This window comes from Magnolia sinica, chromosome 2, assembly GCF_029962835.1.
Source record: "Magnolia sinica isolate HGM2019 chromosome 2, MsV1, whole genome shotgun sequence".
NCBI lineage: Eukaryota > Viridiplantae > Streptophyta > Magnoliopsida > Magnoliales > Magnoliaceae > Magnolia > Magnolia sinica.
Window position 1 is genome coordinate 46,518,424 of NC_080574.1, and position 144,179 is coordinate 46,662,602.

General features: G+C 42.6%; 2 protein-coding genes, 2 non-coding genes and 1 pseudogene across 4 annotated transcripts; 3 read left to right on the forward strand and 2 right to left on the reverse strand.

Annotated features, from left to right (window-relative positions):
* Positions 1-8,580: 8,580 nt before the first annotated feature.
* On the reverse strand, positions 8,581-20,580 carry LOC131237077 (endochitinase-like; annotated as a pseudogene).
* A 14,640-nt stretch (positions 20,581-35,220) lies between these two features.
* Positions 35,221-58,769, forward strand: LOC131225165 (uncharacterized). The gene is made up of 3 exons (XM_058220632.1): positions 35,221-35,511; positions 58,125-58,337; positions 58,662-58,769. Exons 1-3 carry the CDS (start codon positions 35,221-35,223, stop codon positions 58,767-58,769), a joined length of 612 nt encoding a protein of 203 aa, XP_058076615.1.
* Positions 41,652-41,758, forward strand: LOC131238107 (small nucleolar RNA R71). The gene has a single exon (XR_009167522.1). It is a non-coding gene; the product is annotated as a small nucleolar RNA R71 (small nucleolar RNA).
* A 49,938-nt stretch (positions 58,770-108,707) lies between the features above and the next one.
* Positions 108,708-120,663, forward strand: LOC131225174 (NAC domain-containing protein 6-like). The gene is made up of 3 exons (XM_058220643.1): positions 108,708-108,943; positions 109,527-109,795; positions 120,274-120,663. Exons 1-3 carry the CDS (start codon positions 108,775-108,777, stop codon positions 120,661-120,663), a joined length of 828 nt encoding a protein of 275 aa, XP_058076626.1. The 5' UTR covers positions 108,708-108,774.
* Positions 120,664-136,106: 15,443 nt separating this feature from the next.
* LOC131238090 (small nucleolar RNA R71) lies at positions 136,107-136,213 on the reverse strand. Its single transcript, XR_009167508.1, has one exon. It is a non-coding gene; the product is annotated as a small nucleolar RNA R71 (small nucleolar RNA).
* Between the last annotated feature and the right edge of the window lie 7,966 nt (positions 136,214-144,179).

Genomic DNA, 144,179 nt, shown 5'->3' on the forward strand with positions numbered 1-144,179 from the left:
ATACAACACACTCATCAGGTGGGCCATAACACAAGGAAAAGAGAGAGAGAGAGAGAGAGCGGTGGAGATGGGAGGGACCCCGCCACTATGGGCCCCTCATAATATAAGGCGTACATCAAGATGGGTCCCACCATGTGGACCCTAAAATCATAAAAATTCAAATCATAAAATCACCCACCCTTCGATCTTCTTAGTCCGATGGAATCCCTAGCTCCTAGACTTCGACTTTGATGAAGGATGATGAAGTTTGGAGGGTTAAGATGAAAGATGTGGGGGTGGGAAGATGGGCCACACCAAGCTCTTCTCATGGAGAGCTTGGATGTTTGGGTTGCTTGGAGAATGAGAGAGAGAGAGGTTGTAAGAGAGAGAGAGATGGGTGAGTGATGGGGTGTGATGTGTACTTGACATGTAAGCTATGGGTTGCTTTGACTTTGGGGTTACTTTGGTAAGGGAGTGATGGGATATGTACTTGACTTTTGATGTGTACTTGATTGATGGATGTGATGTGATTGATTTGAAAGATTGTCTTGGGTTTGTAAATGTGCGGTGTTTTCCTCAAACTGAATGTGGGCCCACATCTCCTAGCCTATGTATCGTCTCGGCACGCGAGACGCGACGTTGGAACCGCAGCGACAGCGCGGTCACAAGGGTACAAGTTTTAAGTCGAACCGACTCTGATATAAGGGACACGACTCAGGATCACGCGCAAATGCCGATAACAGATCGCGGGTCACTGAAATTCGACCGGGAGGACCACGGAATCCTATGGAATGGTACGGGCTAGGATACGGGTCTTACAATACATGTCTTTCTTAACATAAGAAGATACAGAAAATGAAAAGAATGAATTATAACGAGACTTATATCTTAAAAAATTAATCGTAAGGCGTCAAGATTTAGACTTTGATGTTTTGGAGTTGTAAAAGATGATTGTTAGTAAAACAAAATACCTTACACTATCAGCAATGGCATGGGACATATTTTCAATTTCAAGTTCAATAGTGGCATATAATATGCTTTTAGTACGGGGAGTAGGACCGTGAGCAAGTATCGAAGCTCTCTTTTAATAAAAATAATTGAAGCACTAATTAGCACACAAGATTGGTTGCGTCTGATTTGGGGAGGTGATAGTTTTAATATTGAAAATGAGGGTGAAGAGGAGAATGAGTCTTAAGACAACACAACACATGCAACAACAACAATGTGAATGAGGTTAGGTAAAAAAATTATTGTTAAAAATTAAAACTAATGTAATGTGTTATGTGTATTTGGATGTAATATTGATGAAGCTTATAAGTTCAATTGTCACGCCCCAAACTCGGAAACCAGGCTCACAAAATTTTCGATCGCCGAATCCGGGGTCGACAGCCTCTGTAGTGCCCCATTCTCAGATTCTGGCACTCATATGCCAGATTCCGATCCTGGGATCCTACAAGGAGGATTTTTCAACATACTGTTTTTTGTAAGAAGCATAACCACAAATTTACCCAAATCACAAAGGCAACATCATCATCACATATCCACTAATATAAACATTTGGATACAATGCTGAAAGGGAAATACATATATCGAAATCAAAACTCCAGAGGACCGCTGCACACTCCAAGCTCAACGCTGCTGCAACTTAACGCCACCTGTACACATCTATCATGCATAAGCTTACAAAATCTTAGAGGGTGGTGAAAGTGTGTGCACAAGATAAGTGTCAAATATACCATAAAACCTATAAATCATACATCATCAGAATAAGCGGAAATACTAACAAGGTCATGAATCATACGATATCAGAGTAAGCAGAAATATACTGGAAGTCAATGAGTGCTATCAACCGTACCAAGGCTATGCGATGCAACACATAACAAGACAATAACAGATGCTGAGGATGCAATGCAATATGTAAATCCTAACGAGCCACAAATACCATCAATCTCATCTAGGCCATATAAGTGCAAAAACATAGTAACCTAAAATGCTAAGTACTGCGGATGCAATGTAATATGCAGTGTGAATGAAATGACCATGTTGGAATGTGAAGTCGGGATGATAGTACGTAGTATCGCAAGCTATGGGGTCCACCACAAGGGACTTCTATCCAAACTAATCCCATACCTAAATTTGGATAGTCAGACTCAATGTGGTAAACTCTTGATCTTAGGTTAGTCGAGCGCCCAACCGAAATCCTGGCCATGCGATGGTACACGTAACAAATAGTTACGCACCACCAGCCCGAGTGGATAGTGAATGAATGGATATGCAATTCCTGCTCAATAAGTCCACATATCAGTACGGTTGCTCTCTGAGAAAAATCACCGGGGTCTATTACACTCGTCACCGACTGCCTCCTCCCTAGCTGCACAGCCCAGTGAGACGAATAGACCTTACTATCCGCCTGACTAGTAGTCTGCCAATACCTACCTGGCTCGTCGATAGCATACCCATTTACGAGTTGGTAATACTTAGCCTAGCTTATAGCCCCCTCACTTGGGCGGATAAGGCCACACCTCCTTCCAACCGACTACGGCACAGTGGGAGACGCAGCCTACTGGTATTCGGCACTCGGGCGCTCATGTTCCACTCGGTCTAGACGTTGGGGCTACTCCTGGCCTCGGAGGTTTTAGGATTTTCACCCAAGGACATCCTGAGTGCCCATATTGCTAGAACCAAATATTTTCGGTATCCCATCTGGGCATCCAGGATGTGTCTGTAGAGGTCATGACCCTTATGTCTCTAGGGAGTACAATGATCAAGTCACATATATGCGAGATGCATGAGTCACACTATCCAATCATACAGCAATCCTGCACGTACGGCGTGATAATGTGGGCACTCCATCTCATAAGGAGTCCCGTAAATAGTCTGCCTAATGGCGTATGCAATGATCAGTCACTACTCATATCAAACATACATATGATGCGTATGGCATGAGTCATGAAATTATACTAAGCATGTTATAAAGTAATGAACTATCCTTACAATGCAAATGGGCCTAGACGGCTAACACATAACAAGTATGGGCCTATCAATGGGCGCTAGGGAGAGTTATAATGTGGACATTTAACTAACGTTAATCTTATAATGTGGACATCAAACCAACATTGCTCCCAAGGCATGACCGCCATAAATGTCATTACATAACCCATGGTGGAATCACACAATGCAATAGACCTTGTATACATCCTAACGGGCCTCGACCCATGGGCCTCAAATACATCAAATGAGCCTCATCATATGGTCCTTATATATGTCAAGGTGGGCCTCAACAACGGGCCTCATACACATCACAGTGGGCCTTAATAACGGGCCTCATGCACATCAAGGTGGGCCTTAATAACGAGCCTTGAATACATCACAATGGGTCTCAACCCATGGGCTCCAAATACAGCACAATGGGCCTCAACCCACGGGCCCTAATACATCACAATGGACCTCATCATACGAATGTCATAGATATTCAATACATACATCATGGTGTGTCCCACTGCACGTCCTGATGGGCAGTGTTGATGCACAATGCATATATTAAGGTGAACCACACCCCAAAAAAAATAGATGGACGACATGGTTAAAACACCTTCATCATGGTAAGCCCAACATGTTGGTGGACGGCATGTATTAAACATATACACAATAGGGGGCCCCACCGTCCAAGGGCAAATGGACGGTATATAGATTACATACATCAAGGTGGGCCCCATCCCACACATGCACCCCACACGTCCAGAAATGGATGGACAACAAGGATCAAATACATGTATTGTAGTGGTTGTACACCACCCGTCCAGTTGGACATTGTGGACATAAAGTATATATAGCAAGGTGGGTCCCACCCACACATGTCACACGTGTGGGGTGGGCCCACGAGCTACAGATGGATGGACGGTTTGAGTACAACACATACCTGATCATGATTGGCCCACAGAACTTACTGACGTTAACTACAGCAGCTATGTTGCTGCGTGGTCCACCTAGATGGACTTCATGAATAAAACACATATATCATGTGGTCCCCGCCGTCCCGATGGACGGTGGGATGAAATACATAAATCACGGTGGTTCCCCCACCGTCTAGATGGATGGTGCGGATATAATACATGCCTTATTGATGGGCAGCACCGTCCATCCAAAACCCATAAATCCTGTTAGTATACCACGTACACGTGGTAGGCCCCACGTGAAATTTGGATCTATCCCATACTCCCTGTAATGCCATGAGAAATAAAATAAAATGAAAATGAAAACATCACTGTGATGTTTTGACGGCGTGAATACAACATCTGCCTCATGGTGGAGTCCACATGGACGGTTTGGATCACCAGGCCCCCACCTGCTAACGTTAGTACAACAGCTATTTAGCAGCTATAAACGTACTTCAACCAATCCGATTCCAAATCAGGTGAGTCCCACATGGGGCCTACCGTAACGTTTATTTACCGTCCAATCTGTTGGTAGGTCACACGGACCTGGATGAAACGGAAAAAACAAATTTCATACTGGATCCAAAACTCCAGTGACCCAGAAAAGGGTTTCAATGGTAGACATTAAATCCACACTGTTCCCTATGATGTGGGCCACTTGAGCCTCAGATAGGACTGATTTTTGGGGATGGCCCACAGACCTAAGGGGCCCATAAAATGGACGGAGTGGATATACAACAAATATCATGGTGGGGACCACGGCTGGGACCGTGGGTCCCTATCATCCACCCAGCCGCCAGCGCTGGTGCTGCCTGCGCCTCTAACAGCAGCAGCGTCAGCTGCTGCTTGTTATATATATATATATTTTTTTAAATGTGTATTTTCACGGTTTTTCGTGCATGGGGCCCGCTTCAAGTGAATCCGACCCACCCAATGGATTCCATAGTTCATAACCAATCCATCAAGCCCAATTTGGGCATCTTTCAGCGTGTAGAAAAGTTAAGGTGAATTTAAATGGTGAAAATTACCGTTTGCTAAGGTATGACCCACCAGAAAGGTGGATCAACGCCTAAAAAGAGTTGGTAATTAGGATGGACGGCGTGGATTTAATCAATACATCATAGTATGGCTTGCATGAGCAACCCACCCAAAATCCTCACACCAAGCTAATATTTGTGTTCTCAGTTGACGTCCAGCGTCCAGGTTTGGGCCTACTCAGGTGGGCCATCAAATGGTGGATAGTGTAAGTACAACACATATATAAAGTGGGGCTCCACCTACAAATGGCTTGGATCAAATACATGTTTCATGGTGGGGTCCATCCAAGTGGGCCACACAGCCACCTCATCACACACAAAAAAATAAACAAATAAAAAGAGAGGGAGAGAGAGAGAGAGAGAGAAAGATAGATGGACACGCGTGATGGAGGGACCCTGACACTATGGGCCCTCCGTTTCAAGCATCCAATCATACATCAAGTGGGTCTCATTGCATGAGGACCCACCAAATCAGAGATCAACGGTGGAGATCCCTTCTCCGCCAAGATGTAAGGTCGAGATGACCCCCTTTTTAGACTAGAAAGTAAACATCATGATTGGGTCCATGGAGAATGGCCCCATCATGGAATGATAATAAAATTAAGGTGGGCCATCGGCCACATCTAAGGTCCCAAGTGAGATCCATACCATCAATTGGTAGGCCTCACTTGGCCCATCATCAAAACATGGAAAGATCTAGCCTAATAAGCACCCACCGTTCGATCTTCTCGGTCCGTTGGAATGCTGGTCTCCTTATGTTCTTCTTTGATGGTGGAAGATGAGAAATGGATGGTTAGGATGAAGGTTTTTGGGATGGGAAGGTGGGCCACCAAAATCACTTTTCTCTCCATGGGAAACTTGGATGTGAGCTCATTTTGGTGCTTGGAGAATGTGTTGGAGAAGAGAGAGAGAGAGGGTTGTTGTAAGAAGAGTGATGGTTGATGGATGTGAGGTGATGGTGTACTTGACTAGCATGGGTGTGTAAGAGAGAGAGTGAGAAAGAGTTGACTTTGAGGTTGCTTGACTTGAGGAGAAAGAAAGCATTGATTGATTGATTTGAGTGATTGATTGATTGATGGGACATATTGTAGAGATTCTCTTGGGATTGAAACGCGCAGTATTTTCTTCGAACTGAACGCCGGCCCACATCTCCCTGCCAGGGTATCGGAACGGTATGCAAGACGCGGAGTTGGAATCGTGGCGACGGTGCGGTCGCAATGGTATAAGTCTCGGATTAAGCTGACTCGAATCTATAGGATACGACTTAGGGTTGTGCACAAACATCAATCATAGGTCGCAGGTTACCGGAATTCGAAGGGAAGGATCATGGGAGTCGACGGAACAATACGGACAAGGATACGGGTCTTATAACAATGCTTTTCATATTATTCTTTTGCTTATGTTATAATTCATAATTCATAATTGATTTTATTTATCATATTTCAAAAAAAAAAAATTATATTTCATTATTGTCAAAATATTAATTTCTCTAATACAGAGTGTAGATACATTGTCGACTGAATCATTGACTAACGTTTGAGAATATGGTTCCTTAGTCCACTCTCTAAAGTTTAGAAAATTGAAGATTTTGTATCATTTGTGTAGGGATAAGTCTGTTAACAAAATGAATCGGCTCAGGTTACACTTATCATGTTGGGGTGGAGATGTAAAATCGTGTCCTAAAGCCCCAAAGGAGTTACAACTTCTTTTTTAGGTCCTTATCGATTTGAATAAAAAATCATCCACCCCCATCAAAAATTTTTGAATAAGAGGAGGAAGCTAGATTATTAACACTGGAAGAAGAACAATTCCAACACACTTTGAAACATAGTATGGAAGAGGCTTCTAAACATCAACGATGTCATAAAAAACAACATGAAACTAAAGCAGGATCAAGCTGAATAATAAAAAGAAGAAGAGTAACAAACCATACAATTTTTTTCTCCAATCTTAGTGTATTTTACAGGGTGTTGGGAATTATATATAATTTTGTTCATGATAAAAGTCTGAACAATTTAATTAAAACTATACAGGAGTACGATGAAAAACTCTCTCCAACTTCTGATTCAAGATATATATATATATATATGAAGAATTGAATTGCAGCTTAAGCTCGGCAAACGAATCTCCTCTCTTGTAGTAAATAACAACAAAAAAGAAATGCATATAATGTTGTTGAAAGTTTGCAATTGTAATATTTTTACTTTTCAGTTTGTAAATTATTTTTTATTTTCAGTTTTACTATGTTATTGATTGAATATTATGTACAAATACAACCTTAACTTGAAAGCTTAACCTCGAACTCAAACACAACTCGAAAACTCAAACTCAAACTCGGCTCAAAAGTTTGAGCTTGAACCCAGCTTGATCTAGCCGGAGCTGCTGACTGAGCTGAATCGAGTTAGACAATCGAGCTCAGTCACCGAGCCAAACTCGAGTTGGGGTTGGCTACTGATTGAACCAAGCTGAGCCGGGCCAAACTCAACTCGGCTTGACTCAATGTCCAGCTCTATTTGATCCATCAATGAAAATGGTACCATTATAACAGACGCAGATTGCGTCCTACCCCCACCCGGACGGTAATTTGTCCGGGCAGGGCTCTGTGGGGCCACGGTGATATAAGTTTTTTATCCACGCCGTTCATCATTTTTCTCAGATTATTTTAAAGTATAAGCCAAAAAGTAAGGCAGGTCCAGGGATTAAGGGGACCATAAGGTGGGCTTCTTTGGAGATGGAGAAATTTTGGATCAAGCTGATATTTATGTTTTCACTTCATCCACGTCTACATGACCTTATTAGTAGTTTGGACCATAAAAAAGCATCACGGTCGCCCTTAGAAAGGTTTCAACAGTGGGTGTCATCATCACTGCAACTTCTTTTAGTGTGGTCCACCAGAGCTTTAGACATGCTTCATTTTTAGCATCATACTTTAAAATGATATTAGAAAAGCGATGAGCAGCATGGATAAAACACTTACATCATGGTGGGCCCCACAGAGCCCTGCCCGGACGGATTACCGTCAGGGCGGGGGTAGGACGCAATCCGCGTCCCCATCACAACGATGCCCTAACTCGAGAATTAGGTTGATCCACCTATTGGGTGGGTTAATTTTTGATAAACAAATGTACAACGTAAAATACTATGGGTGAGATTTTTTAAAACCCATCAACATATATTCTAGTATTGAGGCCCACATGCTAATGGAACTAAACTTTCTTTTTAAGGAAATATGTACAAGGTTAATCTAACCCGATGGATGGATGGATGGATGGATTAATATCTTATATATGTGAGTTGTAGTGCACATGTGTGTGCTCTTAACTAAGCTAGCTCTTGGTTCGTCCTAGACGGTTCTCACGGTTTCCATCTCAATTTTTTCAAAATATGGGCGGCATTCAGGTCATTTCACCCTCTTCAAAAGGTTCAGAAGCCCATGCCGTGAATATGAAAGTTGAAAGCATCTTTTCAAAAAATCAATAATTATGAGGAATATTTGGATACAAATTTCAAATAAATATTCAGAAAAATTCAAGATATTACAGAACTGGCCTTATTCGTTGGGGATGCCCTGTTGTGGACACACCCATTGCAAGGATTGGATGGCATACACACACCACAGTGGCCCCACCTAGAAAATGGGAGTTCCTTACGGCACTCCCACCGTTTCCTATGGTATGTCCCGGTTGATGGCATACGCAAAGCAAATGGGCCATAAAGTGGTAAAGTTGCTGAAGGTTCATAGCTAGGATGGTTTTATTCATGCTAAGAGAATCTCATAGGTTACATATAGAGATTTATAGCATTAGATGGACAACTCAAACAGAGATAGTAATTCATTTCATTGATCTCTAGTACTCCATTGCATTGCCGAACGAGCTTTGGTTATAGTAGTCGAGGTTCTCGCCATAGCCCACTCCGAATAAGTCACAGTACCGCTTGTAGAACCCAATTCGGTCTGCCAACCTATCGTCGGGGCCATGCATGGCCGCATTCAAGTCCTCCATTGATGATGTTGGTGATGGCCACGAATCCTGGGACCCGACCAGCAGCTGTGTGGGAAGGTGAAGGTGTCCATCCGCCGGTGAAACTTTGTGGCATGACGGTTTTGCGGGTTGTGGGGTCATCCAGAACTAGAAGGCAGTTTTGAATGAAATGACTGAGTCACTAGTGGCGACTTGATTCGGGTTGCTGAGGAGGGGTCATAGCCAAGGGCTTCTCCAGCCGGTCCATAGTTGTAGTTGCTGGGACATCAGAAATTAGAGTACCTTAGTAAAAGTTTGGATATTTAAAAAAATTTAAATTATTATTTATTTTTATTTATTTATTTATTTATTTATTTTTTAAGTTGCTGGGAAGTCAAACGCGTGCGTCCATGGCCACATAATCTCTCTCCTTGTCATTTTGAACACCAGTACTTCTCTTCAACGTATGGTCATTTTCCTTGCCTCTATGATAGAAAAATAACATAGTTACGAAAAAATCATACAAAGAAAAAATAAATCAACAATAGCTCCCATCAAGTTACGAGAGGCTCCTTTATTGGACGGCTAGGATAGCCAAACCATAGCAAAATTAGGTTTGAAAGCAAATAAATGGCTAAGCCCAAAAGATGCCTAGATCAGATCATCAAATAATGTGCCACATGCGTGGTGCACAATCTTGGTTGGAAGGAAATCAGGGACGCGGATTTGGTACTCCGGTCGTGGATCCCTATATAAGAACGGACAGGCGATATGTGGATTCACGATGATGTATGGGTTTTATCCACACCGTCCATCCGTTTTTACATATCATTTAAGGGTACCAGCCCAAGAATTAGGTAGTTCCAAGTTTCAAGTTGACCACATAATGGGGATTAAACACCTACCATTGATAACTTTTTGGGCGCCACAGAAATTTTGGATCAAGTTAATATTTTTGTTTTCCCTTGATCCAGGTCTATGTAACCTTGTGAACAGGTTGGATGAAAATTAACCATCACGGTGGGCCCTAGTTAAGTTTCTACGGTGGGTGTCACTATCACCACTGGTGTGGCTCATTTGAGCTTTGAATCTTCACCATTTCTAAGATTTTAACCTATAATGATATTTAAAAATAGATGGACGATATGGATGAAACTCATACATTACAATGGCCCCTTAGAGACTCTGGCCATTCTAGCCAGGGACCCGCGGCCGTAGTACGCCATCCGCGTCAAGCATTCACCGCTCCGTCAATGAAAATGGTGGCTTATTAGTGAGTTTTGAAAATAAGCCACCCATGATAAGGGCCACTAGATTTACAGCAACAACTGGTGCGGCACCGAAGCTATTTGTCCTGTAGAAATACGACTCTGCCATGGTCTGATTTTTGGTTAGGGCTGGGCACAAACCGGCTCGGCTCGACTAACTTGACTCGCCGGTCTCGATCGGATCCGACTCGACCTGAACCGAATGGATGAGTCATTCCGAATCGTGTAGGCTTCGCCCAATCCGAACTCAAATCGAGTCGAGTTTGAGTTACCCAGTAATTCGACCCGAAACTTGATCCGTCAGACTCGATCCAATTCGAAACTTGATCCGCCGCATGCCCCGATCCAAAAAACACAACCCCTTTCCATCTGGCACCCATCAGTCATCTCGTCCCATCCAACAGGCGGTAGCAACCCTCTAGCCTTTTGCTCCTCTCTCTCTCTCTCTCTCTCTCTCTCTCTCTCTCTCTCTCTCTCTCCCATCCGACGAGCGGCAGTAAGCGGCCCATCAAGTGTGTCTGTCTAATTATTTTTTTAAGTTGTTTCTTTTTTGTTTTTTTTTTTTTTTTTTAAATGTTAAGAGGATGGACCACACACAAGAAATGGTGGAGATGGAAACGGGTTGTGTACCGAGTAAGTCATTATGCTTAGCGTGCTGAGAAAACTCTGTGAGGTCCATCATGATTTTTGTAATTTATCCCTTCCATCCATCCATTTTATCCCAAAATTGATCCTAAAAACTCGATTTGAATCGGTGCCAACTCGATCCGACTCGGTATTTCTGACCAGGTCAGACTCAGTTCAAATTAGCCCAGCCTAGACCCGGAATCGGATCGAGTCAGGCATGCTAGACTCGGTACCAAGTCGAATCGAGTTCAAGTTGGGCCTTTTTCAAAACCAGATCGAGTCGGGTTGGACCTAACTCGGTCCAACTCGACTCAATGCCCACATCTATTCTTGGGGCATGGCTTTGGTGGATCTTTGACTGTGTGGCCCATCTTGATGCATTTATCTTACATCCACACTGTCCTTCCATTTTGATGCAAAGTGCGCCACTAGCGCCTCTTCAGCCACACTGCCTCACATGCCCACACCCTCGCACCGTGCTCGTGCCCGTGCCCGTGACCGTGACTGAGTCTGAGTCCGAGACCGAGCCCGTGCCCGTGCCTGTGCCCGAGTGCGAGCGCGCGCACGCAAGGTCCATAGTCCTTGGACTAGGTGAGTAAATATTATAATACTCCATTGTTTTCATTTAAACCATTTTTTCTTCTCTTCCCTTTTCCATGTGGGACTATTCCAAAAAACCCACAAAACGGTATTTTTTCAAAACAACTTTTTATATATCATATATTATTTTTTATTATTAAAATATATTTTACAAAAACAAATATTTTTTCAATAATCCCCCACTTGATTTTTTATAACATATATTTTCTCAGTTAAACAATTCTGCCAGAATAATTAGCTTATATGCATAAAGAAAGATATTTTTCGATTTTAATCTTTCCTTAGTGTAAGTATCTCAAAACTCTGTCGAAATGACTGGTAGCCGTAGCGTTGAACCAGTTATTCCTAGATAACAAAGTCGGAGAAACCACACACATATTCGCTATGTGTTTGTAGAGTTCCCACAATCTTGCTCAGTACATTTAATGGTCATGTGCTTATCCTAATTCGTGAACGATCCCGAGAGAAAAACTCCTAACTCTCATGAGAGACGGCACCATCTCTACGTTCATATAGATGAAATCCTTCCAGTGTCTCCGTTATTATAAGACACTTGTCCTTATAGACTGGATTTTATTAAGAGTTCTAAGATTCAACCCTCTTTCGTAACGCTCAGCACTTATCTATTATGAATGAGGTTATATAATTTAGTGCTAAAAACTTTTCACATATTAGTGACTTATTCTTACCCATTAAACCCAAAATTAGAGATTTTCTGAGTTTAGGTTGGATTACCATCACTGGTGGAACTTTGGTTGAAGAGTTTCAACCCCATCCTTAACAGATAAACATACACATATCTAGAGCAATCATCTATAAAGGTTACGAAGTACCATTTACCTCCACGAGTAAGAATGTCATTTAACTCACAGATATCACTGTACACAAGATCCAAAACTTGAGACGATCTTTCAACACTTGAAAAAGGTTTCTTTGTCATTTTGGATCGTATGCACACTTTACATTTTTCGGTTTCATTATCTGTGTATGAGAGTAGACCATTTTTAGCCACGAACTTCAAGGTACTATACCCTATATGGGCTAGTTTATCATGCCACAGTCCAGCGGATTCAACCATATACGCAAAAGTGCTACTTTCATTTAGAAAAAACTTAACCATTCCGTTACAAGCATATCCCTTTCCGACAAAATTTTCATTCTTTGACAGAATCAGTTTACCTGACTCATACACCACCCTTACGCCTGGTTTACCCAGAAGATCCCTAGAAACTAAGTTTCGCCTCATATCTGGGATGTGCAGCACATTAGTCAGAATCATTTTCTTTCCAGAGGTGAATCTCAGTTCGACAGTTCCTTTGTCGACGATCTTCGATCGAACTTTATTACCCATTTGGACTTCTTGACCATCGGTCAATTCCTCATAGGTTTTGAAGGCTGATTTGTCGTAGCACATATTTACTGTAGCGGCATTATCATACCACTAACTTGGAACTTTGCCTTGGATGGTATTCACCTCAGTGATCATAGCCATGATATCGCTTTCTTCTACTGCACTTGCCTCTTTTTTAGACTTGCGATAATGGCATATTCGAGTATAGTGCCTGGTTTTCCCACAGACATGGCATGGGCCTTTGAACTTTTCGTTCTTCTTTTGGGTATTTTTCTTGAATTTTCCTTTATTGGGTTTCAAGGAATCATCCTTCTCGAGATGTTTGTTATTAGTATTCTCTACTGCATGTACCTTAGACGAGGCATTCCCGTTATCATTCTTTCTGTCACGGTTATGAGATTCTTTCTCAATTCTGAGGTGTTTCTGGATTTGTTCCAGTGTGTAATCCTCAGTTTTATGCAGCAACTTCTTTCTATAGTCTTTCCACATCGGTGGCAATTTGGCGATTATAGCCCCGACTTAGAATCATTCAAGAAGATCGATTTTTATCCCTTTGATTTTGTTTACTATTAGCTGCAGTTCTTGGATTTGGGGCAGCAGCGGTTTATTTTCTACCATGCTAAAGTCAAAATACCTGGCGATGAGAAACTTGTTGGTACATTCTTCTTCAACCTTGTATTTGAATTCTAGAGCGGCCCAGATCTCCTTTGCTGATGATGTTTGTTGGTACAGATCATAGAAACGGTCGGAGAGAGCGTTCAGAATGTGTCCTCGACACAAGAATTAATCTTTGGCTCATTTGGTGCGGGCAGCCACCTGTTCAGGTGTGTCTTTGTTGGATGCTTCAGGTAGCACCTGTAGATTTGGATCTAATATGTAATAGATCTTCAGCACTGTCAGGAGAAATTTCAGCTTGTCTTGTTATCTTGTAAAATTGATTCTATCGAACCGATCAAGATGTATCAAGTCCTAATTCATCAACTTGATAGATGAAACACTGTCGGCTTCCATTACAAAATAACGCTTTAAGATTGTTGTAAATTATACAGATTAATATATTTCTGTATAACTTGGAAACCAAAAATTGTAAAATAATCTGAAATCAAGACAGATTGAAGCACGTCGGAAACGCTGTCCTTAAAGCGTTGTTTGCCCCTACTCAAGTGAATTGAGTTATGCTGATAGGTTATAGGCAAACCGCTTCTAGGATACGACTAGCCTGGTGTGGGTCTGCGTTCAGCAAACACGAAGGCCCACCAAATGAAACTCTTATACACTCTATCTGGCAGAATTACAATATAGAAAAAATTTCAAAAAAGAAAGAAAGAGAAGAAATTCCTTTTGATTTAGACCACTACACTGGTCAATTTTTCAACCACTGGTTCAGATGAACTGTTCTAGACCACACCGTTGGTCTGTTCTTCTAGCAAAGGTTCAACCCTTGTTGTCTTGCTGGAACCACTGGAGTATTAGAGAAAAGTAATGAGTTGTGTCTCAATTCGTATGGGTCTGCTGGAGTGGGTTGAGAGATTGTTTGGAAACTTATCTAGACCCTCCTTTTATAGGCTATGATGGCTCGGGGTTATGGTCCAGGGAATTAAATCCCATGACCGTTTTGTAGCTGTTGGAGAAAACTAGCCGTTTTATGGCCGTTTTCTGACTGTTGTGCATGGGCCCTTAAGCTGCTGCATGCTGACTGTTGTGAGACAGCAGCTAGCCATTTTCTAGATGTTGGGCTAGCCACGCAGTAGTTACAGCTGGACCCTACACTAACTGCACTGCTGTTACAGATCTGCTGCAATAGCTCTATTTTCCAGCCCTCTATATATTCTGGAGGACTCTCATTCAGTCCTCTAGTCTCCCCTTCATCTAGCCATCCGCCTTAGTCACTTAGTCGCACTGCGACTAGCACACGTCTCACTCTGGTTCGCTCAAGGTTGTGAAGGAGTGGCCCTCTACGACACGATGCGGACATGCGAAGTGTAAAGTGCGCCACTAGCGCCTCTACAGCCACACTGCCTCACATGCCCATGCCCTCGCACCGAACCCGTGCCTATGACCGTGACCGAGTCCGAGACCGAGCCCGTGCCCGTGCTCGTGCTCGATCGCGAGCGTGAGGGCGTGCGCGGGTATTCCAGTGCTACGCATTGGAACACGCAAGGTCCACAGTCCTTGGACTAGGTGAGTAAATATTATAATACTCCACTGTTTTCATTTAAACCATTTTTTCTTCTCTTCCCTTTCCCATGTGGGACTATTCCAAAAAACCCACAAAACGGTGTTTTTTCAAAACAACTTTTTATATATCATATATTATTTTTTATTATTAAAATATATTTTATAAAAATCAATATTTTTTCAACACTTAGAGTTTGAATGTCGAATTCTGTAATATCAGTCTCAAAAGTCAGAGTTGCGAAGTTTGTGCCCAATCTTTGAGATGGATGGAGAATAAAAAATTAAAAAAAAAATCTAGCAGGACTAAAATGTGCCCATTTGTCACTATCCATCCTAGTGATGCAACAAACGAATGCAGATTTCTTGTTGAATTTACAAGCTGCAAGTTGGCTATAGGTCGGTGCTCTATGAAACCGCCATGATGATGTTTTTGTTTCATTGATCGATGCTATCTATTTGTTTTTCCAGATAATTTAGCTCATAAATAAAAAAAATGAGGTACATCCAAAATGGACCAAACCATAGGAACATAGTGGTGATTAAATACACACCATTTAAAACTTCCCGTGGCCCATTGTAATGTTTATTTGCCATCCAACCTGTTGATTTGGTCACAAAAAGTCTGATGAAGGGAAGATACACACACAAAGTCTGATGAAGGGAAGATACAAAAATTAGATTAATCTAAAGCTTTTTTGGCCCCAAAAAGTTTTTAATGGTGGGTGTTGAATCATCACTCTTTCTTGTCGTGTAGTCCACCTGAGATTTAGATCTGTCTCGCCTTTCGCCCATGCCATAAATTAATCCGGAAAAAAATGAATGGACTGAGTGGATAAAACACATGAATCATGGTAGGGCTCACAAAGGTCGGACCAGCAGCTACTCACTACTGGCAGTGTAAGTAGTCAATTTGCGTCCTCCACAAACATCGACAAACACAAGCATGAATTGGTTCAATGCGCTAAAACAAAAAAAATAAATTCACTATGAAATTTGAATAGATCCTCGACCATAGTAACTCTGACCTGAAACGCATGGCCATTGAACATTTTGGACACAGTAACCATTGTTGGGGATTTATGCTACGGAATCACACAGATTTATATCTAGGATAGCAATCCAATGGCACCAAGAAAACACAAGAGAACACAACGATTTAACGTGGAAAACCCTTTCGAAAAAAATCACGGCACAAAGTGATAGTATTTCACTATGAAAGCATAAATTATAAAGAGAAAGGACTTACCTGATTTGAACAACCTCGAATCTCACCCTTGCTACACTCTTTACACCCCTAGAACCCCTTCTATAAACCCTTGGAAATCCTTTAGGAAGCCTTAGTCATGCCCTAGAAAGGCCCTAAGGACCTCTATTTATAGTTGAGGAAACATCCCTTATGCACCGACTTAGAATAGTCTGAAAACTGCCTCAAATTTACGCAGTCCGTGCACCGGCTGTGTAACCCTCGACTAGTCAAAGGGCACCCTCGATCAGTCGACCAACCCCTTGACTGGTCGAGCGGCTCGGAACTCCAAAAAATAATGTTGTTGGACTTCGAGTCGAGCGAACCTCGACTGGTCGAGCAGCCCCCTCGACCGGTCAAGTAGCATGGTAAGATACAATATTTAAGACATTTGTTTACAACAATCTCCACCGTGTCTTTAATCTTCAACCGTGTAGCTTCTTGACCTCGTCTCTTATTTCTACATCACATTATAGCTTTAGTCAACGCTTTTCATGCACACTCCGTCATTCTTTTCCACCATCGCCAAACCTAGAGAAGTTACATAGAACTTCTCTGCAGGAACGACTTTGGTGATCATGTCTTCCAGATTCCCGCTGGTGTGAATCTTTTCTAGAAATACGCCTCTTTCCACAAGCAGCTATTGGATAACATGGACATCTAACTAATTTCTCCATCCACTAGTACAAACAAGCAACCTGAAGTCGACTTTCTGAAATCCACACTGCCTGCATAGTCTGAATCCATATACCCTTCCAACTTTTTTCCTGTCTTCCTACCATCTCACCGCTACCCAATATTGCTTACCGGGGTACTTGCTGACAACACTGATAGCCTATGAAATAACTGGTCTAATCTAGACCATGACATGCACTGCCCACCGCATTCGAATAAAGCTCATGAGATATCCTACCTTTCCTCATCTGTTTTGAGACATGTCATATGAAAAACTTGAGGAGAGACGCGTAGGGAACGCTCTCCGGCTTTATATGGTCCATTACCTCCTTGATCAATACCTACCTAAGGTATTCTTCTTGAGATAACCAAAGCCTACTCCTCTTCCAGTCTTAATGCCGAGAACGATCTTTGCAGCCCCCCGATCCTTCATCCTGAATGTCTCACTTAACCAAGTCTTCAGTACATTGATTTCAAAATTGGTGATCTATATGTTATCAACATATAATACTTAACCCACCATGAAGGAATCAAGCCATTGCCTAGGCGACGGGTCGTACTATGACCTCCTGCAAAGTCTTTTCTCAGCCCCTTTAACTTCGAACCACTCTGGTTGCTTCATGTAGATCTTCTCTTCCAATTTTCCTTACAAAAGTGCAGACTCCATATCCATCCTTCTAGCTCAAGATCACATTGGCCAACCAGTGCCAATCACGGATCTAATAGACACCTGCTATACCGTTAGCGCGAATATTTCTGAGAAGCTGATTCCTTCTCTCTGAGCATAACCATTTGCCACAAATCTGGCTCTGTATTTATGTTGTATCCTCCTGAAGATCCACCTTCATCTAACCACTTTCTAGCCCATTGGAAGCTCCACCAGCTCCCATGTGTCGATCTAGTACGATGAATCTATCACATTGCCCATAGTCACCTTTTACTTCTCAGTACCAGGCTCACCTAGAGCCATTTGAATAGAAGATAAATTCCCTGTGATATTGGAGTCGTCCATGTACCTTACCGATATCCTGCAATTATGCCGTATGATTCTTTACACAGGTGGTTGCTCCACCTGCTCTATATTTCTATTCGTGCATCATAGCCTTCATGCCCTGCTTGCTCATGTCGTCATGCCCAACATGCCACACACGTGCAGAGGTAGAATCTACTACATCCACTGTAGTTCCACCTTTTAAAGTGCTCCTGATCAACCTGTACATGTTATCGAGTCGTTGCGCTTTCATGATTACCTGTGCCCCCTTAAATACCTTAAGAGCACCATCAATACCCATAAACTTCCAGCCAATTGCCTCAAGTATACCAAGAGAAATCTGATTCTTCTTCAAATCAGGAACATGCCTGACATCAGTCAAGGTACGCTCCACCCCATCAAACATCTTGATGCACACCATACCAACAGCCACAACATTACAGGCTATGTCATTGCCCATAAACACATGTCCACCATCGTACTCCCTATAACTAGTGAACCAACTCCTATGAGGAGTCATGTGAAAAGATGCCCCTGTGTCTAACATCCACTAGCCCTTACGATCATTGTATGGCCGTCCGATCGTAGACAGACAAAACATCACCATCACATCCACTCGATCCATCTGACGTGGCAGTATTAGACTCCTTATACGAAGCCTCAGAGTCTTCTCTCTTAGATTTAAGATTTGTACAATCCTTCTTCACATGTCCTTCCATCCCACAGTTCCAGCACTTTACCTTTTCTTTGTCCTTGCCATTGGATTTGGATCTAGAACCTGAAGAACTTGTACCTTGTTCAGAATTTTTACCCCTTGTAAGCAATGCATCATAAGATATCCCCATGTTGACGTTAAACTTTCTCATAAATTTTCCTTCAAGGGCTGAGATAACGGTGTTGACACTCAAGGTTTTATTCATTCTACACATTGTGTCCTTGAATGACTCATAAGACGCCGGAAGAGAATTCAGCAACATACATGCCTGTTCTTCATCTTTTATCACTTCCTCCATATCCAGTAATTTGCAAACCAATTTATTAAAGTTGCTGATGTGAGCCTTCAGATCCCCACCCTCTGCCATCTTGAAGTTATACCACTGTCGCTTCAAGTGTAGGCGATTTTCGGAGGATTTTTTCGCATAGATATCCTCTAACTTCGCCCATAACTTAGCCGCAGTTTTTTTCCTCATGATATTGTAAAGAACCTCATCCGTGAGACATAAACAGATTGATGATAAATCCTTCTTATCAAGAGTATTTCATTCATCATCAATCATAGTAGACTTTCGCTCCTCAAGAGCACTATTTTCGCCTTGCTTGATTAAGGAACTGATCATCTTGATCTTCTATAACTCAAAATTATTTTTCTCTGAGTACTTCTCAATATCATACCTAGTGCTTACCATTATTACTAATCCCTCAGATTTAGATCTGTGCCTCAACGATTGCTCTGATACCACTTGTTGGGGACTTGTGCTGCGGAATCACATAGATCTAGATCTAGGATAGCAATCCAATGGCACTAAGAAAACACAAGAAAGCATAGTGAGTTAACATTGAAAACCCTTTCGGGAAAAAACCACAGCATAAAGCGATAGAATTCCACTATGAAAGCATAAATTACAAAGAGAAAGGACTTACTTGATTCGAGCAACCTCAAATCTCGCCCTTGCTACACCCTTTACACCCCTAGAACCCCTTCTAAAAACTCGTGGAAACCCTTTGGGGAGCCTTAGCCATGCCATAGAAAGGCCTTAAGGACCCCTATTTGTAGTTTAGGAAACACCCCTTACGCATTGACTTGGAATAGTCCAAAAACTGCCTTAATTTTATGTAGTCCGCGCACTAGCTGCGTAACCCTCAACTAGTTAAGCTAGGTCCTCGACTGGTCGAAGTGCACCCTCGACCGGTCGAGCCAGCCCCTTGATTGTTCAAGCGGCTCGGAACTCCAAAAAATAATGTTGCTGGACTTCGAGTCGAACGGACCTCGACTGGTCGAGCAGCCCCCTCGACCGATCGAGCAGCACGATAAGATACAAGACTTAAGACATCTGTTTACAACAACCATCAGGTTGACCAAGTTCCTTAACAAAGCAATATCCCCAAGCATATGGTCCATTAGTTGCAGAATGCCAATTCGTTCCCCCTATACGTAACAATCAGTCAATCAAGTCATAATTTTTGAATTCATTTGAAGAACAAACTACTCCTTCCAACCAGCTTTTAATATCATATAAAGATATCACAAGGTCCTACACAAAACAATTATAAGATGACCCTGCATAAGTATTTAAATCTACTAGTTGTTTCATGAGAGGTTTGTGCTAAGAAAGCTGTAATCTCCCTTTTGCATGTCTCCATATCGCTAACCATCGCAAAGTTAGGGAAGGCACTTGCGGCAGATATGAAAGCGTCATTAGTATAGAAGCCATTGGCCGGACATCGCACATCGTTTCGATGCTTAAGTATCTCTTCAAAGAGAGACCGAGGGATGAGGGAGGGGAGGAGGAGTTGGAATAGTTGGAGGTGGTGGAGGTACAGGGGTTGGTGGTGTTGGACATTGGCTCTGACGACCTTTACGGTAGTAGACGCTAGTGGTGCCACACTAACCATACTCACTGCAACAAAGGCCTCTAGGGCATAAGGCTCCATCAGCTTGCTTCCCACATTGCTTGGCAAAGGCTCCCAGAAAGGAAGCCAAGGTGAGGAAAATCAAGGCACAAGTCCTCATTTTTTTAGTATTGGAAAGATTGCTTGAGTTGAATGAGATGAGAATTGTGTATTTATAGGCATTTAAATATAGGCGGGAGAGAAAAATGTTGGGGGCCTTGCACAAAACCTTAGGATCTACCCTCCCAAATAAACCAGAATTATTGGATAATATAGCAATGAAATAAATCAAAGCATAAACCACACCACACAAGAGATTTTTACGTGGAAAACATTCAAAGAGGTAAAAACCACGGGACCTCATCCGGATCAACAATCCACTATGAAGTAAAACGTTACAACCTTCTTCACTTACGCGGGAGTGGATAAATAATAAGAGAATAAAATAAAAACGGAGAGATCTCACAGATTACGAGGACGTGAAAGCGCTGAGATATAGTAAATCACCTCTACGAGCATAACCTCCCTTCTACAAGCTTCCTCTCTCTCTCTCACACACCTTTGATAACCCTTGCAAAGCTTTAGCAAACCTTTGCAAAGCTTTAGAAAACCCTCTTGCATTGCCTAGAAAGGTCCTAGGCACCCCTATTTATAGTTTAGGAAACTCCCTGTTGCATCCCTTGCGAAAGCCTTTCAGATTTTCGCAGTCCGCGCAAGATCCAGACTCAAATCCGAGTAACCTTGACTGGTAGAGCCGAGTCCTCAACCGGTCAAGCACCTCCCTCGATTGGTTGAGTACCCAGGAGAAAATTTATCAGATGGTCGCTGGACTTTAAGTCGAGCCCCACCCACGATAGGTCGAGCAGCCCACTCAACCGGTCAAGCAGCGTGGTGAAATACTCTGAATTTTCAGCCTACTGCACTGTCTCTCCCCTGAACTGAGGAGGAAAGCCCTATCATTTCTCTCCCTTTCCAACTCAGGAAGAATTCACCTTTTTCAAGCCAGCCTGGTTTCTACAAACCTCAAACTTGCCCTTAAGGAAAGTCTTAGTCATCATGTTTGACCCATTATCATCCGTGTGGACCTTCTCAAGCTGTAACACCTTCTGTTCTAAAGTATCCCTAATCCAGTGATATCGAATCTCTATGTACTTTGACTTGGAGTGCTGACTTGGATTCTTACTTAAGTGTATAACACTTTAACTATCGTAATAGACCACGTGCTGCTCCTACTTCAGGCTAAGTTCCTGTAGGAACCTCTTCATCCAAAGCATCTCTTTACATGCCTCTATAACTACAATGTACTCGGCCTCTGTCGTTGATAAGGTTAAGAACTTCTGTAGCTTGCTCTGTCATGAAACCGCTCCCCCTACAAACGTGAATATGAACCCCGATGTAGACTTTCTAGAGTCTATGTCACCCACCATATCTGCATCTGTGTAGCCCTGTAACACAGGTTTTCCGTCACCATAGCATAGGCTTAACCTGGATGAGCCTCTTAGATACCGCAGTATTCACTTCACCATTGCCTAATGCTCTTTGCCAGGATTGGCAAGATATCGGTTGACAACACTAACCGCATATGCCATGTTTGGGCACGTACACACCATAGTATACATTAAATTTTCTACAGTTGACTCGTAGGGTACCTTCTGCATCTCTTCCACCTCTGCCTTCATCTTGGGACACTACCTGTCGCTCAATCTGAAGTGACCATCCAATGGAGTACTGATGTTTTATTTAAACCAACACGATTTAAATGATATTTAAACTCGCAAGTATACGAATCAGATGCAGATACGGTACGTATTACGAGATCGTTCCCACGAGGACTGGTTGTCACAATTCAAATCTATGACTCTCCTTAACTAATCCAACAGATAATGGAATGAACTACTAAGCACAATTTTAGGGAAAAAAAAATAATTAAGAACAGGGAAGAAAATTCAATCAAAAAGAGAGCACTAGGACTTTCGAATCCACCCCTAATTATCCTAACCCTTGTTTTGTCTATTGATTCACCTTGATCTAGATTGATACCACTTAAATAGAGAAAGCACAATCTGTGTCCTTAATCGGGCATACAGACTGTCTAATTCCTTTAAGCAATGCCATGAATGACATATCCCATATCCTTGGTCGGGCATAAGGGATGTACAATTCATTAAAGTATCCTGTTTCTTCCTCTATAGGAAACCTGTTCTTGATCAGACACAAGCACCTATAATAAGCATCCAAACAGCATCCATATATATACTTTGGTCAAGTTCATAGATGGAGAAGTATAGAATTTAAACCCATAAAGCCCACTTAAAGAAAGAAACAAATTAATTGAAATTCAAAGTAAATCAACCAATACAAGAGCTAATCAAATTAGGGGCTTCATCTCAGCCCTAGCTGAGAGATTAGTGACCCATAAAATCCATAAAAAATATTAAATAAAATTCATAAAAAAACGTCAAACCAAACAATCTCTCTCTCTCTTCTTTCTTCTCTTTCTTCTCTTTCTTCTCTCCCTTGCTTCAGATCTGGAATCCCCTCATTCTGAAAGCCTTTCCCACGTCCAAAACTCCCCTTTTATAGCTGCTGGATGGCTGGGGTCGGTGGCAGAGTCGTAGAAGGACTCGGAGTACAAATTTTCACAGTCGTGATCGGTGGGCCCCACAGAGGTATTTTCTGGAAAATCCACCCCGTCCATTGGATTCAGAACGAAATTTCAGTCAAGAATGGGTGGATTCGAAGGTCCATTAGCGCGGCCCACAGAAGAAATCTCAAAAAACTCGGTTTTGAACGTCCCGGGGCAGTCTACTTTTGGCCTCTGTACCGCACACGTGTGTACGCATGGGCAAGGAATATCAACATGGTTTTGAACCTCTCGAAGCCCTCTACACGATGGACAGATCAGATCTTCCGGAAGGTTGACGAGTGGGGCCCACTAATTTTCGCAAAAACTGGCAGCGTCCGTGCGTTTCGCGGACGCCAAACCGACGCTGCGATGATGGTTGGGTCCATTATTGGACTTTTCACAGGAATCCACGCCATCCATTGGTTTCAGCTCAAAAAATCAGTAGGAATTGACTGGTTTTGGGGTGGATTCGGTGCAGCCCACGCGGCTTTCTGTCTTGCCGTCCAACCTGCGTTTGAACGGCTGGGCTCTGATCTATGCGTTCATTTGAATTTTTGCCACTTAGGCAATGGTAATGGCTGCCCTAGGAAGTGGATGGACGGTTTGGATTGTCCATTTGGACACTAGGTGGGCCCCACAACCGACGACCGCGGTTCGGTTCCGCGGACGCTGCAGCGGCGAGAGAGAGAGACGGGTCAGCGCTCTCGCTGACCGTCCCAGCGGTGCGGTGCGCAGCCGGTGAAAACGTGCAGTGTGCACACTCATACACAGGGCCCACCGTGATGTTTACGAGAAATCTACACCATCCATCCTCTTTATCATGGTAATTTAGCCGTCAATACCAAGGTTGAGGCAGTTCCAAATATCAGGTGGGCCCCAAATTGGAGATTAATAGGCTGATCTGTCCGTTGGACCACTTCCCGAGATCTTCCATGGCTGAAATTTAATATGTACGGTTAATTTACGGCCCTCATCTCATGTATGAAGTTTCGAACTGATCAGATAGCGGGAACCATGTGATCTTGCATTCTGGACCCTTTTCGGGCCCCTTTGGCTTGCTTTCCTCAGATCCCAGGCGTGTAAAATCTTCATTATTGGTTCTCTGGAGTCCATCCCGTGCTCTGGAGACTTTGGATCATGAAATCCATGCCTTTAACATCAATTTTCAATTAACGCTCCTGACTTCATCCTGTAACAAAAATACAATTAAAAACACTCCATTAAGCATTATCATATACGTAAAATCTGGTAATAATTAGGGTCTAATATGCAATATTCGACCCTGATCACAACCCCCAACCAGCATTTTGCTAGTCCCGAGCAAAACATGCGAAAAATAATTTCAGAAATAAAAGACAATTCCTGTAAACTCAAGTGACTTGTGAACAGATAGCTGAGATGTGAAAATTCTAAGATTCATGATTGGTGTGTGGAATTTTTCTCTTGGAATCAAGCTCTCGACAGATTTCATAATTAATTTCAAACTATTAATCCATTAATTGGAACAATTCTGAACATCGAGCTCCATGAATGTAAAGTGTAATCTCGACTTACAAACATTAAGAGATCCAATTGTCAATCTCATGATATCATTGGTAATTCGTGACAACCAAGCTTGAAACCAACACTTATCTCACAAATTAACTTTTCATTTTACCAGCCTTTGATTTTCTTTATGAGCAGTAACGCAAATGAGGGGAATCAAATTCTTACCTATAGGGAGCAAACCTATGGCGAAAACTTGTCGCCTAACTTTTTTTTTTTTTTTCATATGTCAACTATGGAGAATCAAATCTGCACCTATAGGGAGCAAACCTATGGTGAAGATTATGTGACTTAGCCTTTTAATTCTTCTTTTTACCAAGTTAATCATTCAGTTATCGAACCGAAAACTTAATGTGTAAGCGAGATGTGATATGTGAAATCATGGCTCAATCAATGTTTACAACTTCTAATCATGGATTAACAATTCAAAATTGACTGTGAAATCAAGCAGATGGCCGAATCCAAGAGTCATAAGTTACCAACATCACATATCTTATAATGTTAAAATCACAACTATCCTTCAAAATCACTTTGAATTCAATAGAAATTCCAGAAAAAATTTTAAAATTTTCACAAATTTTTCACAAATTTTGCTCAAGACCCAGAAAATACTCATTAGGTAACCTAATCTCCCACCCCCAACCTAAAATCTACATTGTCCTCAATGTAAAAGAAATAATCATGCGATGCACATGGGACAACGAATAATAAAAGAGGACTGAGGGAAAGATAGTACCTGGACGGAGAATTAAGAGGCTTCCCAAAATTATCAATGTAAGAGCAAGTTAGGGCAAGAGAGAAATTAACAAAAGCAAAAATAACAAAAAGAAAAAGAAAAGAAGATCCTACCTATACCACTTTCGCAGGTGCTCTCGATTGCATTTAGCGCATGCAACAAGCCTTTAAACCCCTAGGTTACCCCTAGTGGACGAGTTGTAGTCTCGTGAGGGTTTGCAGTAATGTTACCCACAAACATTGAAGTAACTAACTAAGAAAAATGAAAATGAATGAAATAAAAAGCAATACAATAAAGCAAAAGGCTGGGTTGCCTCCCATGAGCGCTAAGTTTAACGTCTTCAGCCAGACAAGAACGGACCATGAATGAAATAATCTTTATAACCAGGGTCCGCCAAAGAAATTACCTCAACACTTTCATTAACCGATTCCAGACAAGTGATGTGAGTTCCCATGAACTGTGCTATCTGAAATAAGGCAACTGACACTGTCGTCAAATAATTTAAGGACTTCTGCTCGAACGACTTCTTCTATGTTAGGATCACGCTTCCTTTACATGTTATGCGATATTACCACAGCATGATCCATCCATATAGTGGGGCATACTCCCTGGATTTTTTCTATCTTCTGTTCAATTGCTGCCTTATATGCTCTAAGAACATTAAGCAGCCTGCTCGCCTTTGTCTTCTCAGAGTTACAAACTGTGCTGTCGGGAAGAGTCTCAGAGGGATGAAGAGGTTCCACTTTCGCTCTCCATTTTTCAATCTCCAATATAGGAGTAGAGTCGAGCAATGCATTGACTTCATGGATGGGACTATCAATGTCAAAATCCATGCCCGATTGTGCTAAGCAGGTCTCAAGAGGATCTTCAAAAGATGTACGGAAGGAGTCCTGTACAAGGCTCTCGATCATGTCCACTTCAAATATGTTATCCAAATCTGAGGATTGTTGTCCTGCATTAAAAACATTGAGTTTAATATTCATGTTACCAAAGGACAATTTCATAACTCCATTCCTGCAATTGATAATAGCATTAGATGTGGCCAAAAATGGACGACCCAAAATGACTGGGATCCGACTATGAAGATTCTGGACAGGCTGAGTATCGATAACTATGAAATCCACTGGAAAATAAAATTTATCAACCTGGATTAACACATCTTCAATAACACCCCGGGGCACCTTGACAGATCTATCGGCTAGTTGTAATGTTACCTTAGTCGGTTTCAACTCACCAAGTCCTAGCTGCTCATAAACCGAATATGGTAACAAATTGACACTCGCCCCTAAATCAAGTAATGCCTTCCCGATCTTATGATCTCCTATGCCGCAAGAAATGGTGGGAGCTCCTGGATCCCTAAATTTAGGAGGGGTGTTATGTTGAATCATGGAGCTGAGCTGCTCTGCAAGGAAGACTTTCTTATGAACATTCTGCTTACACTTTTGAGTGCATAAATCTTTAAGAAACTTAGCGTAAGCAGGGACTTGCTTGATAGCGTCAAGCAACGAGATGTTGACTTGCACTTTTTGAAACACATCCAAGATTTCATCAAAGTTATTTCTTTTCTTTATTGGTGCCAGACGTTGAGGAAAGGGTGCTTTGGGCACATAAGGTGGCACATTAGTGGCTCTTGGAGAGTCAGAGAGCTTTTGGACTTTGGATGCATTGGTATGGCTCTCTGCTTCATCTTGATCTTCTGTTTTAGAATTTGATTCATCCCCAGGCATCTCTATTCTGTTATCAATCTGCTTGCCTGACCTAAGGGTAGTGATCGATTTGGCCTGTTCATGATATTGCCCTTGGTTGGAATTAGAGCCAATCTCAGACTGTCCCTTTGGATTAGCCTCAGGTTGTGTCACGCCCCAAACTCGGAAACCGGGCTCACAAAATTCCCGATCGCCGAATCCGGCGCCGACAGCCTCTGTAGAACCCCATTCTCGGACCCCGGCACCCATTCACCAAGTTCTGATCCTGGGATACTACAAGGAGGGTTTCAAATCATTAGTCTGATTCATAATGAGCATAACAAAAGCATAACCCACAAACAATAACCACAAGAACACCACCACAAAATCCACTATGATCAAAAACTTTTGAGTACAATACGGCAGAAAGGGAAAATACAATGTAATAAAAGAAACAAAACTCCAGAAGCTCGGCTGCACGCTCCAACTACAGCGAGACTATGGCTGCGACTGCGTCCTGGCGTTACCTGCACGCATCAATCGTGCATAAGCTTATGGAAAGCTTAGAGGGTGGTGTAAGTGTGTGCGCAATATAAACGTGCTTAAAATACAAGGTCAGAGTGATGCAGAATCATGGTGATGAGCACATGAATGCAATCAGCCGTATCAAGGCTATGCGGTGCAAGATATGAATGCTATCGGCCATAACACAGCCATGCGATGCGAGATGCAACTCAAGCATGCCAATCCTCATCATGTATCAGTACAGTTCTCATTCTGGATAATCACCGGGGTTCAATACACTCCAAATGGCACTGTCGCTCTCCTAGCCGCACAGTCCAAGTGAGCGTAAGAAACCTCACTATCCGCCTGACCAATAGTCTGCCAATACCTATCCGGCACGTCGATAGCGGACCCATTCGCGAGCTGGTCAAACTCAGCCTAGTATTGCCCCCTACCCTCGGGCGAGTAAGGCCACACCCCTTTCCAACCGACCACGACACAGTGGGAGACGCGGCCTCCTGGTATTCGGCCCTCGTGCGCTCATATATCCACTCGGTCTCGACATTGGAGTCATCCTCTGGTACCATCGGGTTTAGGGATTTTCACCCAGGGACATCTATGGTGCCCGTATGCTCGAACCAAATATTTTCGGTCTCCAATCCTGCCATCCACGATGTATCTGGGGAGGCTATGGCCCTGATGTCGCTAGGGCATACAGTAACTACAATCACACAAATGCAAGTGCATGAATCATACTATCAGTCATGCAACAGCCCTGTATATACCATGCACTTATATGAGGCAACTCCGCCTATCAGGGAGCCCATAAACAGTCTATCCAAAGGTAAATGCTATGATCGGTCATTCCTCACATCAGGCATACATATGGTGCGAATGATCATGAATCATGCATCTATATTAAACATGTAATAAGAGATGAGTTCTAGGTATAATGGAGATGGGCATAGACGGCCTACTTACCATAATTTTGGGCCTATCAGTGGGCCTTAGGGATAGTTATAATGCGGACATTTAACCAACATTATCCATTCAATGTGGACATCAAACCAACATTGCTCCCAAGGCACGGCCTCCCATGAATCACATATTGTAATGGGCCTTTTGTACGTCTAATTGGGCCTTGACCTAAAGACCCAAATACATCAAATGGGCTACATAACATGAGCCTCATATCTATATCAAGGTGGGCCTCAATGGGCCTCTTAATATGGGTCTAGTACAAATCAAGGTGGGCCTCAACAAGGACCACTAATGCATGAAGATGGGCCTCCATAATGGGCCTTAAATTGTTTCCAAAATAGTTGGACAGTTGGATGAAACACATACATTATGATGGAGCCCACACTAATAAAGGGTGTGGTTTACCATTCTTACATAAGTGGGGCCCACCAAAATGCTCATTTTCCACCCAGCCTAAGGCCCAATATAATTTTTTTTATTTTCTACCCATCTAAGGCCCAACATAATGTTTATTTTCCACCCAACTGTTCACAGGGTCATATGGACCAGGGTAGAGCACATTATAATATTTATTTATCATCTAATCTATTCATAAGATCACGTGGGCCTGGATAGGGCCCACTGTAATGTTTGTTTTCCGTACAACACATTGATAGATCGTGTGGACGAGGGGCCACTGAAATGTTTATTTTCATCTAACCTGTTGATCAGGTCGCCCGGGCAGGGAGCCCACCAAAATGTTTATTTGACGTCTAACCCGTTATAGGGCCACCCGAATGGGGTGGACGTGGGGCCCATCAAAATGTGGTTCCCAGATCCAGCCCATCCATTATGTGTGTCCCACTTGGCTGAGGGTACAGACCAAGTTTCAGTCGCATCCAAATTTCAGGTAAGCCCCACCAACGATTTTATATATATTTTAGGCATGACTACACATGATTTTAAATGATGTGGCCCACCAGAGTTCCATATACAGCTGACTTTTGGCGTGGACGGATGAACTGTGGGGACCCATCAAATGCTCGGTGTTGATGATCAAAATTCATCACCGTGGGGGCCCACAGCTGGAGCCGTGAGGCCCCAGCGTCCGTCCGCCCGTCACTGTAGCAGCAGCAGCAGCGCTGTTGCTTAAAAAAAATGTTATTATTATATATATTATTTTTTTTGTTTTGGGGTCCACCGAGATGTGATTCACAATCCATCCCACCCATTATGTGGGTCCCATATAAATGACCGTACAGACCAAGTTTCGGCAACATCCAAAACTCAGGTAGGCCCCACCAAGTGATCTTATATATTTTGACATGTCTTCACATGATTTTAAATGGTATGGCCCACATGAATTTCGTATAAGGCTGATTTTTTTGAATGGCCCACGGCCAGGGAGGTGGGCAATGAATGGACGGTGTGGATGTGCAAAATACACATCATGGTGGGGCCCACGGCTGGACGTGGAACCAGTCCGTCCGCCCTCTGGCGTCCTGACAATGGCAGCAGCAGGCGCTGCTGCCTTAGTTTGTTGTTTTTTTTTTTTTTTTGAAAAAAATTAATTTTTTTGCAGAAACTCCTGTGTGGGGCCCGCATCGGATGAATCCACTCCAGCCATCGGATTCCATGGACCAAGACCGATTAAACGAGTCTAATATACGGCCTGCTTTTGACGAATTGAGGGATCTAGGGGGTTTTCAAGGGTGATATCTCTATTTCTTATGGTATGGCCCACCTGAGAACCAGATTACCCTCAAAGTTTGGCTCAACGCCTAAAATGAGCTGGAGAGGAAGATGGACGGATTGGATTGAGCACATACATCAAGGTGGGGCCTACATAGGTGGCCCACCCCAAAAAGGCAACTAACCCCTTTTTTTTTGTGTTTGCTGGCACACATCCACGTCAGTGCACACACTTCACTTCCAACGTCCAGCGACCAACTCCTAATCTCATTGCTATGGTGGGTCCCACGTAGATGTGGCCCACCATCTTATATGTATATAATATATACTATATTATATATATGATACACATTATATTATACATATTTTATATAACATATATATATATTATACATATTTTATATAACATATATATATATATATATAGCATTGGGCCATCTAAACAATGGATGGGTGGATCATCACCTGCAATAGAGTGGGCCACACCATCTGATGTAGATGGACGGGGTAGATGTAACACATATTGGTGGGATCTACACCGTTACAAAGAAAGAAGGGAGAGAGATAGAGAGAGAGATATTTCGTGAGGTAGAGGAACCCCGCCACTATGGGCCCTCTAGATTAAATCACATACATCCAAATGGGTCCCACCAACAAGTGGGCCCTAAAATTTAAAATAATGACAATTCACCCACCTTATCTTCCTTTTCCTTGCTCCCTTGGACTCCTTAGCTCCTTACCTTCACTTTTAATGGAGGATGATGGGGGATTAATGGTGTGGATGAGAGATGGGAGGGTGTAGATGGAAGATGGAAGGTGGGCCACACTTGAGAGGGAGAGAAAGCTTGGACGTGAGGGGGGTTGAGTTGCTTGGGAGAGATATGAGAAAATGAGAGAGAAATGAGAGGATGGGAGTGATATGAGGTGATGGAGTGATGGGTGTAATTAATGAAGCATGGGTTTGTTTGAAAAGTGTGTAAAAGAGGGATGGGTGAAGAGAGAGAGAGTTGACTTTGGAGAAAGAGGGATGGGTTGTTGTACTTGATGTATGGGATGCATTTATGGTTGATTGATGGGAATAATTGTGTAGAGATTCCCTCGAAATCCGCAACGCGCGGTGTTTCTTCGGAATAAACGCTGATCGGCATCTTCTTGCCTGGGTATCGGTTCGGTGCGCAAGTCACGGCGTTGGAACCGCGGCGACGACGCGGTCGCTGTGATAAAACTTTCGGATCAAGCCGACGTCGGTGCGCGGGACCTGGCTTAGGATCGTGTGCAAACACCGAATACGGTGCGAAGGTTGCCGGAATTTGACCGGAAGGACCGTGGAAGCTAATGAAATGGTACGGATTAGGACACGGGTCTTACAGCTCTCCCCTCCAAATAAAAATTTCATCCTCAAAATTTAAACAATCATCACAAGAAAACATAAATCATAATAGAAGAGGAAGCAAGGCATCGCCATATAAATATCAGAGACAGCATACAACATACAACATACAATCAATCATCAAAGAGATGAGGATAGCGCTCACGAATCTCAGCCTCGCGCTCCCAAGATGCCTCATCCACAGAATGGTGACCCCACTGAACCTTCACCAAGGGGATGACCTTGGTTCGGAGGACCTGCTCCTTCCGATCAAGGATACGAACTGGCTGCTCGATGTAAGAAGCGTCCTCACGAACCTCCAACGGCTGCCAATCAATAACAGGAACTACGTCTGACCCACACTTCCTCAACATAGAAACATGAGAAATATTGTGGACGCCAGACAACTTAGATGGCAAGGTAAGCCAATAGGCCACGGCGCTAACGCGCCCAACGATCTCAAAAGGTCCTATGAATCTCGAGGCAAGCTTGCCCTTCGCTCCAAATCGAACTATGCCCTTCATGGGCGAGACCTTGAGATACACATGGTCCCCTACATCAAACTCCAAGGGACGACGCCGGCGATCAGCAAAACTCTTCTGCCGGCTCTGAGCTGTGCGCATCCTCTGCCTGATGATATCAATAACCTCTGATGTCTCCTGCACAAGCTCGGGACCTAGGAGACGCCGCTCTCCAACCTCGGTCCAACAACTCGGAGATCTGCACGGTCTGCATATAATGCCTCAAAAGGAGCCATGCCAATGGTCGCCTGATAGCTGTTGTTGTATGCAAACTCAGCCAATCGCAGATGCTCATCTCAACTTCCCCTGAAGTCAATCACACAGGCCCGAAGCATGTCCTCAAGGATCGGATTGACCCTCTCAGTCTGGCCATCGGTCTGCGGGTGATGCGCGGTGCTGAGCTGTAAATCAGTGCCCATCGCTCTCTGAAAGCTCCTCCAAAACTGAGACATGAACCTCAGATCTCGGTCAGAAATGATCGAGACTGGAACGCCGTGCAGTCTTACAATCTCCTCAATGAATAACCTCGCAAGCCAGTCCAAAGGCCAAGTCACACGAATCATAAAAAAATTTGTCAACTTCATCAGACGATCAACGATGACCCAGATAACGTCGTAACCGCGCTGAGTCCTCGGCAATCTCATGATAAAATTTATCGACACGTACTCCCACTTCCACGTCGGGTCGCTCAACGGCTACAATAGACCAGGAGGTCTCAGATGATCGGCTTTAACACACTGACATGTGTCACACTCGGCCACAAAACTGGCTTAACTGTCGCTTCATCCTTGCCCAAAAATACTGTCGCCTCATATCACGGTACATCTTCGTCGAGCCAGGGTGGATAGAAAACCGCGATCGATGTGCCTCGGTCATAAGATCTCTGCGCAACTCAGGAATATCCGGGACACACAATCGGCCTCGAAAGCGAAGTCCACCATCAGCACCCATCTGCCAATCTGTCTGACTCTCAGATGCCGCATCTGCTCGGTAATCCTGCAACGACTCATCTGTCTGCTGAGCCTCGATCACCCTTGCGACAAGAGAGGGTTGAATCGACAGGCTCGATAACTGAACGATAGAAGACTGCAGACCAAAATCAAAGTCGTACTCTGCTATATCCTCGAGCATCTTCCACTCCTGAATCATCATATGTGCCACCAGGCCTCGTGGCTGACGGCTAAGGGCATCCGCCACCACATTTGCCTTGCCTGGGTGATACTGGAGATCAAAATCATAATCCTTCAGAAGCTCCATCCAGCGTCTCTGTCTCATGTTCAGCTCAGACTGAGAAAATAGGTACTTCAAGCTCTTGTGGTCAGAGAAGAGCTCGAACCTAACCCCATAGAGATAGTGTCTCCACACCTTCGGGCGAAGACAACCGCCGCCACTCCAAATCGTGCGTGGGGTAGTTCAGCTCATGAACCTTGAGTTCTGGCGAGAAGCAAATGCTACAGTTCTACCGTGCAGCAACAGGACCCCACCCAATCCAAAACTCCAAGCATCGGTAAATACCACGAATCCATCACTCCCGGAGGAAAGAGTGAGGATAGGAGCGGACGTCAGGTGATCCTTCAGCTCCATAAATGCTCGCTCACAGGCGTCACTCCAAATAAACTCTGCGCCCTTCCGAGTGAACTTGGTCAATAAGGCTGCAATACGAGAGAAGCCTTCAATAAAATGCCGATAATATCCCGCTAAACTAAGGAAACTGCGGATCTCGAATGCAGTCGTGGGCTGACCCCACTGACGCACTGCCTCAACCTTCGAGGGGTTCACCGCGACACCCTCCCTCGTCACCACGTGACCGAGGAATCTCACCTCCTCCTGCAAAAACTCACACTTCTCCAGCTTTGCATATAACTGGTGGGCACGGAGGGGTCTGCAAGGCGATCTCCAGATGCTGCATATGGTCCTCACGGGTCCTCGAATATATCAGAATATTGTCGATGAAGACCACAACAAACTGATCGAGATATGCACGAAGGGTCTGCAAGACCTCGTTCATCAACTGCATGAAAATCGCGGGCGCATTGGTCAGTCCAAAGGACATGACCTGAAACTCGAAATGACCATAACGCGTCCTGAAAGCTGTCTTCGGGATGTCCTCCTCTCGGACACGAATCTGATGATAACCAGAACGCAGGTCAATCTTCGAAAAGAACTGTGCACCCTACAGCTGATCAAATAAATCGTCTATCCTTGGGAGCGGGTACTTGTTCTTAATCGTAACCCGGTTGAGCTCGCGGTAATCTACGCAGAGCCACAACGACCCCACCTTCTACCTAACGAACAGAACCGCCGCTCCCCACGAACTGCTCTGACGAATAAATCCCAACTCACGCAACTCGCCCAACTCTGACACTGCAGCTCACGCAACTCCATCGGTGCCATACGTTACGGGGCCTTCAGATAGGCGCGGTATCGGGCACAAGATCAATCTGGAACTCAATATGACGGCGGAGGCAATCCCGGAATCTCCTGGAACACGTCGGGAAGTCGCAGACCGGCAACCGATCAATACACAAGGCAATAGGCTCCTCGATGGCAAGACATCAAACAAGATAACGGCTCTCCTCTAGGTTCGGCCGAGAATCGAGTCGCGGCAAGCTGGTATGCGTAATGTGACGCCCTCGCAGAATCCCAAGATAGCGTGGTACTCGCAAGCCAATCCATGCCCAAGATAACGCGAAAATGTCATCGGCAGCACAAACAAGTCGGCAGTAAAAAGATATCACCGACAAGAACCAGGCAAGAGGGACAGAAACGACCCAATCCTGTGGTCCTCCCCAACGGCGTCAAGATAGGTCAATCCCTCACTAGTCGACTCTGTCTGCAATCCAGTCGATCGGCCGAAACCCTCGGACATGAATGAGTGAGAAGCGCTAATCAAATAATACTCGAGCGATGCATGAAAAGACAGAAGTATACCTCGACGACTCCTCCGGATGATTGCGGTCTTGCTGAGCCGCGTAGAATCTAGCTTGAGCTGGCTCGGGAGGTGCCTGTCCCCTTTGAGGTCCCCGTGCGCGCTCGCCTCGCGACGCCTATACTGCCGCCTCGCTGCTGCTGGGGTCTCGCGCGAGGTGGCGTGGTCGCCGCCGGTGGGGCTCGTGGCCTTGGAGAATGCCGCCGAGGTCGCCGCCGTGCCGAGGCGCTGTGGTGCTCTCGGCGGATGTAGGTGAGGCTGCTGCGATCCTCTCGACCGCTGCAGATGAGGGCGAGGGCTCTCAGACAGGCGCTGCCCCGTCCCACCACATCCAAAACAAGTCCTCGCAAACGGCCGCTGGGTGGCGCGGACGTGCTGGGCCGCCTGGTGCTCTAGCAGTGGGTGGCTCCTGTACCTCTGTGGTCGCCGCGCCGCTGGGAGCTACCGGGAGGGGGTCTCGCCTCTTCGACCCCTCCTCTCGATCTCTCGTCGGCTGCGCGACAACCCACTCGATCCTCATAAATCGAGCCCTCCGCACTACAACAAAGGTCGGAAGCTCGTGCCCAATCACACGGCCTCGAAGACCGTAACGTAGGCCGCTCTCGAAACGGCGGGCCTTCCGCCTCATCATCAATCATATATGGCGCAAACCTCGACAGCGCCACGAAACGAGCCGCGTATTGTGCCACGGCATGTCTCCCTGCACCAAAGTCTCGAACTCTAGTGCTCTCTCACGTCGAATGTGGTCAGGGAAGTATTGCTCCTCGAATCGATCTATAAAATCATCCCACGTCCGCACGTAGTCGCCTCGCGACGCGGTAACCGAGGTCCACCGGTTCGGCCTCGCCCTGAAAAGGAACACCGCCAATCGAACTCACGCTCGGCCGTACATGACATGGTATCAAGATCTTCTCCACATCGAGCGCCACCTCTCGTTGTCGGATCGCTCGCCCCGAAACGCGGAGGGTCAAACTGCCGGAACTCTCGAAGTAGGGCACTCGCGCGCTCCTACTCGCTGGGCCGGTGAAACAACCGAGTGTCTGCTCCGCTCCTGAGTGCGGCCGCACGCTGCGATCTGCTGCAACGAGAAGCACTCACGGATATAGTCGGATCCGCACCGGTATCGGTGGAGGTGCAGATCCTCGGGATGGGCGTATGAAGCTCGTAGAGGAGCGACATCCTCGCGGGCGAGGGAATCTCTGGTGGTGGAGCAGGGGTCGTAGGTGGTAGTGCGGGAGCCGCAGGTGGTGGAGCTGAAGTATCCGATGGTGGTGCGGGAGTCGATCGGGTCACTCTCCTGCGCGCCATGTCCTACAGGAAAGAGCGAAGGCGCCTATTAACTTTGAAACTCTCGAAGGCACGCTCGTTAAGGGTCGCTAGGCTATCCGAACTTAGGACTTAATCATTCATAGCAGACATGTAATGTTGTTCTTGGTTATTCCCGAGTTATGCTCTGATACCAACTTCTGTCACGCCCCAAACTCGAAAACCGGGCTCACAAAATTTCCGATCGCCGAATCCGGCGCCGACAGCCTCTGTAGAACCCCATTCTCGGACCCCGGCACCCATTCACCAGGTTCTGATCCTGGGATACTACAAGGAGGGTTTCAAATCATTAGTCTGATTCATAATGAGCATAACAAAAGCATAACCCACAAACAATAACCACAAGAACACCACCACAAAATCCACTATGATCAAAAACTTTTGAGTACAATACGGCAGAAAGGGAAAATACAATGTAATAAAAGAAACAAAACTCCAGAAGCTCGGCTGCACGCTCCAACTACAGCGAGACTATGGCTGCGACTGCGTCCTGGCGTCACCTGCACGCATCAATCGTGCATAAGTTTATGGAAAGCTTAGAGGGTGGTGTAAGTGTGTGCGCAATATAAACGTGCTTAAAATACAAGGTCAGAGTGATGCAGAATCATGGTGATGAGCACATGAATGCAATCAGCCGTACTAAGGCTATGCGGTGCAAGATATGAATGCTATCGGCCATAACACAGCCATGCGATGCGAGATGCAACTCAAGCATGCCAATCCTCATCATGTATCAGTACAGTTCTCATTCTGGATAATCACCGGGGTCCAATACACTCCAAATGGCACTGTCGCTCTCCTAGCCGCACAGTCCAAGTGAGCGTAAGAAACCTCACTATCCGCCTGACCAATAGTCTGCCAATACCTATCCGGCACGTCGATAGCGGACCCATTCGCGAGCTGGTCAAACTCAGCCTAGTATTGCCCCCTACCCTCGGGCGAGTAAGGCCACACCCCTTTCCAATCGACCACGACACAGTGGGAGACGCGGCCTCCTGGTATTCGGCCCTCGTGCGCTCATATATCCACTCGGTCTCGACATTGGAGTCATCCTCTGGTACCATCGGGTTTAGGGATTTTCACCCAGGGACATCTATGGTGCCCGTATGCTCGAACCAAATATTTTCGGTCTCCAATCCTGCCATCCACGATGTATCTGGGGAGGCTATGGCCCTGATGTCGCTAGGGCATACAGTAACTACAATCACACAAATGCAAGTGCATGAATCATACTATCAGTCATGCAACAGCCCTGAATATACCATGCACTTATATGAGGCAACCCCGCCTATCAGGGAGCCCATAAACAGTCTATCCAAAGGTAAATGCTATGATCGGTCATTCCTCACATCAGGCATACATATGGTGCGAATGATCATGAATCATGCATCTATATTAAACATGTAATAAGAGATGGGTTCTAGGTATAATGGAGATGGGCATAGACGGCCTACTTACCATAATTTTGGGCCTATCAGTGGGCCTTAGGGATAGTTATAATGCGGACATTTAACCAACATTATCCATTCAATGTGGACATCAAACCAACATTGCTCCCAAGGCACGGCCTCCCATGAATCACATATTGTAATGGGCCTTTTGTACGTCTAATTGGGCCTTGACGCAAAGACCCAAATACATCAAATGGGCTACATAACATGAGCCCCATATCTATATCAAGGTGGGCCTCAATGGGCCTCTTAATATGGGTCTAGTACAAATCAAGGTGGGCCTCAACAAGGACCACTAATGCATGAAGATGGGCCTCCATAATGGGCCTTAAATTGTTTCCAAAATAGTTGGACAGTTGGATGAAACACATACATTATGATGGAGCCCACACTAATAAAGGGTGTGGTTTACCATTCTTACATAAGTGGGGCCCACCAAAATGCTCATTTTCCACCCAGCCTAAGGCCCAATATAATTTTTTTTATTTTCTACCCATCTAAGGCCCAACATAATGTTTATTTTCCACCCAACTGTTCATAGGGTCATATGGACCAGGGTAGAGCACATTATAATATTTATTTATCATCTAATCTATTCATAAGATCACGTGGGCCTGGATAGGGCCCACTGTAATGTTTGTTTTCCGTACAACACATTGATAGATCGTGTGGACGAGGGGCCACTGAAATGTTTATTTTCATCTAACCTGTTGATCAGGTCGCCCGGGCAGGGAGCCCACCAAAATGTTTATTTGACGTCTAACCCGTTATAGGGCCACCCGAATGGGGTGGACGTGGGGCCCATCAAAATGTGGTTCCCAGATCCAGCCCATCCATTATGTGTGTCCCACTTGGCTGAGGGTACAGACCAAGTTTCAGTCGCATCCAAATTTCAGGTAAGCCCCACCAACGATTTTATATATATTTTAGGCATGACTACACATGATTTTAAATGATGTGGCCCACCAGAGTTCCATATACAGCTGACTTTTGGCGTGGACGGATGAACTGTGGGGACCCATCAAATGCTCGGTGTTGATGATCGAAATTCATCACCGTGGGGGCCCACAGCTGGAGCCGTGAGGCCCCAGCGTCCGTCCGCCCGTCACTGCTGCAGCAGCAGCAGCAGCGCTGCTGCTTAAAAAAAATGTTATTATTAATATATTATTTTTTTTTTGTTTTGGGGTCCACCGAGATGTGATTCACAATCCAGCCCACCCATTATGTGGGTCCCATATAAATGACCGTACAGACCAAGTTTCGGCAACATCCAAAACTCAGGTAGGCCCCACCAAGTGATCTTATATATTTTGACATGTCTTCACATGATTTTAAATGGTATGGCCCACATGAATTTCGTATAAGGCTGATTTTTTTGAATGGCCCACGGCCAGGGAGGTGGGCAATGAATGGACGGTGTGGATGTGCAAAATACACATCATGGTGGGGCCCACGGCTGGACGTGGAACCGGTCCGTCCGTCCGTCCGCCCTCTGGCGTCCTGACAATGGCAGCAGCAGGCGCTGCTGCCTTAGTTTGTTGTTTTTTTTTTTTTTTGAAAAAAATAATTTTTTTGCAGAAACTCCTGTGTGGGGCCCGCATCGGATGAATCCACTCCAGCCATCGGATTCCATGGACCAAGACCGATCAAACGAGTCTAATATACGGCCTGCTTTTGACGAATTGAGGGATCTAGGGGGTTTTCAAGGGTGATATCGCTATTTCTTATGGTATGGCCCACCTGAGAACCAGATTACCCTCAAAGTTTGGCTCAACGCCTAAAATGAGCTGGAGAGGAAGATGGACGGATTGGATTGAGCACATACATCAAGGTGGGGCCTACATAGGTGGCCCACCCCAAAAAGGCAACTAACCCCTTTTTTTTTGTGTTTGCTGGCACACATCCACGTTAGTGCACACACTTCACTTCCAACGTCCAGCGACCAACTCCTAATCTCATTGCTATGGTGGGTCCCACGTAGATGTGGCCCACCATCTTATATGTATATAATATATACTATATTATATATATGATACACATTATATTATACATATTTTATATAACATATATATATATATATATATATATATATATATATAGCATTGGGCCATCTAAACAATGGATGGGTGGATCATCACCTGCAATAGAGTGGGCCACACCATCTGATGTAGATGGACGGGGTAGATGTAACACATACTGGTGGGATCTACACCGTTACAAAGAAAGAAGGGAGAGAGATAGAGAGAGAGATATTTCGTGAGGTAGAGGAACCCCGCCACTATGGGCCCTCTAGATTAAATCACATACATCCAAATGGGTCCCACCAACAAGTGGGCCCTAAAATTTAAAATAATGACAATTCACCCACCTTATCTTCCTTTTCCTTGCTCCCTTGGACTCCTTAGCTCCTTACCTTCACTTTTAATGGAGGATGATGGGGGATTAATGGTGTGGATGAGAGATGGGAGGGTGTAGATGGAAGATGGAAGGTGGGCCACACTTGAGAGGGAGAGAAAGCTTGGACGTGAGGGGGGTTGAGTTGCTTGGGAGAGATATGAGAAAATGAGAGAGAAATGAGAGGATGGGAGTGATATGAGGTGATGGAGTGATGGGTGTAATTAATGAAGCATGGGTTTGTTTGAAAAGTGTGTAAAAGAGGGATGGGTGAAGAGAGAGAGAGTTGACTTTGGAGAAAGAGGGATGGGTTGTTGTACTTGATGTATGGGATGCATTTATGGTTGATTGATGGGAATAATTGTGTAGAGATTCCCTCGAAATCCGCAACGCGCGGTGTTTCTTCGGAATAAACGCTGATCGGCATCTTCTTGCCTGGGTATCGGTTCGGTGCGCAAGTCACGGCGTTGGAACCGCGGCGACGACGCGGTCGCTATGATAAAACTTTCGGATCAAGCCGACGTCGGTGCGCGGGACCTGGCTTAGGATCGTGTGCAAACACCGAATACGGTGCGAAGGTTGCCGGAATTTGACCGGAAGGACCGCGGAAGCTAATGAAATGGTACGGATTAGGACACGGGTCTTACAGGTTGGCTAGGGAACTTGCCCTTCTCTCTCTCACTCAATGTGGCAGCTAGTTGACCCATTTGTACTTCCAGCTTGGCAATGGATTGTGCATTTGCATGTAAGCTTTGCTGGTTGGCCAGTAAGGTTTGTTGAGTGTCTTTTTGGAATTGGAGAGAACTCTGCATGAAAAGATGGAGTGTATCCTCAAGAGATGGTTTCCTTGATTGTGTAAGCAGTTGTTGATATTGTGGAAACTGTTGAGGTTGTTGACTGCCAACTTGGAGGTGCGGTTGCATGGGAGGATTTCCAGATGGTCCTCCTTGTTGTGGTCCTTTTGCCCAAGAGAAATTTGGATTCTAGCCCACCCTGGGTTGTATGTGTTCGAGTAAGGATCATTCCCAGATTTTTGAAAAGTGTTCATAGCATGAACTTGTTCAGAGAGAAGTTCTGGGAATGCTGTACCAGATGGACAAGACTGCATAGGATGGGCAGGACTAGAACATGTGGCATATGCCTCGACTTGAGCTGTTTGTGGTGGTCCTTTATTTAATACCAGAGCATCAACTTTCTTTGTCAGGTTGTCAAGCTTGGCGCTCAGCTCTGGCATGACTCCTATCTCATATATACCACCTCTCTTTTGTGGTTGGGGACTTCTGTCACCTCTATTTGAATAATCCCATTGCTGGGAATTTTCGCACAAGGTTTCAAAGAAGTTCCACGCTTCGACATCACTTTTGGTCATGAATGACCCTCCACTGGTGGCATCAACCATGCGACGGTTCTGTGGTGTCAGACTATCATAAAAGTATTGAACTTGTTGCCACTTCTCAAAACCATGGTGAGGACATTTAAGAAGCAAGTCCTTCCATCTTTCCCAACATTCATGAAAGTGCTCGCCCTCTTTTTGTGTGAAGTTAGTAATTTCTCTACGGAGGGCATTGGTTTTGTGAACGGGGAAGAACTTGTTTAAGAACTTCTTAGACAGTTGGTCCCATGTAGTGATAGATCCAACTTCTAGAGAATTCAACCATGCTTTCGCCTTATCCTTCAAAGAAAAAGGAAACAGGCGTAGGCGGATCGAATCGTCTGAGAAGTTTTGGAACTTAAAGGTGGAGCAAATGTTTAAGAATTCTTTCACATGATGATATGGGTCCTCCTTGTCCAATCCATAAAAGGATGGCAACAATTGTATGACTCCAAGTTTAAGTTCAAAGTGTGCTGCCGTAGTGGTTGGCAACACTATGCATGAAGGCGCATTAAATTGGACAGGAGCTGAATAATCTTTGAGAGCTTTAACTTCAGTTTCATTCGCCATTTCAACAGGATTATTTCTCAATCTTTCACGAATTGTTCTTTCAATCTCAGGATCAAACGGTGCTAGTTCTATGTTCAGAGATCTACGTCCTAGCATAAACTATGTTATTAATATAAGAAAGAAAACTAAACTAAGATGCAACCTAAGATGAATAAAACTAAAGGAAAAAGTTATGAATTCCTAAAAACAAGAGAAAGCTATGTAAACGAGAATTGGAAAGAAGAACCCGAGAAAAGGAGATGATGAATGTCTGAAGATTTGAGAGCTCCTCCTTTTGAAGACAATGCTATTTAGCAGCTTCCTTCCTTAATTCCAAATTAGTAGTTTATGTCAGGTCCCTACAAAACAGGAAATAGGTTAGTTTCTAAAAAAATTTAACCTAAAGGTAGTAAAAAACCGAAGACTATGAATTATGATAAGAGAGAATCTTAAATCCAATTGGACCGAAACAGTCCCCGGCAACGGCACCAAAAACTTGATGTTTTATTTAAACCAACACGATTTAAATGATATTTAAACTCGCAAGTATACGAATCAGATGCAGATACGGTATGTATTACGAGATCTTTCCCACGAGGACTGGTCATCACAATTCAAATCTATGACTCTCCTTAACTAATCCAACAGATAATGGAATGAACTACTAAGCACAATTTTAGGAAAAAAAAACAATTAAGAACAGAGAAGAAAATTCAATCAGAAAGAGAGCACTAGGACTTTCGAATCCACCCCTAATTATCTTAACCCTTGTTTTGTCTATTGATTCACCTTGATCTAGATTGATACCACTTAAATAGAGAAAGCACAATCTGTGTCCTTAATCGGGCATACAGACTGTCTAATTCCTTTAAGCAATGCCATGAATGACATATCCCATATCCTTGGTCGGGCATAAGGGATGTACAATTCATTAAAGCATCCTGTTTCTTCCTCTATAGGAAACCTGTTCTTGATCAGACACAAGCACCTATAATAAGCATCCAAACAGCATCCATATATATACTTTGGTCAAGTTCATAGATGGAGAAGTATAGAATTTAAACCCATAAAGTTCACTTAAAGAAAGAAACAAATTAATTGAAATTCAAAGTAAATCAACCAATACAAGAGCTAATCAAATTAGGGGCTTCATCTCAGCCCTAGCTGAGAGATTAGTGACCCATAAAATCCATAAAAAATATTAAATAAAATTCATAAAAAAACGTCAAACCAAACAATCTCTCTCTCTCTCTTCTTTCTTCTCTTTCTTCTCTTTCTTCTCTCCCTTGCTTCAGATCTGGAATCCCCTCATTCTGAATGCCTTTCCTACGTCCAAAACTCCCCTTTTATAGCTGCTGGATGGCTGGGGTCGGTGGCAGAGTCGTAGCCTGTCGCACGTCCGGCGCTGACGTGATCGGTGGGCCCCACAGAGGTATTTTCTGGAAAATCCACCCCATCCATTGGATTCAGAACAAAATTTCAGTCAAGAATGGGTGGTTTTGAAGGTCCATTAGCGCGGCCCGCAGAAGAAATTTCAAAAAACTCAGTTTTAAATGTCCCGGGGCAGTCTACTTTTGGCCTCTGTACCGCACACGTGTGTACGCATGGGCGAGGAATTTCAACATGGTTTTGAACCTCTCGAAGCCCTCTACACGATGGACGGATCAGATCTTCTGGAAGGTTGACGAGTGGGGCCCACTAATTTCTGCAAAAACTGGCAGCGTCCGTGCGTTTCGCGGACGCCAAACCGACGCTGCGATGATGGTTGGGTCCATTATTGGACTTTTCACAGGAATCCACGCCATCCATTGGTTTCAGCTCAAAAAATCAGTAAGAATTGACTGGTTTTGGGGTGGATTCGGTGCAGCCCACGCGGCTTTCTGTCTTGCCGTCCAACCTGCGTTTGAACGGCTGGGCTCTGATCTATGCGTTCATTTGAATTTTTGCCACCTTGGCAATGGTAATGGCTGCCCCAGGAAGTGGATGGACGGTTTGGATTGTCCATTTGGACACTAGGTGGGCCCCACAACCGACGACCGCGGTCGGCTTGCGGAGAGACGGGTCAGCGCTCTCACTGACCGTCCCAGCGGTGCGGTGCGCAGCCGGTGAAAATGTGCAGTGTGCACACTCCTCATACACAGGGCCCACCGTGATGTTTACGAGAAATCTACACCATCCATCCTCTTTATCATGGTAATTTAGCCGTCAATACCAAAGTTGAGGCAGTTCCAAAGATCAGGTGGGCCCCAAATTGGAGATTAATAGGCTGATCTGTCCGTTGGACCACTTCCCGAGATCTTCCATGGCTGAAATTTAATATGTACGGTTAATTTACGGCCCTCATCTCATGTATGAAGTTTCGAACTGATCGGATAGCGGGAACCATGTGATCTTGCATTCTGGACCCTTTTCGGGCCCCTTTGGCTTGCTTTCCTCAGATCCCAGGCACCAATAAAGAAAAGAAATAACTTTGATGAAATCTTGGATGGAGACTTTGGATCATGAAATCCATGCCTTTAACATCAATTTTCAATTAACGCTCCTGACTTCATCCTGTAACAAAAATACAATTAAAATACTCCATTAAGCATTATCATATACGTAAAATCTGGTAATGATTAGGGTCTAATATGCAATATTCGACCCTGATCAAGTACTAACCGGCTTCGCTGCATTCATATTGAATCGCTTTAAGACTTTCTCAATATACCTCTCTTGTGACAGCCAAAGCTTCTTGCTGCTTGTCACGGGTTATCTCCATTCCTAGAATCTGTTTAGCCTGGCTCAAGTCTTTCATCGCAAACGACTTACTCAACTCCTATTTCAGCCTGTCGATCTTCTTCATGTCTTTTCCCATGATGAGCATGTCATCAATGTATAACAACAGAATGAAGAAATCACCATCTAAGAACTTGTGTGTGAACACACAGTGGTCCGACTCCGTTCTGTCATACCCATATTTCAACATAAACGAGTCGAACTTCTTATACCATTGTCGTGGAGCTTGTTTCAGCCCATACAAGCTCTTCCTCAGCTTATACACCATATGTTCTTTGTCCTTGACTTCGAACCCCTTTGGTTGGTGTATGTAGATCTCTTCTTCCACGTCACCATGGAGCAAGGCAGTTTTAACATCTAATTGCTCTATCTCTAGATCCATGCTAGCCGCTAACCCAAGCAACACCCGTACGGATGTCATCTTCACCACTGGTGAGAATATTTTCTCGAAGTCTATGCCTTTCCTCTGACCAAACCCTTTCACCATAAGTCTGGCTTTGAACCTCGTCTGTGAATTCTTCTACTCAACCTTCTTTCTGAACACCCACTTGTTGCTCAAAGCTTTCTTGCCCTTAGGCAATTTCACCGTATCATAGGTGTGGTTCTTATGCAAGGATACCATCTCCTCTTACATAGCTTTCAAGCACTCCCCCTTCTGCTCGTGAGCTAGGGCCTTATAATAATCTTCTGGCTCTCCCCCATTAGTGAAATAATGTACTCATGCAGCAAGTATCTCTTAAACGGTTGTCTATCCCTAGATAATCTCTTCACTCGTGGCTCAATAGGTGGATCAGATAGGGGTTGCTCCCCTGGTCCATCTTCTGTAGGAACTCCCTCGTCTTCTACACCTTGTTGTACTCCCCTGTCATTAGGTATCATGGGAGGAATAACCGAATCCATGTCCTCTATCTCACTTGAACTAGGCTGGTTCTTTTCTGACTTACCAATGTCTTTTATATACTGATCTTTAAAGAATATCACATCTCTGTTCTTGACGAGCTTCTTCTCGGTCGGATCTCACAATCTATAACCGAACTTTTCATCACCGTACCTCAAGAACACACACTGCATGATCTTCATATCGAGCTTGGACATCTCGTCCTTTGGTACGTGAACGGATACCCTACATCCAAACAACTTGAGATGACTGTACGATGAATCTTATCCAGTCCACACCTTCTTAAGCACTTCTCCATTCAACGGGGCTTATGGAGACCTGTTTAATAGATACACTGCTGTGTGCATTGCTTCTCCCCAGAACGTCTTGAGCAATTTCGCATGGGATAACATGCATCTGATTCTCTCTATAATGATGCAATTCATTCACTCAGCCACACTATTATGTTGGGGGGTCTTGGGAACCGTCTATTCATGCCGTATACCCAGAGACTTTCAATACTCATGAAAGTCGCAAATGTATTCACCACCATTGTTAGTGTAGATGCACTTCAATGATCTACTTGTCTCTCTCTCGACCATAGCATGAAACAATTTAAACACACCAAAGACCTCATCTTTAGATTTCAAAGCATTCAAACCCTCTTAAATGCATCATCTATAAAAGTGACAAAATACAGTGCCCCACCCAAGGTTTTTGTCTTATAGGACCACAAATATAAGAATAAACCAAATCTAATGCATGCACTTTATTAACATGAGAAGCAGATTTAACAAATGAAACTCTATGTTGTTTCCTTGATAAACAATCAATACATGTTTTGAGAGGTATACCTGTCACATCTGGAAGGAGCCGCTTCCTCGCTAGTAGCTGAAGCCCTTTTTCACTCGTGTGGCCTAGACGCCTGTGTCACATGTCAATAATTGAATCTTCTGCAGCGTTCAACCCACCCTTGCACACACTAACACTTGCTTTATAAAGGGTGCAACACTTCTTTCTTCTAACTGTGATCAACGAACTCTTATGAGCTTCCAGCGCCCACCAGTAAACCAGCTTTCATAGCCATTATCATCCAACCTTCCCATCGACATCAAGTTAAGGCGAAGCTCTGGGATATGCCTCACATCACTGAGAACCAATGTGCAACCCACATCGGTCTTCAGATAAATATCACCGACCCTTACGATCTTCGATATGCCAGAATTTTCCATCTTCACGGTTCCATAGTCACTTGACTTGTAGCTTGTGAAGCAGTCCCTACGTGGAGTCGCATGAAAAGAAGCTCTTGAGTCGATCACCCAGTCGGTGTCCTGACTTGTAGCCGTGAGACAAGCATCATGATCTGCTAAAAGAATAATTACAACGTCACCATCTGAAGCGACAGTAGTGGAATCTGATTCATCTTCCTTCTCCTTTCATTTTTCTTTCTTGTCGTTTTTATTCTTATGACATTCATGCTTATAGTGACCCTTCTTGCCACAATTCCAGCATTTAACATCTTTCCTACTACTCGAATTGCCTCTTGATTTATCTTGGGCTTTCCTGCCCTTCCTATTCTTTCCTCTCCCCCGTTCCTGTGTCACAAGGGCCTCTTGCCGAGTAGAACCCTGAGACTTCCTCCTTGTCTCTTCATTGAAGAGACAACTAGTTATCTGTTCTATGGACAACTTTCCTTCTAGCACGGAGTTACTTAGAGACACCACCAATGTCTCCCCACTATCAGGCAGTAAACTAAGCAATAGCAAAGCCTGTAATTTATCGTCCAGGACCATCTTCATAAGGGAGAGCTTGTTCAATATATTGCTAACCTCATTCATGTGCTCGGCCACAGAACTGCCATCTTTGAACTTGAGATTCACAAGTCGTCGTATTAAGAAAATCTTATTGCCGGCTATCTTCCTCTTATACAACCCTTGTAATTTCAGTCATAGGTTAGTGGCTGAGGTCTCCATAGACATATGGTGGAACACAAAATCATCCAGCCATTGTTTAATAAACCCCATCGTCTTCCGATCCAACTTCTTCCAATTATCATTAGACATATCCTTGGATTTTTCTGATATGCCTAAAATTGAAAAATATAAGTTCTTGCAATAAAGCAAGTCTTTAATCTTAGCCTTCCATGTAGTCCAGTTAGAACCATTGAGGCTGATCATCCTTGATGAACCACCTTCCATAATTCAGAACCGATCCCACTCCCTTCAATGAACCCGGCTCTGATACCACTTTGTTGGGGATCTTGCACAAAACTTTAGGATCTAGCCTCCGAAAACAAACCAGAATTATGGGATAATAAAACAATAAAATAAATCAAAGCATAAACAACACCACACAAGAGATTTTTACGTAGAAAACCTTCAAAGAGGTAAAAACCATGGGACCTCGTTCAGATCAACAATCTACTATGAAGTAGAACGTTACAACCTTCTTCACTCACGCAGGAGTGAATAAACAATAAGAGAATAAAAGAAAAACAGAGAGATCTAACCGATTACAAGGACGTGAAAGCATTGATATATAGTAGATCACCTTTACGAGCATAACCTCTCTTCCACAAGCTTCCTCTCTCTCTTTCTCACACACACACACACACACACACACACACACACACACCTTTGATAGCCCTAAACCCTTTAGCAAACCCTTGCAAAACTTTAGGAAACCCTCTTGCAATGCCTATAAAGGTTCTAGGCACCTCTATTTATAGTTTAGGAAACTTCCTTTCGCAGCCCTTGCGAAAGGCCTTCAGATTTCCATAGTCTGCGAAAGATCCGGATTCAAATCTGTGTAACCTCGACTGGTCGAGCCGAATCCTCGACCGGCCGAGCGGCTCACTCGACTAGTCGAGCACTTCCCTCGACTGGTCGAGTACCTCAGAGAAAATTCATCAGATGGTTGTTGGACTTTGAGTCGAGCCTCACTCGACCGATTGAGCGCCACCCACGACCCCCACTTGACCGGTTGAGCAGCCCACTCGACCGGTTGAGCAGTGCGGTGAAATACTCCGAATTTTCAGTCCACTGCACTGTCTCTCCCCTAAACTAAGGAGAAAAACCCCGTCAAGAAAAAAAAAAAGTTCTTGAATTAAATCATGGGTTACATATGCAGAATTTTATCTCTCGATGAGTGAATGAGAATCGGTTCACATTATTTAACCGGGGGATCAAGACACGTTAATGAGATACAAGATTGAGAATCCGGATCCTCTACTTGCCACTAGCAGATTTTATGCTTATTTAATGTGATTGGTCTGCATCATCCCATCATCCCTGACATTGTCAGCAGTGCTGGATTATATGCAAATGATGATATGTCCCAATCATAATGCAACAAACATGATATCGCTGCGTGTGGCGAGAAGAGGATCCGGCCTCATTGATTGGTGGGAGAGATGGACCCATTTTGGATCCTTGCAGCTCAACTCTTTCATACCAAGTGGGCTATGGTAGGTTGTTGCATACAGAGGTACGTACATGAGTTGTGTGTAACCACTGTGAAACAGAGTCTGTGTAAGACAACCTACTGTCATGTTCGTGTGACATCCACTCCGTCCATCAGGGTCCCCAGGTTATTTTAGGGTGGGAGCCAAACAATGAATAAAATTCAAAGTTCAAAGTGAGCAACACTATAGAAAACGTTAAGGTTTGAGCACCCCCATTAAAAGGTTTCAGTGGTCGACATTCTCATCCCACTTTTCCTGTTGGTGCATTCACGGGCATTTAAATCATGTGTGAATGAGATTCGGTTCGCATCATTTCACTGTAGGGCCATGACCCGTGGACGTTAATGAGAGGGGCGCGGATTAGGTACTACCCCCCCCTGTTCCGAGCTAGGGACAGGCGGAGGCCCCACGGTGCATCGAGGGGCCACTGTAATGTATGACTTCTATCTACACTGTTCATCCATTTTTACATATCATTTTAGAATAACAAACCAAAATTAAGGTATATTCAAGTTTAAATGGACAACACAGTAATGATTAAATTCATACCGTTGAAAAATTCTCCAGGACGACAGAAGTTATGGATCAGGATTATATTTATTTTGTCATTTCATCCAGGTGCATATGACCGTACCAACAGGTTGGATGGAAAATAAATGACACGGTGGATCCTGTGAAGGTTTCAATGGTGGGCGTCCTTAGCACCGCTACTTCTTATGGTGTGGTCCAATCGAACCTTTGATCTGCCTTATTTTTGGTCCACTATTTTAAAATGATATAGAAAAACGGATGGACGGTGTGTATAAAATAAATGGACAGTGACAGACAGTGAAGGTTGTGGAAACGGATTGGCTACTCCCTTCCCACCAGCCCAGCGGCTGATGGTCAGTGCTCTGTGGGCCCCACTATGATGTATGTATTTCATTCATTTTGTTCATCCATTTTTACAGATCATTTTAGGGTTTGATATAAAAAATTATAGAGATATAAATCTCAGATGGACCACACCACAGGAAAACAATTGTGATTGGACATCCACTATTACAATCCTCTTAAGGCTTACTGCTCTGTTTATTTGACATCCAATATGTTTATTAGGTCATACAGACCCAGATGAAGGGAAACAAAACAAAGATCAGATTGATCCAAAACTTTTATGGCCCTCAAAAAGTTTTTAATGGTCAAGGTTCATTTGACATTGTTTTCTGTAATGTGGTCCATTTGAGATTGGGATATACCTCATTTTTAGTCTCATACCATAAAATAATCTAAAAAAATAGATGGACGGCGTGGATGAAACGCATACATCATGGTGGAGCCCATAGAGCACCGACCATCAGCCATTAGGTGTGGGGAGAAATTTCCTACTGTAGATTTCACCTTTTACCCATTGTCTTTTGCAAATGCTCCCAGACTTTACTTTTCCAATCTAAACCATTTTGTACTGACACACTATTTTCAGTTGAAAATATTGTTGCTTTAGTTCTCTGGACATATGGCTACGGATTATAACCACAGCTATTAGTAGCATAGGTCTATAGAGTATATTGTGCAAAAGCTTGTGACTCCATGGCTACCTATAGCTACGGTTATAATCCGTAGCTATAGATCGACAAAATTGCGCTCGTGCTAGGTATTTTCGTCTGAAAATAGTGTACCCTACAGAATGGTGTAGTTTGGGAAAGTAGAGTTTAGAAGCGCTTAGAAAAGACGGTGGGTAAAAGGTGGAGTGCACAGTCGGAAATTTCCTTTAGCTGGGGTGATGTTTCGATCCTTGCAGCTTAACTTTGTACACGTCACCAAATGAGTTGCGTGTAACCTCTGTTTTGGACAGCCGGGTAAGCCAAAGGTCTTGTGGGCCCACTGTGATGTCTTTGTGACATCCACTCTGTCTATAGGCTTCCTAGGTCATTTTAGGATATGGCCCAAAAGTAGAGTTTGGTCTCCACTATTGCTCGATGGTGTGGCCCGTTTTAACTTTCTACCTACCTAGTTTTTGGGCCCACATCCTAAATTGAACCGGCGAACGTCACTTGAACGTTGCAGTAGACCCATGGAGCTGTGGGGTATTTTATCCACACCATCCATTCATTTTGTGAGATTATTTTAGCACAAAGCCTTAAAAAAGGTAGATTCAAAGCTAAAGTGGACCACACGACAAAAAGCAGCGGGGATTGAATGCCTACCATTGAAAACGTTTTTGGGTCACAAAAGTCTTGGAGCAAGCTGGTATTTGTTTTTTCCATTCATCCAGGTATGCGTGACCTTATGAACAGATTGGATGGGTGGGCCTTAGGAAGATTTCAATAATAGGTGTTTTTGTCCCTGCTGCTTCCTATGTCGTGGTCCACATGGACCTTGGGATCGGCCTCAACTTTGAGTCAATGTCCCGAAATAATCTCAAAAAATGAATGGCTAGTGTCGATATAGCACATACATCTACGTGGAGGCTACAGAATTTGGTGACGTCAACACACCATTGAGGTTTGTGGTGTGTAGCATATCAGGCAATCCGCCTCCTATCAGGGGCTCCATGTTAAGGACGCGGATTAGCTGCTGACTGGTTGAATAGCTAGACCGACGTTACCTAGTTCTGTGGACCCCAGTATGATGTATGTATTGTATACACACCGTCCATCCATTTGGAGAGATTATTTTAGGGCTTGAGCCAAAGAATGAGTTAGATCGAAATCTAGAGTGGACCCACCACCGAACACAGTGGGAAGAGTGACACCTACCATTGAAACCTTCCTAAGGTCCACCGCGATGTTTATTTGAGATCCAACCTGTTCATAAGTTGACAAAAACATTAAAGGAGGAAAAAAAAGAAAAAAATATCAGCTTGATCAAAAACTTTTGTTGCCATTAGAAGTTTTTAATGGTGGACGTCACTCTCTCGACTGTTTTGTGTGGTAGGGTCCACTCGAGGCTTGAATATGACTCATTCTTTGGCTCATCTGTTAAATTGATCTCTCCAAATGGATAGACGGTCTGGAAAATATACATCATTGTGGGACTCATAGAATTACGTGACGTCACTTGAGTAGGGAGTATCCCTACTCAACGTGTCAGTAGACTCGCAACTTAAGTGACGTCACCAAGTTCTGCAAGCCCATCATAATGTATGTTTTGTATCCATACCGACCATGCATTATGAGAGATCATTTTAGGGCATGATCCAAAGAATGATTCCAATCCAAATCTCCAGTGAACCCCACCACAGAAAACAGGGGTGAGTGACGCTCCCATTAAAAACTTATAAGGGCTACAAAAGTTTTCCATCAAGCTGATATTTGTGCTTTCCCTTCTTTCATGTTTATGTCAACTTATGAAAAGTTTGGATCTCAAATAAACATCATGGTGGACATTAGGAAGTTTTCAACCGTGCGCGTCACTCTCCCTGCATTTTTCTATGATGGGTCCACTAATGCTCTGGATCTACCTCATTCTTTGTCCTGTACTCTAAAATAATCTCTCCAAATGGATGGACAGTGTGGATACAACACATATCATGGTGGGCCCACATAACTTGGTGACATTACTTCAGTATGTGCTGCCTCCCTAGCTGTTGTTGTGGCTCCCAGCTCCGTAGCCTTGGCTTGAAACTCGGCCCCGTGGTCTCGAGTCTCCACCCCGCCTCCTCAAGGCGACCCCTCATCTCATGAAACGTGCGACGGGCAACTAGGACCCCGGTAGCGCCCTAAAAAAGCAAAGAACGAGCAGCCATAGTTAGCTATTAGAAAAATATTAAGTCCAGGGGTGATAAAAGGGGAGGTGAGTTCGACACCATTACCTTGATCAACATTGACGCTACCTCGCCTAGGAGGGGATCAGGCCGCAAGGACAATATCGCCTTGACCTCCTTCTCGGTTACATTCTGGTTATTCCAATGGGCTCGAACTGCCATGTGTCGAGCAAGGGATATGGGAGATCCTAACCCAAATGCCACCACCTCAGGAACCTAACAACCCGACGTCTCCCCCACCTTTACTTTCGGGCGCCTAGGGACCCTAGGAGCCTCAACTTATCCTTCCTTGGCTCTCACCGGCGACGACTCCAAATTGATGACTTCTCTCGAAGCCATCTCTAAAGGAGAAACCTCTCGAGCTAGTTTGCTTGTAAGGGCTCCCTGAGACACCTTAGCTCCTTCACCTATGGTCACCTCTACTGCCCTTGGCTGCTCGACGGAAGGGTCCTCTGGGGCGGGCCCTGACCCGCCATTGGCACCCCTCGAGGCCTCGACGAAGGGGCATTGTAAGGCCTGAATCCTAATTCGTACTGTTCCATAGACTCCCGCGATCCTTCCCGTTAAATTTTAGCAACTCTCGACCTATAATTGACATTTGCGCGCGACCCTGAGTCGTATCCTGTAAGTCTGAGTTGGCTCAATCCGAGACTTGTACCATTGTGACCGCGCCGTCGCCACGGTTCCAACATCGGGTCTTGTACACCGATGCGATGCCCAGGCCAGGAGATGTAGGTCCGCGTTTATATCAAAGAAACGCCGCGCATTTGCGAACCCAAGAGAATCTCTACAACCCATCCCATCAATCAATCAATCAATCAAGTACACATCCCATCACTAGTCAAGTACACCACCCATGCTTTCTTTCTCCCTAAGATAAGCAACCTACCATAAGTTAACTATCAAGTCAAGTACATCTATCACTCACATCCATCACTCACACCTATCACCTCTCTTACAACTACCCTTTTCCTCTCTTTCTCTACACATTTTCCAAGTAACAAGAAAAAAGAGTTGGACGTCTAAGCACTTCCAAGGAGAGAAAAAGGTGTGTTGTGTGTGGTCCACTTCTAACCCCAAGATCCATCATCCTAGCCCTTCAATTCTCATCATCTTCCATCAAAGTGAGATATAAGGAGTTTAGCATTTCATCGGACCAAGAAGATCGAACGGTGGGTGTTTTGTAGGCCTAGATTTCATGTTTTAATGATGGGCCAAGTGGGGCCTACCGATTGATGGTATGGATCTCACTTTGGACCCTATATGTAGCCGATGGCCCACCATGATTCACATGATTATTCCATGATGGGGTCATTCTCCATGGGCCCCATCATGATGTTTTCTTTCCTAGTTGAAAGGGGTCATTTAGACCTTCCATTTTGGTCGAGGAGGAATCTCCACTATTGATTTTGATTTGGTGGGCCCACATGCAATGGGACCCACTTGACGTATATTGTAATTCATAGAAGGGAGGGCCCATAGTGTCGGGGTCCCTCCATCATTCGCTCTCTCTCTCTCTATCTCTCTCTCTCCCTGATTTTATGGCCCATTTGTGATGTATGTATTTCATCCATATTGAGCACTAAGTGGACCCAATCGGGGCCCACGTTGCAGCCACCTTGCTGCCGCTTTTGGAGGGTCTGGATAATGGGAAAATACAAATATTAGGTGGACCCCAGCATGGCCAGATGGGCCAACCCAGAACCTACTCGATGTCTGTTGTCCAGACTGTCCAGCAGGGTTTGGATGTTGTCTATGAAAAACAGAAATATCAGCTTGATTCAAAGTTTTTGGGTGGGCCGCTCATGCAGGCCCCACCTTGATGTATAGATCTAATCCACACCATTCATCTTATCTCTCAGCTTATTTTAGGCGTTGAGCCGAAAAATGAAGCTAATCCGAATATCTGGCAGGCCGTATCATAGGAAATAATGATTCTTATAGTTAAAATCCATTAGGGCCCACTTTGATGTTTCTACACACCAAAACATGCTGTATATTGGGCTCATTTGGTCTATCATGAGCCATAGAATCCAATGGATAGAGTGGATCCTCCTGATGCAGGCCCCACCATGGAAAAACTGAAATAATATATTTATATATTAAGCAGCAGGCGCTACTGCTGCTGTCGTCTAGAGGACACTGCAGCAGCGTCCTGCTGCGCTGCTAGTTAGAAAGGGCAGGGACCATGGGTCCCAGCCGCAGGCCCCACTGGATGTGTGCTGGACATCAATACCGTGCATTTGATGGGGCCCCTTTAAACAATGGGGCACCCCAAAAATCAGCCGTATACAAAAGCTCAGGTGGTCCACACGGTAGGAAGCAGTGGTGGATTGAACGTCTGCCATTGAAACTTCTTTGGTTCTAGATGTTTTGGATAAATATAATTTTTTTTCTTTGTATGGGTCTGTGTGACCTTATCAATAGATAGGTGGGAAAATAAACGTTATGGTGGACCCCACATGGGACCCACCTGTGAAGGGATTGGATTGGCTGGTGTGCTGCACAGAGCTACTATTGACGTAGTAGGTTCTTTGGAGCCCACCTTGGTGGCGTGTGCACCAGCATGAGGAGCCCTCTTTGGTGTATGTGTTGCATCCAAACTGTCCATCCAATTGGTAATCTGTCTTAAGCTTAAGACTAAAAATGAGGCAAATCTATCTGGTGGATCACACCATAGAAAACAGTGGATAGATGAACGCCTACCATTGAAGTCCTTTTTTTTAGACCACAGCAGTCTTAGATTAAATTGATATTTTTTTTTCCTCCCAACCAGGTCTTTGTGACCTTACTAATAGACTAGATGGAAAATAAACGTGATGGTGGGCCTTGGAATTTTTATAACAATGAAAAAAAAATCATTATCTCCACTACTATTTGTGGTATGGTCCAGATGATCTTTCGATACGATTCATTCCTTTGGAAATGCTCTAAAATGATCTCTAAATGGGTTATGGCCCATTGCAATGTATATAAGGCCCATTGTGTGGCCCACTTGATGTATATGAGGCCCATGTGATGCGGCCCATTTATTGTATCTGAGGCCCATGGGTTAAGGCCCAATAGGATGTATATAAGGTCCATTCCAATGTGTGATTCCACCGTAGTGTATGTAATGATGTTTATGGCGGGTCATGCCTTAGGAGCAATGATGGTTAGACGTCCACATTGTAAGAATAATGTTGGTTAAATGTCCGCATTGTAACTCTCCCTAGGGCCCATTAATAGGCCCATACTTGTTGTGTGTAGGCCATCTAGGCCCATCTTCGTTGTGAGGATAGTTCATCACCATATAACATGCTTAGTTTAACTCCATGATTCATGCCCATACACATCATATGTATGCTTAATATGAGGAGTGAGTGATTATATATAGCATATGCCATTGAGCAGATTATTTATGGGACTCACTGATAAGAGTTACCCATATAAGCGCATAGTACGCGCAAGATTGTTGCATGACTGGACGGTGTGACTCATGCATCTCGCATATGTGTGACATGATCATTGTATGCCCTAACGACATCAGGGCATGGCCTCCACAGGCATATCTTGGATGGTCGGATTGGATACAAAAATATTGGATCTACCACTTGGGCACATAGGTTAAAAGTCCCAGAACCTTTTTGGTACCAGGAAATGCTCCAACGTTTAGACCGAGTGGATACACGAGTGCACGAGTGCCGAATACCAGTAGGCCGCCTCTCCCACTATGTTGCGGTTGGTTGGAAGGGAGTGTGGTCTTATCCGCCCGAGTGAGGGGATTGTAAACTAGGCTAAGTTTGACTAGCTCGCAAATAGGTCTGCTATCAACGAACCAGGTAGGTCTTGGCAGACTACTAGTCAGGCAGATAGTGTGGTCTCTTCCACTCGCTGGGCTGTGTAGCTAGGGAGGTGGCGGTTAGTGTGGAGTGTACTAGACCCCGGTGATATCCCAAAGGAGAACTGTACTGATATATGTACTTAATGAGGACTGGCATGCTTGCGTTGCATCTCGCATATGACATTTGGCTACGTAGGCCCCGCATTGCATGGCCTTGGTATGGCCGATAGCATTCATGTCATGCATCGCATAGCCTTAGTACGGATGATAGTATTCATGGACTTACTAGCATATTTCCGCGTTACTCTGACACTGCATAATTGGCAATTGCCTTGCACATGCATTTACACCACCCTCTAAGCTTTTGTAAGCTTATGCATGACCGTTGCGTGCAAGTGGTGTTGGATAACAGCAGCACTGAGGAAGGAGCGCATTAAATTATTTTGGAGCTTTTTGATTACCTTGTATTTCTCTTTCCGCATTGTACTTAAAGTTTTTGATATAGTGGATATGTGGTGATGTTGTTTTGTGACTTGGTTATGCTCCATTATATAAAAAATTCATATTAAAAATCCTCCTTGTAGGATCCAAGGATCGAAATCTGGCATATGAGTGCTGGGAGCCGAGAATGGGGCATTACGGAGGCTGTCGGCGTCGGATTCGGCGATTGAAAATTTTGTGAGCCCATTTTCTGATTTTGGGGCATGACAAGTTGGTATTAAAACATAACTTGGGAATACCTGAGGATCACATCACATATCTACTATGAACTTAGAATGAATAGGTCTCAAGTCTGAATAACTTAGCGATTTTCCGACATAGACCCTTAACGATTATGCCTTCGAGAATTCTCAAGGCTGATAGACCCTTATTCCTTCCTGTAAGACATGCCGCCTAGGAGAGCGACCCGAGCAACTCCCGCTCCCCCGTATGAGCCTGGCGCAGCCTCGACAACACCCGTGACTGCAGAACACTTCAGCAGATGTTGTAGATGATGACCGCTATCCTTCAGGGGTAAGGCGGGCGACCCGTTGTTATGCTAGCCCAGGCAGAGCAGGAGCACGCGAGCGCCCTTCTCAGAGACTTTCGATGGCATGATCCCCCGCACTTCCTAGGTGTGTCAGACCCTACTGCAGCAGAGATATGGCGCTCTGAGGTAGAGAAGATTTTTGACACTATGAGATGTATGACCCAGCAGTGGGTCCCATTAGCTATATTTCTTCTCCAGAGCGAGGCTCAACACTGGTGGCATTAATCACCTGAGCGATAATGGCTGATTTCGAGTAGACCTGGGAGGACTTTGTAAACCGGTTTGACCGGAAGTTCTTTCCTGAGCACGTTCGACAGCAGCATGCATTAGAGTTTGAGACTCTGGTCCAAGGAGACATGTCTGTGTCACAGTATGAGGTGCGTTTCTTCGAGCTATCGACGTTCACTACGTATGTTATCGTTTATGAGGGGCTGAAGGCCCGCAGTTTTAAGAACAGCTTGCTTCCGACGTTTGAGCAGATTGTACAAAGGGCCCAGGTCTATGAGGTAGATTGGGGCAGTTTGTAGAGGGCCCGTGACCAGAGAGGAGACCGGAAGAGGAAGGCACCCTCCAGTAGCTCCCATCAGCAGTAGCATTGTTCACAGCAGCGACACATGACCTGCCCAGCATTCCAAGCACCAGGAGTACCCCCAGCACCACCTCTGGGACCGTTCCCAGGTACTTACTTTGGATGCGGTAGGACAGGACATCGTAGGTACGAGTGTCCCCATCTGTAGCAGCAGCAGCCGAGGGCACCATATCAACTTTCGCGGCAGCCCCCACAGCAGTCGTATTGACCACAGCACCAACCTCCGGGACCTCTCCCATAGCAGCAGAAGCAGCAGATCAGGCTGTCACAGCAGCAACAGCAACAGCAAAGACCTCAGAAGGGACATGCACCTCCCCAGCAGGCTCAAGGCAGATTTCATGCCGCCTAACAGGACCCTCAGTCATTAGGAGGGGTCGCCGAGGGTATTCTCCCTATTTCTACCTGCATTGAACATGTATTGTTTTATTCTAGTGCATCGGATTCTTTCATGGTTGATGATTTTTGCCGATCGATCGATTTGCCGTTGGAGTCTACTCGTGAGGGTTTGTTGGTGTCAACGTCCTTGGGGAAGACTACAGTGTTAGACCGATTTTGCTCGTCTTACCTCTTCTGATTAGAGATATCTTTTTGTCTGCTGATCTGTTCATATTATCGATGTCTGAGTTTGATGTCATCCTGGGTATGGATTGGCTTGCCGAGTACCACGCCATATTGGACTGTTCCGCATGGACAGTCACGTTCTGTATACCCAACATGCTAGAGTTCCAGTTTGTTATCGAGCCCAGAGGAGAGAAGCTTTCCTGCCTGTTGTCGTGTGCCATTGAGGAGTCAGTTGCTTTGAGTTTCAACCAGCTGCCAGTCGTTTGTGGTTTTCTTGATGTGTTACAGGAGATTCCGGAGTTACCACCTCACCGGTACACTGAGTTCTAGATTAATCTCGTGCCTGGTACCATGCTTATTTCGAAGGCCCCAGCATCGTTGGAGTTGACGGAACTACAGAAGCAATTGGATGAGTTGCACAATCTAGGCTTTATCCGTCCAAGCAGTTTACCGTGGGGAGTGTCGGTACTCTTCGTGAAGAAGAAGGATGACTCGTTGAGGCTTTGTGTAGATTACTGTAAGCTCAACAAGGTCACGATTAAGAACAAGTACCCACTACCGAGGATCAATGATTTGTTTGATCAGCTGTAGGAGGCACAGTTTTTTTCGAAGGACTTGCGGTCTAGTTATCATCAGGTTCAACTCCGAGATGAGGATATCCCGAAGACAGCCTTCATGACGCGCTATGGTCAATTTGAGTTCCAGGTCATGTCCTTTGGACTGACCAATGTGCCCGTAGTATTCATGCAGTTGATGAACGAGGTCTTCCATCTGTATCTCGACTAGTTTGTTGTGGTGTTCATCGACGACATTCTGATATATTCGAGGACCTGTGAGGAGCACGAGTGGCATCTAGAGATTACCTTAAAGACCCTCGGTGCACACCAGCTTTACGTGAAGTTGGAGAAGTGCGAGTTCTGGCAAGAGGAGGTGAAGTTTCTCGGTCATGTAGTGACGAGGCAGGGCATGACAGTGGACCACTTGAAGATTAATGTCGTGCGTCAGTGGGGCCAGCCCACGAATGCGTCCAAGATCCACAGTTTCCTTGGTTTAGAGGGCTACTACCAACGTTTCATTGAGGGATTCTCTCATATTGCAGCCCTGTTGACCAGGTTGACCCGGAAGGGCACCGAGTTCGTTTGGAGCGACGCTTGTGAGCAGGCATTTGTGGAGTTAAAGGACCACCTCACGTCTGCTCATGTCCTCATTCTTCCCTCTGGGAGTAATGGATTTCTTGTATTTACCGATACCTAGCGAATTGGCTTGGGTGCTATCCTGATGCAGCATGGGAAGCTGGTAGCTTATGCATCTCGCCAGCTTAAGGTCCATGAGCTGAACTACCCAATGCATGATTTGGAGTTGGTAACAGTTGTCTTCACCCTGAAGGTGTGGAGGCACTATCTCTATGGGGTGAGGTTCGAGCTCTTCTCTGACCACAAGAGCTTGAAGTATCTGTTCTCTCATTCCGAGCTGAACATGATGCAGAGGCATTGGATGGAGCTCTTGAAGGACTATGATTTTGATCTTCAGTACCACCCGATCAAGGCGAATGTGGTGGCGTATGCCCTCAGCCACGAGGCTTGGTGGCACACATAATGATTCAGGAGTGGAAGATGCTTGAGGATGTGTCAGCATTTGACTTCGAAATCGGCTTGCAGTCTTCTATTGTGCAATTATCAAGTCTGTCGATTCAACCCTCTCTTGTCGCAAGGGTGATTGAGGCTCAGTAGGGAGATGAGTCAGTGCAAAGTTATTAGGCAGAGGCAGTATCTGAGAGTCAGTCAGATTAGCAGATTGGTTCTGATGGTAGACTTCGTTTAGAGGCCGATTATGTGTCTCTGATATTCTTGAGTTGCGCAGAGATTTTATGACCTAGGCACATCGATCGCGGTTCTCTATCCACCCTCACTCGACGATGATGTATCGTGATATGAGGCATCAATATTTTTAGACTTGGATGAAGTGCTAGATAGCTTGTTTTGTGGCTGAGTGTGACACGTGCCAGTGTGTCAAGGCTGATCATCAAAGACCCCCAGGTCCTTTGCAGCCGTTGAGCATTCCGTTGTGGAAATGGAAGCACGTATCCACCAATTTTATCATGGGTTTGCTGAGGACTCAGTGCAGTCATGACGCCATCTGGGTTGTCGTCGATCGTTTGACGAAGTTGGCGCATTTTCTTGCGATTTATGCGACCTGGACTTTGGATCGGCTTGCGAGGTTATTCATCAAGAAGATTGTGAGACTGCACGGCATTCCAGTTTCGATTATTTCTAACCGAGACCCGAGGTTCACATCTCAGTTTTGGAGGAGCTTCTAGACAGCGATGGGGTCTGTTTTACAGCTCAGCACCGCGTATTATCTGCAGACCGATGGGTAGACTAAGAGGGTTAATCAGATCCTTGAGGATATGCTTCGGGCTTACATGATTGATTTATCAGGTAGTTGGGACGAGCACCTGCGATTGGCTAAGTTCGAGTACAACAACAGCTATCAGGCGACCATTGGAATGACTCCTTTTGAGACATTATATGGTAGACCATACAGATCTCCGATTTGTTGGACCGAGGTTGGAGAGCGGCATCTCCTAGGTCCTGAGCTTGTGCAGTAGACATCAAAGGTCATTGACATCATTAGGCAGAGGATGCACACAGCTCAGAGTCGGCAGAAGAATTTTGACCCGAACTTGATAGATCGATGAGGTTTGTATCACACCCCCTATTTAAATCACTAGACATGGACCTTAGCATAATATTCATAGTTAACATTAGTGGCGTGTCAATCTGAAGAACACTGGCAACAAAACATTTGCCTAGATTGTTGAACATGAGCCCTAGCATATCAATTAATTTGGATCACTAAAAAAGGCACCAAGAATAAGAAGAGTTCATATCACTAGAACGAGCCAAATTATGTAAAGGGTTCAGATAAGGTTACCTGGATTGTTGAAACATGGGCCTTAGGATATCAATTGGTTAGCTCTTCAAAAAAAAAAAAAAAAAAAAAAAGGAAAAAGAAAAAAAAAAAGAGAGGATATCAATTGATTTTGATCACTAAAAATGACCTCAATAATATGAAGGGTGTTAATCACTTAAGTGACCCAAATTGTATAGAGGATTTGATACACTTAAAAAGATACAGCAATATGAATGATTTGAATGAGTCCAAAAAAACCAACCATTTTAGAAGTTTAGCCCAATTCGATAACTTTAAATGGCCCAAGCATTTCAAAAGGTAGGCCCATCTTTATAAATGGTTTGGTTAGCAAAAATGGGACATTCTTATTAATAGTTGGCACCATTAGAAGAGAGCTGAGTGATTAACGGTTTGGGTCACTGTAAAAGGACCCAACCACAAGAATGGTTTCTACCAGGAAAAATAGAACAAGAAATATTAATTGTTTGTATAATTAAAAATGGGCCCCTTTTGCATGACTCATGCACTCAATTGTTTTTAATTGTTTTCAATGAATGAAACCACAATTACAAATCCACCAAGAGTTGTGTCACAAAACAAGCCAAAGCATATGAACAATTTAGGTTGTCGGAAATAGACTATATCATATTAATAGTTTGAATCATCAAAAACTTGTCAATCGTATAATTAGTAGGGATTGTTGAAAATGAGCACAATGATAGGCCAAGATTCCTCCTCTCATAACGAATTTGTGGGCATGTGCAACTCAATAAAGAGTATAAAACATTAATTCATTGGCTTGATAAACAGAGGCCTAAGTTTACAAATTGCTTTTTTTATCTAATTAAATGACGGGGTTTAGATCACTTAAAACAAACAAGCTATGAATGATTTTAACCCCTTGAATAGGTGCACTCATATCAAAGGTTTGTGTGACTAAAAACATGCCCAATCATAAGAACAATTTAGATCACAAACGATCTTTTGTGGATGTGGAACCCAATAATTGATTTGTTGAGAACAAGACTAACTATATAGATGGTTTGGATCACATAAATGAAGTAATCAAATGAATGGTTTGGATTGAAAACAAGTCCAATCATTTGAACAATTTATAGCACTAAATAAGGGCCCTACAATATAGAAGTATTGACCACTGTTTACCAACTCAATCAAATGAAAGATATGTATCAACTTATCACATCAATATCAATCACCTTCAATCACTGAAATAGACTCAATCATATGGTGAGTCCGGATCACTAAAAGCAACTTAAGCATTTTGATCATTGGATATGAGCCCAATCATATGAACAATTTGGACCCACTGAAATGGCCCAATCATGTCATAGGTTTGGATCACTAGAAATAATCTAAATCATATCACCAATTTAGATCATTGTAAGCATGCCTAATTATATTAATAGTCATTGGTTAGTCATATGAATAGTCAGAATTTGAAAAAATGAGCCCCAATCATATCAATGGTTTAGATCATTCAAATTAGACACTTTGCATTAAATGGCAAAAGGTCAAAATATTCTATGAAAAAATTTCTCCACTCATAACGATTTTTAGTGGATGTCAAATCCAACAAGCATTGTAAAACATCAACATATCAGATTGTGAGACATAGATCTTGGCATCCAACAAGAATTGTACAACAACCTAATTTCAACACTTGCCCGGAAAACACAATCGACATTTCAAGTTGTGTAGCCAAATAGGATTCTTGTAGTTTACCCTAATTTCTTGAGATAAGGCATGGATGATGATGATGATTTGACGTTATGTAGCCATAACAAAACCATGTATTCTTACACAGGCACACAAATTAATTTTTCAATGGTTAGAGCTAGTTACCAATTATTTCTAATGCCCGTACAGAGATTAATGCATGTTCTATAATTGACTGCTCAACTAATTAAAGGTCACCAATATTTTATCAGCAATTATATTGTTGAGTGTGAAATATTGTATATTTTCCCATTGTTATGATTGATTTTATGAGCATAGATGTGCTTAATCGATCTAATTACGCATGTTTGTCTATGTGAGGTGATTTGGAGAGCTAAGATGAAAATGATGCTTAAAGTGATGATTTAATGCTTAAAAGAATGATTGAAAGTAGAATTGGATCTATGAAGGTCAATATTGAAGAAATAAAGAGCCAAAGATCCAAGGAAACCACAGCAAAAAAGGAAGAAATTGAGGACTCGAAGTTAAGGGAAAAAAAAAAGCTACAGATTCAGTCCTTCGATGCCATCGATGCCAATTTCGATTTCATCAAAGTCAACTTTGATCTTATTAAATAGTTTTTGATCCCATCGAACAGTCTTCGATGCCATTAAAGGAGCTTCGATGCCACTGGGAAAATTTCTGAATTTGAATTTTTTTTGCTGGACAGTTTTCATGTTTATACTTGATGCCATCAATAGAGCTTTGATGAAAGTTTGATGCCATCAAGATGTAATCGAAAGTGCATGTGATTGCGTAAATTAAGAGTCAGTTTGAAGTCAGTGCGAATAAGTCTATATAAATGGATGTTTTAGGCTTTCTTAGGTACGAATTAGGGTTGAAGGAGTAGAGTAAAGAGTTGTAGAGCTTCAAGGAGTCATCTCTCTTCCCCAGTCCTTCGATTCTAGTTAGTTTTTATGTTTTTCTTTTGGAGTTTTATTTCAATTATGTCTTTGATTGGCTAATCTCCTAGTTAGAGCTAAAAGGTGAAGCTTCTATTTCTTCTTAATGTTTAATTTACTTTAATTCATGCTTTTGATATAAATGTTGAACAATTCATTGATAATTAGTTTGAATAAAAATTTATCTTTAGTTTACCTTGATCCATTGTTAACTTCGGGCATATTGGATGCTTAAGAAAGTTAAAAATAGTCTATTATCTATTTTTCAAGGGATCGATCTATAAAATTCATTTATCTATCGTAAACTCCGGGCACGATAGTTGCTTTGAATTTTCTGCGATCAATACTTTGGTGCATGATGTGGGAACCAATTCAATTGAAGTTTAAATCTGTTTTGAGTTTATGAATAATGATTTAACTGCTGTATTATCCGGCTGGATAAGATAAGACTTCGATTCCAGTTGAGTAATCCAATTGAATCAAATGAATTAACATTAAGATATAGCTATAAGTGGATCCTTGGCACTCTAATATTTTATCTCTGATAATTTCCTTCACAATTACTTTTTAAAATCAAATTCCATTGATTTGTTTAGTTATAAGTCTAGTTCTAACATATTTTAGAAATCACACAATTGGAAGTCCTTGTGGGTACGACCTCAATTTCATTGAGTTATTATGACATCACAGCCTTGCACTTGGGGTTGTTATAACATATATCAGCACAATGATCATTAGTGGCATCAGGCCTTGCACCCATATAAGTGAGACCTATGGTTCAGTTAAACATATTGTCGATCACCGTTGATTGGACCACAAAAATTGTCCAAATGGGACAATGCTAAGCCTTCGAATGACGGTCATTAAATGGACAATCAAGAAAATCACATAGCAAACATTTATACTAGAAAGATTAAATGATAAGATCTTCCACTCTGGAATTATTTTTTTTTAGAACTTTTCACCATGAGTGAGACAATAAACCCAACGTTTTAAAATCATCAAAATGTCAAGTCCACAACTCTGAACTCAATACTCTGGGGGATAACACATATAAGGCAAGGGATCATAGAGTCCCTCACTTGTTATAAACAACCAAAATTCATGCCCTACTATCAACTTCTATTTAGTTCAATCGCATTTCCTAACACCCAAAAAAAAAAAGAAAAAAAAAAGGGAAGAGTTCAATTGAAGCTATCACCATTAAATCCAAAAAAAGAGAGAATCAAAGCCTTAGAAACAAAACTTCACGTCAATTCAATCATCAGAAGCCCTAAAAGCACTAAGACGCAGTAGATCGAAGAAATAAAATGCTCACCTGAAATTGACACATCGGCGACAACATCTTGAGATGGATCCACAAACATCAACGATGAAAATGCCGCCGGTTTTCCAGACCCCATCTCTACTCACATACTCTAATCCATAAGCCAGTGATCGATATCTGAAGGCAATGATTGGAAAATGTTGATAGGGTATCCAGGGATTCAGGTATATCGCCTGGTTTTCCTTATGTTGTGAAGATGCCAGAAATGTTCAGGACATCAGTTTTGGCAGACGAGTCTTCAATGAGGTTCTCCGAGGGTGTTCCTATTCAAGGGGCCCATCATCCTTAGACGAGAGAGAGGATTAGCGACAGAACACGGAGAGAAGGTAGAGAGGGGGGTTGTGGCAGAGAGAGAGAGAGAGAGAGAGAGAGAGAGAGAGAGAGTCACTGCTTTATGGGAGCGACTACATGACACAAGAAATTACGTGGTAGACAAATAGGAGGCATAAATCAGTGCACTAACATGTTCTACGCCCAAGAGCATCCACTATCTAGCTGAAAAACCCCTTTGAAGATGAGCATCAGTCTGCATTGCTTACCGTATAAGAACGACCCTCACCAACCTTTCTTCCGATCATGGCATACAGAAATTGAGAAGATGGGAAAGCGTCTTGCTCTTCTTCCATCGTCCTACACTTGGGATTTGGAAATGACATCTGATCGAGTTCGCAGTTAGAGAAGGCAGTAGGTTGTTGGATTTGAAAGGATATGTTTTCTTGACCGAAGCTTCATCCTGCGCTGGATTTTTCCAAATTTGGATGAGATCGGATGATATTCCTCGCTCTACTCTATTGTCCATTCACATGATAGTCGAGGCATTAACCCAAGAGGCAAGGCTCATTTGGGAACCAAGTCTAATGGGCCCACTCAACAAACGGACCTAACTACAATCTTAACGGTGCATAAGCATGGAGCTATATATGAAGTCTTCAAATCATCATGGTAGATTCCCACAAGGGCATTAAGGTGGACCCTAAAGATTGCCCAAGTCAAGGCCTAAGTCAGTGGCCCATGTCAAAACTAAGCATGCCTCATGTACAAGCTCAAATAAGGAATCACATTGGGCCTTAAAGACTCCACTAGCAGTGTGAACTGTTCATGTGGCATGGCCCACTTGAGACTGAAATATGCCCCTCATTGGGCTCATGCACTAAAATGTTCGGGTAAAACAGATGGGGGACCTGGCCATCAAATACATACATCATGGTGGACCCCACTGCTTGAGACACATGATGTGTGGACAGCGTACCTGTGCATGCTCTGTGGGCCCTCTACAAACAGCCCGGTGGACCTAAGAAAGGCTACAAAGGTGGACGTCCACCCAACCATAAACCTCAGGTGTTGCGGTCCACTTGACCCTCAGGTTTGCCAGGATTGTCGGACCCATGCTCTAATAGTGAATATACAATAGATCATGGTGGGCCTCTCAGGTGAACGGCTTGGATAAAACATATACATCATGGCCCTAAAAAAACTGTCAAGACAGCAGGACGTGTGTATAAAACACATACAACACAGTGGGTTCTGCCGTGAACCCACGGATAAGCCGTGTGAGCAAACCCATGATGTACATCATGGTGGACCTCACTGTCCGGTGGACCACCTGATAACCATATACATCATGGTGGACCCCACTGTCCAGTGCAGCTCCTCATAAGTCACAAATCAGGGTGGGCCTTGGGCGTTTTCAAAGGCAGGAGTTCACTCAAGGGATGCCGATTGCCTACTGACACTGTAAGTAGTGAGGTGGCTACTGGACAGTACTCCATGGGACCCAACATGATATATGTGTTTTATCTATACCATTCATCTATTTTTCCATATCATTTTAGGGCATGAGCCTAAAAATGAGACAGATCTAAAACTCAAGTTAACCACACCACAGGAAAACAGTGGTGATTGAATGCTCAGAATTAAAAACTTCCTAAGGCCCACTGTAATGTTTATTTTCCATCCAACCTGTTGATTAGGTCACAGAGACCAGGATGAAGGGAAAACACAAATATCAGCTTCAACCAAAACTTTCATGGCCCCCAAGAACCTTTTTAATGGTTGGTGTTCAATCACCACTGTTTTCTGTGGTGTGATTCATATGAGATTTAGATCGTCCTCAATTTTGGCTTTTGGCCATAAAATGATTTGAAAACAATTAATGAACGGAGTGTATAAAACACATAATGGTAGGCCCACATAGCACCGTCATTAGCTACTGATCGACTGTGTCAGTAGGCAATCTGCGTCCATCAAGAGCTGGAAAAACAGGTATTCAGGCTAAGTAGAATATATGCATCTAGGCATTAAATCACTAGGATGTGGGATCTACCTCATTTGGGGTGGGGTGGTCCAAGACAACATGGTGGGCCCTCACATGTGCTGCAGCTGCGGGCCCTAATAGGTTTTGAAACCGTGGTCTTCAATCCCCACATTTTGGATTGGTGGGGCTCACCAATCTTTGGATCAGAAGCTTTCAACGGTGGATATTCATTTACCACTGTTTCTTATAATGGAGTCTGCTGGAGCTTTAGGATCAAGCTGATAATTATGTTTTCACCTCTCCTATGTCTTGCGGGGGTCATACATGGGTTGGGAGGCGACCCACCACCATGGTCTTGGATCGCAATTCGCAATTTGGTTGGGCAGCAGGCCTTGGATCGCAATTCGCAAATAATCATTATGGTGCGCCTCAGGAAGTTTTTAAGGTAAGCTTACATTCACCACTGTTTCCTGTTGTGGTTCACTTCAAAACTGGGCCCCAAACTTAAAATGATCTGAGAAAATGGATAGACAGCGTGGATAGACAGATACATAATTGTGGGACCCGACAGTGGGCCCACAGCGTGGGAAAACACATTGGATGGTAGCGCTGTCCGGCAGTGTATTCCACCTAAAATCTGGAAGTGTTGCATTTCCGGTCATCCCACAAGTGCCCATGGCCGCTCCTTTGATCAAACAGGTGGACGGCTCTGCAGGTGTCTCAACTACGTGTTGGGGGTCCACAGTGAACCCACAGCCTCCAAATGAATGGAAATTCAAAATCATGGTGGGCCAGCCCCCTAGTGCATTTCACTTGAGCCTCGGATCTGTTTCATTTTTTACAGGCCCACCAGGTCTCGTGGCCCATTTTCATGGTCAGATTGGTTGGGCCCATCTGGGTAAGACACGTACATCATGGTGGGATTCCAAATTGGCCCCACCTGCCCAGGTTGGGCGGTAAATAAAAATCACAGTGCGCCCACAAAGGTTTCAACAGTGGACGTCAATTCCCACTAGTTCCTGTGGTGCGTCCCATCTGAGATTTGGATCTGCTGCACTAAAAGGGGTTGGAAAAAGGATGGACTGTATGGATTCCATGTAGCCAGCATGTAGGTCCCACTGATCAGTGGCCAACGAAAGAAGTTGGCCCAAATAGATGGGCAGTTTGGTCAGAACACAAACATCCTAGTAGCTCATGGAGGTTTCCATGATGGTGTCATTATCCCACTGCTTGTACAGGTGGGGCCCACAAAATCTGTGTAGCAAGGTGCCATTTGTGTTATCTCATCATAAAGGTCTACGGGACCTTGAACAGGTTGGATGTCAAATAAAATCATGGTGCGCCCAGTAAGGTTTCAACGGTCAGGCCCCCCTGGGCATATACAGCAGATGGACAGTGTGGACTCCCCACATGTGGGGCCCACGGAGGTTGGGACATTGTGGTTTCCCTCCATCCAGGTCTGTGTAATCTTCTCAACAGGTTGGGTGGCCAACATAAGTGCCCATGGCCGCTCCCTTGATCAAACAGGTGGACGGCTCCAGAGGTGTCTCAACTATGTGTTGGGGTCCACAGTGGGCCCACGGCCTCCAAATGAGTGGTGTTAATGCAAAAATCCGGTCCACCGTCTTTAGACCTACAAGTACCTACACAGGAAGAAGACAAAAGAGACCCTGGTTAGAGCAGGGGACCCTCCGATGCCAAAGTCAGGCTAGGAATCTAGGTATTATAGTATTGAGGGGTTTTGAGTGAGAGATTCTGCATACCTTTCACCATTGGTGGTTTTCCCTATTTATAATAGAGGGAAGATCACACCATCGAGCAATCATTTCTGTTAGATAGGTACGCATCGTAGTCGAATTAGAACTCCTAATGTGTCGGAGATTTTCCTGAGATCCTTGGGATTCTGAACTTATCCCCCTGGGATCCTCAGAGAGAATTTCAGGTCGTTACCTTGGATAAGGTTGGATGTCAATTAGTAACCTCGTCCGACCTATAGATAGGGTCGGACAATAGAGGTAACGGTGCCTCAGAGATACGCTAGACGAGCTATTAGATAGTCAGCGTAGTTCCGATGATAAAACCGACAAAGCATACTTGTGATGTCCTTGTGATTACTAACTTCAGTAGCCTTTAGCTTCTTCGCTTTCGCGGGGCTTGGTAGCTCCGCTAAGCTATTCCTCAGGAGATTCCGTTAAGGGTCGTGCTAACCTATAATGTGTCGACCTATGACTTTAAGTATACATCCCCATTGGATCGTGCTGGTTGCCGGCTCTGCCTTCTATTACTGATCGGCCCATTTTTTTCCATAACAATAAATCCCCCTACTTTCGAGTCGGTAGCATGGACTTGGAAAGCAGGTCGAATGTTCCTAGGTTGGACTATTCAATCATAAATGTTGTGTATGGCGGCTAGCACGAGAGTTGGGGTATGTCAATAATCATGTACGGCATAGTCGATGTGGTGTGTTGTGGCTCAAGGCCACTTGACTTGTCAAGCCGCCATTTCAGTATTAGACCAATGAAGAAGAGACACGTAGTCATTTCTCAATAATAGAGTTGGACTGCGAGCAGGGTCGCGGCACGTGTTGAGATAGGGTAGTTGAAGGGGCGTTTGTATGGCCACGTATTAATGAGGGCATTAATGCTCATCCACGTGTCTTCCCTATATAAGGGAAACCCTAATAAAAGGAGCCGTCTCATTTGCCCTTCTTTCTCCTTTGTGCATTTCCTGCTTTCGGCGTGCGGTTGCTTTCGCAAAGTCAATTTCCAGCGATCATAGGGCATCGGTTTTGCTACAGTCCGGTGAGCTCTGTGAAATTGTGGTAGAACCACTATAGTAGAAGTATGGAATTGGTCAAAGTGTCCTAGAGGGGGTGAATAGGACTTTTTAAAATTTTAATCTTACTATCTTATAATGTCTACCAATTCAAGATTAGTTGAGTAAGATTATCAAAGAATCATTCACATTCATATTCTAAAGCATTTACGAGATCTAAGTTCAGCAAAACATAAATGATGCATATTTAAGCATATCAATCAATCAATCCAAATATGCAAGAATCATCGTAAATACAATGATGTATAGTGGTTCGATTATATGCCTACTCTACTCACGGCATATGCACTCCACCCTAGAGTGTGTCGGATTATACTATCCAGTGGTTTTAAATCAGGTTAACCATAAACCTTCACAACCTACACAAGGTACTGCCTACACAAGACAAATATATCCTATACAAGGAATGACCTACCTAAGGCAATCATATATGCCTACACAAGGCACTATAAATCCTATACACGAACTCGATACATATTCTCCCAACGGAGGTCTGTAAAAAGGTCTTGACAAGTTTGTGAGTTTCAACATGAAAACCAATCCTACATAATGAAAGAGTCTTCAGATTCTATGAACTCTAATGACTTACTTGTAAGTAGGTGAGCCCTATTTCTAGCACATGATGAAGATAATCTCCCTTGATGGCGAAGAATCTTCAGCTCCCTTGAACCGCAACAACTGTAGATGCTCTTAATGCAAGTCGTCGGAGTTGGGTCAAGGTATTTAGAGGGATCTACTCTAATGAATGTTGGTATTTAGACGACAGAGAGATCCCAGGGTATTATGCATTTAAGAGATTCCAGCACAATGATTTGCGATTAAGTGAGTTGTTAGAGGATCCTTGAATGATGAAATTCATTCTCCAATTAAATCTGTTGATTCTTCAACAATTGCATTTAAGAAAGGGTTGAAGGATGAACTTCCATAAGGAAAAGGATTTATGATGGTAGGTAACAATTACTCTCTTAGAGCTCACTCTTTTTCTTAATCCAAACCTAGAAACCAAGCTTCTGAATATAAAGGCAAAAATCCTAACGGTAAAAAAACAGGCAGATCTGTCTACATTCGACGTCATCGAGTGACAATTCGATGACACCGGGTTTTTCACTGAAAATGTCTAAAGCTTGTTGGACACTCCCTTATCATTATTCGATGTCATCGAATGAAGGTCGATGAAATCGAGGAGTCTAGTTGATTTTCTTTAAAACTCTCTGATCAAGCATAGTCCATATTCAATGTCATCGATCATACATTCGATATCATCAATATTTGAATTTCGATGTCATTGAATGTTATTCGAGTCATTGAATCTTTTAAGTGATTTTTCAACCTGAGCTTACTGGACATAAGTCTCTCAATTCTCAATGTCATCGAAACAAATTCGATGACATCGAAGTTGAGCCTTCGTTGTCATCAAGACATGTTTGATGATTTGAGACTTGTTTCATTTTGGTTGCTGGATGTTTAAGGGTGTTTCTTCGATGTCATCGAACATGCATGTTCGATGTCATCGAAACATGTTTGATGACTCGAGATTTTGGTCCAGAATGTATGTGGTTGCTAGACATCTGAAGACTCTTATTCGATGTCATCGAACATGTATGATCGATGTCATCAAGACATGTTCAGTGACTCAAAGTAAGCAGAAAACTTGAAAGATTTTTCTTATGATATTCCAACTTAGTTTTCTCTAATATATAAAACATGATTTCCTTGTTGTTTATGAGATAGATTAGAATGTTTTAATGAGGATTATATACCTAAGGTGTTTTGGTTATGGGATGTGAGGTTTAATTTACCTTTAAAGATCTTGATTCATCCACTTTGTTGAGTCTGCATCTTATAGTTCTTTCATATGGGGTTCACTGAACTGAATGACTCAACCTTCACATTAATTGGCAAACAAGGGCACTTTCACTCCGCATTCCATAACACTCCCTCCATTTCCTACTTCTTTATTTTATTTTGATCATTTTGAGCATTTTTGGGCCTGCTAACATGCCAAAAATGCCAAGTTCTTGGGAGGGGGCCTTCGGCATTAATAGTGGGACGAGTTAACTCCGTCCAATGTCTAACCCGCCATCCCTGCTGATGGTGATGAGCGTTTTTTACTTTCGAACGTCGCAAACATCACAAGTGTTGCAGTTTTCCCCGGCATAGCATCCAGCGAAGTCCATGGAAGACCAATTCGACAAGGAAGGATTGGTCGGATCTTCAAATGATGGGGACGAGGAAGCAGACAGAGGCCCCATGGAATCAATCATTAGGAAGCCGACCTAGTGAGGATCAAGACAGGGTACCATATACCAGATTATGTGATTCTCCAAGCTCCCGCACCGGGCGAACTTCCGAACAATCCTCCCGAGGGAGAGGTAGCTATCTTCCAGGTCGCTCTCCAGTGCAGCCTAAGACTTCCTCTTCAGAGAATTGTGAGACGGGTGCTTGCACACCTGAAGATGGCTTCGGGGGAGTTGATTCCAAATGCATGGAGGGCATTGGTCAGCTGCTATGTCCTCTGGTCCGAGCTTGACCAGCCTAAACTCATTATAGAGGAGTTCCTTAACTTGTACCAAGTGAAGATCAATCCTCTCCACGATGGTTGGTACTATTTTCTTCTCGGAGGGGACTATAAAGGGCATGATAGCGGACGTCCCGACCTCGAACAAAAATTGGAAGAACTGATGGTTCTGGGCTTCAAGGAGTTGAGAAGTACCAGGACCAATCCCGAGCTGTGCTTGGGTCCCTACTGCATTCACTGTACCAAGTCGGTGTTGCCCGAACTTAAAAAACTTCTTCTTTTTTTTTTGTTCTTAGCTCGGTAGGCTTCGATGTTCTGATCTGTTCAAGCATGATCCCTCGTCTTTTTACAGATTTTTCCAAGTCTCATCCCGAGCTCAGAGCTGAATCTCATGCTCGGATTGCAGGGGCAAGGTCGTTGAGCGTCGAGGGAAAATCACGGAGAAAGCTCCTCCAACCTAAGCTTTTACTTAAGTCGGGCCTCGATTCTGAGCTAACATGTATAACTTCTAGATGACCTTGGTACTTAGAAGATTTGTTAACTTCTTTCTTGTTCTAATTTTCGCAGAAATGCATGAAGCTCGGCCCCCCATCAAGCCTGCTTCAAAGCGTAAAGCTCCCCTCCTTGGGGAATTAGCTTCGGCGCCGAAGAAGGCCTAATCGAAGACCAAAATGAAGGCGACCTCCAAGAGCCAAGGGAAGGTCGGTCCCTCGGCCTCTATGATTGTAGAGGTTGAGGATGAGGTTGAAATTGTGGTGGAACCGCTCATACTGAAGTATGAAGTATGACCAAATGTCCTAGTAGGGGGTGAATAAGACTTTTTAATAATAATTTTCTAATAAGTACAAACAATGCCTAACTTTTAAATAAAAGGATAAGATAAACTAACTCTAAGGCTTCCAAGCCAATAGAGGGTCCAATTCACAAAGGCTTTCACAAGATTTATAAATAAGGAGCAAGCCTATAGGATAGTGTCTGTGATGATGTGTGGGATGTGATTTCTAACAACACTTATACATTAACTAAATCATGCATCATAATGATCATATGATAAACATAAGCATAACTAAATAAATGTACTCAAAGCAATACCAAACATAGTCATGTATAATGGTTTGGCTACTTGCCTACTCCACTCCCGGCAGATGCACTCTCTCCTAGAGTGTACCGGATTTCACTATCCAATAGTTTTAAATCAGGTTAACCATGAACCTTTATAACCTACACAAGGTTAACTAGGAGGCCTACACAAGATTCCCCTAAGTGCTTAAACAAGGCAACAAGTCTTACATAAGGACACAACTTAAGAGCCTACACACGACATCCCATGCCTATGCAAGGCAACAAGTCCTACATATAGACATACGTCCTACATAAGGACACAACGTATTCTCCCGTCGGAGGCTTATAACTAGGACTTGGCGAGTTTTGACACTCAAACTTTGAACTCAATCCTATACAAGGAAAGGGCTTCAAACACAGTAGACTCTTAGTACTTACAAGTAAGTGAGTGAGTCTCATTCTCGCACAATGTAAAGACCTTCAATGATGATGAAGAGTCTTCAGCTCCCTTGAAACGCAACTGCTTCTGAATCTTTCGATCAATGCTCAGAGGTTGTGAGGTTTAGAATTTTATTCTTCTCTAATTAAATGATATGATTTAAATGCATAAAGAAGGTTCCCATGAGCTATGCGTTCAAGAGTTCCATCACTTACGATTAGTTGGTTGGCAACTTAGTGAATGCTAGAGTTCATTATTCAATCCAAGTAAAGAAGATGATGAGTTAGTTCTTGTACCAAGGATTGAATGATGAACTCTAATAGGAAAAAGAGAGTGAGGAAGAAGGTATGTAGATCTTGAAGTAACAGGCTCAAACCCTCTTAGATTCTAACACATTTTACAAAGAGCAACATTAGTGTATTTATAGAGTTGAAATCCTAACAGTAAAAAAAAGGGCAGAAATCTGACATTGTAGATGTCATCGAACGGTGTTCACTGTCATCAAAATTTAAATTTCGACGTCATCGAACCATCTTCGATTGCATCGACTCTATACACAAGATTTTCATTTGGGTGTAGGATAGATGTTGTTCATTTTTCATCGAGCATCTTTCGATGTAATCGACGTACACTTCAATTCCATCGAGGGATGACTTGATGCCATCAAGATTTCTTTTGTAAAATACACAAAGGTTGTTGGACAGTTTTGTCCCTTGTTCAATCCCATCAAATAGACCTTCGGCCCATCGAGATTTGAACTTCAATGTCAACAAACGGTCTTCGATGAGATTGAAAAAAATAAGTTTTTTTCTTTGAAAACTTACTGGACAAACTAGAGTTAATTTCAATGCCATCGATAACTTACTCTCGATGCCATTGAGAAGGGTTCGATGTCATCAAGGAACACTTAGAGTATCTTCTGACTTTTTGGAAGAGGTCCAAGGTTGAAGTAATCTAAGGCCATTCGATGGGTTTCGATGATATCGAACAGTGGTCGATGTAATCGATGATTCCAACATACTTTCATTTTATTGCTGGATAGAATGGGCGTGTGTTTGTTGCCATCGAACGATGTTTGATGTTATAAAAGAGACCCTCGATTGTAGTTCGATGTACTCGACAAGGACTTGTGATTTTCCAATTTTGTTTCTTTCTTCCATTTATACTCATTGTGCATTTTTATTCCACCTTGACCAGAAGATGTTTTTTGAAACAATTCATTTTTAGGGTAAGTTGGGATTATATGGGGGCATATACCTGTTAGGGTTTGTTGTGGGTTAATGAGGCTATAGTTTACCAGTTTAAGATTGATCGTGGCCTTCATCTTTGTAGAGTCTTAGTCTTGATGTTTTCATCTAAGGTCTCACTAGTCTCACTTGGACTAACAGATTCAACACTCATGTATATTGACAAACAAGGCCACTTTCAAAGGTGATAGTCTCAGAGTTTGTCCATGCTGTTGTTGAGGCGACGATCGAGACGACCTCTCTTAAAGAGGCTCGTCCTTCTGGGATGACCTCGTCGAAGGAGGTTCGTCCTGTTGAGGCCTCGGGCGTCGCCAAGCCTATCACTGGACCCTCCATGCCTCAGGTGGAGGAGGGATAACATCCTTCTAGGACTACGCGAGGGATCATAATGGATCTCTTGCCTTGGGTAGAGTGGCATATACCCAGTTCTAAATTCCTCGCTGTGCTGGACTCCTCTCCAGACTCGATCCTCATGTCAGTGGCGAGGAGCTTTTTCAAGGTGAGTTAATCTTCTAAGTACTGGTGGCTTTTTCTCTTTCGACTTACTCCTGACTTTTTCCTTTGCTCCTTAGGCGGTTTACCCCTTACCTGCTAAAGGTACATCGCGATATCATGCACTTGCGGATGGAGGTGAGGGAGACCGAGAACAAGCTTTTGCAGAAAGGAGTTAAAGTCGAACAACTCCATACCCAGGCTGAGGAGTCTCATTTGGTAGCCGAGCAAGTTCACTCTGCCTTGAAGGCTCAAGATGAAAAATTGACGGTCGAGCTAGAGATAGCCAAGCAGCTTATAACTGAAAGGGATACTCAATGGAAGGCTGATATGGTCGGGCTTCAGCGCTCCATGGATGAGAGGATTGAAGAGGCTCGTGCGGAGGCTCAGGTCGCTGTTTCCTCGGCTCGGGCTGCAGCCGTCAAAGAGTTCAAATCTTCTAAGGAGTAATTAGAAGATCGGGATGCTTTATACAGTACAATGTTCATAGAGAGCCTTAAAGAGGTCAAGGGGATGTATCCTGATTTAGACCTATCGGCTTTTGAGGATGCTAGCTCTGAGTCTGAGGCCTCAGCCGAGGATACGCACTATGAGCAGCCCCTTGAAGCTTAAGCACTAGCTCGTTTATTGCCTTTTTATTTTTATTTTTTAAATTTTGATGTAGTGTGCCCCTTGGGGCTTCATTAATACAATTCAGACTTTTTTATTAGCACAATGTTTGTATGCTGAATTTTGTCCAAGTAGGGAGGTCGGATCTTGACTAGTTGGATTTCGAATGATTGGTCGATCAGTCGAAACCTCAGCTATAAGAGTCATCGAAGGTCTGCCCCTTCTTTCAAGAGCCGACCAATCGATCAGGGTTGTTTAATCCTCGTAGTGAGGAGAACCCTTGGTAGCTTTCTACTTATTAGGCATGTGAATGCTAGTAGTGTAGGACCCGACCTTTTCTTGAAGGATTAGTGCAATAGTAGAGGTTGTTCTCCCCAAACATCATGGGGAGCCTTCTGTAGATTCTTAGTAGATGACCACTTATCGTCATGGAAATAGGAAACAAACTGTAGGATTTTATTGCACTAACTTAAACGCGACTAGTACACGATAAACTATGCAGTTGAGATAGGTCGGTTCTCTAGGAATGATAAATCTTGAGGTGTTCAACATTCCACGAGTGAGTTAGGAGCTGACCTTCGAGATCTTCAAGGCGGTATGATATTCACACCCCAAGTATAGGGTTGCGATGTAGTAATAATCTTGATAAGACCGAGGTCAAATCCACAGGGAATGAACCTTGTACGTAATATGAAAGTAACTTGAACTAGAACTAGAATAAGATGTAATCTAAATTAGGAAAAATTAAGAGAATAATGATGAATTATTAATCTAAAACTTGTAAAATTCATAGGTGGGAAACTAGGGTGCCAAGGATCCACTTGTAGAGATCAGGGAGATTTCTGCTTAATTTATGAACAAAACTAGATTTAGAGTCCCATCTTCATCCAGTTAAAGTATATAACATTATAAATCAATTCTGAACTTCCTTTGATGTAGTTTTCAGGAGATAAGAATGATATAAATTAGAATAGATTTAATCACAAAACCATGCCCATGAGACAAAGTAAACAACAGAATTAAGCCAATCCGCAACCAATCTGAGAGGTGTATGAATGTTAGGAAGGATTCCATCATCCAACCATGTCCAAGGGGCAATGGTGAACAACTGGGCTTCCTAACTTCATAATCAAAATAATGAAAAAGAAATACTCAAAGCTATCGCAGATCTGTGGTAATTTAAGTCACAACAAACCATTAAAAGTAAAGTAATTCCTTATAATCAAACTAGAATCAAATTTAATTCAGTAATCAAAAGGCATAAACAAAAAGTCTCCTATCACGCTACAAGCTTCACCTCTTAACCCTAGCTAAGAGGCTTAGCCTGACATGATCAGGCTAAAGAAATCTTAAGAAAAGATCGAAATAAAACAATAAAGAAAAAGGGAAGAAAAACCAAGAAGAAGAAGGAAGATGGATGTCATCGTCCAAGGTTTCTCTCTCTCTCTCTCTCCACATCCAAAAGATTGAGATCCCGGATCTCTCTCTTTCTCCTCCTTTTATAGTGAGCAAAGAGGGTCAACTGGGCTTGCGTCGGTGTGAAGAAATCATACAGCAACGTGCGTGAAAGTTACGCAGTGCGTATCTTTGTTCTGCGCAAAAACCCGCAACACAACTGCGTTTAGGGTGGCTTTGGGAGGCTGTTCTTCCACATCTCTCGAAACTGACTTCTTGGACAGGGTTATGGCCACCTGTTGCAGCATGTAGACAGTCCAAATCATCAAAAAGATCAAAAACAGTGGCCCACAACTCCCCCAAATTTTTAAAATTTCCGGACGGAGGGGCTGCATAAACAGAGTACGCTATGATGCTCGATGGGCCCTTAATCAATTCTGTAAGAAAAATCCACTCCGTTCATTGAACTCCTGGCGAAAGATCAGTTGGGAATGAGCTCACCATTAATCTTGCATTTTTCGACGATCCATGTCCATACACGTGTATGGGGCCAAAATTCCACCTAGACGAGGGTCATGGCCCCCATCTGGACGCAATGGACGGTCCAAATCGTCAAAATACATGATAGGTGGGGCCCACAATAAAAAACCAGACGGCTGCATGGATGACGTTGTTGTGCCTTGGTTTTTTTTTTAAGATTTCGTAAGTCAGCGCAACGCTGACCGACTTGGATGGTTTTGGTGGGCGGCAGGTCTTGTACCTACTATGCACACACGTCGCATGTGTGGGTCCCACAGTGATGTATTCGAGTGATCTGCTCCATCCAACATATTTTACATATACTTTAAGAGATTGAGACTAAAATTAAAGCATATCTATATATAAGGCGGGCCCCAAATCAGGATTTAAGGGTCTGATCTGTCCGTTGGGACACTTACACAAGGATCCAATGGGTGAAATTTGACGTGTATGGTTAATTTATGATCCTCAGACATATATAAAGTTTTGAGCTAAACAGATAGTGGGAACCTTGTGATCATGCATTCTGGACGATTTTCAGGCCCGTTTAACATGAGTGGCGTAATTTTCTAGGATTTCTGGCATGTAAATTCTTCAATCTTGGTCCTCTGGGGTCCATCCCTTGCCTTGGTGACTTCAAAGTGTTAAATCCATACTTTTATTACCCTTTTTTAGTCCAGGCTCCTAAATTCACCTTGCAACACAAACACGATTAAAATGGGGCGTTAAATAGTATCATGTTCAAAAAATCAAGTAATAACTGTGGTCTAATATGCAATATTTGACCCTCAACATACAATCCAGGTCGACTTGTACTTGTTACCACATAGGGTCCTTCCCAATTAGGGCCCAAGGTTCCTTATCCAAGTTCTTTAATGTTTTGGAAGGTTCTTCGAAGAACTAAATCCCTAGCTCGGAACCTCCTAACTTTTACTCTGACATTGTAGAAATGAGCTAATTATTGTTGTCAAATTACAGTCCTGATTCGAGCTTGTTCTCTTCTTTCCTTGAGAAGGTTGAGATCCAGTGTAATTAGCTTGGAATTTTGTTGTTCATCATAGGATTTGGTCCGAGCAATTGGGAGCCCAATTTCAACTAGAGTGACGGCTTCAACTCTGAAGGCTAAGGAAAAAGGGGTTTCCCTAGTGGTCATCCGGGCTATAGTTTGGTACGCCCAGAGAACGTTGGGGAGTTCCTCTGCCCATGCTCCTTTGGCTTTCTTGAGCATGGTCCGGAGATGATGTTTGGTGATCTTGTTGACCGCCTCGACCTATTCATTAGCCTGCGGATGTCGTGGTGAGGAGTAAGCATTCTGAATCCCGAGGTTTTCGCACATTCCTCGGAATTGTTTGTTGTCAAACTGCTTTCCGTTATCAAAAATAATTGTGCGAGAGATTCCAAACCTACATACAATGTCCTTCCAGAAAAAATCTGTTATCTTTTGCTCGATAATCTTTGCCAAAGGCTCAACTTTAACCCACTTCGTAAAATAGTCGACCGCAATTATGACAAACTTGGTCTGGCCTTTGCCATTTGGTAGGGGACCGATGATGTTGATTCCCCATTTAGCGAACGGTCATGGCCCGACCATGGGAGTCAACTCTTCAGGTGGTTGCCGAGGTATGTTTGCAAAGCGTTAGCATTTGTCACATTTTTGAGTATACTATCGAGCATCAGCCTGGATGGTTGGCCAATAATACCCATGTCGGATGACCTTGTGAGAAAGGCTCGTCCACCAAAATGGTTCCCACAAATACCTTCATGGATTTCCCTTAGGACATACTCGGCTTCATCCGGTCGGAGACATCTAAGATAGGGGAGAAAGAACCTTTTTTGTATAAGATATTGTTGACCATGGTGTAACAAGCTACCCTAGTTCATAACCTGTGTGCTTCCAAGCAATCTTTGAGTAGCTTATCTTCCTTGAGGAAATCAATAATCGGATCCATCCACGTTGGCTTCGAGCTTATTAGGAGAGCCAAGGCAAGGTCAGATTCGTTGATGCTCGGTTTGGTAAGGAATTCAATTGGAGTTGACCTTGGGATATCATCTTCGCCCGCGCTGGCCAGTTTTACTAGTATATCAACTTTGGAGTTCTCTACTCAGGGGATGAAGCCGATGCTGCATTTCTGGAACCCGCCGATTAGTTATTTAACCTTTAGTAGATATGCTTTCATGCATTCCTTTTTGGCTTGATATTTGTCGGCTATTTAATTAACGACCAGTTGTGAATCGCTAAAAACTTCAAGATGTTAGGCTCCCATGGCAGCCACCAACCTAAGTCCAGCGAGCAGAGCTTTTTATTTGCTACATTGTTGAAGGCTTAGAATCCAAATCTTAAGGCATACTGAACACATACGCGATATGGAGTCTCTAAGACTATCCCGGCCCCACTGGCTTTATAGTTGGATGGGCCATCAACATATAATGTCCACATCGGCAGGCTGGGATGGACTTGATGATTGGGCATAGAGGTTGGATGAGACTGATAGCCTTGATCAGGCAACCGTGCGTATCTAAACTCCCAAGGATATTAAAATTTTCTTCAGATCTAGGACATGCTTGACATCACCAAGAGTTTGAATGACTCTGTCAAACATCCTTACCTTGATAATCACTATTCCAATGACCTTGTATGGTGTATCATTTCTTATCAGAGCGCTTCCACCCTCATAGGACTTGTAGGAATCAAACCAAGTCCTATTTGGTCACATGTGATACGAATATCTTGACTCTATAATCCAAATGTCTAAGAGACAAATTGCTTACACCTGAAGAGACTGATAGGATGTCTCCTTCTGAGTTCTCTTCTTCTACACTTGTTGATTCACTTGTGTTCCCTTTTCATTGCTTTTGTTTTCCATTTCTGACAATTTCTCTTAGAGTGCCCCTTAATATTGTAATAGAAGCATCCATCCTTTGCCTTTGACTTTAATTTATACTTTTTGTTCTTGTTTGACCGAGATCACTCCACGGATCACCCATGTCTCTAACCCCCTTTAGTGAGTAGCCCTTTTGCCTAAGAGACCTCATCACTCGACTTCTTCCTCATCTCGTTGGACATGAGTGCCACTCGAGCTGGGCATTGGATCGAGTCGGATCGAATTGGGTCCAACTCAATTTGGTTCGAAATCTACATGGGCTAACCCGAACTCGATCCGATTCGGGACCGAGTCCAGGACATTTGACTCGAACCAATCCGATGCACAGTTGGCCTGACCCGAATTTAGTCCGACTCGATCAGGGAAACTGAGTCGGATCGGGTTGGGTACAGTTCGGATCGGGTTGGGTCTGTGGGTCAAACTATGAGGTATGTGTTATATCCAAACCATTTATCCATTTGTAAAGTTCGTCTTAAGGCTTAAGCCGAAAAATAAAATAGATCTAAAGATCAGTTGGACTACACTACAAAAAACAATGGGGGATTGAACGTTTACCATTGAAACCCTATTGGAGATCACGGAAGTTTCGGATTAATATGAAATTTGTTTTTCCTCTTCATCCATGTATTTTTAACCTTATTAACAGATTAGATGGAAAATAAATGTTATGGTGGGCCCTATGAATTTTTTAACGGTGAAAATCATTATCCTCGCTGCTATTTTCAGTGTGGTCCATTTCAGCTTTAGATATTATTCATTTTTTTCAAATGCTCGAAAATGATCATGAAAAATGGATAAATGGTATGGATATAATAAATACATCATTGTGGGGCCCATGTAATTCTGATCTCATTTGAGCCGTTCGTATAACTCGGAGCTCAAGGCGCGTCTCCGCTCATCTTTGCACAACATGTATCTACACCAGCTATGTTGACGTGCTGTACACGAAATGTATTGATGTGTTGTGCATGAAATTACGTTGCGTTAGTGAAATTGGATTGCATACTGAGTTCCTCAGTAGGCTCTTATTATACTGAGTATACTTTGTTGGGCCCACAATGAGTTCATGTGGTTTATCCATGCCGTCCATCCATTTTTAAAGATCATTTTAGGCATTGAAACCAAAATTGAAGTATATTCACACCTCAACTGGACCATACCATCGGAAATAGTGGAAGTATTGATTTCCATCGTTGAAACCTTTATGAGGCCCGAAGTGATGTTTATTTGTCATCCACCCTGTTCATAAGATTAAAAAGACATGGATGAAGGGAAAACACAAATATCAACTTGATCTAAAACTTCTGTGGCCTCCAAGAACTATTTAATGGTAGAAATTCAATTCACATAGTTTATGCTGGTGTGGTCCACTTAAGCTTTTTATAGGATTCATTTTTGGGCTAAATCCCTAAAATTATCTGGTAAACTAGATGAATGGGTTGGATAAAATGCATGAATGAAGGTGGGCTCCACAGGGTTTACTCAGTACGCTCAGGGTACTGAGTTACTCAGTACGTAATCCGCTTCCTGCGTCAATGGGCTCTTATCGTACTGAGTAAACTTTGTTGGGGCCCACCGTGAATGCATGTGGTTTATCCATGCCGTCTATTCATTTTTCCAGATCATTTTAGAGGTTGAACTCAAAATTGATGCATATCCAAAGCTCAAATGAGCCATACCACAGGAAAAAGTAGAAGTATTGATTTCCACCATTGAAAAGTTTATAAGGCCCCAATGATGTTTATTTGTCATCCAACCTATTCATAAGATAAATATATGTGATAAATATTCATAAGAATCACATCCGGATCGGTCCATATTGGATCCATTCGGATCAGTCCTGATTGACTACGATCGGAACTCGATCCGATGAATGGTCGGATCTGACTAATCCAACTCAAACCGCACCGATCGGTTCGGTTCGAATCAGGTTGGATCCGTTGAATCGAGTAGGTTTGTGCTCAGCTTTAAGTGTCACGATGATTTCTTCAAGCTTCACTATATTCTTCCCATACAGTAGAGTAGTGATGAGATGGTCATATGATGAGGGAAGTGATGCTAGAAGTAGAACTGCTTTGTCTTCTTCCTTGATTGTCTCTTCGAGCCTTATCAAATCACTATATAGCTTTGTAAACAAGTTCATATGCTCTAAGAGATTCGATCATTCCTTCAATTTCAACCCAAAAAGTTATTTCTTCTCATACAACTTATTTGTGAAGGACTTCGACATGTATACGTCTTCTAGCTTCTTCCACATCATCAGGGATGATTCTCATCCAGAATGTTGTACATAACCTCATCTGATAGACATAAACAGATGGTGCTCATAGCTCTCTCTCTGAGATCACTTCAATCATCATCCAACATCTTTTTCAGTTTTGTTTCCAACAATGCCTTACTCAACCCTTGTGAAACTAGAATATCCTTGACCTTCCACGTTATAAACTGAAATTGTTCTTCCCATCAAACTTTTGTATATCAAATTTTGATCCGGACATATTCGCTCAAACCAAAACGTCCAACCTGACTCTCTGATACCACTTTGTTGTGAGTGAACCCACTCTATATCACACCATCATGATGTAAAGTCGAGCCAACAACAAACTCAGATCAAACCCTACATGTTAGAAATTCAGATCTAATACCACTGTCAATCCATGTGCTTTGTAGAAGCATGATAAATGAAGAGAGGACAATATAATGATGTAGGATAACGAAACCAAAAGCAAACAATCACACACGTGATGATATTTTGCAAGGAAAAACCCTTGTGAAAAAAAAAACCATTGAACAAAGCGATGGAGATACACTATAATCAAAACCTTAGAGTTGTACAGACTCACCTTCTTCTACTATAATAGATGTACTCGATCTCCCCTTGTGATGCACACCTTTAGGAAACCCCTAGATCCCTTGAGAAATCCTTCCTAAGTCCATTTACAAGTGTAGAAAATCATCTCCCTTGGCCAACCCTAACCCCTTGCGAAAACAATTGTATTAGCTTTTGATGAGCCTTAAGCCCTAATGAGATAACCGAGCTTAAATACCTTATTTCATGCAAAATTGTGAAACCCAATGGTCGCACCCATGTTCGACCGTGAACCATTACAGAAAGTCACGATCGACCGTGAATCATTACAGAAGGTCACGATCGACCGTGAAATTCCATGGTCGACCGTAACAACACATTGAGTTACGGTCGACCATGAATCCTCATGGTCGACCATGACCTGCAGAATTCAAGGCATCTGCACAACAATATATGAATTCTCTCAATGGGTAAACTAAACTTTTCATCTCATATCCATATCATCATAGGAATGTTTTGGTAAATATGCAACCTCAAAGCATCATAATGTTTTAGGAGGAATTTTTGGATTGAAATCCCAATAAAAATTGACTCCTTATATAATTTTATAAAAATTTAAAATGGGACTAGATTTAGAAATTTTCACCCAAAATTCCTTAGGAAATTATATTTTACCAAATATGCCTCACAATTGTAAATTACATAGGGTTTTTTCAAGAGATGAAATTATAAAAATGACCTTATTTAATTTAATTTTTTCTTTAAAAATTAGTGAAACTCAAGACTTTTGGAGACCACATGGTATGTATATAACATCCAACCTATTAAAGTGCATACCATAGTGATAATATGGACAAAACATCTGGTCAATCAAATCATCGGACAGGCTACACTTGACTTGAGATATTTTGAATGGTGGGCATTATGTTTTATGGATTGGACCACCTTATGATTGGATCAACCATATCTTTTGTTTGTCTAATAATAACAATATTGGTGTGTATTTGTTGGATGGGTTTGATGTGAGACACATACCACTTGGGCCCCACAAGTTTTGTAAGACCCGTATCCCAACCCGTACCGTTCCGTAGACTTTCGCGATTTTCTCGGTCGAATTTCGATAACCTTCGACCTTTAACCGGTATTTGCACGCGACCTTGAGTGTCATCCTGTAATTTCGAGTCGGCTTGGCCTAAGACCTATGTCATTGCGACCGCATCGTCGCTGCGGTTCCAACGCCGCATCTCATACGGCGTTCCGAGTTGTACATCAAAGGATTTAGGTCGCGCTCTATTTGGACCATTGATTGTGTTTTGGTGGGGCCCACCTATCACATTGGCACTTTTTCCAAGGCTAGGGTGACATCACCCTAAGCCATCCATAAATTCTAGTCAAAGCAATAATGACCCTAGCCTATACTTACTACCTTTTTCCCAAAGCATTTATTACCTAGCTAAGAGAGAGAGAGAGAGCTATCATCATTACTCTCTCTCCTCCATCTCTCTCCTCCCTTTTTCATTCTCCATTTTCCACCATGTTAGCAAGACCTTGGACGTCCCAAGCTCTCCAAATTCCTAGCCCTTTTCCCACCTTAGATCCTCCATATCCTGCCATCAAAAGCTCATCTCCACCATTGAAGAAGCCCCATTGGAGCTTTGAAGCATCAAGGAGGAGTGAGGTGGGTGCTCCTTTCTCCTTCTCTCTCTTCCCTTATTCTTTTGTGATGGTGTGATCATGTGACCCACTTGAATGGACCCCACCACAAGGCATGTATTCTATCCAAACCATCTACAGGTGGGGCCCACTTTGTGTGTATTGTACCTGCACCATACTCCATTTGGTGGCCCACCTAGCCGGGCCCACCCTGTGTACAGGCGTTGCTCAGACCGTCCAGCGTCCCTGGACGCTGGACGTCAACGGAAAGCATGTATCAACTTTGATTTTCAAAGCTTTTGGGAGTATTACTTATGTAGGCCCCACCTTGATGTATGTATTCAATCCATGCCGTCCATTCCTTTCTCAAGCTCGTTTTAGGCGTCGATCCGAAAGATGGGACCAATCAGACTTTCAGGCGGGCCATAAGCATGACAAACAACGGGTTTACCGTTAAAATGTCCCCTGTTGTTTCTATACACCGGAACAGGCCCAATATTGGACTTGTTTTGTTTGTTTTAAACCATAGAGGGCCATTGAACGGGTTAGATTTACCTAATGTGGGCCCCACATGAGCAACCTTTAGAAAAACCAGAAATCAAATAAAAATAAAAATAAAATCTCACAAGCAGCAGTTGCTGCTGTTGTCAGTACGGCAGCACGGCAGCAGTGTTGCGTGCGGGCGCTGGGCGAGCGGGCAGAAACCCACGGCTCTAGCCGTGGGCCCCACAGTGATGCTTGTATGACATCTAAACCGTTCATGAGGTGGGTCCCTGCTTGACGTGGGCCCCCTCTAAAACTCAGGCCCATCCCAAGCTCAGATGGCCCACATCACAGGAAACAGTGTGACTTGAACCGTCTGCCATTGAGACCCTTGTTGGGTCCACAGGGGCTTTGGATCAAAAATGAAATTTGTTCTTTCCCTTTCATCCAGGTACTGGCGACCCTACGGATGGGTTGGATGGAAGATAAACGTCATGGTGGGCCCCACAGGGATGTGTATATTCCTTTTTGCACCATCCACTGACTGTGGATGGTGGCAACCCACCAAATGTATGGATCTAATCCACACCATCCACGTGTACTTGGATGGTGGGACCTAATGTACGTGGGCCACACTGTGATGTATGTTTTGATCCACCCGTCCAGCCGTGGTACTCACCTTGACTTATGTATTTAAGCTGCACCATCTAGATGCACGGGAAGGTGATACCACCTTGCTGGATGAAGAGCAAACAAAAATATCAACTTGAATCACAGTGGGCCACGTGTGTATGGGACCCACACGCTGTATGTGTTGTATTCCCACTGTCCACACGTGGGACCTACCTAATGCCTGGCTCATCCTCACCGTTCAGCATTTCTGGACGGTGGAAAATCCACAAATATCAGTCATATTCACGGCTGAGGTGGGACACACGTGTGAACCCACCTCTGACGAATGCGTTTAATCCATGAGGGAAGTAGTGATGAATGAGCCTTATCCAGACCGTCCATCCACCAGCCAGAAAACTGCTGGATCGACATCTGCAGTTCTGTGTGGCAGATCATATGGGATGCATCACATCCAACCGTTTATCGGTGGGCCATCTCTCAAGTGGACCACACTGCAAAACAGTGAGGATTGACGTCAGCAGGTTATGTAGGATCCACCTCGCTGTGTATCCACATTGTCCATTTGGACGGTGTGATGTGAGTCTCACTGTGCTCTGCAGCCACACCTCCCATCTGACGTGTGCTGGGTGGGCCACCATGACGTGTGGGTTTGATCCACACCGTCCAGTTTATTGGGTGGTAGGACCCACCTTTGATGTATGTCTTTCATCCGACCGTCCATCTGGGCATGGGCCACCTAAATGTATATCGCTACCGCCCACTGCCATATGGGGTCCAGAATGACGCATGTCTTTCAGTCAGATCATCCGTCAGGGGCCCTGCTCATGTTGCAATTCACACCGTCCACTGTTTGGGACAGTGGGACCCACTGTAGTGTGTTTTATCCTCGCCATCCGCCCAGACTATGGGACTCCACCGTGATGATTGTATTGCACAGCGTCCATCTGTGGGGCTAGCTGGGATGTATTTGTTATCCATGTCGTCCAACTATATAGACCCCCACCAGCAATTCACTTGTGGTGTCAACATCAGCAAGTTTGGCCTGATCATGGGTATGTGTTATGTCCCAACCGTCTGTCCATAGGGACAGTGGGTCCCACGCTGCATGATGTCAGCAAGTTATGTGGGTCCCATTTGATGTATGTGTTCTTCACATCGTCCATCTGTTTTGCCAGGACCCACCATGTTTCATCCACATCGTCTAGGGGGTCTAGACGGTGTTGGACAATGTTCGGATAGTGCTGATTTACATGGACAATGTTTGGGCAATTCTGACCATCGCTGGTGCGTCATGTGCTAAATAGAATGATAGTGTATAATGATACACATGTTGCACCTGTCACTATTGAAATGATTTTAGATGTAATCCAAGCTCTCACCCACATCCTAGTGGGACCCATCGTGATGTATTTGTTATCCAGGCCGTCCTTTGACTAGACCGTTGGTAGGCCTAGCTATGATGAGTAGGCCCACTAGCTGCATGTACAAGGCCCACTTGTGATGTATATTTGAGGCTCACCTGTTGTGTATTTGAGGCCCGTGTGATGAGGCCCATATGATGTATTTGAGGCCCAGGTGCAGGGCCCACCTGTTGTGTATTCATGACTCTCTTTGGCGTGGTCCATTTAGCTATATCTGTGGCCCTTGTGAGGTGTGTTGGGCCCATTAGTGCGGCCCATGTAATGCAGCCCATGTAATGCGACCCGCTTGATATTCAAGGCCCATGGGCGAGGCTCAAAGTGATGTATTCTAGGCCCATGGGCGAGGCTCAAAGTGATGTATTCTAGACCCATGGACGTGGCCCATTGTGATACACTCGAGGCCCTTGTATGAAGCCCAATATGACGTATGTGGGGCCCAATGTGATGCCTGTATATCCGCTGCGTTACGTATAAATCCCTTATGTGGGCCACTCCTTGGGAGCAATGTGGGTTAGATGCCCACATTGAGGGGCAATGATGGTTAGGCGTCCTCATTGTGACCTTCCCTTAGGCTTTGTTAGGCCTGTTCTCTTCGTGGGTTAGCCTAAATAAGTGGGCCCCATTCGCCACAGACGGATGACTCTATGCTATCAGATTTGATATAACCACGGCCGAGTGTCGATCTTTATACTATGGTTAATCGGCTGATCACCTATGGACCCCACTTTGTTTATCTACTGATTATCGGTGCCAATTATCAAGGCCGTTTATCTTGACCGATTGTCGATTAGCAATCGAGGCCGTTTATCTTGACCGATTGTCGATTAGCGATCGAGGCCGTTTATCTTGACCGATTGTCGATTAGCGATCGAGGCCGCTTATCGTGACCGATTGCCGATTAGCGATCGAGGCCGTTTATCTTGACCGATTGCCGATTAGCGATTGAGGCCGCTTATCGTGACCGATGTGCTGATTCCGATTATTGATCGATTTCAATTGTCAAGGCCGATTATCGAGACCTATATGGTGTATATGCAACTCGTAGTTGAGGCCCCTTTGTGATGTGTATTGGGCCCATGTGAGGGGCCCATCGTAATGTGTATTAAGATCTTGAGTGAGGCTCATGGTGTTGTATATTTGTCCCTTGTGTGAGGTCATGGGTCCATTATATGTTAGGATCTATGAGGGTCATTCCTCGGGGGCAATGATAGTTAAATGTCCACATTGTTGAGATCGATTGTCAATGCCGGTCATTGATACCGATTATAAGTATGTGACAGCATAGCATCACGATACATGCCCATACGCATCATTTGCATGTTTGTTATGAGATGTGGTTGACCATTGGATTGTCATTGGGCGTGTTGTTATGAGACTCCCTGGTAGGCGGAGATTGTCTTACTTGAGTACACGGTATGCGTAGGATTGATGCATGACTGGATTGTATGACTCATGCATCTTGCATTGTATGTTGTGATTACTGTACGCCCTAGCGACATCAGGGTCGTAGCCTTCACGGGTATTTGTGGATGACCAGATGGGACACCGGAAATCTGTTCTACATGGGGTGCTATAGATATCCCTGGGTGAAAGTCCCTAAACCCTCTTGGTTCCAGAGGTTGCTCCAACGTCTAGACCGAGTGGATGCATGAGCGCATGAGGGCCGTATACCGATAGGCCGCGTCTCCCACTGTGTCGTGGTCGGTTGGAAAGGGGTGCGGCCTTACCTGCCCGAGAGGAGGGGGCAATGCTAGGCTGAGTCTGACCAGCTCGAGGAATGGGTCCGCTATCGACGAGCTGGGCCCGATATTGGCAGGCGGATAGTGAGGTCTCTTTCACTCACCTTGTTGCGCGCGATGGGGCGGCAGCCTGGTTTGGAGTGTAATAGACCCCGGTGATTTCCCAAAGAGTAACTGTACTGATATGTGGACTTATTGAGCAGGAATTGCATATTCATTCATTCATTCCTTCACTATCCACTCGGGCTGGTGGTGCGTAACTATTTGTTACGTGTACCTTCGCATGACCAGGATTTCGGTTGGGCGCGCGACTAACCTGAGATTTGGAGTTTACCACATTGAGTCTGACTATCCAAATTCAGGTATGGGACTGATTTGGATAGAAGTCCTTTGTGGTGGACCCCGTAGTCTGCGATACTACGTACTATCATCCCGACTTCACACTCCAGCATGGTCATTACATTCGCACCGTATATTACATTGCATCCGCAGTACTTAGCATTTTAAGTTACTATATTTCTGCATTATATGGCCTAGATTCGACTGATGGTATTCGTGGACTAATCAGGATTTGTATATTGCATTGCATCAGCGGCATCTGATATTTGGCTTGTTGTCTCCGCATTGCATAGTTGATCTACATTACTTCATCAGTATATGATATTGTTTTCATTATATTGCTACGTCGCATAGCCTAGATAAGACTGATGATATTTATGGGCCTATCAGTATGTTTTCGTATTACTCTGATTACTCTGATATTGCTTACTTGGCACCTACCTTATGCACACACTTTCACCACCCACTAAGCTTTCTATAAGCTTATGCACGAGAGATGCATGCAAGTGATGTTAGGTTGCAGCAGCATTAAGCCTGGAGCGTACAGCGGTCTTCTGGAGCTTTGATTTATTTTATATATGTTTTTCCCTTTCAGTATTGTACTCAAATAATTATATTAGTGGATATATGATGATGATGTTGCCTTTGTGATTTGGGTAATCTTGTGGTTATGCTCATTACGAGATAAATGTACATTGGAAAATCCTCCTTGTAGGATCCCAGGATCGGAATCTAGCATATATACGCTGGGAGCCGAAAATGGGGTACTACGGAGGCTGTCAGCACCGGATTCGGTGATCGGAAATTTTGTGAGTCTGGTTTCCAAATTTGGGGCGTGACAAGTTTCGATTTCCCACTTTGTTGTATAGAAAAGTTAAGGTGTGAATGCCCTCCCTCACGCAAAAGGTGGGGGTATGATCCTTGCTAGTCCTTTTTTGGCTAGACTCTTCTTTAGTTTGGGCGGTACTTGTTAGTTTAGATTACATGTCGGGTTGGCTTCAATGCGAAGATTTATTTATTTTATTATTATTATTATTATTATTATTATTATTGTTATTATTATTATTATTTTACTTAGATTTGTCACTAGCCAAAATATGACTTCAGAATCTATAGTCGGTTAAAACCTATAAAATCATATAGAGGATGAGAAATCATAAGATTTTCCAAATCGAGTGGCTCATGTAGTAGGTTTGTATACCATAGATTTTGTTTAAGGGCCTCAGTTATAGAAAAGGAAGGGATTAGGCACCCTTTTCTTCTTATGCATTGCACAGTCTCTACTTTATTATAAGACATTATGGTTTTTAGGGGGATTTAGGGGAACTTCTAATGTTACAATATACTATGCTAGATTTTAAGACCTGAGGTGAGAGAAAAAATAAAATAAAATAAGTAGTAGAAGAGTATAGTTGAGATATGTGTGCGTAGAAATTGTTGAAGTTCTTAGTAGTTGTGGAGTTGAATATGGTTTGATTCGAGATGTGACAAGGAAAAGGGGAAACCATACCTCCTTTTTGGTTAAAGGGGATGGTTGGATATCCTGGATTCCAACTCTAGTAGTTAACTTCGAAATCTTCATTGGCTTTAAATGATTTGTGCATCAGTTGGAAAGAGTAGCCTTGTTGGGGAAACTTTTTAAAGATGAGAAAGGATCGGGTAGGTTTAGACACATAGAACTTTAAGTAAGCGACGAGACATCGCAGTTGAAATTAGGCTTGAGGATCAGCTCCTAAGAAGCTCTTTAGTAGAGATCCAACCTTCCCACAACCTTTGCCTTCTCCCGTACTCCGTCCTCCAGCCCGTTTGCAACTATGGCCTTTAAATAGGCTGAAGAAGCCAAATATGGACCCTTCATGGGCCCTTTTTTTTATGTATATATATATTATTTTATTTTTTAAATCTTCTTTAGACATGAGATGCGCTTTTACAAAAGAGTTTGGAATTAAAGGGTCGAGCTTTAGGAACTTAGCACCCATTGTGGTGCTTTACCAGTATTTTGAAACTACAATACTCATCTTTTAGTCCTTCCTCATGCCTACTCTAGCGACAGCCAATTGAGTCTGGTGGTTGTTTCTAAAATATCTCGAGGACCCCTTAGCTAGATCTGTATATGATATTGATAGCATTAGAGTCGATGAAATGTGGTTCGATTGATTTGTGACTAACTAGTATTTAGGGCAAAGGGTCGAGATCGAGCCAAGAAGGCTATGGTTCCATCAATTTGTCCTATTAATCATTTTTTGGTCAAGTTGATGGCCTTCTTGGGCATTCCCTTTGGGCTTTTTAAGGTCCCAAGGTCAGCCCGGAGGTGCTTTATCTGAATGTTACGAGTTTGACTATCCCAAAGACTTAGGCTATTATGCAAGCAAACAGGTCGATGGGCTACCTAATCCGTTGATTCAGCCTATTGGCTCCCTCTAAAACATGTCATAGGCCATACCATGTCCAATTCGCACAGTCGTAATTGTGAGCATCGAGCTGTGTGGTACCTTTGATCGAAGCTAGTACTTAAGTTAAGCGTAGTTATGATCTTATTTAGGGTGGGGTGTCTATAGATGTCGTTGAGACTAGTTCTAATCTTGTTAAGAAAGCTACATATTTTGACAATCCAAGGGTTGTGATGAGCTAAGAGTCCGGGCCCCACACGATAAATGGAGTGGAATTACACTCCTCTCTCTCTCTCTCTCTCTCTCTCTCTCTTCACATTTAGGGCATGTTTGATTTTCTCAGGTAAATGCAAATGCAGTGGAAATGGGCAATAATTATTTCCTTGGTAATTACCTTCATCGTTACCTATGTTGATTTGACTCTTGCTTTTTTCAACACAAGAATCGAAGAGGCTGCCAAATATCAAGGGGGCCCACCATGATGTGTGTGGATTATCCACACCGTCCATCCATCTTGTCAACTAAATTTAGGACATAAGCCAAAAAAATGAGGCAAATTCAAAGTTCAAGTGGACCACACCATAGTAAAAATGTAATTGAACACTTACCGTTAAAAACTTCTTGGGGCCACTATATTACTTTGGTGTGGGACACTTAAATGTTGGATTTTTCTCATTTTTCGGCTCATGCCTCAAAATGTTAGGGTATAGCAGATGGACAATGCAGATATGTCATATACATGACGATGGGGCCCACAAATTTATGCAGTCATTTTGGACCATTTTTCAAAGCAGGAATACCCTGGCATTTTCAAACAGGTGAAATTGTAATAATGGGGTATTTACAGGGTATTTACCCCCGCATTTGAAAAATCAAACAGGCCCTTAGGGGAGAGGGGGTTTGACATTTCCCCAAGTGTGAGAGCATAAACCCTCTTATAGAGGTTTCATCCCTCTTATTCCTTCTCAATTCCTTGTAATAATGAGTTGTACATTGCTAATCAAGATTTTCTTTTTCAAATTTGGAGAGCATGTGTAGTTTAGGGGAAAAAATATTTCTTTTGATAATAAGGGTTGTTGAACCCTTGACCTCACTCTCCACTTAGCTTCTCCATGAAACAAGGATAGAAAAAAATCATGTAGATCTCTTGAATTAAGGAAATATTTAAAAAATAATAAAGAAAAGTTCTATGACTAGGACTTAAAATCATGACATCTTATTCTATACTCAAACCTCTTACCAAGAAAACAACCAAAGAAGTTTTGTTAGTATATCAGAAAAAAAAATGGTTAATTAAGTCATAGCGTGATGTTTCTACATCCCAATAAATAAATATTGCTTAAAGTGTCTACCTATACATTCATCAAGGGTCATATACATGAACGGTCCAAAATACCACTTAGACGTTATCCTTCTAAATTTATTCCAACATGAATGATTAAATTATGGATTTCCTCATAACATTATGATTTCTTTTAGATGAATAAGAAGATAGATAAACTATGATTTTTCAGAGATCATAATTAGGTGGCCCATAAGGTCATAATAATAAATGGTAAGTAAAAATAGCAAGTTTTCAAAGAAAAAATGCCCTAATTTTCTCTGATGTTATTGAAGATGTCTGCCTGAATCCACCATTTGTCATTTGATGAGATCGCTTGAGAGGAAGTTAGTGGCAGTCTTCAACTTCCAATCACTGCCAAATGATGGGGCTTTTAAGTTTTTTAGAATCCGTAAAAGAAGAGGGGACCGATCCTGGCTTTATAACAATGGACATGTGGTGGAGAAATTAGGCCAATTGCGGACTCTCCATGATAAACTTCTCTTCCTTGGGCTCTTGGGAAGAGAAACCCCCAGCAAGATATGACTTCGGTAAAATATGATGGGTTTCCTCCTCACTTGCTTGACCGATCGTGAGCCTCACTCGACTAGTCGAGGGTGAGTCTCGACTCAAACTCTAGCAACTGCTAGTTTTTATTGCTCAACCAGTCGAGGGGTTTGCTCAAGCGGTCGAGGTTACGTAGATTTGAGTCCGGATTTTGTGCAAACTGTAGAAATTTGAGGCGGTTTCACAAGAGGTGCGAAAGGGAATTGCCTAAACTATAAATAGGGGTTCCTAGGACTTTTCTAGATAATGCAAGAGAGTTTCCTAAAGTTTTGCAAGGGTTTGATAAAGGGTTTAGGGCTATCAAAGGTGTGTAGGGGAGAGAGAGAGAGAGAGAGAGAGGAAGCTTGTGGAAGGGAGGTTCTGCTCATAGAGATGATCTACTGTGCACTCGATATCTCAGTGCTTCTATGGCCTCATGATCGGTGAGATCTCTCTATTTTTCTTTTATTCTCTTATTTATTCATCCACTCCTGCATGAGTGAAGAAGGTTTGATCCAAGCGGTGTGTGCTTGTGATCAGTTGTAACGTTCTACTTCATAGTGGATTATTTCTCTGGACTAGGTCGTGTGGTTTTTATCTCTTTAAGGGTTTTCCACGTAAAAATCTCTTGTGTTGTGTGGCTTGTGCTTTGATTTATTTCAATGCTTTATTATCCCATAATTATGGTGTATTTGGGAGGCTAGATCCTAAGGTTTTGTGCAACGGCTCCCAACAAAGTGATATCAAATCTAAGTTCATTGAATGGAGTGAGATCGATTCTGAATTATGGAAGATGGCACATCAAGGATGATCAACCTCAATAGTTCTAACTGGACCATATGGAAGGCTAAGATGGAGGACTTGCTTTATTACAAGTACTTGCATTCTCCAATTCAAGGCATATCAACAAAGTCAAAGGATATGACGGATGATGATTGAAAGAAATTGGACCAGAAGGCAGTGGAGTTTATTAGACAATGGTTAGACGATTCTGTATTCCACCATGTGTCTACAGAGACCTCAACCGCTAGCCTATAACTGAAATTGTAAGAGCTATATGAGAGGAAGACAACTGGTAATAAGATTTTTCTGATAAGACGACTTGTGAATCTCAAGTTCAAAGATGGTGGTTTTGTGGCTGAGCACATGAATGAAGTCAGTAATATATTGAACTAGCTCTCCGCTATGAAGGTGGTCGTGTACGATGAATTACAGGCTTTACTGTTGCTTAGCTCATTGCCTGATAGTTAAGAGATATTGGTGGTGTCTTTAAGTAACTCTGTGCCAAACGAAAAGTTTTTCATGGAACAGGTAACTAGTTATCTCTTCAATAAGGAGACAAGGAGGATGTCTCAGGGGTCTCAGCAAGAGGCCCTTGTGACATAAGAACGGGGGAGATAAAAAAAACAGAAAAGGTGGGAAGACCCAAGATAAATTTAGAGGCAAATCGAGCACCAGGAAGGATGTTGAATGCTAGAATTGTGGCAAGAAGGCTACTATAAGCATGAATGTCGTAAGAATAAGAATGACAAGAAAGGAAAAGGAAAGGAGAAGGAAGATGAATCAGACTCCATTGTGGTCATTTCAGATGGTGACGTTGTAGTTATTCTTTTAGCAAATGATGATGTTTGTCTCACAGTTACAAGTTAGGACACCGACTAGGTGATAGACTCGGGAGCTTCGTTTCATGCGACTCCATGCAGGGAATTCTTCACAAGCTACAAGTCATGAGACTATGGGACCGTGAAGATGGAAAATTCTGGCGTATTGAAGATCGTAGGGGTTGGTAATATTTGCATGAAGACCAATGTGGGCTGCACATTGGTTCTCAAGGATGAGGCATATCCCATACCTTCGCCTCAACTTGATGTCAATGGGAAGGTTGGATGATGATAGCATTGAAAGACAATTTTTTGGTGGGTAATAGAAGCTCATCAAGGGTTCAATGATCGCAGTCAGAGGAAAGAAGTGTTGCACTCTTTACAAGGCAAGTGTTAGTATGTGCAAGGGTGGGTTGAACATAGCGAAAGATTCAGCTATTGACATGTGGCACAGGCGTCTATGTCACATGAGTGAAAAAGGGTTTCAGGTACTAGCGACGAAGCAGCTCCTTCCAGACGTGACAGGTATACCTCTCAAAACCTATATTGATTGTTTATTAGGGAAACAATATAGAGTTTCATTTGTTAAAACTGTTTCTCATGTTAATAAAGTGCATGCATTAGATTTGGTTTATTCTAATGTTTGTGATCCTATGAGGACAAAACCTTATGTGGGGCATTGTATTTTGTCACTTTTATAAATGATGCATCTAGGAGGGTTTGGATTTATGCTTTGAAATTCAAGGACGAGGTCTTTGGTGTGTTTTAATTATTTCATGTTATGGTCGAGAGAGAGACAAGTAGATCATTGAAGTGCATCCGCACTAACAATGGTGGTGAATACATCGGTGACTTTCATGATTATTGAAAGTCCCTAGGCATATGGCATGATCTGACAGTTCCCAAGACCCCCTAGCATAATGGTGTGGCTAAGCAAATGAATCGCACCATTGTAAAGAAAATCAGATGCATATTATCCTATCCAAAGTTGCCCAAGACATTTTGTGGAGAAGTAATGCACACGACAGTGTATTTGATAAACAGGTCTCCATTAGCCCCATTGAATGGAGAAGTACCCGAGAAGGTGTAAACTGGACAAGATCCATCATATAGTCATCCCAGGGTGTTTGGATGTAGGGCATCCGTTCACGTACCAATAGACGAGAGGTCCAAGCTTGATATAAATATCAGACAACGTGTGTTCTTGGGGTACGGTGATGAAAAGTTGGCTACAGATTGTGGGATCCGACCACGAAGAAGCTCGTCAGGAGTAGAGATGTCGTATTCTTTCAATATCAGTGTATATAAAACATTGGTAAGCTAGAGAAGAACTAGCCTAGTTTAAGTGAGCTAGAGGACATGGATTCGGTTATTCCTCTCGTGGTGTCTAATGACGGGGGAGTACAACAAGGTGTCGAAGACAAGGGAGTTCTTACAGAAGATGGACTGGGGGAGCAACCCCCACTTGATCCACCTGTTGAGCCACAGGTGAGGAGGTCATTTAGGGACAGACAGCCGTCCAAGAGGTACTCGTCACATGAGTACATTATGCTCACTGATGGAGAAGAGCCAGAAGATTATTCTGAGGTCCTAGCCGACGAGCATAAGGGGGAGTGGTTGAAAGCTATACAAGAGGAGATGAAATCCTAGCATAAGAACCACACCTATGATATGGTAAAATTGCCTAAGGGCAAGAAAGCTCTGAACAACAAGTGGGTGTTCAAAAAGAAGATTGAACAAAAGAATTCACAAACAAGGTTCAAGGCCAGACTTGTGGTAAAAGGGTTCGGTCAGAAGAAAGATATAGACTTCGAGGAGATGTTCTCATCAGTGGTGAAGATGACATCCATACGGGTGTTGCTTGGGTTGGCGGTGAGCATGAATCTGGAGATAGAGCAGTTAGATGTTAAAACTACATTTCTCCATGTTGACCCAGAAGAAGAGATCTACATGCACCAAACAGAGGGGTTCGAAGTCAAGGACAAAGAGCATATGGTATGTAAGCTGAGGAAGATCTTGTATGGGCTGAAATAAGTTCCACAGCATTGGTACAAGAAGTTCGACTCATTTATGTTAAAGTATGGATATGACAGAATGGAGTCGGACCACTGTGTGTTCATGCGCAAGTTCTCAGATGGTGATTTCTTATTTTTGCTATTATATGTTGATACATGCTCATCATGGGAAAAGACATCAAGAAGATTGATAGGCTGAAACAGGAGTTGTGCAAGTCATTCGCGATGAAAGACTTGGGCCCAGCTAAGCAGATCCTAGGAATGGAGATAACCTGTGACAGAAGCAGCAGGAAGCTTTGGTTGTTACAAGAGCGGTATATTGAGAAAGTCCTAAAATGATTCAATATGAATGTAATGAAGTTGGTCAGTACTTCACTGGATGGTCACTTCAGATTGAGCGACATGCAGTGTCCCAAGATGAAGGCAGAGGTGAATGAGATATAAAAGATACCCTACGCATCAACAGTAGGAAGTTTGATGTATGTTATGCTGTGTACGTGCCCAGACATATCATATGCGGTTAGTGTTGTCATCCGGTATCTTCCCAATCTTGGCAAAGAATATTGGGTAGCAATGAAATGGATACTGCGGTATCTAAGAGGCTCATCCAGGTTGAGCCTATGATATAGTGATGGAAAACCTGTGTTAGAGGGCTACACAGATGGATACATGGCAGGTGACATAGAATCAAGGAAGTTACATCGGGGTTCATGATCACGTTTGCAAGGGGAGTGGTCTCTTGGCAGAGCAAGCTGCAGAAGGTTGTAATGTCACGCCCCAAACTCAAAAATTGGGCTCACAAAATTTTCGATTGCTGAATCTAGTGCTGACAGCCTTCATAATACCCCATTCGCGGCTCCCAGTGTCTATATGCCAGATTCCTATCCTGGGATCCTACAAGGAGGATTTTTCAACGTACATTTGTCTCACAAGAAGCATAACCACAAGTATACCCAAATCATAAAGGTAACATCATCATCACATATCTACTAATATAAACATTTGAATACAATGCTGAAAGAGAAATACATATGTCAAAAATTAAAGCTCCAGAAGATAGCTGTATGCTCCAAGTTTAACGCTGCTGCAACTTAACGCCACCTGCACGCATCTATCGTACATAAGCTTATAGAAAGCTTAGAGGGTGGTGAAAGTGTGTGCACAAGATAAGTGACAAGTATGCAATATCAGAGTAATCAGGGTAAGCAGAAATACTGATGAGCCCATAAATCATACAATATTAGAAATACTGACAACATCATAAATCATACAATATCAGGGCAAGCAATGCTGATCATAATAAGGCAAATACTGAAGAAGTAATGTAAATCAGCTATGCAATGCGAAGACATAGTAAGCTAAGTATTCAATACAATGCCATAAACAGTTAAGTATCAGATGCCAAGGATGCAATGCAATATGTGGTGCAAATGAAATGACCAAGCTACAGTGAAGTCGGGATAATAGTACATAGTATCGCAGGCTATGAGATCCATCACAAGGGAATTTTTTCCAAACCAGTCCCATACCTAAATTTGGATAGTTAGACTCAATGTGGTAAACTCCTGATCTCAGGTTAGTCGCACGCCCAACCAAAATTCTTGTCATGCGAAGGTATACGTAATAAATGGTTGCGTACCACCAGCCGAGTGGATAGCAAATGAATGAATGAATATGCATTCCTACTCAATAAGTCCACATATCAATACGGTTCTTCTCTGGGGTCATCACCGGGGTCTAGTATACTGTACATGCAAATCGCTGCCCACTAACGCCCGACCATGTAAGTGGAAGAGACCTCACCATCTGCCTAGCTAGTAGTCAGCCAATATCTACCTAGCACATCGATAGTGGACCCATTCATGAGCTGGTCAAACTAAACCTAGTAATGCCCCCTACCCTCGGGCAGGTAAGGCCACACCCCCTCCCAACCGATCATGATACAGTGGGAGGTGCGGCCTCCTGGTAATCGGCCCTCATGCGCTCACATATATCCACTCGGTCTCGAAGTTGGGGGGTCCTCTGGTACTAAGAGGGTTTAGAGATTTTCACCCAGGGCCATCTATGACAGCCCAATGCTAGTAACAAATTTTCGGTGTCCCATCTGGCCATCCACAATATGTCTGTGGAGGCTATGGCCCTGATGTCGTTAGGGCTACAGTAATCACAGCACACAATGCAAGATGCATGAGTCATATAATCCAGTCATACATCAATCCTACGCATACCATGCGCTCATGTGAGACAATCTCCACATATCAGGGAGTCTCATAATAACCTGCTCAATGACATATGCAATGGTCAACCATATCTCATAACAAGCATGCAGATGATGCGTATGGGTATGTATCATGATACTATATTGTCACATACTCATAATCAGTATCAATAATCGACATCAACAATCAGCCTCGACAATGTAAACATTTAACCAACATTGCCCTAAGGAATGGCCTACATATAGCCTAACATATAGTGGACCCATGGCCTCGTATAAGGGCCTTATATACAACACCATGAGCCTTACTCAAGAGCTTAATACACATCACAATGGGCCTCTCATATGGGCCTAATATACATCACAATGGGCTTCATCGCCTGACCCTCAAATGCATTACAATGAACCTCATCACATAGATCTCATATTCATCACATTAAGCCTTAAACACGGGCTGAATACACATCCTAACATGCCTCAAATACGGGCCGCGTATACATCACATTGGGCTTCAAAGAAAGGATGTATACAGATCACAATAGGCCTCAAATACGGGCCGCATATACATCATACGTCATATAGGTCTCGACCCCGATAATCGAAATCGGTAATCAGCAATCAGAATCAGTCTTGACCCTGATAATCGAAATCGATAATCGGCAATCGGAATCAGCCTCGACCCCGATAATCAGAATTGATAATTGGCAATCGGAATCGGCCTCAACCCTCGATAATCGAAATCGGTAATCATAATTGGAATTGGCCTCGGCCCCGATATTCAAAATCAATAATTGGAAATCGAAATCGACCTCATCAATCGAACTCAGCCTCGACAATTGGAATCGACAATCGGAATTGGCAACTAGTGAGAATGGGCCTAACAAGGCTTAAGGGAAGGTCACAATGTGGACATCCAACCATCATTGTCCATCAATGTGGACATTCAACCAACATTGCTCCCAAGGAGTGGCCCACATAGGGTTAAACATATAGTGGGCCCATGGCCTCACACAAAGGCTTAATGCACATCGCAATGGGCCTCATACAAGAGCTACATACATATCACTATGGGTGACATCACATGGACCTTGAATACATTATAATGGACCTCAAATACATCACATTGGGCCTCGCCCATGGGCCTCGAATACATCTCATTGGGCTTTGCCCATGGACCTCAGATTCAAACAGGTGGGCCTTATCACATGGGACTCAGATATACATCAGGATGGGCCTCGCCCATGGGCCTCAATACCAGGCCTTACATATCAAGTGGGCCACATTACATGGGCCACAAAATACATCAAAATGGGCCTTAAGTGGACTTGGACCACACAAAAAATTATATCAATGGTTGTAAGTGTAACACATGTATCACTGTACACTATCATCCCATGAGGCACATGGCCCACTAATGATGATCAGCACTGTCCAAACATTGTCTTTGTAAATCAGCACAATCCAAACGTTATCCAGCACCGTCCAGCATAATCTGGATAGTGTGGATGAAATAAATACATCGTGGTGGGGCTGTACATGGCAAAACAGGTGGACATCTGAGAGAAATTAACACATGCCCCACGGTTAGCCCACAGCTGCTAACGTCAACAACAACATGAGTCGTTAGACAACTCAGATATACAACACATCATAAAGTGGGCCCCAACAGGTGGTCAGTGTGCCTGCTACACACACATCAAGGTGGGCCACATAAGTGGACGACATAGATGAAATGTGTACAACATGGTGGGGCCTGCAAATACACAGTAGGTGGGCCCACCATCCAGCAAGTTGGATGGTGCAGAACAAACATATACATCACAGATGGCCCCTCATCATGTCTAGATGGACGGTGCTGAAATACAATACATATATTAAGATGGGTCCCACCCCAGAAAAACAAATGGACTGAGTGTATGAAACACATATATCACAGCTGCTCCACCGTCTAGCCATTTGGACGGTTGGAATAAACGCATACATCTTGGTATGGCCCACACATAAATAGATGGATGGCATGGATATAGAATAAATACATCAAGGTGGGTCCCACCCATCCAGAGTACTGGACGGCGTGGATGAGCCTCACAGCAGCTGGGTCCCAGGGACCTTACTGACGTCAATACACGGCTATATATATATATATATATAGCTGGTGTGTGGAAAACTAGCTAATCCATTTCCCAGACAGGTGGGTCCCACATGGGGCCCACCATAACGTTAATTTCCCATCAAATCTGTTAATAAGGTCAGAGGGACCTGAATAAAGAGGAAAAACAAATTTCATAATGATCCAAAACTTCTGTGACCCACATAGGGTCTTAATGGTAGACGTTTAATCATCACTGTTTCCTATGATGTGGACCACCTGGGTTCCTCATACAGTTGATATTTGGAGGGCCCACTGCCCTAAGGGGCCCCATTAAAATGCATGGTGTTGATGTTTTCACACATCATGGTGGGCCCCACGGCTAGGACCCGTGGTCCCTGCCCGTCCGTCCACGACGCATAGCGCAGCAGCGCCTGCTGCTCTGGATGCCGCTATATATATATATATATATATATATATATATATATATATATATATATATCTATATATATATATATATATATAGAAAAGATTTATTTTCTTTGGGTTTTTCTTAGGTGGGGTCCGCATCAGGGGAATCCGACCCAGCCGTTGGATTCCAAGGCTCAAGACAAACCCATCGAGCCCAATATTCAATATATTCCAATGTGTAGAAACATCAAGTGGATTTCAATGATAAAAGAACACTGTTTTGTATGCTATGGCTCGCCAGATAGTCGGATTGGCTTCATTTTTCGGCTCAACGCCTAAAATTATCTAGAGAATGGGATGGACAGTGTGGATTAACTTCATACATCAAGGTGGGGTACATCCGAGTGGGCCACATGGCCACATCATCACACCACAAAAAATATGAAAGAGAGGGAGAAAGAGAGAGAAATAAACACATGTGATGGAGGGACCCCGACACTATGGGCCCTCCTTGCATTCAATCATACATAAGTGGGTCTCAATACATGTGGGCCCACCAAATCAAAGATCAATGGTGGAAATTCCTTCTCCACCAAAATGGAAGGTCTAGATGACCTCTATTCATGCAAGGAAAATAAACATCATGATAGGGTCCATGGAGAATGACCCCATCATGAAATGATCATGAGAATCAAGGTGGGCCATCAGCCACACATAGGGTCCAAAGTAAGATCCATACCATTAATCGGTAGGCTCCACTTGGCCCATCATCAAAACCATGAAATCTAGGCCTATAGAAACACCCACCTTTGATCTCTTCTTCCTTCTTCCACCAATGCATGCTAAAGCTCCAATGAAACACATTTTAAGGGTTGAGATGAAACTTAGATGGTGGAAATGGGAGGTAGGAAGGTGGGCCACACTAGCTCTCTCATGGGAAGCTTACTTGGACGTTGGAGTTGCTTAGAGAATGAGAGAGAGAGAGAGAGAATGAGAGAGAGAGAGAGAGAGATATGATGGGAGAGAAGTGATGGGAGAGAGGGATGGTGAGTGATGGCATGAGTGATGGGTGAGTGATGGGTGTACTTGAAAAGGGATAGGTGGAGAGAGAGAGAGTTGACTTTGGGTTGCTTTTGGGTGATGTGACATGTACTTGATTGATTTGACAAGTTGTAGAGATTCTCTTGGGATTGCAAATGCCCGGCATTTTCTCGAACTGAACGTGGTCCTATATCACCTGGCCCGGGTATCGCCTCGACCCGCGAGATGCGGCGTCGAAACCGCGGTGACGGCGCGGTCGCAATGATATAAGTCTTGGGCCAATCCAACTCAGATCGACAGGATACAACTAAAGGTCGCGTGTAATTGCCGATAATAGATCACGGATCGCCGAAATTCGACCGGGAGGTCCGCGGAGGCCTACGGAATGGTACGGATTAGGATACGGGTCTTACATGCAATGTTGTTGACGACATAGACCAAGTACATTATGGTTACAGAGGCATGTAAAGAGATGCTTTAGATGAAGAGGTTCCTACAGAAACTTAGCCTGAAGGAGCAGCATGTGGTCTATTGCGATAGTAAAAGTGCTATACACTTGAGCAAGAATCCAAGTCAGCATTCCAAGTCGAAGCACGTAGAGATTCGGTATCATTGGATTAGGGATACTTTAGAACAGAAAGTATTACAACTTGAGAAGGTCCACACGGACGATAATGGGTCAGACATGATGATCAAATCTTTGCTCAAGGGCAAGTTTTAGGTTTGTAGAAACTGATCTAGCTTGAAGAAGGCAGATTTCTCGTGAGTCAAAAATGGACAAATTTGATGGGTTTCCTCCTCACCTGCTCGACTGGTCGAGAGCCTCACTCGACCAGTCGAGGGTGAGGCTCGACTAGTCGAGGCTTGGCTCGACTCAAACTCCAGCGACTGCTGGTTTTTATTACTTAACCGGTCGAGGGGTTTACTCAACCGATCGAGGGTCTGCTCGACCAGTTGAGGACCCTGCTCGACCAATCGAGGTTATGTAGATTTGAGTCCGGATTTTGTGCGAACTGAAAAAATTTGAGGCGGTTTCGCAAGAGGTGCGAAAAGGAGTTGCCTAAACTATAAATAAGGATTCTTAGGGCTTTTCTAGGTAATACAAGGGAGTTTCCTAAAGCTTTGCAAGGGTTTGCTAAAGGGTTTAGGGCTATTAAAGGTGAGAGAGAGAGAGAGACAGAGAGAGAGAGAGGAGGAGGAAACTTGTGAAAGGGAGGTTCTGCTCATAGAGGTGATCTACTATGTACTCGACATCTCAATGCTTCTACATCCTTGTGATCGATGAGATCTCTTTAATTTTCTTTTATTCTCTTATTTATTCATTTGATCCTGTGTGAGTGAAGAAGGTTTGATCCAAGCGATGTGTGCTTGTGATCGGTTGTAACGTTCTACTACATAGTGGATTGTTACTCTGGACTAGGTCCCATAGTTTTTACCTCTTTGAAGATTTTCCACGTAAAAATCTTGTGTTATGTGGTTTGTGCTTTGATTTATATCATTACTTTATTATCCCATAATTCTGGTGTATTTGGGAGGCTAGATCCTAAGGTTTTGTGCAATGACGCCCAACAAAATATGCCATATGATGCTCTAACGTTTATCAAGGATCTATACTTAGCCCACTTTTTTGAGTCCTAATACATTTATAAAGGGCCAATGCCATGTGTGTCTCACCAATTCTAATAACAGACACATAATACATTTCTATTTAGTCACATCAGAGTTACCGAAGATTCTGGTGTGTCACCACTAATTTCTTTCTCTTGCACCCATAAATGTTGTAGGATTTGCATCCTAAAAAGTAAAAACATGGGTGTTTGTACCCGTTTTGGCCGAGTCCTGTTTCGGCCAATCAGCTTCATTCACGTGTGATCTGTATAGATATGCATGGAGCGGTCAGAAGATTTCCTACAGATATGTACGATCTTGTCTAGAAAAGCTGAGCCATAACATTTCAATTGTGTTGAGCGCTAAAGTAGTGATCAAGCTCAAATGACCATGTGATATGTGGCAAGAGCAAAAGCACTCAAATTTACACAATCACTTGACACGTGGCACAATAATAATTCAAGAAATGCAGAACGTGCGAAACATCTGGAAGCAGAGTAGTGGAAAATGATTACCATAACCATCAGAACGTAGGAAGCATATAGAGTCGTCAATTAGTCTTATAAATGGAAGAAGATTACAACGAAACAATTAGTCTCATACCAAACTAAACAAACCAAATCTATCTTCAATTGTCTTTCAATTATCCTGTCAAGTTTACATTCCTTAGTGTAACTTTTTATTGTTCAAGTAAATTGCATTCCTTATTGTAATTATTTATTTTCCGCACTTGCTAATTACATTCCATAGTGTAATCCGTAGTATAATCAATAACATTAACCCTGTAGTCGTTAGCCTTAATTGTAGCTGGAGTTGCTGTTAGCATATCGAATCTTATTCGACCATTGAATAGCATCATTCAAAAGTTGACAGTGGCCGATTATAAGGATTTCTTTTCTCTATCACTTTATCTGCACTAAAAAGTCATTTCGTATGGAAGACAATGAGTAACCCATTATTAGAGGATGAACTCCATCCTCTGACTATCACCTGATAAATTTATACATTGAGCAAATAATTGAATATGCAAATGATCTTTTTAGAATATGGTCATAATTTGTGTCTACCTACTTTAGTGTTAAGGGTCATTGTTGTTTGGTTTAAATTAGAACTGCAATTCTAATTTTAGCATGCTCGCACTTCACCCGTGCCATAGAAGGATTGCAACGAGTGGTGAACATCGGGCATCAGTTACAGGAGTTGTTTGATGATGGCAGAGCACGATGCTTGATAAGCAGTAACTCAGAACCTGTACACGTGTCATTCATTAACTTTAATTATACCGTCTGAATTGTGCAACTTAATAGTCTCCTGAGACAAACTTAAGTAATGAGCTTCGCTGGTCATTGAATATTTTTCATTTTTTAGCGTCCAAGAAATTTCCACAAACCTAGCAATCAAATAATCAAGTGTAATTTTTTACTAATGGTACACTAAGATCCATAATTGGAACAGTTTAATTTAAATGACTTGTATGTCCGGATGCACTTTCCAGTCAACTTCCATGCGCCTGCGCATCATCCATCAGAATCTGTCAGAGTAGGGAGAGTCTCTCCTCGTGGTAAAAACACTGTACTTTCTGGTCACATTCTTCTGTCACGGCGAAAAACAGAAAACGGATTGACTACTCCCCCTGCCACCAGCCAATGGCTGATGGTCGGTGCTCTGTGGGCCCCATCATGATGTTGTGTTTCATCCATGCCGTCCATTCATTTTTATATATCATTTTATGCATGATATCAAAATAAGCTATATCCAAATCTCATTTGGACCACATTATAGGAAACAGTGTTGAATGAAAGTGGACAATTAAAAACTTTTTGGTGGCATAAAAGTTTTGGATCAAGCTGATCTTTGTTTTTTCACTTCATCTGGATCTGTATGACCTAATTAACAGATTGGATGTAAAATAAACAGTACAGTGGGACTTAGGAGGATTTTAATGGTGGATATTCAATCACTATTGTTTTCCTGTGGTGTGGTCCAACCGAGATTTATTTCCCATAGTTTTTTGATGGTATACATTAAATTGATATTTAAAAATGGATGAACGGAATGGATGAAACATATACATCATGGTCGGTCCCACATAGCACCGACTAGGCTGGTGGCAGGGGAGTCGCCCGTCCGTTTCCGCGAAAACAGAGAGAACTAACGGAGAAAGACACGTCACGTGATATCCGTCATCATGAACAACAGCGGTCCAATTAGAGGACTTGTGAAAGTGCATCGGACCCACTTATCTGCCTCTTATTTCCACAACAGCCAAGACTGTTGACCCCCTCTTCTCCTTACATAACCAACGAAGAGGCGTATTCTCTTAAACTTCACCCCTCACTCGCAACATGAACGGTGCAACTTCAGCGGAGCTAGAACTTCCAGGATTCAGATTCCACCCCACTGAAGAAGAGCTCCTTGAGTACTATCTCTATGGAGTTTTATGCGGTAAAAAGCTCAGCTTTGATGTAATCGGAACCGTTAACATATACTGTCATGACCCTTGGGAATTGCCTGGTACGTGTTTTTTTTTTTTTTTTTTTCGGCTCCAGTACAATTTTTTTCTACTCTAAGCTTAACATACGGATTACTTTGTAGAACACACCGTGATGTTTTAATGAATCCAGTCTGTCCATCATTTGCGTCCCCTTTTTTAACCCTTTTAGCCAAAAAAATTAAAAATAAAATAAAATCACGCTGATGCAGAACTCAGGTGGGCCACACCATAGATAGGTTGTATGTAGGCCTAGTTTGTTTTATATATTCCATCTGATCCGTTCAGAAGATGCGTGTCTTACTATGATGGATGTACATTCAAAAGATCATGCCATTCCAAAACTCAGGTGGGTCATAAAATGTGATTTTAGTGGTTCTACGTGTGATTTTACATGGTGTGGCCCACCTGAGTTTGGGAACCGAGGAGAATAGAAGGGGGCACATGGGGCACGGAATGGATGTAAATAAAATATCACGGTGGGCCCCACACGTTGATTTGTAAACATTGGTATTGGCTCCCCGCTAACGGGTATAACTTTCGCACCCCATTTTTTGCTTTTTAAAATATAAAAAAAAAAAAAAAAAAAAAATTTAATGATGACAGGGTTGGCTAAGATTGGAGAGAGGGAATGGTACTTCTTTGTGCCTAGGGACAGGAGAAATTCGCAAGGGAGGCGGCCGAAACGGACGACCGAGAATGGTTTTTGGAAGGCGACTGGTTCGGACCGTCCCATACGGAGCGTCAAGGACCCGAAAAGAATCATAGGGTTGAGGAAGACGTTAGTATTCTATAATGGCAGGGCCCCAAGAGGGTGCAAAACGGATTGGGTGATGAACGAGTATAGAATGCCTGATGCCTATCCATTGCCAAAGGTACTTTTGCATGTTCCATACATCGATCTATTCTCCTCTTTCTTTATTTTCCCTGCTAGCTGACTCGGATGAGTTGGTGAGTTATGACTCGGTTGGATGAAGAGGACGCTGTTTATGTGGTTACTAGTTCGGTACTCCTGGTACTGTGGTCTGGTTACTAGTTCGGTCCTTCTGGTACTGTGGGACTCACCATGATATATGTGTTTTATATCCACGTCGTCCATTCGTTTTTTTCATCTCATTCTAGCGCACGATTGTAAAAATGAAGCGGATCCAAATCTCATGTAGGCCACACCGGATGAAACCGTAGGGATAATAACAACCATCCGTTGAAACCTTCCTAAGGCCCACTGTAATGTTTATTTGCCATCCAAACTATATATAAGGTTAGAAAGACCTGGATGAACGGAAAACACAAATACAGCTTGATAAGTAAAAAAAACTTGTGTAGCACAAGAAGATTTTAATGGTGGATCACCACTGTTTCTGTGATGTGGTCCATTTAGGAGTTGGATTCGATCCATTTTTGAGCTCATGAGCTGGAAAAACGAGTTGGAAAAATGGATGCACGGCATTACTATAAAAACCATACATCACCGTGTGCTCCGCAGTCCCGGAAGCACCGAGCTTTATGATTCCGTGCAATCACCGAAGCCGAGTCCGAGGATGGGAGAAATTACTCCCAAAAAAAATAATTACCAAAGTAGACGGTGTCTTTTAGGGTAATTATTTTTCTCGCTGGCCGAAAACTTTGATTACGGAAGATGATTTTTAGGGAACGGACGGACAAAAATACCTTGGAGTTCGGTAAGAAGCAGGTAAAAAAGGAAGGTTATTTTCGTCCGAAATAGGTTGTCCCTACAAGGAGGGGGTCTAGTTTGGTCATCTATGTTGTGGTCTATCGAGGCTGGTAAGGTAGGTAAAAGGTGGTGTCTATAGGAAAAAAATACCCGACTTCACGGGAGCAGATTAGCTATTACAAGGGTATCAGCTTAGTGGGTGTTATGCTTACCCTGTGGATCCCACCTTGATTCATTTGTTTTTTATCCACGCCGTTCATCTATATTTTCAAATCATTTAAGGACGTTCCCAAAATTTAAGAAGATCCAAATATGTTGTGGACCATGCCATTGGAAAAGGTACTGAATAGAAATTAAAAGCTTTTTGTAGGCTACAAAAGTTTTGGATCAAGCTAATATTTTTATTTTCCCTTCATCAGTTCTGATTGACCTTATCAACTGGTTAGATAGAAAATAAACACTAGGGATCTGCTTAGAGTGGGTCTTGGAAGTTTTTATTGGTAAGCGTTTAATCATCACTACTTCTTGTGGTATGGTCTACCTGAGATTTGAAAAAATGGATGGATGGATTAGATTTACAAAAAATGATCAAGGCGGGCCTTACAGGTGAGGGTAACACCCACTAAATTATTACCCGGTAACACCTACTCCGAGGGTGCAACAAGAGCTATTATATAGGTAGAACACATGATTCAAACTTCCTTTATTCAAATATTTTCCAACATATGACCCATACAAGTCTCTTTACAATATCCTATGCCTCCTGTTGGGATTACTTTGCCGAACTTTTTTTTTAAAATTTATTATTATTATTATTATCATTTTTTTTTAGATCAACAAAATGTACAGCCTTTCGGGTGAGCCCAACAAAAAGAAAGGAGGCCTCACCTATCATGTGACATAAACAGGACAATAGGGTTAAATTAACCCTCCACTAAGCAAGAAAAACTCTACAAAAAATTGAGATGGGACAAAAAATAGCCCCCAATCACTGACGTCTAAGAGCACCAATCCCTGTGTTATCTAAAAGTAAAGCTCCTCTGACTAACTTTGGAACCTGGGAACGGTGCGTGTAGATCATATCTGGGTAGCCCTCACTAGCCATTCTTGCTAGAGCATCTGCCGCTGAATTCCCCTCTCTAAAAATATGGTTGATCACCAGATTAAGGCTTCGAATTTTATCCTTAATGATTCCAAAGATGTACCATAATTTCCAAAGGTTGGGCGGGGTGGAGTCCCCCAGTGCATCCGCAATGACTTTGGAGTCAGTTTCAACTATGATATTTACAAGGCCTAGGTTAGAACAAATATTAAGTCCATCCAGCATGGCCCGAGCTTTCGCACAAGAATTTGAAGAATTACCATAATGTCTGTGAAAAGTAAAGAGAAGCTGGCCAAAATGATCCCTACACACTCCTCCACCGCCGCTCTCACCTGGGTTACCTCTCGAGGAGCCGTCAGTGTTCAGCTTTAGCCAGTTCTTGGGTGGCTTTGACCATCTCACTATCAACGGTTTGGAAATTGGGATATTGGTAGCGGAATCGAGCCTTAAAGACTGAATGATGAGGTCCTCTACCATGGATTTTCTGTCTGGGGCTTGAATTAGGTTGCCGATCTCGCGTAGCCATCGACGGACGTTGAAAATGATGCTGTCTATTGACATTTTACAGCCTTCATAACGAGCTGCATTGCGACTTATCCACAGTTCCCAGATGACAAAACAGGGGAGAAAGCCAATTAGCATTTTAATTCTTGATCTTTCACTGGCTGCGGCAGACCATTGTTGGATCCACTGGAGAATAGGGGAGTTATGGATTAACGGGATATCAAAAAGCATGCTGAAGTGAGCCCAGACCTGACTGGCTGATCTTCCAGTGCTCAGCAAATGGTCAAGAGTTTCGATGGCAATCAGATTTTGCTGAATTAGAAAGTTGCGTTGTTGTCCCGTGTTCGGCTGGTAAGCTGAAGATCCCACTCCATGCTGAAACGGAACAAGAACCGACTGAACAGTCCCCTGGGGGCTGTTGGACGACGAGGTAGCTGCCTGGATGAAGTTGCAACACTCACATTGAGAGGCCAGAGGGATGCCGCATTTCTGTAAAGCTGCGTCAACAGGGACAGCAACATGGGCTGTTTTCCAGCAGAAAATCGCGATCTTTGTGGGGAGATATTTGTTCCATAGCCACTTGGTCCAAGGAGGCTTCAATCGGTGATGTCTGATGCTATTACAAGTAGATTTCAGAGAGAAAGATCCCTTCGGAGTTAAGTCCCAGATGAGCCGATCTTCTCTGTTGGATAGGTCGACATTTGTGGAAGAGATAGTCTGCATAGCTGCTGGAGTGATAATGTCCTGAATGTCCTCAAGGTTCCATCTACCTGATAAAGGGTTAAAGTCACAGACCTTCGCCTCCCGCATCTGGTGAGGAATCTGTCTCACCAGAGCACCTGTCAAAATTCCACCACCCGACCAATTGTGATACCAGAAACTGATTTACCCTCCCCAATAAGCCATCTCAAGTGCTTTAGTGCGAATGACAGGGCTTTGAGGAGCTCCCTCCAGGTTGGGAAGGTAATCGAACCAACCTTACCCTGGTTTGAGATCAACTTCCTGAAAAATTTGGCTGTTATGAAATGGGCCCAAAGGGATGTTCCTTTTAGCAGGTTCCACCCCATCTTAATTCTGAAAGCTAACATAACTTCTTCAATGCTTCTAATACCTAAACCTCCCTCTTGAAGCGGAGCATAAATTTTAGCCCAACTAACCCAATGTTTTCTGTTGCCTACATCTGAACTGCCCCAGAAAAAGTTGGCGAAAGCTCTTTCCAGCGATTTGCACATGTTGATGGTAGATAAGAGATGGATGGGAATGCTTGAAAGAACGTGCTTAATAAGGACTTGTTTCACAGCTGGGTTGAGCAGTTTCGCTTTCCATCCTTCTATCTTGTTTGTTATCTTGGTGATTGTTGGCTGCAAAAGCGGACTACTAATTCTACCTTTGGTGAGAGGGACTCCCAGATACACCATAGGGAGAAAAGCCTGACGATAACCTGTGAGGTTGCTCAGCTTCTGGGCCTTACATCTGGACGATTTGTTGGGCAGGATGAATGAGGTTTTGCCCGCATTGACCCTCTGACCTGAAGCATTTTCGTATGCACGAATTAAATTGAGAAGAGTGCGAACATTGGAAATCCTGCCATTTAGAAAAAGAATCGCATCATCAGCAAAAAATAGATCGAAAATAGAAAGGCAGTTTTGGGGGAGCTTGAAGGCTTGGCATTTTCCAGAAGAGAATAGATGAGAGACGGCCCTACTGAACACATCGGCTGCTAGGATGAAGATGGATGGGGAGAGCGGGTCTCCCTGTCGTAGCCCTCTCTTAGCTTGAAAGAAACCAAAGCTTCGACCATTTATAAGAACATAAAACCAGACATTGCTCCAGCAGCGTTGAAGATGAGCTACCCATTAGGAGGTGAATCCGAATTTCTGTAGAACTTGTGTGATGAATTGCCAATCTAGACGATCGTAAGCCTTTTCCATATCAAGCTTATAATCAGATTACCACCGTAAACTTTCCGGTCAATCTCGTGAGCCATCTCCCTTGCAATGGATATGTTCTCTGTAATCGATCTATCCTTAATAAACGCTCATATCTCCTCAGAAATCAGCTGAGGAAGAATTCCAGCCAATCTTGACACCAAAATCTTGGTAAAAACCTTCATAATGCAGTTGCATAGGCTAATAGGCCTGTAGTCTGTGATGTACTCTGGGTTTCTTCTTTTAGGGATGAGGCAAATCTGGGTACATTGGAAAGCTCTGGGAATCGAGCCTCCAAGAAGGAAATCTTTAGCTGCCTCAAAAAGATCAGTGCCAATAACATCCCAGCATGACGAGTAGAAGGCTCCTCCAAAGCCATCAGGCCCAGGAGCGCTATCCAGAGGAATGGAGGTGGCCGCTACCTTGACTTCCTCCAACGTGAGAGGTCTCGTGAGGCCTATGTTCATCTGATCTGTCACCAATTTCGTGATGCAATTGAGAATCTCGCTGTTGGAACTGATTCCTTCCGCTGTAAACAGGTTATGGAAGTATCGGACCGCCTCATCTCCAATCTCTTCTGTCTTCTCGAGAAGCTCCCCAGAAGACCTCTTCAGACTTTTAATAGACAGAATTCTGCACCTGTCAAGGACAGATTTGTGAAAAAATTGAGTGTTTCTGTCTCCTTCAGATAGCCAGGCTATACGGGATTTCTGTTTTCAGAAAATCTCCTCTTGGAGATAGGCGCGCTTCAAATTTTCCTGCCGAACTTATGAGAGGGAACTCCTGCATGGAACAATGGATTAAACAAGTCTGAAATGCATTGAGTGTACAGTGGAGATACCCCGTTTCAACACTTGAGGTCTTGGTATCGATCCCTAGCGGGGGTGGCTAACATTGAGTGTGTGTATTGACATGGGTGTGTACTAACAAGCTACACTCAAAAAACAAGAAATTAAAATTTAAAAAAAGAAAAAAAAGAAAAAAAGTTTAAAATGCATATAGGGTAAATATTCAAATTTAAAGAAATTCAACTCCACTTCGATATGTCATAGTAATTCATAAAAGATAAATTGCTACAATACACTAACACTAAATTACAATAATATTATTTGCTACATGTCGCTGATATAACAGTGGTATTGTACAATATCATATTACAACAGTAACCATTATCATAGCTAGTTCTCCAACAGTTCCTTGGTAACTCAAAAAGTCCAAACTCATGATGGAATGCTCACCATTAAAAACTTTTCAAGGCCCATTGTATCATATTCATAATATTTCTTTGCCATCCAGCCCGTTGATAAGGTCAATCAGAACTAAATGAAGGGTAAATATAAATATTAGCTTGATCCAAAGAAACACACACACACACACACACACACACACACATATATATATATATATATATAGCCTACAAAAAGCTTTTAATGGCCATTCATTACTTTTCCAATGGTGTGGTCTACCAAAGATTTGAATCTTCTTTAGTTTCAAGATAACGTCCTTAAAAAAGCTGAAAAAATAGATAGATGACATAAATATGAAACAAATTCATCAAGTGGGCCCACATGGTAAGGGTAACACCCACTAAGCGGGCACCTAATCAACTCCCACTTTTGGAATATGGGATGTGGTAGAGCCACTTCTCAGCCTTACCCCGTGGCAAGGTGATTACCATTCGGGAATGTCTAATTTTGCTGGTGTGGGAGAGAAGGAACGGAATTGGGTACGTGTGTGTGTGGGTACGTGTCGTGAGAATTGGATACTTGTGGATGCGTCTTGTGCAAAGGCAAGCGCTTCCGCTCTTCGAACTCCGGAGTCATGCCAACCATTCAAAGGAGATCAAAGTTATATGACCCACCATGATGTATTTATTATATCCATACTGTTCATCTATTTGGCAAGATCATTTTAGATCTTGATCTCAAAAATAGTCATATCCAAAGCTCATTTGGATCACACCCCAAATAGCAGTGGGTCAATGATTCTCACCGTTAGAACATTTGTAGGGCCCACCATAACATTTATTTCCATCCAATCTATTTATAAGGTCACACAGACAGGAGGAAAAACAAATATAATATTGATTTTATGTGACCCCAAAATTATTCCACACTGATTTTTGCAGTGTGGTCCACTTGATCTTCAGTTATATCTTATTTTTCGACTTAAGCCTTGTGATGAGATTACCAAGTGGATGGACGGTTTGGATATAAGTCATACCTCATGATGGGACCTACAAATTTGATAATGTCAACACGCCAGCCAGGTGGGCAATCCGGTTCCAGGATAAATGGTTTCAAATGAGGCATTCCAATTCCGGGAGCAGATTAGGAGAGACTCCAAATCCACTGAGGTGGGTGGGAGGACCCCTTGATTAGGGTGACTATGATGTATGTGACTACATATTGAAGGCTCATTTAGGGCATGATCCAAAAAATGAAGTAGTTCCAAATCTTAGATGGATCATTCTATAGAAAACATTGGTGATTGATAATTAAAAACTTCTCGTGGGCCACAAAAGCTTTGGAATCAAGATGATATTTGTGTGGTCTCTTCATCTGGGTGTTTGTGACATTATCAATGGGTTGGATGGAAAATACACATTTTGATAGAATCCAAGAAGTTTTTAATGGTGAGGATTCAATCGCGACTGTTTCTTGTAGTGTGGTCCACCTAAGATTTGGGTCAGCTTCATTTTGGAGGGTATACCTAAAATGAGCTTTCAAAATGGTTGGACGGTGTGGATTTAAGTCACATACATCAATATGAGCCCCACAATCAGGTCCCAACCACCTCGGTGGATCCAAGGTCTCACCCAATCGGCTCCCCAAAAATCCTCTCTATTCTCTTAGTAACCTCCAAAGTAACGGTAAATAATTTTTTTTTTAATTTTATTTTATGGGTGGCTGTGATGGACACGGATTAGCTGTCGACAGCGTCAGTACGTACTAAATTTCGCTACTGTCGTGATGTCACCAAGTTATGTGCCCCACCATGATGTGTTGTATCCACACCATCCATCCCATTTGGAGAGATTATTTTAGGGCATGATCCAAAGCTCAAGTATTGGACCCCACCACAGAAAATAAAGGGGACATTGACACCTAACGCTGAAACCTTCGTGGGGCCACCATGATGGTTTTTTCCCCCCTTTTTAATCCAACCTATTCATATAAGTTAACACAAACATGGAAGAAGAAAAACACAGATATCAGCTTGATTAAAAAAATATATAGCCTCCAAGAAGTTTTTATGGTAAGCTTTCAAACCCTACTGATTTATACGGTGGGTCTACCGGAGCTTTTAACCTACCTCATTCTTTGGCTTATGCCTTAAAATAAGATTTTCAAAATGACGGAGAGTGGGATATAATACATAATAGAGCACACAGAACTTAGTGACGCCACTTCAGTAGTGAATACGGAGTAGCTAATCTGTGTCCGGCCATGATTGCAAACTTGGAGGAAATTAGAGCCTATAGGGCTGAAAGTCGGGTGGGCCGGGTTGCTGATCAACCATAACCCAACCCAAGGTTCCTATACCTCAAACCCTAACCCTATCCAACCCAACCTCGGGTTAGGAGTTCTCAATCCAAGCCCAACCCAAGCGGGCTTGGTCGGGTTGGTCAGGTTTATACATACTAATATTTTCGTTATTATATTAGTCTATTATATTTTCAATACATGTTTTGTTTTTTATACGTATGATTTTATTAATTATATGTATAGTTATTTATCATATATATATATATATATATACGTATGATTTTATTAATTATATGTATAGTTATTTATCATACGGAATTTCATTTTTTCTAAACAAACAAGTTAAAATATAAGACAACTACTCCTTTAAAAGTTGTATTGCGCAGCAAGCAATCTTTTTGAGAGAGAATTCTAGCCTTCAACACATACGATCAACACTCAATTATAATTTATAAGCAACTTATATATCAATTAGGTTCAGGTTGGGTTGAGCAACCCAAGACCTCAACCCAAGCCTGACCCAAGTTTCACCAGTTTGGTGTTTGTATAACTCAAGTTTGAGACTGAACGTGATGCATCCTACCCAAGCCCAACCCAATGTTGGGTCAGTTGGGTTGAACCCGCCCAGCTTTCAGCCCTAAATGCCTATGCAATTGTTATGTAGATATGACATTTTAAATATGGGCCACCAAATGGTGGATCCCACTAGATGGACCATCCAATTGATTCATCAACCCCACCATAGTCCATGGAGAGATGGCTCTACCAGATTAGGGTTCTATATGTAACTACCGGGCATTCGTATCATCCCCGATAAATAGGGCTGTCAATGGGCTGATTTAGGGCTCGGTCAAGCTCTATCTAAGCCCAGCCTAAAATTTTGAACCTAAGCCCAAATCTGCCTAGGCCTGTAACGGGTTGAAATAGTCCAACCCGAGTCTGGCCCAAGACATTTACACAAAGCTCAAAATGCCCTAAATATCTGTGGATAAATAATATTTTGGTGTGCCTCATGTGTGAGAGAGAGGGAGATAATTAAAATAATAATAATAATAATAATAAAAAGGAGAAAAGTAGGTTTATAAAAGACTTATTGGGACGGGCCGATTTTATGTGCTTTTGGGGATCTAAGCCCCAGTCTGGCCCACTTTACAATTGGTCTCCTAATTTATGCCCAAGCCCAACTGTTAGACCCATACACTACCCCAAACCCAGCCTAATACGAGCCAATCCCAAAATCCCATCGGGACCACTGGGCCCATTGACAGCCCTACTCATTAAAGACAATTGAATGCATGGACTCATGGACAAAGCAACTTACATGTAACCCTGAATTACCGGGTTGCCCACCTTGGCGTTTGCGTTGTATCCACTCCATCTATACATCTTGCCAGCTCTTTTTATGACATTAGCTAAAACAAACTAAAACATGAGGAAGATTCAAAACTCATGGGGACCATACCACAGGAAATAGTGGGATGAAACAGTTGAAACTTTCAAAGAGCCCATTGTGATGCTTATATGCCATCCAAACCTACTCTTCCCAACCTAGATTAATGGAAAATATAAATAAGATACTAAGAAGATCACATCCAAACTTCTAGGGCCCAAAAAATGGTTACAACGTTGGCAATTCAATCCTTATAGTTTCTTGCAGGTGGCACACTTGAATTTTGCATCTCCCTCTTATTTGAACTTATATATGCCTTAAAATAAGCTATAAAAATAGGTGGACCGATTGGATATAACAAAAACATTACATTAGGCCCCAATGAAATCGGGGTTACGGTAACCTTTGCTAAGAATGAATACTTGATGGCACTTTAAATGGTACGACTTTTGAAGCAACGCTGCATGGTCACATGCTGCGTTCTGGCGAGGTAATGCAGCACCCAAATTATCACCAATGAAAAAGTACCATATATCAATTATATATACACGCACGAATGCTCGGGTGCACGCTGGTGCAAATTTTTTGAGAACTCATCATAAGTGATGTGAGTCCAAAATCTGAACCGTCCACCTGATGCATTACCCAATGAAACCATCAAGGCCCAACTCTTACTTCGATCCCAAACTTTAGTGGGCCATGAAAAAAGAAAATAGCTTTTTTCCTTAATTTGTATCTCTCTTTTATATGGCCCACCAGAGTTTTAGATCATGGTGAAAATTGGTCCCTTGAGGTTTCAGGGGATGACACGTCACATGGATTGTTCAGATTAGATGCCCATGACACTTGTGCAAAGGTGCGCAGTACGCTGGTGAGCATGCCTCTCTTTATATATATCCTTAAAATCTTGCTATGAAATGACCGGTTTGCCCTGCTTGCCCGCCTTCTAAATCCATGTTAAGCTTTTCCACATCGGCTTGCAAAGCAGGCCCTAATGTTGGTCGTGAAAGCGTCTGTGCACTTAATCTCCCTGGTAAAATGAAGCATTTGTCCTTTTATTATAAGATATTTAACACGCACGCATGGCACTCACATGGCATTATTTCATTGAGCCACTGCAAAGGATTCCTGTAACGAGCTTTGCAGGCGACTCGCGTCCCTTCTGAGCTGTACTTGTAGCATAGTTCCATAGTAATCCAAACTGAAAACAATATTTTAAAAAAGTCGTCACTTAATGGGTTTCTTGTGGAATTTTGATACATGCAGGAAGACATAGTACTGTGCAAGATTTATAGAAAAGCAATGTCACTCAAGGAGCTTGAGCAAAGAGCTGCCACGGAGGATGATGCACTGCCGTTAAAAGAATGCTTATCTTTGATTGGTAATGTTTCATCACATGAGGAAGAGAACATTCATTTGCCAGTGCCCTTAGAAGATGATGTTCTGATGGAGAAGATGGAAAATATAAAGGAAAGCCAGCTTGTACTGCAGCATCAACAACAACAGCAACGAGCGGGGGTGGAGACGAAGAGCTGGCCTGAGCTTCAATTGACAATAAATAGCTTGAAATGGATTCATGATCCTTTCTTGTTGGGTAACCCATGGCTTGAGAATTGGAGCCCCTCTGCCAATCTATTGAACTTTCAGATGTTCTGAGGTGATACGAAATTGAACTATAGATAGTAAAAAACCCACCCCGTTTGGGTTTTTAGTCAATCAAATTAGATTGCTTTTTGCAAAAGTAAGAAGGTTAGCTACAAATTTGTTATTGAACTTGTTAAAGCCATTTAATATACATTGATACACCATCCTCTAATGGCTCAGCTTTTAGAGAAAGTGGTTGTTTGACATGGCATTGAGGTATTAGAAGAGGTCTTGTGTTCGAATTCCGAGAGCAGTAAATATACCTTATGACGCAGGAAAGGATGTGATGAGGCCGAGCACCATCTTAACCACGTTATTCTCTTAATCTTTCTAAACACTTTTCATGTTAGACACAACTCCTAAAGCCCAACAGATGAAAAGTTGCTATCAAGCCAAAACTTATTAAAATAGTAAAAACATAAATAAAAAGAAATTTGACCATCGATCTGATGGAATCTCACAAATTTGGCATGAGCAACCCGGCATAGAAGGGTTGATTGGCTAAAGTAGCTTGTCTTACCCATATATGGTACGTCAAGTAACTTATTCCGGTTTGCGAGATATATCTGTTTTTAAGGTTACGACGGTCTTGATGACTTCCGCCTTTGATCCTTCTCTGGTCCATCTTGGACATGAAAGTGTCCGCAACCCGCTCTGCATCATATTTTCTCCCACAGAGGGCAGGAAAATTAAGTCAGTAAATATGCCTAACTAATATATTCTCTCACGGAGGCCAAGAAAATCAAGCCTTAGATGGTTTTTTTTTTTCACATGGATAGCTACAAATTTGAGTTATGACTCTATTTTGTTGGTGTTCGTCATTAGCTACACGTAACTAGTTTTAATTTTTTTTTTTTTATGGGCTTTTACTCTAACCTCCTGCTTCAGTACTATAGGAATTTCATTTTGAAAGGGAATAAATCAAGTTACTGGTTCTAATTTTGCTCTTTTGGGGGTTTTTACTCTAATCTCTCGGTGCAATATAGGAATTATCTTTACAAAGAGGATAGGATTAAAAATTCTTAAACCACGACAAGGCAACTAACAGCAACATTAAGAAGTGTGGGCTATAGTAAGAGTTATCTTTTTGTTTGAAAAACAGGCTAAGCTTATGATGTAGAGCGGGTCGCGGACAGTTACATGGCCAAGATGGATCAGAAAAGGCCTGGTCGACTACAGAAGTGATCCAGACCATTGAACCTTAAATCGGGCGTATCTCGCAATCCGGAATGAGTTATCAGACGTAAAATATATGATTTTGGTGTAGAACGAGCTACTTTAGCTAACCAACCTGCTATGCCGGGTTCCCCAAGCTGGATTTGCGAAATACTGCCAGATCGACGGTCGTTTCCTTATTTTAATTTCATTTTTACTATAAATAGTAAGTTTTAGTTTGATTATAACTCTTCATCCGTTGGGCTTTAGGAGTTGCGTCCAATGTGAAAAGAGCTAAGAAAAAATTAGAGAACGGTTTGGTGAAGCCAAATAGGACACTTACTATTTTTGGCCGAAAACCTTGCGCACTAGTAGGCATCACGATCGTCTATAAATAGCAAGTTTACTATTTATAGTAAGTCGTGAATTCTAGGAGTTTTAGTTGTAGTTTGATTCTGATTTCTTTCCCATTGCTTGGTACCCCTATTTAAAGGGTTGTGAACTTGTTTTTATTCATTTATTAATCAATTTCGAATTTATTAGAATTTATTTCTATTTCCTACTTTCTTTCCTCATGGATTCGAGAAGTCTCTGTGAGGAGTTCAGAGAAGTTCCGTGGATTCGGAATAGTTATCCTCTTGAGGAAGACGGTGCTCGACCTCACGTCCTTCCCTGCGTCAGCTTAGCTTGGGCTTGTGCTAGGCTTGGGCTTGTGCTTGGCGTGCGCTTTGTGTGTTTTTGATAATAAGCTTCCTCCCCATTAAATGTTTTCTTGCTCTTAAATCTAGCCATCTTTTAACTGTTATTTTTTTTTACTAAATAACCGTTATAAAATTTCTCTAATTGCTAACTAATCTCCCAAAGAGCCTATAGGATTACAAATTACTACACCTATAAAAGTGCAATTAATACAAATTACAACACCTGTCTTATGGAAAAAGTAATTTGATTGACAATTTCCCTATTTTAATAGGCGTTATAAAATTAATGATGAAACTTTTACATTACTTTAATATTAAATCATAAAGAAAAATGGACATATGTGTTTAGATAGGAGATTTCGACTGCAATATGGTATAAAATTATAATGATTACAGATTTCGTTACTTTTTTTTTTTTCTAGAAACGGCGCTTCATTGATATAAGAAGATAATTATAAAACATGGAATTCAGGGACCCCCAGGAGAAAAAGGACCTGGGGAAAACTATCATATCATAGGACAAAACAAGCGTCGGGAAAACAAAAGAGCACCAAAAACAACAGGGAGCTACGCAACCCCTCTAAATCTCTCTAATCGCCCCTAGGCCCACCCTATCCAGGAATAGGAGGCCTCTAATCCGGGGCAGGATGGCAGGAAAATGATCGAGGAAGTTGATACCTTGATTCTCACTACCCAGGCGAGCCAGAGTGTCCACAGGGGCGTTACCTTCGCTATAAATGTGGGAAAACACAATCTGACCCCTACACTTCAGCCTGTTAATCCCGCTGATCCAGTAGTGCCATTTCCAACTTGGTTGGGATAGCTCGTTCAACACATTTACCATTTTTAGTGAGTCAGACTCAACAATGACTCAATTGAAACCCTGCAAGAGGCAGAGGAATAGCCCGTCGTGCATCGCCCGAAACTCCGCATAGGAATTGGATCCAACCCCGTAGCCCATCGAGAAAGCAAAGAAAAACTGCCCCTTATCTCCCCTACAAACTCTACCGCCACCCGCTGGACTCAGATTCATTCTATAGGACCCATCCACTTTCACCTTCACCTAAAGATTGGTTGGTTTGGACCACTTCACCACCTCAGAACTATGACTTGAGCTGGCCCCATCCTGGATCAATGAAGGCCGGCCTGAGAGCCTGATAGGCGCACCAGGAAAAGCAGGAGCTATCCTCTACTGTCGGGAGGGTATAGTATGTCACCCACACTATTGGGGCCCGCTAGACGAGGGGCCGCAAACGCTTGATAGCCACCAGTGGACATGCACCACCAGAGCAGCAATGGTGGTGGACTTCCCTTCAAAACAAGCTGTGTTCCTAGATTTCTAGACTTCCCACAACAGAAAATTTGATGCCAGAAGACGAGCCAGGGAGGGCTTGCTACTGACAGGATACACACCCCACAATTGCAGAATTTTGGCTTTAACCGACGTGGCTGGCATCACACTGATCCCAAACAAGACGTCGAAGTGTTTCCAAGCCTGGCCCGCCAGCCCACTATCTAGCAACAAATTATTGATGGATTCCACCGACGTTCTGTCTACTGAGCTGCCACTACAACACATACACTTGGATGCATTTTGGATTCCACGAGCCTGGACTGCGTCATCTACCGACAAGGCCCTATGTAGCAGCTTCCAGAGGAACAACGAGATTCCTGGGGACATCTTTGCATGCCACACCCAAGACACCTAGCCTTTCCGAGCATGAGGCTCTCTACAAATTTTGTTACCCGTCTCCGATCATAATTCAATTAACTACCAAATTATTCTTTTAAAAATATGTTGCAAAATGATAATGTGAGCACTTTTATAATAGATTACTAATGCAATTTTCAATCCAAACAAGGCTTTACTGTGATTAGTTTATGAATTCTTATTTTTCTTTGAGAAATATAGGAAATCTTCAGTTATCGCTATCCTCTTTTCGTTCTTTATTCTTCTAGTTTTCCTTTTTTATTTTTTCTCTTAAATAAGGAAGCGATGATGGATTTTTACATGAATAAGTAACAGAGTCAAACATGTTTTTTTTTTTAAAAAAAAAAAAACCATCTTATAATATTCTAAACATATTTCTAAATTAATCTAAATACAAAGATGGTTTATATCTTACCTTCATACGATCAATCATGATAAGAAGAATGTAGCTATCAATGTTAATCCTTTAAGTTAAAGGTATCATCTCGATCTATCTAAAATGAAAGAGGACAAAAAGCTTTCATATACACCTTAAGTAGGAATGAAAGGATATGCCTTGGTGCACATGCTAACACAACTGGAGCCCACATGATCACACACGTATGATGGAAGAAGGGGATAAAATAGGTATTAGTGCACTAATTTGTGCACCTTATTTGTCAATCACGTGAGTCCATGTGTCATGTAGTCAGTTGAATCCTCGAGAGCTGAAGACTAAAGACACAAGATGACGTGAAACATCAAGAAGGAAAGAATAGGTAAACGAGGTGCTTTGGTGACCCTAACCTTGATAAAAATTAACCCTTGAAGCTCTAGATGATCTTACCCTTATAGGTAAACCTTATTGATCATTCCTTATTCTTAAAAGCTTAATTAGAACATGATAAATAAGGCTAAAAGTGGTGTCAAGTTGCTATGAAATTATATGCCTAAAATAATAGTTTTTGAGTGGTTCTCGATCCCATCTACAGACTATCGATGTGACTCAATGGAATCAAAGTACCACTTGATCCGATAGAAGAATAAGTCCATTAAGCGACATAGGTAATTCTGAATTTTCTCGATGGGATCGACGAAGGATTCGATCCCATTGAAGGCCTTTTTTATCCTATCGACAAAGCCGTTAACTAGTTGTTTTATAGCTGTTCTAAATTGGCTTCTTATAAAAGGCTATTTGGTTCTTAGACAACATGATGAGTTTTTGGTGTAATAGAAGCTTAGGAGATTCTCCACTCATATCTCACATTCCAAACCTCTAACTCTATGAGATTTAGACATCTTCCTTGTGATTCATCACTTGAAAGATGATGCCAACTTCGATGAAGAAGATTAGCTTAATCCCTTTCTTGTTTTAGATATTAGACTTGAACCAATAGTTAAATTCTTGTCTAAACCCTCTAGAACACTCAGATAAATGAATCACATTTGATTGCAACCTTCCATTAGTTGTAGAAGATTTATTAAATCTCCCATCACATTGGTCACCTCAATGGAGCATTGCATGCAAGGTGTTTGATCTTGTAGCTGAAGCCTTGGCAAAGTATCGACATCAACGACCGGAGAAAAAATGGGAGCTAATTGAAGCACGAAAGCATATCAATTAAGTAACCCGAGACGGTGCATCAGATGAGCTCAATTTGATAAGTAAGTATCAATTAGTGAATTCATATTATCTTTCATTGTCTAGGATTGATAATACGAGTTTATAACGAAAATTCGATAAGTTCTTATATAGAACCCACGCTCTTGTGTAGGGCCATATTCACCAAACACAGAGTGTACTTGTTAGTCTCTGTGGGAGTCTCTAGAGGAAGTAAACGTAAGTCATTGGACTAAAATTGAGATTTTTGGTTAGCTGATAAAAAATCAACTAAAGTTTCTTGTAGGATCCTTTAACGAGAGTGCATGTTAGTTCCTTTTATATGGATTTAAAGGTTAAAGGTAAACCTAATTTAAAACCTCTGATAGTAAAATTTGGTACACTTATAAGTTGAGTGCGTCTGTCAGGAGTGAAGTAGGGAAACTAAACCACTATACATGCTTATGCTTGGGATTATCTTTTAAACACTTATTTAATTATGCTTATGTGATTGATTAGTGAATTATATGTATGCATAATAAATCATTTAATATATTGTACATGATGTATAATGGTTCGACTACATGCCCACTCCACTCCCGGCTGACTCACTCTCTCCTAGAGTGTGCTGGATTTCACTATCCAACTGATTTTAAATCACGTTCATCATAAACCTTTACAATATACACAAGGTCTACACGATTTGTATTTTTTGATGGCTTACACAAGGTTTTAGTAAGTTTAGATCTCAAACTCAAATAAGAAGTCCTACACAAGGACGTTAAATGTACTCTCCCGTCAAAGGGCTGCACAAGGACTTGGTGAGTTTGGTGTTTCAAACTTTATAACTCAATCTTATACAAGGAATAGTTTCCAGACACAATGGACTCAAAATAACTTTCAAACTTTAAAACTCAATCATTGAACTACAACCTTGATTGTGAGACCCTTATCATATCCCATATCGTTCCGTAGGCTTCCACGGTCCTCCTGATTAAATTCTGACGACCCGCGATGTATAGATAGCAGTTGTGCACGACGTTGAGTCGTATCCTGTATTCCAGAGTTGACTCGACCCAAGACTTTACCCTTGCGACTGCGCCGTCGTCGCAGTTCCGACGCCAGTCTCATACACCGATGTGATACCTGGGCTAGGAGATGTGGACCCGTGTTTAGTTCAAGAAAAAGTCATGTGTTACAAATCCCAAGAGAATATATCCCATCAAATGTCAAGTACACACCCTATCACTCCTATCACTCACACCCATCCCCATGTATAATACCCATCCCCAAAGTCAACTATATCAAGTACATCCATTACTTTTCACCCATCCCTCACCCATCACACTCATCTCTTACATCACCTCTCTCTCTCATCTCTCTCTCATTTTCTCCCAAGCTCCATGAGAGCAACTGTCCAAGCTATTTTCATGAGAGAGAACTAGTGTGGCCCACCTTCCTACCATCAAATCCCACCCTCCAAGCTTTATCTCGACCATTGAAATGCATTCCATGGAGCTCTAGGATGCATTGGTGGAAGAAGGAAGAGGAGATCCAAAGGTGGGTGATTTTATGTTTTAATTTTGTGATTTAAGGGCCCACTTATGGTGGGACCCATCTTGATGTATGCATTCTATAGGAAGGGCCCATAGTGACGGGGTCCCTCCCATTCACCAATTTTTCTCTCTATTTCTTTATTTCTCTCTTTTTCCCTTTTTTTTGATGTGTGGCCCACCATGATGCAATTGTCAACCACATCTTATAACAAACATGCAGATGATGCGTATAAGCATGTATCATGATGTGCTGTCACATACTCATAATCAGCATCGACAACCGGCACCGATAATCAACCTATACAATCAGCCTTAACAATTGGCCTCGATAATCGGCTCGACAATCGAAATCGGCCTCGATAACCAGCCATGACAATCGGAATCGGCCTCGATAATCAGAATCAGCCTCAACAATTGGAATCGGCCTCGATAATCGCCTTCGATAATCGGTCTAACAAAGGGCCTAAGGGAAGGTCACAATGTGGACATTTAACCATCATTGCCCATCAATGTGGACATTTAATCAACATTGCTCCCAAGGAGTGACCTTCATAGGATCAAACATATAGTGGGCCCATGGCCTCACACAATGGCCTAATATACATCACCATGGGCCTCTCTTAAGGGCCTAATACACATCACGATGGGCCTCACTCATAGGCCATATACACATCGTAATGGGTTGCATATACATCACATTGACGCCCGATATCTGGGCCTCAAATACATCTCAATGGGCCCCATCCAATAGGCCTTAGATACATCACATTGGGCCTCACACAAGGGTTATAAATACATCATATTGGACCTCATGTAAGGGCCTCACTTGCATCACATTGGGCCGCATTACATGGGCCTCATATACATCAAGTGGGCCACATCACATGGGCCACACCAATGAGCCTCATATACATCAAATGGGCCGCATATACAAGGGTCACACCAATGGGCTTCATATACATCAAATGGGCCATATCACATGGGCCGCACCAATGGGCCTCATATGCATCAAGGTGGGCCTTAATGGATGGGCGATAAATACATCAAGGTGGCCTCATGGATGGGCCATAAATACATCATGATGAGCCTCTTGGATGGGCCGCACCAATGGGCCTCAAGTGAGAGCTTGGGTTACACCAAAAATCATTTCAATAGTTGTAGGTGTAACATGTGTATCACTGTACACTATCATTCTATGGGGCACATGGCTCACTAACTATGGGAGTGAGAATTATTATCATTTATTAGACAAGAAGAAAACAATGAGAGACTATATTATGGGTGAAAATATGTATCAATAACCATCAGATTCTCTCACCTATAATCAGTATGACTATGATCAATGGAAACATTAAAATTGGAAAGATGAACCAACAACATCTTATAATGATTATTCTCTTGGATCCCCTACCTTTGAGATCCAACCAGAATATGGACTGTCTTGCAGAAATTAGAAAAACATTAAAAGCACTTGATTTGCATATTGATAAGATAGTGGAGGCTCATTCATCCCAGCCACAACTCAACCCAGAAACACAATGCGAGGAAAGTGATCCTAACTTGCTTGTGAAGAACTCTGGAATTTGGAATGTGGAGTTGGATTCCGTTAATGAGTATATGATTTAATTTCCTGAAGAGTCGATCTCAATGATGATCCAAATGAATTATCAAGAGACGTGGGTGTCTTCCAAATATGATGACATTGACATACTTAACTTCAATGAGGAGGAAGAGGCTAGTTTATTCAAGCCTCAACTCAACCTAGAAAAACAGTATGAGGTAAGTGATCTCATCCCACTTGTGAACTATACTGAATTGGACGATGATAAATATTGGGATGAGAATCATGAGTTTATAGCCCAAATTTCCTTGGAATCAATCTCAAGTTTGGTCCGGGTCAATGATCAAGGGGTACAGGAAGTGGTCGACCATAATGAACTACTCCACCCATGTGACATGTTTGATTTAAATGTGAAGGATGAATCACTTTCAACTAATCGTTCCAACTTTTGTGATATATTTTTAGACTATTCTCGTGAATTGAATAATGATTAATTCGGGAGATGAATGAGTTGCTCGATACGACTCTGGAATTTGAGGCCATCCAGTTGAGACCACCATCTGAGCTGTTAATTCTTGATGATTTAATGCCTCTTCTGAGTAGTATCAATGAACAAAGTCTTTACATCAATGCTTCATCTAATGACCCTCAATCTGTCTGTGTAGGGCAAAAGCAAGAGACCATGCGTCCATCCACTTCCAGAGACAATGGAATCCTTAGGCAGATCATCACAAACTTCAATGTTGAGAATGAGTCACTCTCAACTGAATTTTCTAACTCTTCAGAAGATTGCTTGGCACACAGTGCAAATTCAAACTATACCATGATACAAGAAATAGTGGATGCCTTACAAGACAATACCTCGGTAGTTGTCACTGACCAAGAGAACCCTTATTTTGCAGCCTCTCCTTCCCCAGATCCTAAATGTTTACCATTAAAGGAGGAGAAGCTGAAAATTGAACCGGAGTCCGAAACTTCGGAATATGTTGAGACTACATCACTTTCTGAGAATTTTTCTGAAATTTATCAACTTGTAGTCTCTGATTCACCATGGAATACTAACATTGAAACTTTTTCTATCATAGGTGAATCCTATATACTTTAGATACCTTAGGCGATTCAACGACAATTTTTTACTGAGGTCCATAAATTTCTCTGAAAATTCGTGCTCTAGGGCATCCAAGCCTATTGCAAAAAGGGCTTTTGGATAATCTTGTTGAGAAACCTACTGAGAAATTTATCAAGATATTGGCTGGAGGAGGAACCTTGCGGCTTGACTGAGTAGCTTTTTCCTTGCTTTCAAAGAATTTAGGATTAAGATAGTTTACTTTCAGTTGTTTTAGGATATCTTGCTTTTCGTTGTTTTAAGATAGTTTGCTTATCATTTGTTGAGTCCTCCCGCTAACCCATCTTCACTCTGAGATCATTGGAAAAACTTCCAAAATTTCTTTTTCAGGTACTACCTTTCCATAACTTCTCCTTTACTTTCGTTGTCTCATGTACACATTACATGCTTATATTTTTTACATTGAGGACAATGTAGATTTTAGGTTGGGGGTGTGGATTAGGCAAGCTAATTAGTGTTTTCTTAGTCTTTGAGCAAAATTTGTGAAATTTTTTTTGAAAATTTTATAAATTCGAGTGATTATGAAGTTCATCCATGATTTAGAAGTATAAGATACTTCATGTTCATGATTTATGACTCTTGGGTTCAGTTACTTGTTAAATTTCACAGTTATGTTCGAGTTATTAATTCATGATTAGAAGTTTTAGACATTAATTGAGTCATGATTTCACATGTCATAGCTTACAGATTAAGGTGTCAGTTTGATATTGAATTGTTAACTTGGTGATTACTAAGCATGGAAGGAACCAACCTGGGGAATTTGTCCATCATGTTTAATGAGAAGAATTGAAAAGAAAGAAAAATAAGTAAATACCCAGCTAAAAAAACAGTTGTCGTAAAAAAGGGCTACCTATTAAAGATCATTGAAAAGATTGAACATAACGTGAAAGCCATCGATGGAAGAATAAAAAGCTAAACTGTAAGGCAAGTTTTGGTTTAAGTTATGGTTATCCTGAATTATCCTTTGATTATCAATATGATCATGAAAATAAAGAAATGAACCTTTCATTGTGATAAGTTTAGGTTTTACTATGCACCCATGGAACTCGATGTTTAGAATTGCTTTAATTGGAGGATTAATACCTTGAACTTGATTATGAAAATTACCAAGTGCTGGAGTTCAAGAGAAAGTAATGGTCAACATTGTTGTATTTTAGAATTCTATTATCTGGATTATTTTTGAAAAATCACTTGGGTTTATAAAAATTATCCTGTGTTCTTGAAATATTTTTCGCATACTTTACTCGAGACTAGCAAAATGTTGGTTGGGGATTGTGTTAAGGGTCAAATATTGCATATTGGACCATATTTATTACTTGGTTTTATGAACATGATAATGTTTAATATTCTATTTTAATAATGTTTATGTTGCAAGGTGAATTTAAGAGCTTGGATTGAAAAGAATGTTAAAAGCATGAATTTAATGCTCAAGAATCACTAAAGCCTAGAATGGATCCGATGAAACCAAGAATGAAGAATGCATCTACTAAAAATCCAAGAAAACCAAGTCCAGAATGAAGAAAATCAGAGTTTTGAAGTGAAATTCGGTGACCCTTGACTAGTCCTGGCTCCGACTCGACCAGTCTTGCATATGCTCGACCAGTCCTGGTTACGCACAACCAGTCCTAGACTTTTCTCGACCGATCGAAGGTGTCTCGACTCGAACTCTTGCGCGTAAAACTTCAAAATCCCCATCCTACTCGATCATTCAAAGGAGACCCTCGACTGGTCAAGGACGTCTCACGACCGGTCGAGGATGGCCCACGACCAGTCGAGGGTTACACAAAAATTGCATGGACTGCGTAAATTTGAGACGGTTTCCAAAAATTTTCACTTGGTGCGAAAGTTTAAGACCTAAAACTATAAATAAGGGTCCCTAAGGCACTCCTAGGCATCTTCTAAGGTTTGAGGAGTAGAGCAAAAGGGTGGGGCCACAGTCTGGGAGTTCTTCTTCTTCTTCTGTAGTTGATCTTTTTGTTTTGTTTAAGAGTCTTTAGTTCAATCATGTCTATGGTTGGCCAAAAACTTGTTCACTCCCTAAGTATAGGGTTGTGATGTAGTAATAAACTCGGTGAGACCGAGGTCGAATCCACAGGGACTGAAAATTGTACGTGATCTGGAACTAACTAGATCTAGAACTAGCAAAAGATGTAATCTAAATCAAATAGAATTTAATGGAATACTTATGGGATAATTATCGAAAACTTAAATAATTCAGGGAATAAGAAACTAGGGATTTAGAGGATCCACTTGTAGAGATCAGGGAGATCTTTATGCCTGCTTCAAAAATCATGGAACTTAAACTGAACTTCCTCTGATATAATTTTCAAAGAGATGAGAGGTATATGAATTAGAATGGATTCCATCACCAAACCATGCCCAGGAGACAAACTAAACAACAGAATTAAACTAATTACCAACCAACCAACAATGTATGAAGATTAGGAAGGGTACTGTCATCCTACCATGCCCATGGAACAATGATGAACAACAGGGCTTCCTGACTTCATAACATAAAAAGGGGAAAGAAATACTCAAAGCCATTGCAAACCCATTGTAATTTCAGTCACAACAGACCATTAAAGACTAAGAAAAATATTCCTTTAATAATCAACTAAAATCACATTCAGTTTATGAATTTTAAATTACAGGCACAAAATATAATCTCCCATCTCGCTATAGGCTTCACCTCTTAGCCCTAGCTAAGAGGTTCAACCACACACAGGCATGATGCGGCTGGATCCCTTAAACAAAGTAAAATAAAATAAAAAGAAAAAGAAAAAAACAGAAAAAAATACCAAACTCCACCACTCTCTCTTGTGCAATCGTCCAAGCCAAACCGTTGCTCACGTGCCACCCCTTCTTCTTTCTTTCTTTCCTTTTCTTATAGGTAAAGCAGGCCTTGGAGAGGTGTGCTACCGTCCATCATTGAGTTGGAGTTGGTTTCGCTTGAGTTTACACAGCTGAGTTCGTATGCGCAGAAAAAGCGCAAAACGACCTGTGTTTGGAGTGTATTTGCGGCATGATATCGACCTACCCATCAATTCTGAAATCTTGGCTAGGGTATTGGCCTCCCTGTGTCTCTTCTAGATGGTCCGGATCACATATCCGACCATGAGCAAGATCGCACAACGGCCCAACAACGGCCGATTTTCTCGGACGCAGGCCTACGAATTTTTTTACGCTGTGAAGTGCAGTGGGCCCATGATCGGTGTCGGAGGAGAAATCTACGCCGTCCATTGATTTCCCCTCGAAAAACCGATTAGGAATGGTCAGTTTTGGACTGATTTCGGTGTGGCCCACAGAATTTTCTCCCTACTGTCCGTCCTGCGTTTGGACTGTTAAAATCCGATCCACGCTTTTTCCAGGAAAAACTCCACCTAGGGGAGGGTCACGCCCTCCCTTTGGACTCAATGGTCGGTTCAGATGGACGATCTGGATGAAAGGTGGGCCCCACTACGTGAGATTAGCGGACGCTGGTGCATCTGCTGGTTGTCCGTGCTTGAGAAGGAGAAGGAGACGGGTCTCCGTTGTTGACCGGGAGACCCTGGTCCAGTGCACAGCGGGTGTACGCCTACTGTGTGCACAGGCCATGTAAAGTGGGCCCCACCTTGATGTTTTATAGAAATCTGCTCCGTCCATCTGACTTCTCATCTACTTTAAGGAGATGAGACCAAAATCAAGGTATATCCAGAGATCAGGTGGGCCCGAAATTGGTCCAGAATGCTAGATCACAGGGTTCCTACCATCCGTTGGGCTTGAAACTTCATAAATGGCCTAAGAACCACAAATTAGTCGTACACGTCGAATTTCAGCCCTCAGATCACTATGGAAGTGGCCCAATAGTTAGATCAGCCCATAGAACAGCGATTTGGGGCCCACCTGATCTCACATAGTGGGGCCCACCTTTCATTCAGATCGTCCATCTGAACCGACCATTGAGTCCAGAGGGAGGGCGTGACCCTCCCCTAGGTGGAGTTTTTCCTGGAAAAAGCATGGCTAAACCTGATCTCACGTATTTTTTTCTATTTATTTCTTTTTCTTTTTATTTTATTTTACTTTGTTTAAGGGATCCAGCCGCATCATGCCTGTGTGTGGCTGAACCTCTTAGCTAGGGCTAAGAGGTGAAGCCTGTAGCTAGATGGGAGATTATATTTTGTGCCTGTAATTTAAAATTTATAAACTGAATGTGATTTTAGTTGATTATTAAAGGAATATTTTTCTTAGTCTTTAATGGTCTGTTGTGACTGAAATTACAATGGGTTTGCAATGGCTTTGAGTATTTCTTTCCCCTTTTTATGTTATGAAGTCAGGAAGCCCTGTTGTTCATCATTGTTCCATGGGCATGGTAGGATGACAGTACCCTTCTTGATCTTCATACATTGTTGGTTGGTTGGTAATTAGTTTAATTCTGTTGTTTAATTTGTCTCCTTGGCATGGTTTGGTGATGGAATCCATTCTAATTCATATACCTCTCATCTCTTTGAAAATTATATCAAAGGAAGTTCAGTTTAAGTTCCATGATTTTTGAAGCAGGCATAAAGATCTCCCTGATCTCTACAAGTGGATCCTCTGAATCCCTAGTTTCTTATTCCCTGAATTATTTAAGTTTTCGATAATTATCCCATAATTATTCCATTAAATTCTATTTGATTTAGATTACATCTTTTGCTAGTTCTAGATCTAGTTAGTTCCAGATCACGTACAATTTTCAGTCCCTGTGGATTCGACCTCGGTCTCACCGAGTTTATTACTACATCACAACCCTATACTTGGGGAGTGAACAAGTTTTTGGCGCCGTTGCCGAGGATTGACGGTTACATTTTTCTGAAATTAATTAATTTTAGAATTAGGTTGGGATTAGGATTTTACTAACTTTAGGGTAACAGTTTTTATTTTATTTTATTTTTAGAAACTAACCTGTTTTCCTATTTTGTATGATCCTGAAATAACTTCTAAACTGGTAATCCCTTTCTAATTCCTCTACTTTTTCTATTTTTTAGAATTAGGGTTTGAGTTTTGAAAATTTTCTATTTTCTAGTATTTTTTTATTTTTAGGAACTAGTTTATTTCTAGAAACTAGATTAGTTATTTCCCTCTTTAGAGATTCTTTCTAATTTTAGAAACTAACTCATCTTTCCTTCATTTTTAGAAACTCTCTAATTCTGGCACTTTCCTTTTTAGAAACTAACTTTCTTATTGTGTTGGCTTTTAAGGTAGAAATTTCTAATTCAGTAAGCTTTCTCTCTACTCTCTATTTTTTCAGTTCTCTTTTTAATTTACTTTCTAGTTTAGGGCTCTCTTCTTTTAGAAGCTAGTTCACTTCTATCTTTTTTTTAAAGGATTGATCTTCTCTTTTTAGAATCTAACTTATTTTTTTTTATTTTGCAGGTTTTTAACTTAGGGACTCCAATTTAGTAAATTCTTTCCAACTCTCTCTTTCTTTCTAGATTTTCTTTCCCTTTCTTAGGATTAGGTTTTGAATTTATATGAGAGCTGTGAGTGTTTCATGCCCAAGTGGGCCCGTGACAACACTCGATGTCTCTTAACTGAAGGAGGATTGGTTGAGGGGTTGACTATCCATCGCAGGACTAGACACCACTCGAAATCCCCTGAGTTAATTGAAGTTATAGCTGAAGACCAACTTCCTCTACATCCACCCAGGGTGGAGGATACCCAAGATGAGAACGAGGTACATCAGGCACCCTCGCCTCATACTTTACAAGATTATCTACAACCGGCGGGAGTGAGTACGCCCTCATGCATGATTTTTCCTGAAAATACATGACAAATGGACATCAAGCCAGGAGTTATCCAACTCCTAACCAAATTCCATGGACTTGAATCAGAGAGTCCATATTTACATTTGAAAGAGTTCGATGAGATTATAGCTACATTATGTTTTCCTAATGTATCTGATGATACAATCAGGCTGAAACTCTTTCCTTTTTCCTTAAAAGAGAAAGCTAAGACGTGGTTACATTCACTGCGTCCTAGATCCATTAGCACATGGAACGACATGCAGAGGGAATTCATAAAAAAAATTTCCCACATCATAAAACGATTACCCTCAGAAAAGCAATCATGAACTTTGCCCAAAAGGAAGATGAAACATTCTTCCAATGTTGGGAAAGGTTCAAAGATTTGGTCAGTTCATGCCCACAACACGGATTTGAACCGTGGCGCATTACAAATTTTTTCTATGATGGACTGACATCTTCCATGCACCAAATGGTCGAGACAATGTGTAATGGAGAGTTCAATAATAAAGATGTTGACGAGGTATGGGATTACCTCGATAGTCTTGCTGAAAAAACACAATCATGGGACTATTACCCAAAGTCGAACACCACGTCTAGGCCGACTCAATTAAAGGAGAAAGGTGGATTATATCTCTTGAAAGAAGAGGATGACCTCAAGTGTAAAGTAACTATGCTCATAAGGAAAGTTGAGGCCATGGAAGGAAAGAAGGATAAGGTTAATGAAATTGTTTGTGGGATCTGTGATTGTAACATTCATACAACTGAAAATTGTCCTACAATACCCGCCTTTCGAGGAGTGTTGAATGAACAAGCTAATGCCGTAAACAACTATCAAAGACCTTTTACTGGACCTAACTCCAATACGTACAATCCTGGATAGAAAAATCATCCAAACTTTAGTTGGAGGAATGGACAAACAGCTACTCCTCAAGGTTTCTTCAATCAAAATCCAAATCAAGTGAAACCTCAAGAGGAACCGGTTCAAAATTCCATACAAGAGCTGGCTCAGGCAATGCGGGGAATTACAGATTTTATGCAAAAGATAGATTCTCGTATGACGGTTATAGAAAAGGGGATGCTTCCTGCACAACCTCTCCCCAATCCTAAACCACAGTACGAGATTAATGATCCCAGCTCTTCAAATCAGATGGGGCACGCTAAAACCATCACCACTCTTAGGAGTGGAAAGATCATTGATAAAACTCTTCCGGTTAGGCCCGAAAAGCCTCAAGAACCAGAAGAAGACAACAATGATGGATCTAGTGATGCCCCACAAAAATTAAAACCGGAACTTCTAGAGAAGCTAGTTGCTCCGTTCCCCCAATGATTGGTTTCACCAAAACCTCTTTCTAACTCTCAGGATATCTTAGAGGTGTTGAAACAACTGAAAGTCAACATTCCTCTACTTAATATCGTTAAACAGATACCTTCATATGCCAAATTCCTGAAAGACTTATGCACGACCAAAAGACGGTAAATTATTCAAAAGAAAATCTTCTTGACTGAGAAAGTGAGTGTCATCCTGAAGCAAGACGTGCAGCAGAAATTCAAGGATCCCGGTAGCCCAACCATATCATGTGTAATCGGAAACCATCGAATTGATCACGCACTTCTTGACTTAGGAGCGAGCGTAAATCTGATTCCCTACTCAGTATACAAATAGTTAGATTTGGGTAAGATAAAACCCACCCTGACCACACTACAACTTGCTGATCGTTCTGTTCGTGTACCAAGAGGAATAATTGAGGATGGGTTAGTCCAGGTCGATACATTTTACTACCCTGTAGATTTTATCATCCTGGACACCGAACCCATCAATAACATGAGCACTCAGATTCCCGTCATTCTTGGTCGCCCATTCCTTGCCACGTCAAATGCAATTATCAATTGCAGGAATGGTGTCATGACTATGTCTTTTAGAAATTTGACATTGGAGTCAAACATCTTTTTCAATAACGGCAGCAACTCAGAGGATGATGACGATTTCCATGACATTAACATGATTGACTCTTTCATGGAAGATATGACACCTCTAACCTTATCATCCAACCATCTAGAGACGTGCCTGGCCCACTCCCATGATTTTGATGATGACATGATTAGGGAGACGTGCGCCTTGCTTGATACCGCACCGGTACTTGAAGTTAACCGGTGGAGGCCACAATTTGAAGAATTGCCACAAACAGATGTAGTGCCTCTACCGTCTAACCTCAAGCCGCCGAAGCTTGACCTAAAACCTTTGCCCTCTGATTTGAAATATGCCTATTTAGGTCAAGATGAGACATACCCGGTGGTGATCTCTGCCCACCTGGAGAAAGAACAGGAGAGTATGCTCATATCTACTCTCATTGAGCATAAAGGAGCCCTGGGATGGACGATAGCGGACCTCAAGGGAATCGATCCCTCGATTTGTACTCACCACATATATCTTCAGGATAATGCAAAAACCGCTCGGCAACCATAACGTAGAATAAATCCAAACATGAAGGAAGTGGTTAAGGCCGAGGTTCTTAAACTATTGGACGTGGGTATCAAATACCCTATATCTGATAGTCAATGGGTGAGTCCAACTCAAGTGGTCCCTAAGAAGTCCGAAATCACCATCGTAGCCAATGCTAATAATGAACTCGTGCCAACTAGAGTCACTACTGGTTGGAGAATGTGCATTGACTACAGGAAGTTGAATACCGTCACGAGGAAAGATCACTTTCCTTTACCATTCATTGATCAGATCATGGAAAGGTTAGCTGGCCATTCCCATTATAGTTTCCTTGACGGGTATTCGGGCTACAACCAGATAGAGATAGCCCCTGAAGACCAGCAGAAGACCACATTTACATGTCCCTACGGCACCTTTGCCTACCGAAGGATGCCATTCGGACTATGTAATGCCCCTGCCACCTTTCAGCAATGTATGCTTAGTATCTTTTCTGATATGGTGGGGCAATATCTAGAGGTCTTCATGGACGACTTCTCTATTTACGGTCCATCTTTCAGCAAGTGCTTGGAAAGTCTTAATTATGTGCTGAAAAGATGTGAAGAAAAGAACTTGGTACTTAATTGGGAGAAGTGCCATTTCATGGTTCGGAAGGGAATTGTCCTTGGGCATATCATCTCGTCCAAGGGAATCGAGGTAGATAAGGCAAAAATCGATCTTATCTCTAACCTACCTTCACCCAAGAACATCAGAGACGTGCGATCCTTCTAAGGACACACAGGATTTTACAGGCGATTCATAAAGGACTTTAGTCTCCTCTCTCGTCCTTGATGTAATCTTCTTCAAAAGGATGCTCCATACGAGTGGACTGAGAAATGCCAGGAAGCTTTCACCAAGCTTAAGGGCACGTTAACCATTGCACCTATCATGCAGCCACCCGACTGGAGCCTTCCTTTTGTGCTTATGTGCGACGCTTCTGATTATGCTCTTGGAGTGGTTTTAGGCCAGAGAAAGGATAAGAGACCCTACGTCATCCATTACGCGAGTAGGACTCTAAATCCTGCCCAAGTGAACTACTCGACTACGGAAAAGGAACTCTTAGCCGTAGTGTTCGCCTTGGATAAATTTAGGTCCTACCTGATCGGATCCAAGATCATTATCTATACAGATCATCCGGCACTGAAGTATCTTCTTTCTAAGAATGATTCTAAGCCCCGCCTGATACGATGGATCCTTCTACTCCAAGAATTTGATTTGAAAATTAAAGATAAAAAGGGAGTAGAGAACGTAGTGGCCGATCATCTGTCTCGCCTTAATACCTCTAATTCCCCTGAGACGACCCATATCAACGACATGTTCCCTGATGAACAACTGTTCAGAGTCTCCCATTCACCTTGGTTTGCTAATATTGGTAATTATCTTGCTACAGGTGCCATACCAACAAGTGGACTGCGCAAGATAAGAAGAAATTCTTCACCGAGGTGCGCAACTTTTTCTGGGATGATCCTTATTTATTTAAATATTATCCAGACCAAATCCTAAGGAGATGTGTACCAGACGATGAGCATCAGAGCGTCATCTCCTTCTGTCACTCACAAGCCTGTGGTGGTCACTTTTCTACTAAAAAGACCACGACCAAGATTCTGCAGTGTGTCTTTTATTGGCCTACTATGTTTAGAGACACTCATGAGTTTTACAAAGCTTGTGAGCGTTGTCAGAAATTGGGAGCATTGTCCCGTCGAAATATGATGCCCTTGAATCCCATCCTTATCATTGAAGCATTTGATTGCTGGGGCATCGATTTCATGGGACCATTCCCTCAATCGTTTGAAAATTTGTATATTCTGCTCGCCGTGGATTATGTCACTAAATGGGTTAAAGCGATTCTGTGTCGAACTAATGACCATTGCACGGTCATTAAATTCCTAAAAGAAGACATCCTTTCTCGATTCGGAACGCCTCGAGCCATCATTAGTGATGGGGGCTCACACTTTTGTAATAAACCATTTGAGAGCTTAATGAAGAAATACAGTATCTCTCATAAGGTGAGCAACCCGTACCACCCACAGACAAGTGGGCAAGCTGAGATTTCTAATAAAAAAATTAAACACATTTTGGAGAAAACAGTCAACCCTGATCGTAAGGATTGGTCAATTCGATTGACCGATGCCTTATGGGCATACCGTACTGCCTTTAAAACCCCTATTGGAATGTCCCCCTTTAGGCTTGTCTATGGGAAAGCTTGTCACTTGCCTGTGGAGCTGGAACATAAAGCATACTGGGCGATCAAAAATCTTAATTTCAATCTGGACAACGCTGGCTCGCTACGCAAACTTCAATTGAATGAACTTGAGGAAATCCGGAATGATGCATACGATAATTCGAGAATTTACAAGGACAAGATGAGAGCATTTCATGACCAACACATTTTGCGAAAATTATTCACGCCTGGTCAGAAGGTCCTTTTGTACAATTCTCGATTACATCTCTTTCCGGGTAAGCTTCGATCTCGTTGGACCGGCCCTTACATTGTGGTTGCTGCTTTTCCTCATGGGGCCGTTGAGATAAGAGATCCCGACAATGGCAAGGAGTGTAAAGTCAATGGACATCGATTGAAACCATTTGTCGAGAAATTTGATTCAGAGGACATGTCCATGACCCTGACTGCTCCTGTTTACCAGGATTGATCTCCTAGTCTGATGGAGGTATAGGTAGATTTATCGCTTTCATAGAACTAGGGTAGTCGCTTTATATGTCTGGCTGAAGACGGTAAACTTAGTGTTCCTAGGAGGCAACCCAGCTCATCATTTCATTTCTATCATTAGTTAGTTCAATGTTTGTGGGTAACATTACTGCAAACCCTCACGAGACTGCAACTCGTCCACTAGGGGCAACCTAGGGGTTTAAAGGCTTGTTGCATACGCTAAATGCAATCGAGAGTACCTGCGAAAGTGGTATAGGTAAGATTTTATTTTTGTTATTTTTATTTTTACTTCTGTTGGTTTTTCTCTTATGCTGACCCGCTCTTACGTAAATATCTTTGGATAGCCTCTTGATTCTTTCGTCCAGGTACTATCTTTCCATCACTCCTCTTATATTTTCGTTATCCCATGTGCATTGCATGCCTATTTCTTTTACATTGAGGACAATGTGGATCTTAGGTTGGGGGTGGGAGATTAAGTTTCCTAAGCAGTGTTTTCTTGGTCTTGAGCAAAAATGGTGAAAATTTTTGTTTTCGAAGTGATTTTGACAGCCATCTAGGGCACTTGGAACTTCAAGATACGTGATGTTGGTAATTTAAGACGCTTGGATTCAGTATCTGTTAGATTTCAGAGTTAAGTTTGAATTGTTAATCCAGAATTAGAACTTGTAAACAATGATTGAGTTATGATCTCATATGTCATATCTTGCTTTCACGTTAAGGTTTCAGTCTGATCTTGAAGGATTAACGTGGTACTCAAGAAGCATGAAAAGAATCTGCCTGAGAAAATTGAAAGGATTGGGCGAATAATCTTCACCATAGGTTTGCTCCCTATAGGTGAAGGTTCAAGTTCCCAAAGTAACCAGTCGGAAAGGGGTAGGCAATGGTCTTCACCATAGGTTTGCTCCCTATAAGTGAGGACTCGATTCCCCTTCTTGGCATTACTTTTAATTAAAAAAATAAAAAAATAAAAATTTAAAAGAATAAAAAGATAATGTGTAAGGCAAAGTTGGGTTACCGTGAATTCTCTTATTGGTTACCGATAATATCTTTAAATAGAGAGGTGAATCTTAATGTTGATAAGTCGAGATTAGACTATACATCCATGGAATTTAATGTTTAGAATTTTTCTAGTTCCTGGAATAATACTTTGAGCTTGATTATGAAGTTTGCTGTGCGCCTGAGTCTAGGAGAAAGTAATACCCAACATTCATGAATCTGAGAATTCTCATATCTGGATTATTCTGCAAAAATCACTCGAGTTTATAAATTGTTTTGTAATTCTCAACTTACTTTTCGCATATTTTGCTCGGGACTAGCAAAATGCTAGTTGGGGGTTGTGTTGGGGGTTAAATATTGCATATCAGACCCACTTGTTGCCTAGATTTATGAACATAGTACCGTTTAATAGCTCATTTTAATCATGTTTCTGTTGTAAGGTGGAATTGCGAGCCGGGACTAGATCGGGATGCTAAAAGCATGGAATTAACGTTCAGAATGCACTAAGGCAAGGGACGGACTCCAAGGGATTGAGATCGACGAATTTACACGCCAGAGACCTGAGAAAATCGAGAAACTGAAGCTCAAGTGGCCCGAAATTGGTCCAGAATGCTAGATCACAGGGTTCCCACCATCCGTTGGGCTTGAAACTTCATAAATGGCCTAAGAACCACAAATTATCCGTACACGTCGAATTTCAGCCCTCAAATAACTATGGAAGTGGCCCAATAGTTAGATCAGCCCATAGAACAGTGATTTGGGGCCCACCTGATCTCTGGATATACCTTGATTTTGGTCTCATCTCCTTAAAGTAGATGAGAAGTCAGATGGACGGAGGATTTTGCATAAAACATCAAGATGGGGCCCACTTTACATGGCCTGTGCACACAGCAAGCGTACACCCACTGTGCACTGGACCGGAGTCTCCCAGTCAGCGACGGAGACCCGTCTCCCTCTCCTTCTCGAGCACAGACAAACAGCGGACGGACAACGTTCATCCATTTTTCAGTAGTGGGGCCCATCTATCATGTATCTCCATGATCCAAACCGTCCATTAACTCCAGATATGGTGCGTGACCCTCGTCTAGGTGACCTTCTTCCCGGAGAAAGAGTAGTGGAGTTTGGTATTCTTTTTCTGTTTATTTCTTTTTCTTTTTATTTTACTTTGTTTAAGGGATCCAGCCGCATCATGCCTGTGTGTGGCTGAACCTCTTAGCTAGGGCTAAGAGGTGAAGCCTGTAGCGAGATGGGAGATACTATTTCATGCTTTTAAATTTCTGAACTGAATTTGATTTTAGTTGATTATGGAAGGAATGTTTTTAGTCTTTAATGGTCTATTGTGACTGAACTTACAATGGGTCTGTCATGTGTGGCTAAACCTCTTAGCTAAGGCTAAGAGGTGAAGCCTGTAGCGAGATGGGAGATTCTATTTTGTGTCTTTAATTTAAATTCATGAACTGAATTTGATTTTAGTTGATTATTAAAGGAATATTTTTCTTAGTCTTTAATGGTCTGTTGTGACTGAAATTACAATGGGTTTGCAATGGCTTTGAGTATTTCTTTCTCCTTTTTTTATGAAGTCAGGAAGCCCTGTTATTCATCATTGTTCCATGGGCATGGTAGGATGACAGTACCCTTCCTGATCTTCATACATTGTTGGTTGGTTGGTAATTAGTTTAATTCTGTTGTTTACTTTGTCTCCTGGGCATGGTTTGCTGATGGAATCCATTCTAATTCATATACCTTTCATCTCTTGAAAACTATATCAAAGGAAGTCCAGTTGATTTCCATGATTTTTAAAGCAGGGCATAAGAGCTCCCTGACCCCTACAAGTGGATCCTTTGAATCCCTAGTTTCTTATTCCCTGAATTATTTAAGTTTTTGATAATTATCCCATAATTATTCCTTAAATTCTATTTGATTTAGATTACATCTTTTGCTAATTCTAGTTCTAGTTAGTTTCAGATTACGTACAGGTTTCAGTTCTCGTGGATTCGACCTCGGTCTCACCGAGTTTATTACTACATCACAACCCTATACTTGGGGAGTGAACAAGTTTTTGGCGCCGTTGTCGGGAATTGACGGCTACGTTTTTCTGAAATTAATTAGGTTTAGAATTAGTTTAATATTAGAATTTGACTAACTTTAGTTTTAGGTTTTTAATTGATTTCTAGAACTAACTTGTTTCCATGTTTTGTAGGATCCTGACATAAGTTCCTAAATTGGTAATTCCTTCCTAA

Coding starts and splice junctions, on each gene's coding strand:
- LOC131225165 (XM_058220632.1), top strand. CDS start 35,221: ATGCCGCCGAGGTCGCCGCCGTGCCGAGGCGCTGTGGTGCTCTCGGCG. Junction 35,512..58,124: donor ACCCCTCCTCTCGATCTCTC/GTCGGCTGCGCG, acceptor TTTGACCGGAAG/TTCTTTCCTGAGCACGTTCG. Junction 58,338..58,661: donor AAAGGGCCCAGGTCTATGAG/GTAGATTGGGGC, acceptor CCTCTCCCATAG/CAGCAGAAGCAGCAGATCAG.
- LOC131225174 (XM_058220643.1), top strand. CDS start 108,775: ATGAACGGTGCAACTTCAGCGGAGCTAGAACTTCCAGGATTCAGATTC. Junction 108,944..109,526: donor TGACCCTTGGGAATTGCCTG/GTACGTGTTTTT, acceptor TAATGATGACAG/GGTTGGCTAAGATTGGAGAG. Junction 109,796..120,273: donor ATGCCTATCCATTGCCAAAG/GTACTTTTGCAT, acceptor TGATACATGCAG/GAAGACATAGTACTGTGCAA.